This window comes from Pituophis catenifer, unplaced genomic scaffold, assembly GCF_029215685.1.
Source record: "Pituophis catenifer annectens isolate HBS135680 unplaced genomic scaffold, rPitCat1.0.hap2 SCAF_1, whole genome shotgun sequence".
Classification (NCBI taxonomy): domain Eukaryota; kingdom Metazoa; phylum Chordata; class Lepidosauria; order Squamata; family Colubridae; genus Pituophis; species Pituophis catenifer.
This window is the reverse complement of record NW_027256881.1, coordinates 125095622-125239685: the sequence shown is the minus strand read 5'-3', so window position 1 is coordinate 125239685 and position 144064 is coordinate 125095622. Positions and strand designations below refer to the sequence as shown.

Genomic DNA, 144064 nt, shown 5'->3' with positions numbered 1-144064 from the left:
GTGTTTCACTCTACACAAACACAAAATCTCACAAAGCTGTATGTGGAATTTTGTGTGTGTAAAGTGTGAAAATCGGCTTTTTGTGGCTGTGTGAGGTTCCTGCTTGTTGCAGGGGCCATTTTGGGTCTAGCACAGCTGCTTCTACATTGTGGGTGAGCCAGTTGTATTGTGTTGTGTGTGTGTAAAGTGTGAAAGTTGTTTTTTTGGGACTTTTTGTGGCTGTGTGAGGTTCCTGCTTGTTGCAGGGGCCATTTTGGATCTAGCACAGCTGCTTTTATATTGTGGGTGAGCCAGTTGTGTTGTGTTGTGTTTTGTAGGTTAAAAAAGGGCAAAGAAGTGACATTGACTTGGCCACGCCAACCTGACCAACAAGCACGCCCTCCCAGTCACCTTACCACCAAGCCACGCCCACTAATTAAGCCACACCCACAGAACCGGTAGCAAAAAATTTTAGATTTCACCCCTGTTTACATGCAATGTAGAGGAAGAGGGTAAGGCCACTAGCCATGCCTCCATTTGTAAGATTTCTCCAGATTTTGTCTTGGCTGAAATCCAGAACCAAATGCATGGTATCTTTTGATTCAGCTGAGTTATTACTTGTTCTAAAGCAGTGGTGTCAAACTCAGTGTCATTGAGGGCCACATCAGCATTATGGTTACCCTCAAAGGGCCAGTTGCATGCAAGACTATGGTGACTTAGCAGTCAGGTGGACTTGGCTGGGTAGGTGTGGCTGGCTGGTTGCAGTAGGGTCGCCACGACTAGGTGGGCGTGGCTGGTCTTGGCCCCAGCGTGGCGTCTCTCCTGAGAACTGCCTGCCCACCCACTGGCCAGCCTGGCCCAGAAGCAGCACATCCCCCTGTCGCGGGCTGGATGAGGGACCCAAGACGGAGGGGAGGGTGAGTGAAACGGATCGAGGCATTTCACGATCTGTTTCATCGATCCGTTTCACTTGCCCTCCACTCAGAGATACCACGCTAGGGCCGAGACCACTGCTCCGCCCCAGGATATCCGTCCGCCCAGAGCGCCGCCACCTCCAGGCATTGGTCCCATTGAGATCTGAAGGGCAGGGCACTTGGGCTGGCGGAGGCGCGTGGAAACTCTGGAGCTCCTTGAGGCCTTCGGGGCAGATCAGGTCGTCCAAGGCTTTGCTCCCCGGGAAGGGCTTCCTTCCCCTATTTCCTTTTTTTTCCTTCCTTGCTCTCTTCCCATCATTTCCTTTCTCTTTCCTCTTTCCCTTTCTCCTTTCCTGTCCCTTCTTGCATGCTCAAATGCAAAGGGGGAAACATTTCTCCTTTTGTTGTTTTTAGTTTGTTTTGCTAGCTCTCTGCTAACGAACATGGAGCCGAGCTCCATTTTCACTGGCAGAAGGTTGCAGTAGGCTGTTGTGGCTAAAAACCGACCCTGGGATGGCTGTGCGCGGCTCTCCCGCGCTCCGTTTTTGCTGGCAGAGACACCGTGGGCCAGTCCTCTGCTGTTTCCAGGGCAGCCCCACAAGCCAGATCTAAGCACCCCACGGGCCTTGAGTTGGACACTCCTGTCTTAGAATGATGAAAAAATATCTAAAGGCAAAATGTGTAGCCTGGTAAACATGAAGACCATTTTGAGGTGAAACAACCAACGTGCACACACACCTAATACAGATCACCTTCAGTAATACCTAAATGTATATTGCAAAAGGTTTAGCCATCTTCAGTGACTTTTCTGAGTAAGATACAATACATTGAGCCATATGGCATGCATCAGTTTGTATTCGGAGTACAAGGTACGTGAGCCTGTGCCACTGATCATTTTGACTCAGTGTGTTTGCTTTCATCTATCTTCTGAATCTCCTACTCCTATTCCAAGATCGACAGTTGACCAAATGGTCAAATTGGGAGGGAAAAGGGCAAAGACCGAAAAGAGTAGTAGGGCTGGAAATGCCGCTCCTAATTGAGGTGAGTGACTCTTAAAGGTCTGGGATGAAGGAGCCCTCATTTTTTGTCACTGCTATCAGATGACCCTACAGGATAATAAAAAAACGGTAAGCTGGTAAGTTTTGTACCTTTGTATCGCAAAATAAAAATACAGAATAATCACAAAAAATTAATCAGCAATGAAACTCACTCTATCAGAATGACATTTTTACAAGTGAAAATAATGTTTTTTCATGCGTCACTGCTACAAATGCCATGTTACCAGAAATATTTATTAATGTGAAGTATTTCTCCTTAAAAACATGTGTATCTCTGTCTCACTGATAACAAAATAATGTGTTTAAAATAAAATATCTGTGGGGGAAATAATGCCCTATTGGAATGTGTTCTGGAGAATAGAGCCATAGGGCTTTTAGCAGCACTCTGATTAAGTTTTTATTATATCAAATGGTTTGTTCTGGAAAATTCAGGTCAGTTTTTATTGCTATAGCTCCAGTCCTTTTCTTTTTTAAAAAAAGTAATTAAAGCAAGCCTTGTTTGTGGCCCAACATTGGATTTTATTTAACTGTAATGAAGAGTTTCAGGCTCCGTGATCCCTCAAGTGGGCCTCCTGCTAAATTTCAATCTTTAGAGAGATTTCCTAATCTCTACCTTTATTTGCTTCATGTTTGATCTTAGGATGTACTAACATGACTTAGCACTGGCCAAGTTTGGGAAAGGACAATTTCTTGCAGGGTCTTTGTAGCAATGGTCATTAGATTCAAGTCTGACTAATCAATCTGAACCCCACCTTGTTATGTGCGCACAATACAACACATGCTAAAAGGGGGCAGGGCTTTAATGATGTTAGACTAGTGGCGGGAAGTAATTTAACAACCGGTTCCCTGCCCTAATGATTTTAATGTCTAATGAAGTCTAATGAAAAGACTCTCAGATCACAGGAAGGGCATGAGATTAAGTGGCTTTGTGGCCTATGTTACTCTTTCTTTCTTTCTTTCTTTCTTTCTTTCTTTCTTTCTTTCTTTCTTTCTTTCTTTCTTTTCTTTATTTCTTTCTCTCTCTCTCTTTCTCTCTCTCTCTCTCTCTCCCTCCCTCCCTCCCTCCCTCCCAATTCTTTTTTTAAATATATTTTTTATTTTTTTCCAATCATAAAATGTATCTTTTAAGAATGAAGTCTTGATCCGGTCATATATAGGTACAATCGCTTACATTCCTTTAACAAGCTCTATTCCCAATTTCCCTGTTACATCTTTTAAAATTAAAAATCAAAACAAGTTTTTAACACAAATTCTAACATCTTATTCTAAACCAGTCTATTGTATCACCAAAACCTTAATTTTCAAATAAACTCTACTCATTTTTATATCCAATTATCAATCAAAATTCTATCTAGCTTAATTCCCTCCCTTACATCTTTTAATATAAAAATCAAAAACACAAATTTTAAAAAAATTCTAACACCTTGATCTAAATGTTTACCTTACTATTTTATCACCACATATCTTAGTTCCCAAATATGTTCCCAAATAAATTATTTCAATTTATAAATCAAAATTTTATCTATGTTCCTTAATCTCTAAACCCATTTCATCAAATCTTTAAGTCTTAAACATTTCAATTTATACAAATTCATCTCATACTCATTTCACTTCATTTTAGTTGTACATATTCTTTTTTAGTTTACATATTCTTTTTCACCCCGTATTATTTTAGGTATTCTCCAACATATTCTCCTCTATATCTCCAACTGTTTGTTTGGGTGACTTCCAGCACATTTTATTTTAGCTGAATTCCAGCATAATCTCTGTATCTCCACCTATTTTTTGGCTGATTTCCAGCATATTTTATTTTGGCTGATTTCCAGCATATTCGCCTCCATACCTCCAACTGTTGTTTGGCTGATTTCCAGCATATTTTGTTTTGGCTGATTTCCAGCATATTCGCCTCCATACCTCCAACTGTTGTTTGGCTGATTTCCAGCATATTTTGTTTTGGCTGATTTCCAGCATATTCTCCTCCATACCCCCAACTATTGTTTGGCTGATTTCCAGCATATTTTGTTTTGGCTGATTTCCAGCATATTCTCCTCCACCTCTCCACCTCTTGTTTGGCTGATATCCAACATATCTTATTTTAACTGTTTTCTTTTCAATATATTTAATCTGTTATTTAACTTTTTCCTAACATACTCTTCCAGGGTGACTCCCAGCATATTTCTTAATATTAATCATTTCTAACATACATTAAGTTCAATCACAATTGTATATCTTGTTTTATCATCCAATAATACATTAATCATTCAAATTTAATCATATTTACCATTCTCAACTTTGTTTACAATTTAAAATTAAAACATATTATATCAGGCATAATCTCTTATTCTCTCATAATCTAATAAATTCTCTTAGGTTTATCTCATATTAGTATATACTCTTGTATTTTTATAAAGACCTCATTTTTAACCACCTTTGCATCAGTTTTCTATTTTAATTACTTTCTTTTATTCTCCATCTTTATTATTCTATAAGCACCTCCTGTTTATATTTAAAAGTCATTTAAACATTACATTTTAATTTTATCTATTTTATTTCTTCATTTCCCTATCTGTCCATAAGCATTCCATTTCAAAATCCGTGTTTCCAGGTTTGAAACTCTATAAGTCATTTTAATTCTTTTGTAACATCTGTTCCATATAAAATCCATCAGCTTCCCTTCTTTTGTTCCTGTGCCACATCTTTTGTTCCTACGCCAGTTAGGTTTGATTTTAATAGTTCCATTATATTTCTTCTTTCTTTATCAAATCATCCATAGATAGAATAGGAATCTCCAAAATCCAAAAGTCCATAATTATTTTCAAAGTAATCCAAACCAAGTAGCAAGTCAGAATATTTCTTTTTCAAACAGAAGGTGAATCTCTACAATCCACACTTTCGCTTAGTCACAGCAATCTCCATTTTGTATCCATTATGTAACTATCTGTTTGTCTCTCTTCTTTTAACTTTTAAAGGTGTTGAATCCATAGTTATCGCTTTTGCTTTTTTCTTTTTCCAAGGATTAAATCAATTCCAATTTAAAGAAAAACCCAATTTTGAGTCTTCCAGTGGCACCACAGGCGTTGGAAGACGTTCCTTTGGGAGCGCCAGCCCCGGATCATGTTAAAACCACTAGGACAGCACAAATCAGCTGTCTAGCGGTTTGGATACTTTCCCCTTGGGAAAAGGGGGGGAAGGTGAGCAGCCAGGCGAAGGTAGAGCTCCCCAAGACCCCCAGGAACAATTCTGGGGCTCGAAGGGTGAGAGCTCCCTAGAAGCCTGACAGAGCTCCGGATCCAGGATGCTTCTGCTTTAAGCAGAACAAGACGCCACGACCACCCCTGCAACAATTTTTTTAAAAAACATCAATTCAAAAACAGGCAGAACAAAGGCAGGAGTGATTATAACCACAAGTACTAAACTTTAACTCTGATTGAACATTACTTCCTTCTGATATTATTAAGAGGGAGAAAAGAAAAAAGGAAAGGAAGATGGCGCCGTAACCTTAGAGGGGTGTGGAAAAGTGAAAGTTAAGAGGAAAGTGCTTGTTAGTGCTGGCAGCCCCGTTCAAAATTAATGGACTTTGCCTCAGAAGAATTAAGATTTAAAGACTAAAGAATATAGTATTGACTTTTTACAAAGTATAATATTTACAACTAATTGGACTTATTGGACTTGTTGATTTGGCTGTGGAAAAAGTGTAATTTGAAATTCAGAAAATGGCTTCAAAGCAAATAAAAACTGGTGCTACATATAAAGAGCTTCTCAATATGGAAAGAGGTACATTACAGTTAAACTCTTTGAATGTATTAAAAGAAGAAAGGATCATTCAAACTTGGTTTCAGTATGGACAGTTACAAGCTAGATGGAAAGAGGATCAGAAAGTTGGTATCATGCAAAATGAGGAAAACTTGGTAAAACAAATCTGAGATCAGAGCCAAATGCATATAAAAAGGTTGTATAATACATTGATAGAAATAGATTCATAAACGGAGTTAGTTAAAGATTGTATGATAAAATGGGCACAAAATATTGAGGAGCCAATAATGATGGAAACGTGGGGAAAAATATGGGTTAGAAATGTAAAATTTACACAAGCCCAAAATTTCAGAGAAAATTTTTACAAAATGTTTTATAGATGGCATCTAGATCCTAAAAAGTTAGCTTGTATGTATCCAAGTTTGCAATCCAAGTGTTGGAGATGTGAGTGTGATGATGCCACGTATTATCATATATGGTGGACATGTAAAAAAAATCAAAGCATTTTGGGTAAAAATATGGTGGATTATGCAAAATATTCTTAAAAAGAAGATAAAGTTTACTCCACAGCTGTTTTTGCTGGGTATAATTACAGATTTTACGGTTATAGAGACTAACTTGATTTTAAATTTAATAACCGCAGCAAGACTTTTGGTGGCGCAGTATTGGAAGAAGGAAGACTTGCCTACTATTGAAGAATGGACATTAAAAGTAGTAAACGTAGCAGAGATGGCCAAAATTTCAGCGTATTTGAAGGACCATTCAAATGAAAGATACATTTTGGAATGGAGAAGATGGATTGACTATATTCAAAACAAATATCGGATTAAAAGTTTCAAACAGTTTATGAATGAATAAAGATATTTTAGAAAGTATTTAAATCTAGTCATGTAAAAGGGGAGTTAAAAGTACAAGAGAGAGATAGGAGTTTATAGATAGTTAGCATATGTTAGTATATGATTGTTAAATGCTATACCCTGTATTTTGCTCTGGGAAGTCGGGGGGGGAGGGTTGGGGGGGAGGGGGGAGGGGGGATAGGAAAACATTTGTAAAAAAAATTTAAAACTTTTTAATAAAAAAAACCCCAATTTTCTAGTATATTAATAATCAATTCTAGCAAGTCAGCCTGTACCAAGCCAAATTTCTTAATGGGTCTTTGTCTCCTTTTATTACTTTGTCAGATCTTCATGCCCCACAAATCTACAGCTGCTATTTAAAGCTGGGGGTCTTATTGATAAAAATCCATACTCGAGTGTTGCTTCCTGCCAGGATTGGTGTCACTCACCCGGCTTCGAAGTACCTCGTTCTTTCTTCTTTCCTCCTGCACAATTCTTTTCCTGGTTTGTCGCAGCTTCGTGGCAGCCGCCATGGCTGCCATCCCCCACCGCCGACTCAGAGGGTTCCCTCTGGCCTCCAAGGAACTTGCCTGTTCCTCTCAGCCATCCGAGGCGCCCCTCTTCTTCCCCCGTCCTTGCAAGATGGGTTTGGTCCGAAGACCCATTGCGGCGGTTCGTCAGTCGGGGTTTTCGCGGGGCTCATCAGAGCCCGCTATTTCCCCGACTGTTTCGTTGCGACGCCAAACCAGAAGTCCCCTCCCAATTTATTTGAAGTGACAAGAAAACCAGCTGAGTGACTAGACAACTTATGTATTAAGAAACAATATTTACAAATAATATTTGGGTATATTAACATGTTAACATGTTAAGGGAATTAGGAGCTCAACTTTTTTTAAAAAACCAAGAAATGTAAGTAGCAAGACTAGAATATATACAAAATATACAAAATAAATAATCAAACTGAAGAATGAGAACAAAGGTAAATGAGTTTACACGGAAAGAGATCTTAAACATCAGTCACCTATGCAATAGTAGTGAATATCTGTAGCTTGGGTGTACAATGAGGGATCCCCTCATCCTCCACTGAAGATGTTATCTAGCCCGGTAATGAAACGTTTGGAAACCAACCCACAAGTTCGAAAAAGAACCCTCACTCTCATCAGTCACCTAGCCCAATAAAAATAAGGATGTGGCTGGATGTCAATAAAATGGACTACAGAGCTGATTTGTAATAAATATGGATATAAACTGCCAGTAGATGGCAGTCTATGATTTAAAGACACCTAATATAACTGCTCAGCATCATTCCTTGGGAACTTGATGGCTTCTAACAGAATACAGAATAATAAGGTTGGAGGGGACCTTGGAGGTCTAATCCCCTGCTCAGGCAGGAGATCCTATACCCGTGATGGCGAACCTATGGCACGCATGCCTGAGGTGGCATGCAGAGCCATCTTTCCGGGCACATAAGCTGTCGCCCAACTCACCTGCAGCTGCACATGTGCACGCGCCCCAGCTGGTGTTCAGGCCTCCGGTGCGCATGCGCACAATTCAGGGAACCCAGATGGTCTTCGGAGCTCTCCTGTACATGCACACGCATTTGTGCATGTGTGTGACAGTACTTGCGTGCAGCGTGCGCATGCACAGATTGCATTCGCACGCGTGCATTGCACACGCAAAAACCACATTCATGCACAGATGGTGTGATTGCTCGTGCAGCGCACTGGGGAGGAGCCACATGTTAGCGCGGATGGCACGTGTGTGCAAAGCACACACAGCGTGCAAAGCACGCAAAGCGCACAAAGCACGCAAAGTACATACTTGTTCAGCACTCAGTGAGTAAAAGTTTCGCCACCACTGTCCTATACCATTCCAGACAAATAGCTGTCCAATCTCTTCTTAAAAATATCCAGTGTTGGAGCAATCACAGCTGTTGGAGGCAAGCTGTTCTACTGATTAATTGTTCTGTCCGGAAATTTCTCTTTAGTTCTAGGTTGCTTCTCTCCTTGATTAGTTTCCATCCATTGCTTCTTGTCCTGCCTTCAAGTGCTTTGGAGAACAGGTTGACCCCTCTTCTTTGTGGCAGCCCCTCAAAATATTGGAACACTGCTATCATGTCACCCTTAGTCCTTTTCACTAGACATACGAATTCCTGCAATTGTTCTTCATATGTTTTAGCCTCCAGTCCTCTAATCACCTTTGTTGCTCTTCTCTGCACTCTTTCTAGAGTTTCAACTTCTTTTTTGTATTATGGTAACCAAAATTGGACTCAGTATTTCAAGTATGTTCTTACCAAAGCAGTATAAAGTGGTACTAACATTTCACACGATCTTGATTCCCTCTGTTGATGCAATCTAGGACTGCATTGGCTTTTTTGGCAGTTGCAGCACACTGCTGGCTCGTATTTAAGTGGTTGTCCTTAGGACTTCTAGATCCCTCTCACAGTTACTGCTGTTGAACAAGGTGCCTCTTATTCTATATCTGTGTATTTGGTTTTTCTTGCCTAAGTGTAAAATCTTTTAGAACTGTTGGACGTCAACCCTGTGAAGTCTAAGGACTGTGTGATTTAGGGCTTCATAAAATCTGAAACCTTCCCAACCAAATTGGGAAGGCCTGAGAGAATTCTAGTTCTTCAACTGACATATTAGTAAGATGACCAACTTTTTTACAATGAGGAGGAGGACACCAATAAATTGAAGAAAAAAAGAGAAGTGAGTCTAATGTATGCGTGTTGCCATGTCATGTTTCGGTAAGAAGTAAACAAAGCCACTGGTGCGTGGCGCATTCTTGCGTGCGACACACTCTCTCAAAACAACTCCTGTGCGGAGCGCATGCGTCTCATAATCGCGTCTCGCCACACTGTACTGAGCCTTGATGAATCCTCATGTCAAATACAAATATATCACATCACACGCAACGGATCGGATCGGCATCGATCGAATACGGAGATTTATAGATTAGTCTTCAAATATTGAAAAGGAGGACATGTAGGAGGACACTTTTCAAGAGAGGACAGAACTTATAAAAGAAGGACCGTCCTCCCTAAAGGAGGACGATTGCTCACCTTAATATTAGACGTCATAGTTTTCAGTGAGCCAGAATCTTGGGCCAGAGTCACAATTAGACTTGAAGCAGGTGAGAAATGTGGCATGTATGAAGACAGGTTATATATAGATTGTATAAAGGGAGAGGAGAAGGAATTTAAAGAAACAGTGCAATAATTCAGGTTGTATTCACACTAGCCATAATTCACAGAATGATCACAGTGACTTGGACTTGCACAAGATATTGAACCATAAAATAACTATATGGGTAAGGTTTGTACAACAAAATATCAAAAAAGAAATACAATTTAGCAATCTCTGCCTTCTGGAGTTCCCCAAAAGGAACAATATAGGATTCTCTTCAACATAACCAAGTTTATTTTTCTCAGATATGGCCCAAGGCTCAGAATGGCTTGTACCCCACAAAGATGCACACATCTAATAAGGATGCATTGTTGTCATTGTTATGAGCGAACCATATTTTTAAATATGGTTGATTAGGAGTGCCCTTAGCTTGTCCTGCCAATGTTGGTGGAGGTGTGGTTTCCTTCTTAGTAGTTCCTTCATTAGAGTATTGTTTTCCATTTGATCATTTGTCTGTTAATCCCTGTTTAATCCCTTCTTAAGGAGAAAACCACACCCCCACCAACACTGGCAGGGAAAGCTACTGTATATAAACAGGCAACGAAACACTGATTATGTTACTCAGTCAGGTAATGAAACATCTGCAATGAAAGCTCAGAGCACTCAGGACTCCAAGTATTTCTGTACTTGCAATATTTGGTAAACCATTATTCAGTTTGCCAGGCACTAAGAAAGCCATTGTGCAGGCCATGATCTCCTGAGAATTTAAACCCTAAAGCAGTTCTTTTGGTACTCTTTTGAAATCCCAAGGAAGTTAGCTCTACTGTTTCCTAGTTACAATACAATTAAAAGGTTGAATCTAAAGTTTATCTACTTTCACTGTTCTTCTCTCTCTTCCTAATCATAGGAACAGTCAAGTTAATTTGAGATGATTAACTTGATGAATAAAAGATCAATTCGATCAAATTCAGACTTTCATTTTCCTTCAGAGTAAATTGTGGGAAGCATGTGAACATGAAAGGATGAAGCAGGCACCACACTAGAGATACTTGAACACCTGATTTAAAAAAAAAAGCCTCAGAGATTGCATTGGAAAGTGGGGAATGGGTTAGAGAAAAGGAAGTGTGTAATCATATTTTTTCCTTCTCTTTTCTCCAAATTATGTCCACAAGATGCTCCTTCCTTGGCAAAGGACCTTTTGTCTTTGGTTAAAAAATAGCATCCAGGAAATTCCTGGGCAACTCCTTTGCAATATATCTTGTCTTTAGCCAGGCAGAAGATTGATGAATCATAGGTTAAAACTTCACTACATACTTGGATTTCATCAACAACAGATAGCTGGAGTCAAAATGAAAAAGTTATGGAAAATACCGTAGATTTTGTGACTCTGACTATAGACTCACTTGTGTAGGCGTGCATGTATACACAGACACATATATGTACAAACGCACGGTACTTTAACTACTTTCTTCTTCTCTGTAAGATTGCTTATTAAAGACAATGGTTGGAAAAATCTAGTTAAACCTGAAAAGCTAAAGAAAATATGAAGAGAAAAGATGAATGTTTGTCTGGATATGTGACAAAACAGAGATGATTTCAATCTGGTTTTTCTTCTTTTTTTTTTGGAGTTTTAATTAAAAGGCTTTTTTATGATATAATATATATGGGATAGTAAATATAAGTGTGTATTATCATATTTTTGAAGGTAAAAATTCTCCCTAGAGGCAGATTTTTTTTAATGTTAACAGATTACGATCTCTAAGTTATGAAAAATTGTCATTTTAACACTTCAGGCTAAAAACTGGCATCCATTAAAACATTCTCCTGAATCTTATGTAGAAGAGTTCAGTGTTAAATAACCTTGCTCACTAACTGTACTTAAGGATGCTTTCTTTGGGCAGCATCATGTCCAAAGCTTCTTTTCCCTCTTCCCTGTTCAGCCTCAAAGACTGCTAAACTCGAAATATTCTTAATATTTCAGAACTAGGTCGATGCAAAACTTTGCACTGGTCAAGAAAAGGGGACGATATTCCAAATGCTTCATGGTGGTCAGCCTACTTTAATTTCCCTTATATCTCTCTTGTCAGTTTCTGTGCTGCTGCATAGAATTGAGGAAACAAGGCTTGAGTCGCACTGGTGTTTAAGCAGAAATATGGCAATTACAGACGATCGCTCAACTTCGATTGGGTTAAACCAGTAAGAACAGAAAGTTACAGGCTGTAAATATAAATGATTTTATGTCCTTGAAAATTTCTCTTTATGACCAGTTGTCCTCAGGGAAAGAATGGATGGGGTAGATTGTGTATTATGCAACGAAAGATATTTTCCAAATAGCTTACAAATAATATACAAGTTAGAGTAACTGGTTAAGGAAAAAAACTCAGCCTAGATACATCAGACAAACTCTTTAAACAAAGCATTTGAGACCATCATAGAGAAGAGATCCATAAGCTTGGATGTGTTCTGCACAGGCAAAATTTAAATGATTAGAATTATAGAATTGTAGATTGGAAGGGATCACAAGGATATCTAGTTCATCCCTCTGCAACGTACTGAAAAAACCATCCTACTCCTACAAACCTCCAGTTTCCATAGGAAGACTGATCCTCTACAGATCTTACCATTGGGGAGATTTTTATTTATTTATTCATTTGTATACCGCCTTTATTGTTTTTATAAATACCTCAAGGTGGTACACGTATCCAATGCTCCTTCCTCCTCCTATTTTCCCCACAACAAAAGCCCTGTGAGGTGGGTTGGGCTGAGAGAGAGTGATTGGTCCAAAGTCACTCAGTTGACTTTCATCGCTAAGATGGGACTTGAACAGGGGTGAAATCTAAAAATGTTTGCTACCGGTTCTGTGGGTGTGGCTTAATTAGTGGGTGTGGCTTGGTGGTAAGGTGACTGGGAGGGCATGGCTTGTTGGTCAGGTGGGCATGGCCAAGTCAATGTCACTTCTTTGCCCTTTTTTAAATTACAAAACACAACACAACACAACTGGCTCACTCACAATATAAAAGCAGCTGTGCTAGACCCAAAATGGCCCCTGCAACAAGCAGGAACCTCACACAGCCACAAAAAGCCCAAAAAACCAACTTTCACACTTTACACACACACAACACAACACAACACAACTGGCTTACCCACAATGCAAAAGCAACTGTGCTAGACCCAAAATGGCCCCTGCAACAAGCAGGAACCTCACACAGCCACAAAAAGCCCAAAAAACCAACTTTCACACTTTACACACACAAAATTCCACATACAGCTTTCTGTAGTTAGAGTGAAACACTACAGAAACACACTAAATCTCAGAAAGCTGCACAAATATTATTTTATTTTAATTTATTTTTATTTTTATATAAAAGCAGCTAAATTTAAAACTTCCTAAACTTTAAATGGCTAGGTCTAAAAAAAACAACAACTAAAAAACCCCAATTAACTATTTTTTTAAAGCTCCCAAAGGGGAAAAAAACTTACCCAATAGAACAGGGGTCTCCAACCTTGGCAACTTTAAGACTTGTAGACTTCAACTCCCAGAATTCCTCAGCCAGCTTTGCTTTACTGGCTGAGGAATTCTGGGAGTTGAAGTCCACAACTCCCTGCCTGCTTGATTGCAGGCAAGGAGATTCAGTTGCTTGCTGATGCAATGGATTGCAGGGATTACAGCAAGGCATTGCGACCAGCAGCTAACATAAGCAAGCTGAGGGGGGGAGGGGGAGCGATTTTTGCTACCGATTAGCAGGCAACCCAGCTGGGGTGGTCAGAGCTTGAATCGTCAGAGCCATTTAAAAAGAAAACAGTTTTTTTCTTTTACATGGCTCTGGCGATCCAAGCTGAGTTGCCTGATTAGCAGGCAACTCAGCTGGGATCATCAGAGTTTGGCTCATCAGAGGCATGTAAAAGAAAAAAAAGCCTCTGATGATTGCGCAGCTCAGCTGGGCATGGGGGGCGGGGGCAGGGATTTTTGCTACCAGTTCTCCAAACTGCCCGCCACCATCGCTACCTACTCGCCTGAGCCGGTCTGAACCGGGAGCATGTCACCCCTGGACTTGAACCAGGGGTGGGTTCTAAATTTTTTTACAACCGGTTCTGTGGGCATGACTTATTTTGTGGGCGTGGCTTGATGGTCATGTGACAATTCTTTAGGATTTAGCAGAGGTACTGGTCTACCAGGCTTTTAACTGCTTGCAGAGCTGTACTGATCTACCCATTTATTTTTGCAGGCACTGATCTACTCGTGTATTTTTGCAGGCACTGGTCTACCCATTGATTTTTGCAGGCACCGGTCTACTCATTTGTTTTCTTTTAACACTGATCAGCTGTAGGGCAGTCCTTTGAAGCCCACGGCAAGAGTTTAAACAGTTTTTTTCCCTCTAGCCATCAGCTGGGACTCAGGAGGCAGCAATAGATTGGGGGTGGAGCCAAATAAAAGGTAAGAATAACACGGGGTGGGTGGGTGGGGTGGGGGGCCAGAACCGGTTCGGTGACATCATATCATCACCGCTACCGGCTCGGCGGAACCGGGAGGAACCCACCACTGACTTGAACTCATGGTCTCTTGCTTTGTAGCCTGGTGCCTTAATCATTAGACCGAACTGGTTCTCCTCTTATTTAAAAGAAAACTAGGTAGTTGCCCTTACACCCATTATTGCTGGTCCTTTCTATGGTATGGAAAATAGTTCATGATCATCATCCTGTAAGCATCCCTTATGCACCTAAACATGGTCATCATGTCTCCCCTATTAAGTCTTTTTATCTTCAGACTCAACATTTATTTGTTTGTTTATTAAATTTCTTTACTGTCCATCTCACCACATTCCTTCAGCCTTTCCTCATTATTAGCTTTTCCTTTGAACTTTGGAATATAATATTAGCCATGTAAATTTAATTCATCAAGCAAGTGTGTATCCATTAGGAAAGAAGTTTATTCTCTGCAGAAGAACTCTGCAACGGCATTTCTAATAAACTATGATTTAAAAATATGGTTCACTCATAACAATGGCAATAACAATAGATGTACACATCGTTATTAGATGTGTGCATCTTTGTGGGTTAAAGACCATTCTGAGCCTTGGGCCACCTTCAAAAAAGCAGCCCTTGACAGGAGAAGTACAATTATTTAACATATATAATCTAAATTTTAAATTTTTTAATCGAATTCAGTTGGCCTGAATATTACTGTGTATTCCATGCTTTCTTGCTGTCATGTAAAAAAAAGGAATATTGTGCATGGTTAGTGGCAACGTTTGGATAGCCTTTGGGGGGGGGGGGGCACCCACGGCTGGTGGGGGTTTGCATGAAGCCCTAGTGCCTTAAGAGGTGAGACTCTAATCTATCTAGTGATTTTTCAAAAGATTCTTCCAAGGGTTATAAATTGGGTCAATAGGATTATCTCCAGAGTACTGAAGAAAGCCTACAGCAACTGAAGTCCTTGCTTAAGGCCACTCTGCAGGGGCATGGCAATATTTTAAGGACATTGGAAAGAGGACCTTTTGTCCTTGGATGGTATTTCGAGCCAGTTTAGTATGACAATCTATAGAACTGCTCCACTAAAAACCAACCATCAAACCTGTCACTATTTCTCCATCACCTTGACCAGCCTGATGGGACAGGGCACTTAAAACTCTGTTTTTCTGCATATCTGTTGCTCTATTGACACGAAGAGATAATGATCTATAGCTCATGGCCCTCTATGACCTGAATATCACCATGGGCTCTGATTGATCTGACTTTGGCTGATCTCAGAAAAGCTAAGCAGAGCAGGCCTTGATGAGTACTTGAAGGGAAGGCCACTCAACTACTAAGACCCCAGGCAGTTAGGGAAGTTCACAAAATATTCCAGAAAACAGAGAGAGAAACCATTTGCCCATTAATGTATGTGGACATGTCCTGGTGATCTCCAAAAGATGAGTTGAAAGTGAGGGACTGTCTGTCTTCTTGCCAAAATGATCATAAAAAACGTAACCTCTATTTATCACCTTTCACATCCAAGTGAGTTCTAACTATTTTCATAGGCTTCATGTAGAGCTGTCTTTGAAGACAAGCTAACAACAAGCTAAACATCTTTATCGGTTGAGAATTTTGGATAAATATCAACTGGCACAGTCATATTTTGCTCTTACAAAACAGTTTTGTTTGCTTGTGGTTTGTTTCAAAGACAGATTCAATGTGGTTTTTTTTTCTTTCAAAATTCTAAATTGACTTTTCCTGAGTCTCAGGAAACACAAATTTTCTTGTGATCAGAGCCACCTTGAGATCAGGTTTCTTCCCAATAAAGAGAAGGAAGGAAGGAAGGAAGGAAGGAAGGAAGGAAGGAAGGAAGGAAGGAAGGAAGGAAGGAAGGAAGGAAGGAAGAAAGAAAGAAAGAAAGAAGGAAGGAGGGAGGGAGGGAGGGAGGGAGAGAGGGAGGAAGGAAGGAAGGAAGGAAAAGAAAGAAAAAGAAATGGAAGGGAGGGAAGGAGAGAGGGAGGGAGGGAGGGAAGGAAGGAAGGAAGGAAGGAAGGAAGGAAGGAAGGAAGGAAGGAAGGAAGGAAGGAAGAGACTCCAGCCCTCCCAATATCTAAGAACTGAAAAATCTGTACCAAGTTCCTTTCCTTTCCTTTCCTTCTTTCCTTTCCTTTCCTTTCCTTTCCTTTCCTTTCCTTTCCTTTCCTTTCCTTTCCTTTCCTTTCCTTTCCTTTCCTTTCCTTTCCTTTCCTTTCCTTTCCTTTCCTTTCCTTTCCTTTCCTTTCCTTTCCTTTCCCTGTCTTCTTTCCTCTCTCCCTTCTTCTTTCTAGTTGGGAAATCTAGACAATGAAATAGATTTTTTTTTAATGTGGCCCTTCTTAAAAGATTGTATAACATTCTCTACTCACCAGGAAATGGCTATGGGTTGCCATTCAGATGGCATTGGAGCTATCACTGGTTTCAGTGTCTTGTAGAAACCGCTACCCCCAACCCACAAAGCTTATCAGGAAGGTGGCAAGACAAGGTCTTCCTCCCACTGAAAGAGCACTGTTGATTGTACTTTCGCCCAGGATCCCCATTCCCTATTTTCCCCACCTTTGCGGAATGAAAAAATACCGATGACCCGATAGGCTTCATAGTTATTGAATTATCCAACCTAGCACCTTCCAGATACAATAATTCTGGAGAACCCAGATCGTTGATTAAAGAAGCTGAAGTCCAACACATCTGGGCTATATGTGCATTTGTTAACTCCAGTTGTAGCCTTATCACTAAAACAATGAGCAAGTTAACTCTTGGCATAGATTAGATTTATGCAGTATACTGTATAGGTAGTCTTTGACTTTACTGTAATTGAGCCCAGAATGATGATCGTAAGTCATTGCAGTAGTTATGTGGGTCACTGGATCCAATTTTATGACTTCTTTTGTGGCGGTTGACTCAAATTTACCCAATTGGTGTTTTTTAACCAGAAATCAGAAAAAAAAATACAACCCATTGAAAATTGTGGCCATGTGACCATGAGATACTGCAAATGACTATAAAGGTGACCTGGTAGCCAAGCACCGCAAATGTAATCACAAAACTGCTGGGGTGTGTGTATGTGCGACTCTCGTATTTTCAAAATTGGGCGGGGCAGAGATATTGTAATGTTGCTTCGGACAGTGCAGGTAGTCCTCAACTTACAATCACAACTGAGCCCAACATTTGGTTGCTAAACAAGACAGTTGTTAAGTGAGTTTTGCTACATTTTATGACCTTTCTTGCCACAGTTGTTAAGTGAATCAATGCAGTTGTTAAGAGTTGTAAAGTGAATCTGGCTTCCCCATTGACTTTGTTTGTCAGAAGGTCACAAAATGCGATCGCAAGACCCTGGGACACTGCAACCTTCATAAATATGAGTCAGTTGCCAAGATCTGAATTTTGATCAGGTGACCCAGGGAATGCTGCAGCAGTCGTGAGTGTGAAAAACAGTCATAAATCACTTTATTTACTGCCGTTGTAATTTAGAATGGTCACTAAATTAATTGTTGTAAGTTGAGGACTGCCTGTATGATGTTTGCTTCTTTGTTCAATTCTATTAGCCTGTTTCCCCGAAAATAAGACATCCCCTGATAATAAGCCCAATCGGGCTTTTGAGCGCATGCGCTAAAATAAGCCCCTTCCTGAAAATAAGCCCTCCCTGAAAATATTTAAACGCATGCACAGCCGGTCCCCACCATTTCCTCTGGTTTCCTCCACACGCCCCAAAATAATAAGACTACCCAAAAATGAGGCCAAGCGCTTATTTCGGAGTTCAAAAAAATATAAGACAGGGTCTTATTTTCAGGGAAACACGGTATTATGTTCCCTAACTTTTGTATTTATGTTGCTATTTATGTTGCATTACTCTAATTTCTGTTACGATTTTAACCCGATTTATAGAGTTGGGTATGTATACCACTCAGAGTTAAGGATGACTGGAGCTATCTATAAATTTAATAAATAACAACAATAATTTTAATATACCCATTTAATATAAACATTTACAAACTCTGAAAATGTTGAGGTTTCATCTTGTCATAGAGGTTTTGTGCAGCATCTTCTTGAAGCTGTTTCACAGAGCCGCATCACCTCCAAGAGCCCGTCTAAACTGAAAATTCTTGCTTTCTTGTTGAGGCCTCATCCAGCATTTCCAGGAGCCAGTAGATGTTTCTGCAGGAGTGCAATACATGCACAAAAGATGTTCTAGCTGAGGGAAATACCAGCTATGGGTTCAGGATGATCCAAAGAGCCTTGATGAAGAAACTCTTCTATAGAGAGGGTCTCCAAACTTGGTAACTTTAAGAGTTGTGGACTTCGACTCTCAGAATTCTGGGAGTTGAAGTCCACAACTCTTAAAATTGCCAGGTTTGGAGACCTGTACTCTATAGCCATAAAAGGTTAGCTGAGAGAAATTGTGGTCAACTTCTCACTGCGTCCTCCCAGAACTGAAATGAGATGTATTATTAAATGGACCATTACATCTCCAGTCTAATATTCATTTCTCATCTTGGCTTCTTCTGGATAGTCGGTTTAAAGCAGAATGGAGCAACTCTGTCTCTAGGCATACATGAAACTTTTGGCTTAAATTTCAAAAACTTTCTGCAAGGTAATTTAAGGCTTCTTAGAAGAAGTATCTGTTCCTTACACAATGTTGTTAGGAAGGGAAAGATTATGTCAGGGAAAAGAGAGAGGGAGAGAGAGAATGGAAATGTGAAATGGAAGGAGTGAAAAGAGAAAGTTCAGAAAAAAGAAAACTATCTTCATCTTCATCTGCACAACCTCCATGGGTTAATCCTGAGCAAATGCAGAATTCAACAGGAAGAATCTTGTTGCTCTTTTTTAAAAAACCTCTGAATATGTACAGTTTTCAATTTTAAACTTAGAAATCCTACCAAAAGTGCTGTTATCCATTTACTTGGCATTGAGCAACATTTTATTTTATTTATTTTTTATTTTATTTCAAATTTATATACCGCACCTTCTCCCAAGGGACTCAGAGCGGTGTACAGCCAGATAAAAACATACAATACAAACATTAAGAACAATTAAAAGAATATATATTAATTTGGCCCCAGTTTAAAATGACAAACCAATTAAAAATTAAAAATTTAAAAATATGTTAAGCCAGCCCAGCTTGATGAAAAAAGAAAGTTTTAAGGGCACGGCGGAAAGCACCGAGGTCTTGGATTCTCCTTATCTCAGGGGGCAGCTGGTTCCATAGGATAGGTGCCCCCACAGATAAGGCCCTTCCCCTGGGGGTCACCAGCCTACATTGTTTGGCTGATGGCACCCCGAGGAGGCCCTCTCTGTGGGAGCGCACGGGTCGATGGGAGGTTGTCGGTAGCAGCAGGCGGTCTCGAAGATAACTAGGTCCTATGCCATAGAGCGCTTTAAAGGTGGTAACCAACACCTTGAAGCGCACCCGGAAGACCACTGGGAGCCAGTGCAGCTCGCGCAGGAGCGGTGTTATGTGGGAACGCCATGCAGCTCCCGTAACTACCCGCGCGGCCGCATTCTGGACCAGTTGGAGCCTCCGGGTGCTCTTCAAGGGAGCCCCATGTAGAGAGCGTTGCAGTAGTCCAGGCAAGAGGTGACGAGGGCATGAGTGACTGTTACCTGTCTGTTACCTGGAATGTATCATTCAAGCATGATAAATTGAATGTTTGTAGCCATGTATGTGCTTGCCCAGTTTCCTCCTAGTTGTAACATGTTTTACAGTGCAAATAGAAATGCTATGCTATGGTAAGCAGCCTGCAATCCAATGTATGCCAGTATAATCTCCGCAGCCATTTGCTGTTTGGGGTTCCAAGGACACCAAGCAGATCATTAAGGTTCATTCAAACCACCTGCACTAAAAAAAATGAAGAACCGAGAAGGCAGCTGAAATATGATGTACATGGCCATCACCTCCTGGCAGCCATTACAGGAGATAGGCACATGGTAAATGTGGATACCTAAAATAATTTCAGCTAGAATTATGGGATGCAATTCCATCACACCAAGATCTTTGGTTTCTTAAAATCTTTGGCTTCTTCCAACATCTGTTGTAAGTACTAATGTTATACAGTAGTTCTGGGTATCCTTGTAGTAATCATCTACTAATTAATTAAACTTATTTGTTTTAGCAGCAAAATGTGTACCCATCCCATTAAGTACATGTTGGATAAGAACTGTGTTGGTTTATGAGGCTTTTGGGAGTTGCTTTCTGTTGAGTAATTGGCCCCCAAAAATGAAAGAAGGAAAGCCATTCCATAAGACGGTAGGATAAGCAATTCAAGGGCATAAAAAGATGAAAGATCTGCCGATCTATCTTCGCCAAATATACAGGCCAGTGGTGAAATCCAAATTTTTTTACTACTGGTTCTGTGGGTGTGGCTTGGTGGGTGTGGCTTGGTGGGCATGGCAGGGGAAGGATACTGCAAAATCTCCATTCCCACCCCACTCCAGGGGAAGGATATTGCAAAATCTCCATTCCCACCCCACTCTGGGGCCAACCAGAGGTGGTATTTGCTGGTTCTCCTAACTGCTCAAAATTTCTGCTACCGGTTCTCCAAAACCTGTCAGAACCTGCTTGATTTCACCCCTGATACAGGCTGATCTGCCCCTATTTTCCCTCTGCCAACTTTTGAGTTTCCGTTTTCCAAGTGAAGGAACAGTCTTTTATTGTGTACAAAGAATGACTCACTTACAAATGAGCATTTTTAAAATCATTTTGGTCTCCACCAGGGCAGTTTTTAATGTGAGATATTCAGAGGTCATTATAACAATTTCATGGACAATCAATAAATTAAGGTGTAAAAATATCCTTTTAATCATAATCAAAACACCAAAACAGCAATGAATACCAGTATTTGGAATTCTAGAATATAAAAATACCATTGTGAAATTACATCTTGCTACTCAAAGCAAAAGGTGAAAACATGATAAGTTAGTTGTATTGTTGGAGAGCAACCATCCTGGATGGAAGGAGGGCTCAAGCAAGACATCAGCCCGGTCCCGGACTCCCTACATAAATACAAGAGCACAAAGTCTGACAGCCACCCCCTTCTCCAAATGCCTCTGAGCCTGATCTGGTCTTTATCAAATGAAAGCTGCCAACCTGTGGAGATTCCTGTACCATAGGCAGAAAACAATAAAGTAGTTAGTTTGAACATAACACATGTAAGTCTCATTTCTCATGCCAGTTTGATACAGACTAAGAAGAGTCTACTTGTAAATGGTCATTCCTAATAAAATTAGTTCTATATTTTTTTTAAAAGTTATTTCTCACTCTGAGAAAGAAGAAAAAAATAGCTTTAAAACGGGATGGATACACAAGTAGGTGAAGCACCTGGGCTCACTGCGTGCAGAGGAGTGCATCCAATCAGTGGAACTCTCAGTCTGTGCTTTCATGATTTATCCACGAGTGCAGGCATAATATAGCCAACTTATTCGCTGTGAAATACTTCACCCAAATTGCTGCATGCATTCAACCACAAAATGTTGAATCAAGAAATTCAACTACAAAATGTAAAAGAATACTCATGTGGGATGTAACTTAAGTGACATCCAGAATCGAGTGGCAACACAATGTTTGTCTCACAACTTGGGGGAGATGATAGAAGAGCTTCACCGCAAAGGAAAGAAGTTGAAAAACTTCTCATTGTTACAGTGGTCGAGATTTGTATACTTTGGGTCTTCCTCGCTGGGCCACTCATTCCTTTTGAGGGGCAAGGAATTCTGGTAATAGTGATGGGCAGTGTCTCCAGCGAGGTAAGGGTCCTCTGGAGACAGCTGGCAAAAGGAATGGTTACTGTTACAAAACAGGGGTGCTTTGATTTCAGATATATCTTCCCCAAGTATATTCCCAGGAGATCTGAAGGAGTGGTAACCAACCTTCATTGAGGATTCCCACTTACTAGGAACATGCTGGGGACTTAAATCTACTGTGTTAAAGGAAGATAGTGTCTCACTGGGTAGACCTGGCAGAACTGTAGTAGAGCCACTGACATATGGAAGATGCCTTCCTAAGTCAAGGTTTTGATTCCAGCTTTCTGGTTCCCCGTATTCAGAACAATCGGAAGCTAACAATTCCACTGGGTCTCCACCATCATATTCACCACTTCCAACTGGCTTGTACATGTCCAAGTATTTGCTGTAGCCCATATCTTGAGTGTGCTCCAATACATAGGGCAACTTTCCGGAACTGAAGCCTTTGGTGAAAGTCAAGCAATTATTTAGCTCTTGAGTTGGGTTCTCTCTGAAGTATCCATTGAAGCTACTGTGTGATATTCGCTCTTCGTGTTTGGGAACAATTAACAATAAAGTATCATCACTTTGTATCTCTCCTGTCAGGGACTTAAGAAAAATCCATCATATTACAATTCAGCTCTAATAAAGATCCATTCATTCTCAAAGCAAAATTATAGCTGAACTCCAAAAGTTACTACTCAAATTATAATGTGAAGTCACTCTGCTCTTTGGACTTTTCAGCTTTTTGAATGTTCTCAGTTACTGTGAGGATCAGTTCTCACACAGATGGTGAAAACTCAGAAAAGGGCAAATTTGACAGTTTGGGAGGGGGAAAGCCAGATAGGATCAGTCAACTTAACCCAGAGAGGGAGTCATGTTCTCCATTAGGAAGAACTTTTAACTCACTTTTTCTGCTTTTTTCATTTTCTCCTTACATCTATCTTGACCTTAAAGCAGGATCCTGTCTTTTTCAGGGCTGGATGGTTACATCTGCTGTATTATTATTTTTTTTAGCCAAGCAATAAGTTGCTTGTGAGTAGGATTAATGAGAAAATGTAAAATTTCCTCCCCCCAGAAATAGAGCCAGAAAGAAAAGCCCCAGCAAATGAAAGCTATTCCTTTCTAAGGGAGTTGATAACTAACTTAATAATGACATTATTACACCCAAAATTTTGGGCAAAACGTTTTGCATATAATATAATGCTAGATAAATCAGAAAATGCATGGACGAATAGACTAAAATTTACATTAAATTATAGCTTGAAAGAAAACTTTTATAAAACGATGTATCATTAGTACTTGACCCCAGATAGACTAGCGAAAATGTATAAAGGGATTTCTAATACATGCTGGAAATGTCATCAAAATCCAGATTCAATTTATCATATTTGGAGGCCTTGCAAATATGTGAAAACATACTGAATAAACATAAGAATTACAATGCAAAAATATTTAAGATACAAATATTATTGAAACCTGAAGCTATAATATATAGTATGTACAATTTATAAGAAATATATGATATTGATTTGTGATGTAACTAGATGTTATTATAGTTTAAATAGGGATATAATATAGGATAGTGATATATAGGAATAGAATTTTTTGTTAATATGATTGCTATGAAAGATATGGATACTGATATGGAAAAGCTGTTCTAAGTGTAAATTTGTGTTATGTGTTTTAAATGTTGGAAAATTTAATAAAAACTATTTTAAAAAAAGAAAAAGAAACCTGAAGCTTTTCTTTTAGGTATGATGGACAAGCCAATTGAAAAAACAATTTGGGGTGCTAGTCCTTCACATGGTAATGGCTGTGAGGGTTGTACTTGCCAAACACTGGAAAGAAAAAGGGATGCCAACTGTTGAAGAATGGATTTTGAAATGAATAAATTAAAAAGGGGAGGAGAATTTACTGTTTTTTCTTTTTTATAGCACCCAGCCAGGGTGGATCCTACGTGTTAAATGTTAAATTTATTTGATCAATTTTTTCCTCTTTTTTTGTATGCTACTTTTTCTCTTTTTTTTATTGTTGCTAGTGTTGAATGTATGTTTTTGTTTTGTTTGTTTTTCTCCCTTCTCTTTTATTTTTTATGACAAAACAACTAATAATATTTTAAAAAACAATAACGTTACAGAGATAATAAATTCATATTTAAAAAACAATAAATTTACAGGGAAAGTGTCCTTTCCATTGAGCTTGAATCCTGGTGATTCCATGTAAATATCCTTTTGGGTGTCTTAGAAATAATATTTATTTATTTATTTATTTACACATCAAATTATGCAGCTGCTCATCTCACAAAAAAAGTGATTCTGGGCAATGTACCAAAAAGATATAAATCAATAAAACATAATAATATGGAAGGGGTTGGCCATTGCCTCCTCCCAGAAGTTGACATGTTGACTTCCCAGTTGACGGTTTTGGTGTTTGTTTTTTGTGGTCTCCAATACAAGTGTTAACTAGTGTGACTTTGTGGTTTTGTTTTGTTTTTTATTTATTTAGATTAGCCAAATTTGACTAAGTGCTGCCTCTTAGCTTGACTTCTCTTTGGATTATTACCTTATAAAGAAATGGTTTATTTATTTATTATTTATTTGTTTAAATTTCTATACCGCCCTTCTCCAAATAGGACTCAGGGCGGTGCACAGCCTAAGTAAAAACAAAGCATACAAAATTTAAAAAACAGTAATAAAATAATTAGATATTCTGGCCGTAAATTAAAACAACCCAATTTAAAACCAATTTAAAATTTAGCTCAAGCCAGCCCAGCTAGTTGAAATAAATAAGTTTTCAGGGCCCGCCGAAAAATCCGGAGGTCTGTTATTATACGTAACTCCGGGGGAAGGTTATTCCAGAGGGTGGGCGCCATCACAGAGAAGGCTCTCCCCCTGGGGGTCGCCAGCCGACATTGTCTGGCGGACGGCACCCTGAGGAGGCCCACTCTGTGCGAACGTACTGGCCGGTGGGAGGCTATTGGTGGCAGTAGGCGGTCTCGTAAGTACCCCGGCCCTAAGCCATGGAGCGCTTTAAAGGTGGTCACCAACACCTTGAAGCGCACCCAGAAGACCACCGGGAGCCAGTGCAGCTCGCGCAGGAGAGGTGTCACATGGGAGCGCCTCGTCGCCCCCATAATCCCCCGCGCGGCCGCATTCTGGACCAGCTGGAGCCTCCGGGTGCACCCCAGGGGGAGCCCCATGTAGAGAGCGTTGCAGTAGTCCAGGCGGGAAGTGACTAGTGCCTGAGTGACTGTGCGTAGAGAGTCCCGATCTAGAAAGGGGCGCAACTGGCGTATCAGGCGAACCTGATAAAAAGCCCCCCTGGCCACGGCCGTCAAATGGTCTTCTAAAGACAGCCGTGCGTCCAGGAGGACGCCCAAGTTGCGAGCCCTCTCCGTGGGGGCGAGTGATTCGCCCCCAATAGCCAGCGATGGCGTCAGCTGGCTATATCGGGACGCTGGAAGCCACAGCCACTCGGTCTTGGAGGGGTTGAGTCGGAGCCTGTTTCTCCCCATCCAGGCCCGCACGGCCTCCAGGCACTGGGACATCACTTCAAGGGCATCGTTGGGGTGGCCTGGGGTGGAGATGTACAGCTGGGTGTCATCAGCGTACTGATGGAACTCCACCCCGAAGCCACGGATGATCTCACCCAGCGGCTTTACATAAATGTTGAACAGAAGGGGCGAGAGGACCGACCCTTGTGGCACCCACTTTTTGTCACTTGATTGCCACCAAAGGAACCATCCCAATTTAGGAACATAACTACAGGGAGGGCAAATTGTACTAAGGCTATACTAATACCAAACCTTCAATCAATTCATTGCTTAACACACTGTAAGCCGCCCTGAGTCTCCGGAGAAGGGTGGCATATAAATCATTTTTTTTTTTAAAAAAAATCCCCACTACATGCTGAATCCTCACTGGATGCTCAGCTTCAGGAACCCAATCTATGATAACGGTACATGGTCGTTTGGGTATTGGATTCTATGAAAATTTACCTCCATCTCTCTGTTCCTCTTCAGTCTTGGAGAAATTGAAATATATGCTTTTTGTATTGACCTTCTTGCTTCTGCTTCCAGTTTGGTTTCTGGTCTTGGGTGATCATGAGCTCCCTTTGACTTAACAAATAAATGAAGAGAGGCATAATGATATAAAGACAAGAAGCAACTTATAGCATCATGCAAATCAGTGAAAGAGGTGTAAATTCCAGAATGGGGCCTCTAATCTAAATGACCCAAGGTTTGGGTGGAAATGTTGACCCAAGGAATTTTCTGTGGCTACCATATAATCCAATGGGATTTACCTTTAATAATTAAGGACATGGTTGGGCTCTAATGATTTAATGGAGGCACACTATGGCCAGGTCTCTGTAGATCAGGGAACAAAGACAGAAATTTAGAAGCTTTTCTGGATTTAGTTGGGGGTGTTGTGCCAAGTTCTGTATCATTTCTTTCAAAAAACGTCTGGCAGTTGCTGGTATGACCCAACTTGTATAAATTGGCTCCAAATTAGAAAGACTTCCTGGAGCCCCCATTGCAGAACATAAGGCCAAACATTCCCTGGTTTAAGAACATCCTGATGGACAAAAACCTGATTAGTTTACTTCAGTGGTCAGCAGCCTTAAACACCATTTGGACCCGTTTCCCACAGAAAAGAAAACACCGGGAGCCACAAATCCCTTCCTGTGCCTGACTATTTCTTGAGCGGCCACAAAACTAGCATATGTAGTCGAATTAAATGTTCTGTTTTCTTCTGAAACTTTTCTTTTCTTGGATTTATCCATGGTTGGCCTACCGGGGGTTGAAAAGCTCAATAAATAGTGTGCCGGTGGGTGTCGCACATTGGTGGTTGTGATGAATATTTTGAGTGAGTGACAGAGAGCTGCAAGCAGAGGGGTGAAAGAGCCACATGCGGCTTCAGAGCCGCAGGTTGCTGACCCCTGGTTTACATCCTGGGTCCACTATGGCCAATGAGATGGATATTGGAAGCTTCCAAGGAGAACCAAAGGGTGTAGTCCTCTTTCATCATTGTTCCTACCAGGTTTTTGTTCCTACCTTTTCAATATCATGCAATGCTCATCATCAAAATAAATAAACAGGTCCACGTGAACTCACTTGCTTTAAATGAATTCAATATTTGTTTTGGTTTTGCTTACCTGAAAAAATATGAACCGTCCTTCATGTCTCCAGAAATTTGTTACAGGATATCCACCATGGCCTCGACATGGGATCAGTTTCAAAGGTCCATTACAATTAGGACATGGTTTCCCTGAAGGATATATAGACCATTCTTTAATGGCATTCAAAACATAGTGTAAGGTTAATCCGGTCTTCAAGTCATATAGCAATAATCATCATCATGAGCATCTAAATCATAGTTTATATAGAATTCCCAAACCTGGATCCCCACCAGATATATGGACTACAGTGCCAGAAATTTTAGCAGTGGCCCTACCTGGGGTTGGATTAAAAGGAGTCTACAAGTGGATTTTGGCTTTTTAACAATGTGTAGAGCCCACTGAAACAAATGGAATTACTTCTATCCATTGTTCTGTCCACTAAAAATCATTGAAACCTATTCAACTTTTACTTGCTTATAAATCCTAAATATTTGTTCTAGAAATAAAGGATATCTCAGTCATACAAATTATAGAATTTGTTTTCCAAAATTCAATCCCATGCCCATTTAGCAGGGAATATCCTCTCTAACTAGGGAAGGATTTTCCTTTGAAAAAATATCCATAGTCTATAAAACTGTAACTTTTGCTATTCCACTATTATAGATATGCATTTTTAAAATAATTGCCTGTATATTTCGCAGGTCAGAAGGAGGACTGAGAAGACATCCACAGATTCCTCACATTCTGGACATAAATTGTTTCAACTCCTCCCCTCAGGATGACAATTTTTTCCCTCATGCCATCAGTCTGCTGAACACCTAATTCTCACAGTCTAATGTCTATGTATGTTTACCCATGTAATATAGCTATATGTTATCATTTATTCTTATTATTATTTTCTTTATTTCCCCTTCTTATTTGTATTATGATGATGATAATTATTATTCTGCTGCTTTATTTATTTATTTATTTATTTATTAAATTTTTATACCAACCTTCTCCCGAAGGACTCAGGGCGGTGTACAGCCATATTAAAACAACATATACCCACAAAATTTAAAAAACAGTTTAAAATATATTAAAAATTTGGCCCTTATATTAAAAACTACAAACATCCAGTACATGCTTTGCATGTACACCATGAGCAGGGGTGAAATCCAGCAGGTTCTGACAGGTTCTGGAGAACCAGTAGCAGAAATGTTGAGTAGTTCGGAGAGCCAGCAAATACCACCTCTGGCTGGCCCCAGAGGGGGTGGGAATGGAGATTTTGCAATATGCTTCACCCAGGAGTGAGAAGGGAATGGAGATTTTGCAGTATCCTTCCCTTGCCATGCCCACCAAGCCACGCCCACCAAGCCACACCCACAAAACCGATAGTAAAAAATTTGGATTTCCCCACTGACTGTGAGCTTCTGCACTGGAGACAAATTCCTTATGTGTCTAATCAGACTTAGCCAAATAAAGTGTTCTGTTCTGTTCTGTTCTGTTCTGTTCTGTTCTGTTCTGTTCTGTTCTGTTCTAGTCTAGTCTAGTCCACCTATCCATGATTTCATAACATAAACCCAATTATGTTTACCCAGAAAGAAAACCCTTTGAAATCAATGGACATACGATTACAGCCTCAATAAATATCACTGTTCATATTTTTCCAAGCAATAATATTTAACAAGTATCTATTTACAGCGTTCCAAAATTGCCTTGAGTTGTTTTGTAAAAGAACTTAGTAGTAGAAAGTTATACTTTATCTGACTTTCTCTACCATTGCAATATTTTTTACAACACTATTAACGATAAGCATCAGCTTGTAAAAGTATGCTTTACATTACTTAACATTTTAAAAATACTTTTCAAATATAATAGCAAAGCATATTATACCACATCTGTAAAGCAAGTGGGAAAAGAGAAGGAGATTAGTTAATTATAGGTAGTCCTTGACCTATGACCACAGCTGAGCCCAAAATTTCTGTTGCTAGGCAAGGCAGCTGTTAAGTGAGTTTTGTCCCATTTTATGACCTTTTTGTCACAATTAAGCAAATCACTGCAATTGTTAGGTGAACCATGTGGTCACTAAGCGAATCTGGCTTTCCCCATTGACTTTGCAAGTGGGAATCCAGTTGGGAAGATTGTAAATGGTGATCACATGTCATAAATACATGCCAATTGCCAATAATCACATTTTGATCACATGACCATGGGAATGCTGCAATGGTCATAAAGGTGAAAAACGGTCATGTCATTTTTTTCAGTGCCGTTGTAACTTTGAACGGTCACTAAAGGAATGGCTGTAAGTCAAGGACCACCTGTAGGTGCCATCAAGTCAGGCTCAAATCCTGGAGACCTGGAGAGGAACAAAGGTAGATCCAGCAACAATCTGTATACCTCCAAGAAGATTTTAGTAATCTGTTCTATCCCACCCATCCACTTCACCTGTTGAATTTTCTGCCTTCTACATTCTTCAGTATTGCCCAGCATGGGACACCATCTGTTAGCGTCAGATACCCGAAAGATTTGATTTTTTGTTTGCTGATCGTAGTCTCAAGGAAGCAGTTAGTCAGTTTTAGCTTATCCAGGATTTATTGGTTCTTCTTGCAGTCCATAGTAGTAATAAAATAGCACTTAGACTTATATACCGCTTCGTAGTGCGTTACAGCACTCTCTAAGCTGTTTACAGAGTCAGCCAGGGGTGAAATGCTCCTGGTTCAGACCGGATCACCCGGTCTGAACCAGGAGCCATATTAGCGATGGTGGCGGGTGGTTCAGAGAACCGGTAGCAAAAATCCCTGCGCCCCCCCACCATGCCCAGCTGAGCCGCACGATCATCAGAGGCTTTTTTTTTTTACTTTTAAAAGCATTTTTTCTACAATCTCTTCTGCCGAAAAAATGCTTTTAAAAGTTAAAAAAAAAAAAGCCTCTGATGATCGTGCGGCTCAGCGGGATCATCAGAGGCTTTTCAAAGCATTTTTTTCTGCAACCTCTTCGGCCGAAGAGGTGATAAAAAAAATTGCTTTGAAAAGCCTCTGACGATCCCAGCTGTGTTGCCTGATCGGCAGAGGCTTTTCAAAGCATTTTTTTCTGCAACCTCTTCGGCCGAAGAGGTGATAAAAAAAATTGCTTTGAAAAGCCTCTGACGATCCCAGCTGTGTTGCCTGATCGGCAGAGGCTTTTCAAAGCATATTTTTCTGCAACCTCTTCGGCCGAAGAGGTTGTAGAAAAAATGCTTTGAAAAGTTTTTTTTAAAAAAAAGTTGGCCACACCCACCCAGTCACATTAGCCCCACCACCATCAAGCCACACCCACAGAACTGGTAGTAACAAATTTTACATTTCACCCCTGGAGTCACCCTCTTGCTCCCAACAATCTGGGTCCTCATTTTACCGACCTCGGAAGGATAGAAGGCTGAGTCAACCTTGTAGTACTTAATATTCATCTCCAAACCAATGTCTCTGTCTTTTTTCTCTCACACTTTTTTTAATGTCCAACTTTCATAATCGTGTTACTTTTGGAAAGGCTGTTACCACAGCTATTCTCATCTTTGTTGTCGAAATATCATTCATGGTCTTGTCTCAGGTGTTACCTCCACTGCCTAGCTGCTCTCCCACCAGACTGGAGTAGCAACCACTTTTGGAGGGCAGGTATCTCCCTTCCATCACAAATGTGAACTCTGGGCACATTTTCTTGCTGAAATTTTAAAGTCTTCTTTTTCCCTTTAAATCGCCTTGAACACTCCTGTCCATTTTGACTGATGTGTTTTGCAGACTAATCACAGCTCATGGATTATGTCCCAGAGCCAGAAACACCATCAGTGGCTATCGTAGTATCTAATATCTTCTAGAACTGCTATCATGTGTGGTATAATATCACAATAAGTATAACCTTTGCATTTTGGATTGAAGGTAGCAGCAGGCTTCCCCCTCTCTCTTAACTATGGCTTTTCTTTCTGTATAAGTGAAGCTCTCCTACCTTAAGTGACTGCAGAACTGTCAAATGGTGAATCGCTGCACTTATTTGAAAAAAAAAAAGTCAAGGGAAGCGTACAAAGTTCAAGGAATGAAAAAGAAGAATTATAAACAATTTCCCCAGGTTTTAATCCAGAAATCTTCTACTTCCAAAGAAAGTGCTGCAACCATTGTGATATATACCATAGCATACATTCATAGAAGCTATGAAAGACCAGCAAGGCAATAAGAAAGATTTTTTATTTTAAAACTCGTTGTTGTGCCTTGATGCCATGGGTATGCACATATCTATGAATACATATGTATACATGCGAACTAATTTACAGTTACACTGAAAATATATATACTGTAAATACACACACACACACATGTATATATACATGCACGGTGGTGCATGCATATGTACATACATATACATGCATACCCATATAAAAGCATATTTATTTAGGAATAGCCTCATGGAAAGAAAGTGATTGGCCACTGCTTTTTAAGAACAGACAGGTAGGAGGGCACAGCAGTCATGAATTGTCCAATGGGAAGTCATGGAAAAATTCCATCATATGGAATTTCATTAAACTCACACATACATACACACATACAGCTTTCCTTCCTTGGATAAATAATCTTCTGCACACATGCATGTGAGCTATCTGATTTCATGTTCCCCTTCTTTTTCTGAAACCTGCCTGTTGATCTGGTGTTTTTCTCCCCTTGTGTGATTGTATATGTGTGAGCAACCCAGGGTTATAATATATAAGACAGGCAATCGTATATATCTTTTAGATAAATTATATTTAAATTTTATATATAATGTTATATATGGCAATTTATATATAATTTAGTTTATATATTTATTCATTCTATAGTCCAATTTGTGAAGAGTTTCAGTATAATCTTTCCAACTTCTTGGAACCTCATTTTCTTGTATTAGATGTCCACTGTGATTAGTCTTGAGTATCCCTATGTTAACTGTAAACTTTTCTATGGTTTTGGGATCATCTTAAAAATCACTTTCATTATTCTTTCCCCTGTTATTTATTTCTTATTTATTGATTCTTTTGATTGAGGTATCTTTTCTTGACCTTTATTGCTTGACACTGAGAGTCTGCATTCAGCATCTCTCTTGCAGCCCAAGCCTTTCATCCTCCATCTTTTTTTGTTTGTCATGATAACTTGTTTTGACAACCATTTTGCTCCTTTCCTCCTTGAGATATTGTTCTGCATTGTTTTTCATAAGATCTTTTTCTGTCCCTGATTTTTCTTCAGGTTCTCTTTTGCAGAAGCTAAGAATGGTGAATGGCTTCACCTGGATCTCCTATTCTACCTGTAGGTCCTTCAGTCCAAATGTTGCTGACACTGTCTATCTATCCTATTTAATTCTCTACGTTTCGCTAGTAAATTTTATAGCAATTATTCATGTTCTGCTCCATTGCTCCAGAAGGATTCTTATATTTAAAACAGGTATATGGAATATAAATAGGTGGAATATGGACGGCAACTCCTGTTACTTACAAGAATGCCTTTCGAACCTAGGTATATCCGACAGACATCCTTAAAAATAAAATAAAATGGGAGACTGTGACTGCACAACAGGGCTTTGTTTGAAAGTGTGTCCATCTGATCTAAAAATGAAAGGGAGGGAAGGAGAGAGGGAGGGAGAACGAGAGGAGGGGCAGGAGGAATCTTGGCAGTGTATCTTTTGGTCAGTGTGTATGCATTACATGTAATCACTCTGTATATGTATAAGCCTCTCTCATGACAGCTGGTCTGTGAAAACAACCCCAACAAACTCTTAAATTTTAACTAAGTACACTTATCCCCAAAAGTTGCTTACCCTTGGGCTAATTGTTTAAATAGAAGGAGGTTTCCATTCCATTGGATAATAGTTCTTGGGGAGTAGATATTTGATGGAATCATCAGCACAATAGTTTGGAAACCTTTCTCATTTCATATGGTAGATCAAAACAAATATCGAAAGATTAACAATAGCTCCCCAAAGGTACTTTGAAGATAATAATGATTCACAAATTCTCTTAGTCCTATTCCATATATTAGTAGAATGGGTTAATAGGGGAGGAATATGTCAATAAGGGAAAAATCTTTCACCACTGACATGTCTTTGAATATCTTCATGTAATCCTGTCTCCAGTACATGTCAGGAAATTTTATAAAACTCCTCATTGTGGTTCTTTTTTTTTAACTACCAAACGCCTTTAAGGAATTTTCCTCGAAGAAATTGGGAAAATGTGTAATTGTGTAAATTATGGGATCTCATTTCTTATTTTCTATGATGCATTTAGAGGATCTTCTTAATGAAGCTACTTCAGAACACAAGTGTTAGCCTCGTACAACTAAAAAAAAAATAAAAAATAAAGGAGCAGTCCTCTTCTGATTTCTAAAGCTAATCTACAGACAGAGAAAGAACAAGGTTTCCCCTGCTCTTCTAGTATTTATTTATGTTTAATTTTAAAAACCACTATTGTGGAGATCTGTTCCAATTTGTAGCTTCTGGGAGGTGAACAACAACAACAACAAGAAGAAGATGTATGCCCTCAAACTATCAACTGATTGAAAACCATAGCAAAAGATAATTTTTTAAACTGCCTTATGAACACTAGGAGGAAGGAACTTTGAACATGAGGTGGAAGAATTACATGAACCTCTCAGGTTAAACACTTCCATCACATGTGTCTACCAAAGACCTGCCTCTTGTCCATGAGTCCCTGGTCTCACCTGAGGGGGGGAGTCAAAGCTCTTTTCAGGATATTCTCATCAAACTTTGAACCCCAAATTCACCAATTGGCAACCACTGTAGAAAGTATTTTGTGGTCATCTAAAAAAAAAACAAAAACTTTGGTGTCTCTTGATGTGATGCGCTGTACTTACATTTTGGATACTTCGGTTTCCACTGCCGAAATCAATTGAGGTTAAACCCCACCTCCCCTAGCACAATGATTTACTGTTACTTGGTGCATCATCTTGAAGATTTTGCATTAATTTATTTCAGCGGAATCTCTACTGAATTTTTGAAGGAGCTTAACATTAGATTGCAGATTTAGAAAAAAAACCAAAAAACAAGGGGGGGGGTTTAGATTGATTTTTGTGATTAAAGTTAGTTGGATTGCAAGTAGAAAGGATCTTATAGGGATAATGCTTGAGAATATTTTCTATGCAAAAGAAGCCACCTCAAGGAGCATAGATGAAGAATCTTGTCCCTACTTACTTTGCTGTTTCTGCCTGGCTTTGTCACATATGGCTGGTCTCAGGTACAACTTCCTTCCGTCCGAAGTGGAGCAATCACTATCACAGACCACGACACCAAGGCAGGATTTTTTCAATATGCGCGAGTTGTGATTGTTGGTATTCCTCATGGCCCAGCTACTCAGGTGCCTCTGAGCATTTTTATCATCTGCGCTGTAGATGTATTTTACATAGGAATCAGGCCATTCCTGAAACCAGTCTATCTGTTTTACATCCTGTGAGGAAGCCAAAGAATTTTACATTTGAAACGAAGAAAGAGAGAGAAAAAGTAATACAGCTGTTTTTCATTCTGCAGATTTCTGAGTTTGTGATGCAGGCTGAGATGATTTTGAAAAGTTTAGACTACACACTCAAAAAGAGGACTTGCAAAAGGTTGGAAGAGAAAATATTTAGGCATTAACTTCCTATCCATGGCCCTTAGCCTTTAGTCATATATATACAGTAATAAGATTGGATGTTTCACTGAAATCAATGGAAATTTAGTTAAGCATGATGAGCGAATATCTCTTCAGCTTCAAGACTGATTAATTATGTTCAAGCCACAATATCTGTCTTGTTTTAATATCATGAGATGGCGGTACAAGGACAAAAGTAGGTTTCAAGCTACCCTTTTTTTGGGTGGTTTTTATACATTATTAACTTCTATATTTAATTCATGGATTATTACTTGCTGACCTCGGGCCATTAAATATTAGGATGTCTAAGAATAACAGAACTAGGTTAATTACATTCCCCAGGAGGGGAAATGTTAATTACACTCATCTTCAAGAATTCCAAATATATCTGTCTTCTTGCAAGATGTGGTTTTAATTCATGTGTGCACAGGGGAAATGCAAATTGATGCGGCATTTTTCCTCAGAAAAATGACACATTAGCTTGTGACTATTAGTTTGGTCAAAGAATAGAAAAAAAATTATGTTGCAATAATACAGCAACAATTGCTGGAACAAGAATACAAGCTGCCAAGCCCATTTTGACCAATTTAATAGGGCCTCACCAATATTTGATGAATTCTCTACACCTCTCTGTAACATCAGGATCAACCAGTGAATTTCAGAGGTTTCAAATGAAGGTTTGAATTACGTGTTAGCTTTAGATGTTAATGTTGACAATGGATTGGATGTTGACTCATCCCATTAATCAGTGTTTCCCAATGCTGGCAACTTTGAGATATGCATGCTGGCTGGGGAATTCTGGGAGTTGAAGTCCAGACTTTTTAATGTTGCTGGCATTGGGAAACACTGAAATAGATCAATACAGATTTAAATAAAATAGTATATACACAGAAATGTATTCTGCTTAGGTCAAGAAACAGTGTACTGAATGGATCACACATAAGACTCTATCGTGGTTTATTTAGTCTTGTTTAATATGAATCCAAAGCAACAATGTTAGTTTCAACACACAGCCATCTTTCTCAGTTCAGATGCATGCCATGCCATGCCATGCCATGCCATGCCATGCCATGCCATGCCATGCCATGCCATCCCATCCCATCCCATCCCATCCCATCCCATCCCATCCCATTCCAGCATATTCTGAATCAAATTAGTGATTTAGTGGACATGTTCATGTAATTTTCTTGAAAAAAGAATGGAAATGATTTGTTATTGCTTTCTCTGAAGAAGTTTTCAACTTTTAACCCACCAGGTAGTCTCTTATCCAAATACCAAGTAGGTTCAACTCCACTTAACTTCTGATGCATGTAGTAGTATATGGAATAATACCAATAAATGCTGCATTAATAATAGCGACTAAAGATAGACCATGGTTTCTGCAAAAGTTAATATGGAAAAATAATAATTTATGATGGTGTAAAATAAGCATTATGTTAGAGCTACCTACCTTGGGAAGTTTGACGTCATTAATATCCCAGCTGAGAACGTCCTCATTTTTAGAAGACAAGTTTTCTTGCTCCATGCTAACATCAGCAGCAACTCTCAGCATGTCAGGATTTGTCCCCTGGATGTAACAAGAACAGTCTCCGCTGTCAGTTTTTGAAGTGGTACGGCAGTCCCAGCTAGCAAGCAGTTTAGGGCCAGGAAGCAATTTCCCGAAGCTAAATCATAGGTTGCTCATTAAAGATAAAATCAGTATTCTTTTGCTAGAAAAACCCGTTCCATTAAAAGTTTTGCAAGCAGCAAAGACAATGGAAACTGTAGCTTCCAGACAAGAATGTGGTGTTTGGGAGATGGCATTAATAGCAGTCTATAGCAGAAGTCCTTTCCATTGTTCTAGAATTTAAGGAATCAGAAAACTCTCTTATTTTACATTTAATTCACTCTCAAATAATGTGCCTTAAGATGTTGTTGTACTGTTTGTTACAAAAATAATGACAAGGATTATGGCAGCTCTTGTTCCCTCTCTCGGACCCATACCTATCTTAGCTAATAGTAAAACATGTAAGATTGATGAGTGGGAGGGGGACTTGGGTTCAAGAGATAGTTCTCTCTACATTCTGGTAGAGAGAAAGAAGTTCCCTGAGGATGGGCTCCAAAATGAGTCAGAAAGTTTGGAAGACTAAATTTCTGGTCCCAGTGACTGACCCAGATTGGATCCTGCAACATTAACCTGGGACACATGTATATTTGCCTCCATTTGTCATGGATACGCCGTAATTTGGTTTGGTTGAAGTTGTAGCAGTGGGAGATAGAATCTGCTCCTTCCTTCCTTCCTTCCTTCCTTCCTTCCTTCCTTCCTTCCTTCCTTCCTTCCTTCCTTCCTTCCTCCCTCCCTCCCTCCCTCCCTCCCTCCCTCCCTCCCTCCCTCCCTCCATTCCCCTCCACCTCCGTATTGTGTGTGCAATTTACAGGGTTTTAGAAAAGTACAAGGCCTTCCATTTTTGGAATGTAAAAGACCTTAGAGCAAACATGCTTACAAATGTAAGTGTTATGTCCATATAAGGGCATCCGCCCTGATTGGCTGCCAGCCATCGGGCGGGAGATTTGAATCCCTGTCTAGGGGCGGTGCGTCTGCCGGGAGCGAATATAAGGAGAGCTCCGGCAGTGCGCCAGCAGTCTTCTTTTACTGTTACTATGTAAATAAAGTTGCTACATGTATCGAGCTGGTCACGTCTTCTGTTCCTGCGCCTGATCTAACACTGGCGACGAAGGACTAGAGAAGAGAACCTGAGAAAGACTCACGGCACGATCGCCCAAGAGCTGAAGTCACTTCACCACAGCGACTTCCAGAATGGCTACCCCGCAAGCCCCGATGACCGCGCTGAACCCGTTCGACCCATCCCGGGAGAAGTGGAGGTCATACATGGTCCGATTCCGGCAGTTCCTGCGAGGCAATGGATACCAGAACCTCGATGATGAGAGGAAAAGAGCCCTCTTCCTGGCTCATTGCGGATCGGACGTCCTAGAGATGGCGATGGACCTCGTGGCACCTAGGGACATCGAGGAGATGTCCTGGAACGACCTGCAGGACGTCTTACAGGAGCACTATGCACCTACAGGTACCCCCATCGCAAACAGGTTCACCTTCCAGCAAAGAAACCAGCGGGAAGGTGAATCCATCAAAGAATTCGTGGCAGCGCTCCGCCAACTCGCTGCCAACTGTGAGTTCGACAATGTGGACAACGCCATCCGGGACCGCATTGTCTTTGGAATGCGAGATGTGGGGCTGCAAAAGAAATTCCTCAGCAGGAAGAGGATCCCGCTTAAAGACGTCCTCGACGAGGCAACAGCGGCGGAGACGTCCGAACAAGCAGCCGCGGCAATGGTAAAAGCAAGAGGGATCCATAAGATCCACAAGTCGGGCCCAACCTCATCAGACGAGGCAACCACTCAATCCGAGTCTGATGAGGAAATGGCCGTCCACAAGGTGTCCCACCCTCCCAGGCGGGAAACACCACAGCATGGCGACCGTGGAGAGCGATGCGGCAGCTGCAGAGGCGACCACCCCAGAGCAACCTGCAGATGGAGGGACGCGACCTGCTGCCGATGCCTGAAGAGGGGCCACATCGCCGAGGCCTGCAGAGCCACAGACCCAGCCCCGGAGCCGCCCAGACCGCGATTCCGGGAAAATCGCAAAGATAACCAGAGGACATCCAAACGGTCCTCAAACCAGTCCCGGCGCGGGGAGGAGGAATATCCCCGAAACAGAACGGTGCACCAGACCACCACCATCGCTCACACAAGCGACGAGGGAACCACCAAGTTCCACGTGACGCTGCTAGCAGAGGGGTCTCCGTGCAAGATGGAGGTAGACTCCGGATCCGCCTTCTCCATCATGGACTGGCAGCACCTACAACAGCTGAAACCGGCATACAAAAGAACCCAGCTGAAAGCCCCGAAAGACAAACTTGTGGACTTTAACGGAAACCCCATTGAAATCCTAGGCAGAGCAACCATCCATGTGAAATACAACGACTTCGATGGAAAGCTACCCATCACCATTGTGCAGCACAGCCGACCGAACCTGTTGGGCGTGGAGTGGTTCAAGCCTCTAGGACTTTCACTTCAGGGCATCCACGAGATCCGCAGGGACGAACTCGACTCCATCATCGAAGAGTTCAAAGAAGTCTTCGATGGTAAGCTGGGGAAATTTGTGGGGAGGCCAATCTCCTTTAATCTGGACAAGGGAATCACCCCAATCAGGCTCAAGCCCCGCCGAGTTCCATTTGCCCTGCGGCCTAAAGTAGATGAACAGCTGGATAAGCTGATCGCCCAGGGCGTACTGGAACCGATCGATCATGCCTCATGGGAGACCCCCATTGTGACCCCACTGAAGCATGATGGGTCTGTGCGCATCTGTGCTGACTACCGTTGTACCATCAACAAGGCGTTGGCACAGAGCGCATACCCAGTCCCAGTGGTGCAACACCTGCTGCATTCCCTGGGATCTGGATCAATTTTCGCGAAACTGGACCTGGCCCAGGCTTACCAGCAACTGCCAGTGGATGACAAAACGGCGGAGGCCCAAACAATTGTCACGCACAGAGGGGCATTTAAATGTAACCGCCTCCAATTTGGAGTCAGCGCTGCCCCTGGCATCTTCCAATCCATGATGGAACGCCTTCTCCAAGGCGTTCCAGGGGTGGTGCCTTACTTCGATGATGTGCTCATCTCCGGTGACTCGAGACCCCAACTCCTTGAAAGGCTCAGGCTTGTCCTGCAGCGGTTCAAGGACAAGGGTCTGAGGGTCAGGCGGGACAAGTGCATCATAGGAGTACAGGAAGTCGAGTTCCTGGGCTTCCTCATTGATAGCACAGGCATACACCCCACCAAATCAAAAGTGGAAGCAATCCATGAAGCTCCAAGCCCAAAAAACAAAACGGAGCTTCAGGCTTTCCTTGGGTTGCTCAACTTCTACGCCATTTTCTTAAAACAGAAAGCCACAGTTGCTGAGCCACTCCACCGCCTGCTGGGGAAATCGGCTTCCTGGAAGTGGGGCCAGGAAGAGGAAGCAGCATTCCGGGCCATCAAGGGACTATTGAAGTCCAAAAGCGTCCTCATCCAATACAGCGAGACGCTCCCCATCAGACTGACCTGCGACGCGTCGCCCTACGGGGTGGGGGCAGTCCTCAGCCACGAACTGCCCAATGGCTCGGAAGCCCCAATCGCGTACTTCTCAAAGACTATGTCCGGCGCAGAACGGAACTATAGCCAGCTGGACAAAGAAGCCCTGGCCATCGTGGCCGGAGTGAAGCGCTTCCACGAATACCTCTACGGAAGACGCTTCACCATAGTCACAGACCACAAGCCTCTCCTGGGACTCCTCGCAGGCGACCAACCAACCCCGACCTTCATGTCCCCAAGAATGACGAGATGGGCCATCTTCCTAGCTGGCTACTCCTATAGGCTCGTGCACCAGCCAGGCACAGCCATAGGGAACGCTGACGCCCTCAGCAGATGCCCGTCGAAGAAGCCGGTCGAGGACCCAGCCCCCACGCTCCACCTACTTCACATTGATGACGACGCCAGCTGCCCGGTGTCATCCGCAGATGTGGCCGTCCACACCCAAAAGGACCCCACACTCCGCCAAGTGAAGTCATGGATCCTCAGAGGGTGGCCAGCGGAAAAGCCAGAGGAAAGGTTCAGCCCGTTCGCCAGGAAACAGGAGGAGCTGTCCACCATCAAAGGCTGTCTGCTATGGGGAGACAGGGTGCTGATTCCAAGCACTCTGCAACGGCGGACGCTAGAAACCTTACACAAGGGGCATCCGGGCATCGTCCGCATGAAGGCCCTGGCACGGAGTTATGTCTGGTGGCCCTCCATGGACAGAGACATTGAACAATGGGTCTCCAGATGTGACCCGTGCCAAGAAGTCCGCCCAGCACCTCCGCAATCCGAAGTCGCGAAGTGGGAGACCCCCAGCAACCCCTGGTCGAGGATACACATTGACTTCGCGGGGCCGATGCAAGGGCGACACCTCCTCATCGTGGTAGATGCCTTCTCCAAATGGCTCGAGGTGGTGCCCATGGCATCTACCACAACAGACGCTACGATCCGAGCCCTGCGCCGCCTGTTTGCCACACATGGTCTACCGGATGTGCTGGTCTCAGACAACGGCCCCCAGCTCACATCCCTGGCCATGGAGTCCTTCCTGGCAGGACTGGGCATCCGCCACGCCCTGTCCGCCCCTTACAGGCCGGCCGGAAACGGACAAGCCGAACGCATGGTCCGACTGACCAAAGAGGCCCTCACCAAGATGGGCCCGGGGGACTGGCAAGAGCGCATAGACAATTTCCTCCTCACACAGCACATCACGCCACACGCCACCACCCACAAGAGCCCGGCCGAACTGTTGATGGGCAGAAGGTTGAGGTCACCTTTGGACCGGCTGCACCCCCAATACAGCCCGGAAGTGACCGCAACCGCCAGCCGCCCGCTCCGCGCCTTCAGCAACGGAGATTCAATCTTCGCGCTAAATTTCAGCGGCTCTCCTAAATGGCTGAAAGGGAAAATTGCCAGCACAACCGGCCCCAAATCCTACATCGTCGAGTTGGAAGATGGACAGTTCACGAGACGCCACATCGACCAACTCCGAAAAAGGTGGGGGGGGGCACATGAAAACCAGCCTGACGAGGGAGGCCTACAACACCCCGACGAGGTAGGCCTCCAACACCCCGGCGAGGTAGGCCTGCCACACCCAGACCAGGTAGGCCTACAACACCCCGACGAGGTAGGCCTACAGCACCCTGACGAGGGAGGCCTACCACACCCCTGCGAGGCAGAGCAGCACCACCCCGACAAGGTTGGCCCAGCCCACTACCAGATGCTGTCACATCGGCAGCCCAGCGAGGTAGACCGGGGCCAGCCCCACGGGGGATGGCAACACCAACCCAGCCAGGTGGGCACCGGGCACGGCAAGGCCAGGGACCACCAACCCAGCCCGCAGGTAGACCGGGACCTGCCCAGAGGAGGAGCTGCGCACCCCACCAGTTACAGCAGCCTATGCCAGCCCAGCCAGGGAGACTGCAGTTCCAGGCGAGTAGGCCGGGACCCAGCCAAGATGGGCACCCCACGACCCACGGGCGAGGGTGGCACACGGCTCACCGACGTGGGGGACCCCCGCCCATCACGGAAGACAGCCAACAAACGACACCCTGACCCGGATGACCCCAGGCACCACCCGACGGTAGACCAGGGACTAGGGGGAAGGGAAAGCCGACAACAACCCGGCCAGGTAGACCTGCACCACCCCGGCAGGGGAGACCTCCGCCGCCCCGCAGAGGTAGTGCCGCAACAACAGCCCAACCAGGTCGACCACCACCGACCAGACGGGGTAGACCAACGCCAGCCCGACCTAGCAGACCAACGCCACCCCTGCGAGGTCGGACAACGCAACACAGGCCAGCACCACCCGCAGCCGGCGGGCCGGTCCAGAGGGCACCAAACAGAACCACCACCCACCCGGCACCAGGCCGAACCGCAACCGAACCGCAGCACCCGGGAGACCAGGGAGGAGCAAACGATGGACTTACCGAGACTCAGACGCTCTTCCCGGGTCGGAACCGAGCCACCGAGACGAGGCAACAGATCCACAGGCCAGGAAGAAGACCATCAGAACCAGCCATCCAAGGTCTGCGGTCCGGCCGGAGGCGCTGGGGGTGACCCCGCTCACTCGACAGCCGAACCAAGCCCGGTTCCGGAGAGGGAGCCCGGAGACGACAGAGCCCCGTCCATCCAGGTCGGAGACGGAGAACAAGTGAGACTGCGCAGGTCAGCTAGGGTGCCGAGGCGTCCTACGTACCTGCGCGACTACGTGACTTTTGTAAACGAGATTGACAGTTCAGACTAAGGGGGGAGGAGTGTTATGTCCATATAAGGGCATCCGCCCTGATTGGCTGCCAGCCATCGGGCGGGAGATTTGAATCCCTGTCTAGGGGCGGTGCGTCTGCCAGGAGCGAATATAAGGAGAGCTCCGGCAGCGCGCCAGCAGTCTTCTTTTACTGTTACTATGTAAATAAAGTTGCTACATGTATCGAGCTGGTCACGTCTTCTGTTCCTGCGCCTGATCTAACAGTAAGCATTTTTCGAACTTACTTGCAAAATTTTGCAACAAAGAGTTGCAATGCCCCACCCCATGGCAACACATCAAGACTGATGGATTTTGAAGAACGTTAAGTGTGTTTTTTATGATCTTAAAATGAAATTAAGCTGACCTTTTTTTCATGGACATGTCAGAACTTGTTTTTAAAAAGCTGGTTCTCAAAATTATTATATCGAAAGTGATATAATACTGCCCAAATTTACGGCCATTGACATCATTCCTTACGCATGTGACTGTAATTTATGACTTTTTTTTTTTTTTTTGCCAGAAATGGGCATTTACTTCTAGTTTCTGGCAAAAAATGCCCCATAGTGAACAATGGTTTAGCTTTACAACTGCAGCATTCACTTAACAACCTCTGCAAAAAAGATAGTAGAATCAGGCGCTGTCACATTGTGACCTACTTTATGACCATAATGACTTACAACTGAACTTGTGGCCTCTATTAAGATCATAATTCAAGGACTAATCTGTATGATAATATAGACCAGCCCCACTATTATTTTATTCTAATTTGTGTTCGTAAGTTTGTTAATATGGTTTTGGGACAAGTGGTAAGATTTAAAAATATGGATGCTATTTTGCATTATGTTTCCAAACATCATTTTTCAAAATGAATAGTGAAGGATTTGCCTAGTTTTGGAGAGGTGCAAAACAAAAACACCACATTTTACAATGTAAAGACATGGATCAATGAAATTTATTGATTTATTGATTCATTCATTCATTCATTCATTTTTTATATTTCTTAACTGTCCATTTCTCTCAGATGTTCTCCCTGCTCATGAGCAGGCTCTATCGATGTAATGGAAAGACCAATCAGTTTTCTAGTGATCATGGATTAATAACTTTAAAAACTGAGCTGATTGGTTAAAATATGTATCATAGTTCATTTTGCTTGAGTTATGTTCCTTTCTTTTCTTCCTCCCCCCACCCCAGTATATTAGAGTAATACTAGCAATGGTGGGTTGCCCCCAGTTCAGACCGGTTCACCAGGAGGCTCCACCCACTGACCCGGACGTCATCATAGGTGATCTGTGCATGCGCAGAAGAGCATGCAGGCACAATGCAAACCGGTAGTAAAGGTAAGTAGAACCCACCCCTGAATACTAATATAATAAAACACTACTGTATGTTCTTTTTAGCTGCATCAGGACTTCTTACATAAAATAAGAAGGAGGGGTACATCTGGCCAGACACATACAGGGCTTTTGTAAGAGAATTTAGAAGTTACTTAGAAGTTATTTTCCTTCTCTGATTACTTCTCTGTTAGTACATTTATTCCTTAAGTGAAATAACAATCAGGGAGTCCTCGTGAATCAACTGAAAAATAAGTAGCCTCTTCATAGCCCACCCACTGGCTATGGGAGTGCTCAGAGCACCAAGAATCCCCAGATCTCTTTGAGATTACAACATCTCATTGCAAGTTATTTCTGGTGCTAAAAACACAGCTTTGGAGTTCTTGTAACTGTGCTTTGCCTCAGCGAACATTTACAGCAACAGATGGCAGCAAATACCTTTCTTCTTTCATTCTCAAAGCATTTCCATATTACTGGGTAGCATAAAGCAAGCTGTTTTTGATTATGTTTCAAATTAGGTTTTGTGTTTAGGATTTGAATGTTTTCCCAGCAATAATACTCATGTGGGAATTGATAGCCTTCCATTCAGCAAAGCTTCAGTCAAACAGAATGCCATCAGATCCTGTTGAAGCAAATTTGCTAATCAAAATGGAGCGCAAATGGAAAGGGGCTCTGTACATCTGAGGTCTTTTCTGGTGCTTTGGGGATTGTGATAGACAACGTACAATTTTGCAACTTTACTTCCCTATGTGGAAAATGTAGAGGGTTTGATTGAAATGAAGGACGCTCTGAGGGCTTGTCCCCACATCTCTCTAACAACAGGTAGTCTTTGACTTATGATCCCCATTGGGATCAGAATTTCTGTTGTTAAACAAGGTATTTATTAAGTGAGCCAGGCCCGGTTTTGCGACTTTTTTGTAAAGGTTAGTAAATGAATCACTCCAGTTGTTAAATGAATCAAGTGGTCATTAAGTGAATCCAATTTTTACACAGGTTGATTTAAATTGGGAAAGACCGCCGAGTTGAGTAATATGTTGCTGATGCTATTACCAATGATCGCATTATCATTGGATTGTAAGTTTTCTTCAGCTTTCTTTAGGAAAGTTTGTGGCCACATGTTTTTATTATTTTGTTTTGGAGGGAGTGATAGCAACATTTTGCCTATTCCACAGGTGACATGGCTACTTGTAATCAGCACTTTTGTTCTTTTACTGCAACTAGTCAAGAAGGGGCTTGACCATGATCGATCCCTATCACCTACTTCATCCAATGCCCTTCCTCAGAGTTGGTGATCTGTTTTGGAGATGGCTTTAGCACTCTTTAAAAGAGTGTTTGTTTTGTGCTTAGACCTGTTTTCTCAAAAAAATATCCCCAATGAAAGAGAAAAATGTGGAGTACCTCTGCATCCAGGGCTTGTTGCTAGGGCTACTTGAAAGATGGTTTAACCCACAACTCCAGGCCTCCACCACACATTAAGGAAAGTAATTGACAATGTTTTCCATTGTCCAATGAAGTTCAATAGCACAGGGGTGGGTGGAAGGTAGCTAAGAGAATCCATCAATCACTTTCTTCCACTTCTTCTACATTTAAATTAATAACAGAACTGTGTACATCAGGAGTGTCCAACTTGGCAACGTTGGCAGCCTTGGCAACTTTAAGACCTGTGGATTTCAACTCATGCTGGTTGGGGAATTCTGGGAGTTGAAGTCCACAAGTCTGAAAGTTGCTAAGGTTGCCCCCCTCCCTCTTGCCCAGTTTACATAATTCTCATGACAGAGGCAAAATGAGGGAGCAGCACAATTCATGCCAATTTTTCTGGCACTCCAGGTTAATGCATCTGGCTGTGCCCTGAGACCGATATTCATATCTTTATCATGTGTTAACGGCATGTTACATGATGTCCGTGTGTTTATCCTGCCACCATAACTGGCTGCTCAGCTTAGCACTCCGAAGAGGGGCTTCAGATTTAAGCTCTGAATAAGCACATGTAACATTTGCATCATGAGGCAGGATTAAGTCTCTCAACAACAAAGGAATGGCTGCCAGCTTAAACAATCCTGACAATGCCAATATTTATGAGTTATGATTGCTGTTTCATCTGTGCCAACCTGTTTTGTCCCAGTTTCCCAAATGCGACAAACCCTCTGAAGTTAACTCAAAGATTCCTTTATTAGGAGCGCCAGCAGCCCTGGCAAAAAAGTTTCTCTCTCATCACAGGCTAACAAGTCCATCTGGCAGGGAGATGAATAGATGTCTGCCACATCTATTCATCTCCACCCCCTGCCTTTTATCCCCAGAGTTAGGGTGGAGCTTTGCTTGTTGCAGTGGCTCTTTCTTCCCAAAGATCGGCCCATGAATTTCCACTGCTCTCTTCTCCTCTGCCTTCTGTGCATCCACACGTCAGGCACTGGACCCAGCTGTTCCTCCTCTTTCTCATCAGCCACCTCCAGACCTGGGAGCTGTTGACTCTCCATCTGAGGGCTGATGGATGGCCAAGGCTCTGCCTCTGTCTCTCTCTCTCTGGCAGCTCCACTCCCACTTCCCCCTCAGAACTCTCCAATTGCCTTGATGCTGACGCTGACTCCCACACCTCCTCCTCTGATTCAGCTGCCGGGCCGGTGGCCGACAGGCTACAACACAACCTCTTTTTCTGTGACCCCTCTATCTCTAGGCCATGGCATCTCAAGGTGCCCGCTTCTTTTTGCTGCCTCTGCTCATTAGCTAAAATAAATACCGTAAACAAACCACAATGTCATAATTGAGTCCTGCTCACTTAAGAAGATTCCAATTGCCCAGAATTGTGCATTTTATGTTTTTATTGTTGGGACCTTCCCTGTTATGTTGAAATGAATATAAAGATGAGTACAAATAACACTTGACTTACAACCATTCATTTAGTGACCATTTGAAGTTACAACATTGAGTTATGACAATTTTTCACACTTAGAATCATTGCAGCATCCTCATGGTCACGTGACCAACATTCGGACACTTAGCAACTGACGTGTATTTAAGATGATTGCAGTGTCCCACGGTCATGTTCCTTTTGCCATCTTCTGATAAGCAAAGTCAATGGGGAAACCTGATTCACTTAACAACTGCAATACTCACTTAACAACTGTACTGTTTCACCTAACATCTATGGCAAAAAGGTCGTAAAATGGGGGAAACTCGCTTAACAACTGTCTTGCTTAAACTTTTGGCCTCACTTGTGGTCATAAGTCAAGGACTGTCTGTATAAATTTAATGAATAAACAAAATATATGAGTTCACAGCAATTGCTTCAAACAATGTGTAGAATACATGTTTAAAATCTCAGGTTCTTGAGCTCAAGAGAGGCTACAAATCCATCCACATTCCTAAATTTTATCCCCTGCTTTCCTGCCTGCCTTCCTGTCCTTTATAGGCTGCTAGATACCCAACAATTCTGGGTAGCTTACAATGAGAAGTATCACATGTAAAACACAAAAAAGAAGCATGAATGATTCCAGCAACACCTTATAACCAAAGAAAACCCATCCAGCAGGCTCAAGCTTCATTTGCCACAGATCCTGGGAGAAGAGACAGGTCTTTAACAGTATAGCTTCCTGAATATGATCAGGGTGGGATCTATCTGGATCTCTGAATCAGAATCAGAAGACTTTGGAGGTCTCTTCCAGCTCTAGATCTCCAAGCAGGAGATCCTATACCATTTCAGACAAGTGACCAGTCAGTCTCTTCTTAAAAACTTCCAGTGATGAAGCACCCACAATTTATGTAGGCAAGCTCTGAAGGGATATCATTCCAGAAGGCAGGCACTGGGATGGAGAAGACACATTTCCTGGATCCCATCAATTGATGGGACTTGGAAAACATCCAATCTGCCTGATTGCATGGATGAGCAGAAACAACTGGAGACAGGCAGTCCCTCAAATAACCAGACCCATGCCATGAAAGGCTTTGTAAGTGAACTTGAATTATACCCCAACGCCAACTGGTAACTAGATCACAGAGGAATGGAATCACAGAGACACAACAAGCCATGATCTGCACTGCCTGCATTGCTGCATTCAGGGATCATCTGTAGCTTCCAAGTGGTTTTCAAAGATGGTCCTATGTAGAAGACATTTCAGTAATCCATTTGTGAGGTGAATAGTGTGTGACTAACTCTCTGAAGGCTCTCCCAGTCCTGGAAAAGGCACAATGGGCACATGATGGATAGCTACGCAAAGGACCTCTCAGCCAGAGCTGTCACATGTTCTTTGATCGGGAACTGTGAGTCCAGGATGATCCCCTAAGTTGTGCACCAGTCTCAGCAAAGCAGAACTTCCGAGTTCCCTTGTACATCATGGTTGATAAACCACAGCAGCTGGATTTACACACTATCATTTGCAAACCGTGGCTGCTGTAGGACCTCAACATCACAGCTTAACATGAAATGAATCCAGTCATTTTTATCTCAGCATGTAGTATGAATTCAGTGGTTGCAAAGCATTTAATAAGCACAATAAAACTGCCTTTGGCTTGAAGCAGGGTTCTCCAAAGTTGGCACAACTTTGAGACTTGTGACTGAAGCTTCTTGGATGAGAAGCAAAACATCTTCAAGGGAAAACAAAGTCCAGTTTCCTTTTGAAAAAGCACCATTGGGTTTAAGACTTGTGGACTCCCAGAATTCCTCAGCCACCCCCTAGAGACCCCTGGCTTAGAGCAACACATAAACCTGGAATCTTTTAAGGCAGGGCTGTCAAACTTGCGGCCCGCAGGCTGGATGTGTCATGTGCTGGCCATACCCATGCCTGTTTTAGTGAAGTGGGGGGGGGGAAGTCACGATACGTCACGTGACGACACCGTGATGACGTGAGTGTGATACCCTTGTCTTAAGGGATTGTAGAATTTTAGAACTAGCTCTTCAATCTCAATTTCTCTGAGAGGGTCAATGCTTTCTTTTTTCACCAGGGAATAATTCTCAAAGGTTCTTGACAGTTTGGGAATTCAGAACATCTCTGCTGAGGCATCCAAAGGCAGTCTGTGATCATAAGACCATGCTATTAAATAGCAGCCGACGGGGAACTTCAGGAGGAGAGCACTGCAGCCTTCATCTCCTGCTGGTGGATTTCTCACAGCCATAAGATGGTCTCTGTGGGAAACTGATGCTGAACCAGATGAGCCTTTGGTCTGATCCGGTGGGAGCTTTCCTTTCCAGGCTTTCTTCAGTATGCTGCTGCTGTTGTTGTTGCAAGGTTTCTAAAGCACAGACGGACTGAGGCTAACATTTTTTTCTCTTCTAGCTAAATAAAGATTTGCCAAATAAAACAAGTGACAAATCTCAGTGTATTTCTGGATCAAGTGAGGTCTAACATTTTCTTTCCCTCAGCCAAATGCCTTTTGTTTTCTGCATTGATTCCTTTGTCTGAAAAACAAAACAAAAACAAAGCATAATATTCGGATTCTGCCTTAATAAATGAGTTTTCCTATCTTCCAAAAGAATGAGGACAAACAGATTTGGAGCTCCACTTATCAACCTTCCCTCACCATTGCTTTCAAAATCAATCTTTGCTTCATTCTGAGTATACTTAAGAGTCCATACAGGAGCACACTGCTTTGATTTTTACAGGCAGAAACCTGTGAAAACCAGAACAATGTATTTAAATTAGAAAAGGATGAGGTAGAGACAGAGAAATAAAAGAGAATAGTTGGAGAATAAAACTTTTTCACGAGGAGCAAAATCTTGCTGCACTTAATTAGGAAGTCTGCGAAAGTAGGCCATATGTCTGTGCATTTGTATGCAGCAGGAGGTTGCAGAATTTTTACCTCACAGAGCCTATCAAAAAGATCCTGGACTCCCTGCTGAAGAGGCAAAAAGAGATGGAAAATTGGCTGGGTTAACTTTTTCTTTTTACCTCTAGACTCTCATCGTTCTCTGTCAATCAATCTCATGGAATCGAAGGTCAATTGGAAGGCTTTTCCAATTGTTCAGGCATCTAAATTCCATTAGATTTACCTCTAAACACACCTGTCAGGCCTGCCTCCACTCAAAACCCAAGAAAGAAAACCCCTAACTCCATTGAGATAGAGAAGAGGTACTTTTTACTGAGTTTGAAATGATAGCAGCGAAAGCAAGGCCTTGACAGGGAGTAAACAACTCCACTCAGCAGCGCAATAATTCTTGAGAGCAAAGCTCCCTTTCAATTCACATGGGACTTCACCTTACCAGCTCACTTCCGTGATGCCATGCCCCCCCCCTCTTTACTATGGCAGCCGATAGCAAGCATGCAACAAAGTTGAATCCCATGCTGGAGATCCAGCTGACAACACGTGTCCTAAAATTTGTTTTGCTCTTGGCCTTTAGTCTCCTGAAAGTGCTTTGAGGCCCACTTTCCCTTGCCAGCACCATCGGAGAAGGGGAGGCAGATGGCAATCAAGCAGCAAGTGGTTTGATGTCAGGGTTGGAACTGCTTCCCCAAGGATATGATCCACAACGGACTCTTGGAATTGGCATGAAACTCTACAGCCAGCCGCCAAAGCACAGCTCAGTTAAAGCCCTGCAACCACTAGGATTCAGATTTCCATCTACGCCAAATGACAAATCACTTCTGAAAATAAAGGGGATTTCCAAATAAAGAAAGAAAAAGAGATGTTTAAAAGATCCCACTGGGTGAGCAATAGCCGGGGAAAAAATGTTCTGGAGAGCATGAAAACACAACACTGCCTTAGGTTGCTCTTGCACTGTAGGCTCAAATATCTTCTGGCTTCACAGATACGTTTGAAGCTATGTTTATAGCCTTCTATGAAAGTTTTTTTCAGATGCTGATTTGAGAGCCCAATGCAGATGCAAGTAATGAGAATGACATACAGGTAGTCCTCGACTTACAACCATTCAAGAGCTGTGGTGGTGCAGTGGTTAGAATGCAGTATTGCAGGCTACTTCTGCTGACTGCCAGCTGCCTGCAATTTGGCAGTTTGAATCTCACCAGGCTCAAAACTGACTCAGTCTTCCACCCTTCCGAGGTGGGTAAAACGAGGACCCAGATTGTTGGAGGCAATATGCTGACTCTGTAAATCGCTTAGAGAGCACTGTAAAGCACTGTGAAGCGGTATATAAGTCTAAGTGCTATTGCTATTCATTCAGTGACTGTTCAAAGTTATACTGGCATGGAAAATGACGTTATGACTGTTTTTCACACTTATGACCATTACAGCATCCTCATAGTCGCGTGATCAAAAGTTGGGCACTTGGGGCTGCTGCTCGCCGCCAGACGTTCCTTTGGGATCGTCAGCTTCCATTGCCTGTCAGAGCCGCCTTCACAGCGGAATGGCGGCTCGAAAAAACTCCGTTTCCATGAGGAAATGGAGATAGAGCCGGCAGGGGTGGGTAGAACTCTCTGCAGAGTCCCAAAAGTTTTTCTTTTACTTTTGGGACGGAGCAGATGAGATGCCCCATATCCCCAGCTGCTGCTCCGGGCTTTGGGAGACCTCTGCTAAATGCAGAGCCAGGCGTGAAGAGCAAGCCTGTGAATTTAGCAGATTATTCAAAGAAAATGTGAGCTGGACCTGTAATATTGAACTGCAAGTATTTTACTTATTTTTTTAAAAAAAGAGAAAAGAGGAAAGGAAAGAGGGGGAAAAAAAAAAGCCTTTTAAAATGGCGTCTGCCGCGGCTGGAGAAGAGGTTGAAAGGGAAAGTCCTTCCGTTTTCTATTAATACAATGTAGCGGAATAAATACCACTGGCTACATTTGTAGGCAAAACTTCGCTCCTGTGTTTTCTTTCTTTTTTTTCCCTGGAGACTTGACATTGTTTTCGATTGGTAAGAAGTCTTTTTTCTTGCCTTTTTTTTTTTTTTAACAAAGCCTGCCTGGGCGGAAACATGGCACTGAGACTTATAAAGTCAGACAAACAAGTAGTGGGGGGGGGGATTCCCCCATTAACAACTTAAAAGAACAAGTTTTAACTCTCCAGTCTCAGAAACCTGATCTCAACATAATAGAATTTCTTTTAGAGGAGATTGTAAGAAGGGATGAGATTGTGAATCAGCATCTTGAAAAATTTAAGCAGGAAATTAAAGAATTGGTGAAATCTAAGTTTGATTTTTTGGAGCGAAAAATTTTAAAAGTGGCTAATGGTTTTTCAGAATTTATGATACAGTTGGGTACAAATACTAATTTACTAGAGTCCAAAATGGAAGAAATTCAAGATAAATTGGACAATAGAATTCAAAAAATTGAAAATGATTTGAGAAATACTCAGGATAACAGCTCAGAAGAAAAACCTAAAATGGAGGCTGATCAAAAGTCTAATAATGTAGAAAATCTGCAACAGAGGATTGAAAGAGAGGTTCTAATGGTACAATATAATTTCACAGAATATGCGATAAGACTGAGAGGTTTGCAGGAAAATAATAGAGATGATTTAAGGAAAATATCTTCTGAACTTCTAGCTGGGATTTTAAAGGTTCAACCTGACGAAGTGTTTTGTAGGATTGACAGAGTGTACAGAATAAATTCCTGGATTGCCAAGCAAAGGCAACTGCCTAGAGATATAGTGATTTATTTTACAGATAAAGAAATTAGGAATAATATTGTGCAAAATTCCTTCAATTCTAATTTGCAATTGCATGGAAGAAAGATTTGGATTTACAAAGAACTCCCACCTAAGATATTGATGGAAAGGAAGAATTTTGGTTTTTTGGTGACTGAGTTAAAAAAGAGAAATATCCCATTCAGGTGGGACGCCCCAGTTGGTATCATATTGAGATATCAAGGAGAAAGATACCAGCTAAATACTGTTGAAAGTGCGGAAGAATTTTATCAAAATAGGTTGAAAATGAACTTAACATCTTCAGGTATAATACAGATTAAGCAGAAGGAGCTGGAAATAAAGGGAAAATATCGAACTACAGAGACTGTACCAGATAAACTGCCTTTGGATTTTTTGGATACCCCAGCTGGATTATTTACAAATTTGAGAGAAGTGGCATCTGACTTTAATGTGATGACTTATCAAGCCAAGGACAAGCATGGAAACCAATTAGGTGATATACAAGGGGCAAAAAAGAAATATGAGACACAAAAACAAAACCAACAAGAACAATCTACAAAGCAGAATCAAAATCGACTAGATGATATACAATTCGTAGAAAGGAAACCAGGATGGAAACCAAACCCGCAAAAAGAAAAGAAAAAAAGAAATAGGTCGCATAAAAATAGAAATTTCTAAATCAAGCAACAGTGAAGCCAGTGATTTTTTAAAAAATGAATGAGTATGTGAAAATATAGAGGAGGCGACGTATTGATCAAATATTATCCTGAGGATAGTGACAGATCTCTGCATTGCCGTAATTTTGGGATGTGAAAAGAGCCTTAAACTGATGGATTTGAATTATCTACTTTGGAATTCTTTTTTGTGCTGATAACTATATTATAATTATCTTGAATCATAAGGCAAAAGAGTTACGCTGGGGCATGCAGAAGATCCGGTTGTTACCCACTACGATGATGGGAATTAATAATCCTGATGAAAGCCGCAATTATTACTACATGGAATATAATTATAATGTCACTCGGGTGGTTGTTTTTACTTTTATACATATAAGAGGATATTAACTACTGATGGGGGCAGATATGACTGAAGATTTTGAATAAACTGTTGCATCAGCAAGTTATGTTACCCTGTTATGGATGATGGTTCTAACAATCCAGTGGAAAGACTTTAAAGAAGATATTATATGGATTATAAATTTAAAGTTATTGTCTTTTCTTTTCTATTTAGATATAATGGAATATATATACATATATTTCTAAGTAGAGTGGGCAATGAATTAAAGATATTAAGAATTGTTGTGTATGGTAATCTTGCAGGATAGTGGGTGAATAAGCCAGTTTGTAGACTGATTAGTTTAAGAAAAGGGATTTTTAAGTGATATATTTAGGGGAGTGGAGGAAATGGATAGAGTGGAATAAATGTTAAATTAGGTTTTATGGGGAGGGCCGCTTTGAAATGTCATAGTAATATATATAGATCAAATGTTAAAGTAGGATTTTTTGTATAGTTTTAAAGTGGAAGGTGGTCTTGAATTCTTGTAATAATATATAGATATAAGTTTGGGAGAGGAGAAAAAGGGCAGATTATTGTCAAATTGGGAGTTATAATACTATTTTGCTAAATTAGAAGTTATTATACAATGTTATAGTATAATGTTTTTTTTTCCTTTCCTGAAATGTAGGGATAAAGGGGAATGTTATAATATTAATAATATTTTTTAGTAAGCAAAGGTCAGTATTTAGAGGGGGTGTAAGTAATCTGTTATGAATTAGGTTTTTTTGTTACGAAGAAGTCACAGGGGGGGATGGGTGGGGAGGGGGGGGTTAGGGAGGGGGAGGGGGAGGGGGAAAAAAAGGAGAAAAATTTGTATTTGAAAACTTTTTCAATAAAAAAAAAAGAAGAAAAAAAAAGTTGGGCACTTGGAAACTGGCATGTTATTTATGAGGGTTGCACTGTTCCAGGGTCATCTGATCATCGTTTCTAACCTTTGAAGCTGGCTCCCAACAAGCAAAGTTAATGGGGGAAGCCAGATTCACTCAGCAACTGCACAATTTACCAGGAAAGTTAGAAAAGGTGGACTTAATTCGCAGCGCATAGGTAAAGTAAATTGAATAATCCCATTGGAGGATAAACCCATTTAGGATTAGGGTCAGGTACTCATGAGTTTGTAAAACAAAATGGATGTAACGATGGAATTAGCAGTGCATCGATAAGATAAGCAGGGCACTGTCTTTTTCAGTCAGCCTTTTCCAGCTTTCCAGATAAAATACACAGAAAAATCCCATTGGAGAGTAAACACACTTAGAGTTAGGGTTACGTCCCCATGAACCTATAGAGCAAAATGGATGTCGCAAATGAATTCACAGCTCATCAGTTTGCTTAGAAGGGCGTGGACTTTTTCAGTCAGGGATCTTTACCTTTCCAGGTAAAATACATGGAAAAATGCCATTGCTGGGTAAACCCACTTAGGGTTAGGGTTAGGTCCCCATGAAGTCCTAGCGGAAAATGGATGTCGCAAATGAATTCGCTGAGCATCAGTATGCTTAGGAGGTCACTGACTTTTTCAGTCAGGCTTTTCTACCTTTGCAGGTAAAATACATGGAAAAATCCCATTGGAGAGAACTCATAGAAAAAAATGGATGTAACAGTAACAGATGTTTTGTCTTTGCATGCCTAGTTTCTCTTGATCTTTCTTGTTGGCCAGTTTGGACTGTCAAGTACTCAGCATGCCTTTCTGGTATACCAGTTGAAGTGCCTATTTTTCATTGTCTTTCAGATATTCTTCCAATGCCTCTTTTTCCTTTTCAATCATCTGATGTACTTGCTCATTTCATGCCTACCCATTTTCCTTGGTAGGACGAGTCTGTCAACTTCACTGCATGGATGAAGTGTAAGATTCATTCTCTTTATTTTTCTGGTCTTCCTATCCAAAGCCATTGGTTCTGCTCGAACTGTTCAACTATTCTAGTGGGGTACCTAGTGACTGGAATTGGCCAGGTGTTGATTGCCTTGATACTATATGTCCACTGAGTTTCGATTCTAAGATCTTCACTTTCTTGATGTATCATTTCTAACTTTATTTTATTTCTCTGTGCTTGATATTGTCAGCTTGAAGGATGCCCAGGTACTTATAGTGATAGTTTCATTCAGTTTTTTGATATTATTTCATAGGTCATCTTGATTCTGTCAGTTTTCACTATTGCCCGAGCAAGGAGAGTGAGCACAGCAGCAACAGGAGGCTCCTCCTCGAGGAGGAGGCAAACGCATCCGGGTATTCCCTAGGGGAAACAGGACCGGGCTGTGGGGTTCCAGCACCCCGGACAGTCCACTCTGCCATCTAGGGCCTCCCCACGTGGCTTGAGAATGTTGGTGAGGCTCTTCCAGTGTATCTGGCCCCAGCCCTCACCCTGGCCCCACCCCCAATATGAGTGTCATTGATCTGGCCACACCCAACCTGGCCATGCCCACCCAGTTGGCCACGGTCATCCAGGCCATGCTTCCCCACCCCCCGAGGGCAACCTAAATCCTGATGCGTCCCTCAAATTGAGTTTGACACTCTTGCTCCAATGGGATTTTCCCATGTATTTAACATGGAGAGGTAGAAAAAGTACGCTGAAACACTCATCCCCCTCCTAAGCATATCGATGCGCTTCAAATTCATCGGCAACATCCATTTTGCTCCCTGAGTTTTGGGGGTGTAACCCTAACCCTAAATCTGTTTATCCTCCAATGGGATTTTTTCATGTATTTAACATGGACAGGTAGAAAAGGTTGGCTGAAAAACTCAGCCCCCTCCTAAGCATACCAATGCACTGCGAATTCATTGGTGGCATCCATTTTGCTCTCTGAGTTCATGGCAGTGGTGAAATCCAAATTTTTTTACTACTGGTTCTGTGGGCATGGCTTGATGGGCATGGTGTGGCTTGGTGGGTGTGGCTTGGTGGGCATGGCAAAGAAAAATACTGCAAAATCTCCATTCCCACCCCACTCTGGGGCCACCAGAGGTGGTATTTGCCAATTCTCTGAACTATTCAAAATTTCTGCTACCGGTTCTCCGAACTGCTCAAAATTTCCAGTACCGGTTCTCCTTGAACCTGTCAGAACCTGCTGGATTTCACCCCTGGTTCATGGGGACCTAACCCTAACCCTAAGTGGGTTTTTGCATTTGGCAGAAGAGAAAGGAATGCTTTCATTTTTCTATTTTTCTTTCATTCTCCATTTGCAACTCTAGTGTAACCCTTGAACAATGTGTCCCTTGTATAATCATTTCCAGAAATCTGTGTAATTTTTCTCCTCGTGAGAAAGAAGATAATGTTCAGAGATGATAAAGTGATTCTATGCTTTTTAATCAGTCTTGAGAAAATAATTGTTACATATCTGTCTACATTACAAATACCAACAATTTATTTTCATTAATAAATGTATACTTTCTATATTTTTCTAATCTTAAGCAACTCTGCAGGAGGACTGGGAAAATCCATGAAACTGAGGCAGAAACTCATGTATGTACCACATGCTCCAAATCTCTTCCTTTTCATAGAAAATGGCAGCATTGTTTCTAGGAATTCATTTAGGTTTCTCCTGGTTAATCTCCATTGTTACAGAAAAGAATCTTATTAAATATCTGTTATTGATACCAGATCAAGTGAATAAGACATTAAAAAAATTCTTCAACCAACTGTTAAAATTGTTGCTACGATATGAGAAGCATCACATTTTTATCAAGTGCGTTTTCAGCATTTGGTGCAATAGGAATATTACCAATGACTATTCAACATAGATTATTTTGAAAATCTGAATTTGGAACCTATCGTTTTTCATGTTTGCACAAATCCTTGTAGCCATTAGATGGCACTGGGGCTCTTTCCAATCCTGACTAGTTACAGGAACTATAGGAACTTTGCAATCCACACCTGATAGTACTAGAGTTACAAAATTCATTTCATTACTTTTGAAGTACCTTAAAAAGTTGGCATTACAGAGATAGAAATAACAGAGAGTTGGATTAGTGGATTGATTACTGAAGGATGGAAAACACACTAAAGCGATGCTTTTGTCAGACAATCCGTAAAACCTGACACTTGGAATAAAACTCTTTATGCATGTGGTTTTTTTCTGCAAGAGCAATGGCCACTCCAGTAGATTAAAGGCAACATAAAATTGGCAAAGAGGGTTTTTTTTTAGCCTAATAGCCTTTTAATGACGATTTCCAGTTACATTGATGGCTTTGGAAGAACATCAGTGCCCCTGAGCTGGGAAAGATGAATTTTGTTCCCAGCACGAGACGAAAGAACATGTCCCTTCTCAACTGAGGTGAATACTCCATTAGTTTTGGACTCAACCAACTGTGATGAGCAATCACACCATGAGCAATATGAAATAAAGCACGTAGTTATGGGGCTGAAGGACATACAAGACTCTGCTGTCCTGGTCTCCTGTGCTAACCAGAGAAAAGAAAGCAACAAAAAAGGAGTTGGAAACTCCAGTAAGGAGCTGTTTTGAGATGTGGGACTTGCCCCAAGGGGGAATTTCATCAGATTGGATTCCCGGGAGGGAGTGGGCATTCCAGAGGAGCAAGAAACAACTCATTCCAGATAATTTGTGTGACAGAAAGTGTGTGAAGACAGCCCCTTCCTAATAGTTCCCAGAGTACATGCTTCACTAGATAGTAGTTGGTTTCAGTTTGGCAAGATTCTGTCTATAGGTGGAGAACAATAAAGACACCTGATTGGAAGAATCACTGTGTGTCTTTCTTGGTTTTTGAAGCCTGACGAGAAAGCTCTTCACTAGGTTTGTCCAAGGACCCATAGAATCGTAGCCCTTATCAGCCAGGTTATGATTTTTAATTTTTTTAAATATATATATATATATTCTGCTATTATTATTTTTACAAATAACTCAAGGCAGCAAATATACTTAGTATTTCTTCCTCTCCCTATTTTGCTGACAACAAACCTGTGAGGTGAGTTGGGCTAAGAGAAAGTGATTAGTCCAAGTTCCCCTAGCTGGCTTTCATGGCTAAGGAGGGACCGGAACTCATGATCTCCACTGCTTTCTGTCCAGAGGCATTTCTAATGGGCACGCTTTTAAAAAAAAAACCATCAATCAAGATTGCTCATGAATCCGTTTGATGGAATACAATAGTGCTGAATACCACAGTGGCCTCCTCCACCCCACTGAAACTCTCCTAAAAGCTTTAACGATAGACTAATGCGTCTTGTATCAATAAACAACAGCTGTGCATCTGGAGTATGCTGATTGAAATATGCCCAGCAGGAAAATGGCCACAGATTTAAAGCTATCAATTATGGTTCCCCACCAAGTATACTCGTCTTGAACAGCATTATCTTTGTGGGCCTATGTTCCCGACTTCATTTCCTCCTCAGAAATGAAACCTTTCCATAAGGTGAAATTAGTGACCTTCTAATAACAGAAACTATTGTCATTGCCACATGATCAGCTCAAATTCAACCTTCCAGATGTGTGTTTTAACACCAGTGTAATGTAGGAGCCAAGAAAACCCAGTTATCTATTGGGAACATGCAAATATGATCCCTGGTGTGCTTGCTATTTTATGGAGACGACAGTCCTGTTAGAAGGCGTGTTCTTTGAAAGGATGCCACATCTTCAAACCCCCATTGAAATTTGATTAAAGACCCTTAGCTAGAACAGGGACCTTGACATTGTCCTTCAACAGTAAGCAGCAGTTCACATAACATGTTGGAGAAAACTGGCACAAGATGGCTAATGACACAAACATCAAATGTAATGTATGCAAATTTAATGCAAATTGCTGTTTGCCTTTGTGAAAATGTATTTAATCTCCGAAAGATATGCAAAGCATCTATCCTTTGTGTAATCACACACAATGTCTGTGGATTCATCCACAAGTACATAAAGGGAACGAGGAAAAAGGAGATTCTGCCATATTCCAGATCTCCAAATGACAGCGAAGAAGGTAAAAGCCTCTGTAAAATCTTTGCTGCCATCTAATCCTGGAATTTTGGTCAGGGTTGATCACATCAGTGTTATTAATTTCTCATCCATTGCCTCAACAGGAAAGTTTAAATTTTTATTTAACATACTTTAGCAAAACATCAGCTGATCAGGTGGCAATTATCCGTTGTCGTGCTCACTTTGTTAGAAATGGTCCTACCTCCTTCCCAATATTGTGAGATGCCTCATCATAAATTAATCCACCCCTTGCAGTATTGTGCAGGAACATTAATTGGTACATACGTTATCCATGATATGAGTAATGACCCAGCAAGTTTTCAGAAATAGACTTGAAATGATATAAATGCTGTTTCACTCTACAGATCCAATTGCCATAGAATGAAAGTGGCAATGATGAATTTGCAATCTGGCAAGGAAGTGAACAGGAACACTTGTATTTTCTCTCAATTGACCAGACAAAGCAAAGGAATATCTGGAAGGGGAAAAGAACGCTCTAAAGGCGCGAAGGATTCTTCTGCCATCGCTAGCTAAACCAAGGGGAAGGGTTTCTGTCCTCTAGGGAAGATGTCACCTGGGGCATGAGGTCAGCTTGGGAAGGACTTCTTTTAAGACTATAAACGAAGAGCCTCTCCACATCTGTAAATGGAATTCCTGAGCAGTTTAGGAACTATGGGGTCCTTGGTATTCTCTGAGCTTGATGGTTTTCTTGCAGGTGTGCCATTACCAAACTAGATAGCATCATCAGTATCAGTGAGCGCGGGTTTACTGCATGTTTATATACAGTAGCTTGCCCTGCCAGCACTAATACTGATGATGTTACTTTATTTGGTAATGAAATAGCTACAAGAAAACAACGAAGCTCAGAGTGCACAGAGGATCCTCCAGTTCGACTCTTGAGCTACAAATATCCCCCTTCTATCAGTTTAGAAACAATTTCAATGGAAGGAAACAGCAATTATTTTAAAGTATGCATCTGCATTGAACAAGGTCCCCCTCTGCCCGGGAACACAGCCTCTCTCAGTGCCTACTCAGATGTAAACCTGACCAAGTGCTGTCGGACCTTCTCCAAGTTAAGTGGATATGGAATTGCAGCCTAAAGGGTAAAAAACAATGTGTGTTTTTTGTTTTTTACATTTTTATTAAAATACTTTAGTAAAACATCAGTTAAATATAGTGTAGGCAATTATCTGTCACTGTACTGATGGTTAAAAACTGTTCAGTGAGTTTTTTGGCATTATAAAATAGCTTGTCTTTTAAATATGAATCGGGAGGGAGGGAGGGGTGGGGAAACAGGCCTATATAAGACTCCTAACTTTTGCTTGAGGTCTGGATATCAATAAACATCCCCGTTAGCTGCAGTTTACAAATCTCTTTGGCTTTGTACTTGACCCAGTTTCTGACTCAGATGACAACCCCCAGTGCAAAATCACTACTTCAAACCAGGACAAGGAGGCACGAGGCCTTTTCAATGCTTTTCCTCTGCCTGCATGTTCATAATTGGAATGTTTTTATGAATGCCAGTGGGAACGTTCTTCTCTGTGCAAACAAACAGGGGAGCATGGGAAAAACACATGAAAAAATATTAAAATTGAGACATTTTTAAAATCATTTTGCTGCATGCTATTTAATTTTTCCTTTCAAAAGTTAAGTTGTGGCTTATGTATTCCTGGAATTACCAAAAAGGGAAAAAAATGTTCATCGGTAATTGGTGGTGTGTAAGACAGGAATATCTCATGTAAAAATACAAGTACTAAATAACAGATGAGTTACAACGCTGCATTGGGTCTATGAAAGTGTCAATATATTAAAACACAAACACAAGTATCAAGAATGATTTAATGATTAAACACAAAACAAAACAATGCAGGTATTTCTGACAAGCTTAAGTTTTTTTTTAATTTTTAGCACACACATATTTAGACAGCATATTTTGTTTGAATGGTAAAGCTGCTGTATGAAATATGTGAAAACTTTGTAAATCAATACCTAGAAACCAAGACATGTACATATAAGTTTTGAGAACATTAAACACGCGCACACACACACACACACACACACACTTAGAGGCACACACACAAAGTAAATCAGTGCTGTCTCATTCAGAAACAGGAGGGGGTGGGGGGGAAAGGGAGGGATTGACTGAAGAAGAAACAAATCAAATTTGCAAAGCTAATAAAGAGAACTAATAATTAGTCTCAAACATTAGCTGAGCAAGAACATGGTAAACTCATATCTGTATAAATATAAAATCATAAAACTCTGAATATATAAATTTGGACAGACAAGAACAGCGGGAATGGCTTGATACAAAGTACAGATTAGCATGTTAACAGATTAAAACGCCACCATTCTACACAGTATATTTCTTTACAGATACCTGCTTATCAACCAACACTGTATATATCTCTGTGTGGTTTGTGTGTGGGAGGGAACAGTTACAACAGAGATTTCAACAAGCATTTCCCAAACAAATGCCCGACGACACAAGGAACCAGAGAAGAAATGGACGAAAGGAAACAAACCTCATTTTGTTCCAAGAATTTGTCATATAACTATAGTCTGATATGAGCTAACGCAACACTCTGAAAAGGCAAAAACTGGAAAACATTTACTAGAGGCACATTTCTAAAGTCAATGAGTTGGATCCAGGAGTTGCTTTTATGAATGGAAGGTTTCTATTTGCACTGGGACAGATCCCCTATTTTGCAGAAAAGTTTCCCTTAACAGATGTAGCCTTCTCTTCTCCACACTATTCATTCTCAAGTAAACTCTGGCTTCAATACTGCAGAGGAAGGTGGGGAGAGGGAAGCCAGGGTTCATCCCAAAGGTTTCTTAAAATTGCAATTACAACCAATTGGCAAAAACTAGGAAAAACAGGGCAAGGGCTAGATTTGCCCAGAAACAGATTTGAAGTGTGGTTGAAACAATGCTGTCAGTTCATGAGAATCTATTGCTCAACATCTGCTATTTTCAGAGATCTGCTTCACAATTTAATCACGATCCCTTTCCTTGGCTCACCACGGTCCAACCTGAAGACTCAGTCTATGGTTTTTTTTCAAGCGAGGGAAAGACTTGGCGATGAAATGGGAAAAGAACCCGCTGGGCCTTCCTCAAGGGGAACGAGGCAGCTGGTTTCATCTCAGATGTCGCCAGTCGTTTTGAAAAGAAAAAGCAACAATTTTCAGGATGCAACACTGGGAACGTTTGGTGGGAGAAAGGTAGCAGGCTAGCCTCCCTAAGCATCCTGCAATGCTTAGAGAGAGTCAGCATCCCATTCTAGACACTGCCAAAGCAAACACGCAGTTTCCATGACTTATTAGAAGTTAATGGAGAGGGAAAAAAATTACTTTTAAAAGATGAACTGCTGCAGAATTGTTACAAGAAAAAGAACAAGTCCTGACCAAACTAAATGGCTATATATTTTTTTCTTTTTAGCACTGGTGTCATTTCAAACAGAGCATATATAGAAGGGTGAGCGCCTTTGAGCGTGTCCACTTTCACACGTCCTAGACAGCCCACGGCATCTCTTTTGATTTGTGAAAGGAATTAAACAACGTTGCACCTGGGCTGAAGGAGATGCACAGCATACTGCGTGTGTGAAGGGTTTACAGGGGATTGCCCTACCTTTCTGAGTTACCACTTGTATGGTAGATAGACATTTTTATATTCTAGACCTGAAGATAGCCATTTATGAAAAGGGTCAATTAAGGAGATCCTATCGCCGATTTGGAAATATAATCCCTCCACAGGAAATGAGGCTATTCGCTTGAACACGCGGGGAGACCCACATGTATACATGTATGTGAACTTTTCATTAATGACCCTGTGCTTCTCCAACATTTGGTATCCGTACCAGGGCATAAAATGCCATTTGAGAAGCTGCCCTCTTAGAATGAAACAGTTCCATACATTTCCAAACTGGTAATTAGATTTTAGGCCCTGCTTTTATTTTGATTTAAGGCATGTGTGTTTTAAACTACTGGAAACAAACAAACAAACTGAATTTTGTCATACAAATTACAGTAACATGCACTATCTACAGTTAAAAATATGAGTCTGAATTACAGTTTTGGAATCGTGAATCCTAATTCAGCACCTATTATATCAACTAGTAAGGCAACAGCAGTGTCTGTCATACTACAATAATACTTCCTTCCACATTTTATGCTTCAGTCTATGATCATCCAGGATTATCAACGTCATCAACTTTAGCTTATGGATAGTTTCTAGGATGTTTTGCACTGGTTAAATCCTACATAAATCGACACTATTCTAGGCAGGAATAGTTACAGTAGCTGTCAAGAGTTATCAGTGCACAACACATATTGTGCTTACAATCATATTTTGTTGTTGTTGCCTGGGATATCAGAATAGTTTTTCAGTTTGGTCTTCAATCCTTCCTTTGTTTTATTTGCTTCACATTGTTCCCAAAAGAAGAAAAGCTATTTGTGTGCCCGTTCATAGCAGCTGCAGACCCATTCTGATATTCTTTCCTTCTGGAGGCTGCTTTTTTGTTGTAAGTCTTTAAAAAACAACAACACAAACACATAGAAAGTCAGGTCAATAATAGCTTTTGCCACAGTACCAAAGAGAAAGGGGGGGGGGGGGGAGAACAGTTTTTTTTTTTAAAAAAAAATACATAAATACCTTCCTCTACTCAGACTGCCTTAAGGGGTGGAGTCTGATTTGTGATCAGAATTAAAGTTTGCTCAAACTACAGTGTCCCTTGCAACAATGAAAAATAAACTATAGCTTATTGTAAAAAGTGAACAGAACTTTCTCTTCATACAGCCTATGGGTAGGGGGATGCTCATGCAACTCTCCTAATTTCGGGGAGATCCAAAGGTGCTACTCACTATATTCAATATGTTATCTCATCCTCCTAAATTTGGGACACAGAACCGGGACGAGTTGAAAACAACTTAAGATCCCCACCAAACTAACGACTGGGGGGGGGGGGGGAGGGGGAGGGGGAGGGAAAAAAGAGACAAATTTATTTAGCTCACTGTATAATCTTTTAGAACAGGGGTGTTAAACTCAAGGCACAGGGCCGGATCCAGCCCGCGGGGCTGCCCTGGAAACAGCAAAGGACAGGCCCATGGTGCCTCTGCCAGCAAAAACAGAGCTTGGGAGGCCCTCCCGAGCTCCTATTTCACTGGAAGAGGGTTGCAGGAGGCCGTCGCAGCCAAAAATGGAGCTTGGCAGCCAGTTTTTGCTGGCAGAGCGCTTGGGCCACCACGGGTGCCCCGACACGAGTGATGTTGAGTTGGCCATGCCCACCCTGGGCCCCTGAAGTCAAACACAATCCTGATGCGGCCCTCAATGAAATTGAGTTTGACATACCTTTTAGAACAAAATTTAGGTAATTCTATAGCAGGGGTCCCCAACTCCCAGGTCGTGAGCCATTTGGAACCAGAAGGAGTGAGTGAGAGCACACGCGCATTCCTACTTGTGCGAGCAGCCGATGAGCACACATGCATTTGCATGGTGCCCACCCCTTGTGCAAGTGGAGCTACGCTCACATGTGCTTGCCCACCACTTGTGCGAAACCATCCGTTCTTCACACACACAACCCCCGCCAGTCCACAAAGCTGGAAAGGTTGGGGAGCTCTGATCTATACTACCTTTTCAGATGCCTACTAGGACTGCAATGTTTCAGTTTTGAAGGCCAAAAAGTTTGAGTCTATGGGGGCACAAAAGTAGACCTGCCTATAAATTCTTAAAGCAACTGTGTTGTTTTCCAGAATGATCCTGAAACTGGGAGAAGACGTATTTGGCTTAAAGATCTATAGATAAATGCAGTCCTGATAGAATGAAATTCTCTCCCACATTAAAATCCAACTGTCCACAAATTGAAAAAACAGACTGGTGATGAACATCCCACTCCCATTCTTCTGGAAAATACCTGACTTAACTTACCTGGACATAGAAATTTGTGAAAAGGATAATCAAGGAGATCATATAACCAATTTGGAAGTATAACCATCCCATAGGGAACCGACAAGGCCAAACGACCCCACAGCTTGTCTGGATGATTGTCAGAACAAATTGAATCTGTTGGGTAAGAGGAGAAAATGGTTATTTAAGGAAACAACACTGTTGTGGTAGCCAAGCAGGGCAGGAATCAATCAATCAATCAATCACTTCCTATGCTCTTCTTAAAATCTGCACCACAACTTCAAGTCATTCCATAAGGAAAATGGCACTCCATTCCAAAAAGTTCAGGCTAACTGGGAGACAGATACTTCTGATATTCAACCAAACTGAAGAGCTAGTGTGTAAAACACGAAGGGAGGTTACCGAAAAAATAAAAGTGACTGTTGTGCAAATAAGCAGTGCTTAAAGATATTTTGTCATGAGTCTCAAGGTATCGTTTCGAAATTGTTACAGGAAATGGAAAGGAGCTAAGCGACTGCCTTCAGGAGTGAGATTAGCATAGCAACAAGTTGGTTGGTCGTAATTCCTCCAAGAGGCCAGAAACAATGAACACATTGAAAGTGGCTCACTTGACAGTGCCCTCATCAAGATCCCTGTGTTTGTTGCAGTACAGGGAGTCCTTGATTTACAACCATTCATTCAGTGACTGTTCGAAGTTACAATGGCACTGAAAATTTTTTGACAATTACAATTACAACCTTTGCAGCATCCCCAATGGTCACGTGATCAGGATCAAAACACTTGTCAACTGGCATGTATTTATGATGACTGCAATGTTGCCTGATCACCTTTTGCCACCTTCTGACAAGGAAAGTCAATGGGGGAGCCAGATTCACATTACAATTATGTTATTAACTTAAGTATAAGGATTCACTTAACAATGCCGAAGGAAAGGTCGTAAAATGTGCCAAAATTCACTTAAAAACTGTCTGACTTATCGGCAGGGAGTTTGGGCTCAATTGTGGTCGTAAGTCGAGGACTACCTGTATGTCAAGTGGAGCTCTTCAGTTGTACATGCCTTTGTTTGTATACTAAAGGGTGGGGCATAGACTGGAGCTTCTGCACCTGCTAAAAACTTCTGTGAAAATCAAATAGGGCAGTCTACTGAATTTTTCCTCTCCTGGACAAGTGTTCCTGGAGTTCTGCAGGTTACTATCAGGTCATACAATGAATTTGGGTGCATTCAGATTTAATACAATGTGCAAATACAGTCCGCAGCTAAGATTGAGGTTAAGGCAAACAGCTTTAACTACAATCAGAAACCAGGAATTTTAATTAGCATATAGGATCTGTGGCCATATGGGTTAAGATGTCATACAAACGGGTTCATCACAAAACGAACTTACTCATATTTGTTCAAAAAAAAGCAACCACAGTCACTACAACTCACCAGCTGCCCCTGAGTGATGTATTTCTTCCACCAGAGATATGGACGCATAGATGGGATAGCAGACAGTCCATAGTAGGAATACATGAGGACATGAATAAAGCTGTTAAGAGTGGCACCAAAATATGCTGTAGGTTGTAAGGAGAGAGGGGAAAATACAACGATGAAAGGGGTTGTCTTAAAAGTCGCTCTACGTCAATTATAAAATTAATATTTTACAAACCTTTAAAACTTAATCCAAGATTAGAATAGAATTAAATCTTCAAGCCACTAAAGAAAGGTAATTTAATGTCATATATGAACTGGTTGTAATTACAACTTGTTAATTATAAGAAGTTTCTCCTAAAGCTACTTAAGATTGTAGTTTCTAGGGAATGGCTACAAATTATAATAGAACACTGACTTTGTTTACAAGCCATAATTCAGCTATATACATCAACATTTATTACAATCAGCAGTCAATCTACATAACAATGGAGATAGAAGACACATCTATTTACATCATACTTTGCATCTATGCATCTATCAGAGGTGAATTTTGAATTCACAGTGACTATTTCCTCATCTCTCTCATTTGCTACCCTGGTGCAAACAGATGCAGTTATGTCATGGGAGTGCTGCGTGCATCTGATGGAAGCCTCCACACTGCATGAACATCTAAACGATAGTGTGGTGTCATCTAAGTGTGACATCGAGGTACAGCTGCTACTGCATGGAAAAGCTTTTTGATAGCTTCTGTCTGGCGTTGTTTTTGATAGTCTGGATACTTACTTCCAATTGTAACTCAGAACATCTAAGCACAGTGCAAGTTGGCACGGGACAAACCTCTGGCAAAATACAAAGCTAAACAAAGTAAGACAAAGAAGTAGCAAACAAGAACAAAAGGTTAACTATTGTGACGGAGTTTAACCTTTATCGATTGGCCTCACCTTTGGTGACTGAGAATAAAAACAGTTTCACCAAATTAATCGCGGCTTCGATAATAATCACGATCAGCCTTATAAACAATTAGAAGTAAAAGCTTTTCAATCTAGTGAGTGAACAGAATACATATACAGGTAGTCCTTGATCTACAACCATTCATATAGTGACTGTTTGAAGTTACAATGGCACTGAAAAAAGTGACTTTATGACTGCTTTTTTTTTTTTTTTTTTTTTACACTTATGACCATTGCAGCATCCCCATGGTTACATGAACAAAATTTGGATGCTGGACAACTGGCATGTATTTATGGTGGTTGCAGTGTCCCGGACTCATGTCATTACATTTTCCGACCTTCTGACAAGCAAAGTCAATGGGAAAGCCAGATTCACTTAACCATGTTACTAACTTAATAGCTGCAGTGATCCACTAAACAACTCTGGCAAGAAAGGAGGTAAAATGAGGCAAAACTCAATAGCTTAGCAATGGACATTTTGGCCTCAATTCTGGTCATAGGTTGAGGACTACCTGTACACATATTACCATATTTTTTTGAGTATTAAGACATACTTTTTTCCCTCCTAAAAGAGGTTGAAAATTTGGGTGCGTCTTATACTCCGAATGTAGCTTTTTTGAAGCTTTTTTCAGCCCTAACGAGGCACTAGCAAGTGAAGCGATCTCTGTGGTTTGCCTGCTTTTCTCATTTTCTCTCTCCAAAGATAATTTGTGATTTAGAAGCTGTTTTTTATCCCCAAGCAAGGGATAAAAACAAGCAAACTAATGTGCTGAAGCTGACCAGACTAAGGACGCTATCCAGATGAATACCTAGTAGGCAGATTTCCCCTCCTATTTTCCTCCCCAAAAACTAAGCTGCATCTTACACTCCGGTTTGTCTTATACTCTGAAAAATACGATATCTTTTCTTTTAAAATGAAACTCTTCTAGAATCATACATGTCTATTATGTATATACAGTATCATACACACACAGTCAATTTCCCATCCTGAGTCACAAGAATACTTACAGTGGCCACAAGGCACCCAGTTCATAACAAACCACCAAATATTCAACATAGTTGTATGGTGGTACACATGAAGAATGGTGATTTGGTGGTTATTTTTCCGTAATATAAAGAAGAAAGTATCCATAAATTCGATGAACTTTGAGAAGTAATACCACCAGAGGACCCGTATAATCTGGGAAGAGGAGAAATAGTTCAGATCTTTGATCCACAAATACATGTAAAATAAAACTATGGGGCATATTATCTGCCTCAAAGACAATCTTAGTTGGACAAGATCCTAGTGGATCAGCGTTCCTTCTGAGCCACTGTCTGTTACATCAGTGCTTCTAACCTTGGCAACTTGAAGATTGGTGGGCTTCAACTCCCAGAATTCCCCAGTCAGCAACACTGACTGGGGAATTCTAGTGGTTGAAGTCCACCGATCTTCAAGTTGCCAAGGTTAGAAGCACTGTGCCACGCAGCCTCATTCAGTAGTGTTCTGGGCTTCCAAACACAGGAGCATTTCACAGCCAGGTGTTCAATCTTACACCGAAAGCTGTTCAAAGGAAAGAGAGAGGTGGCTCTACTGTGTAGTCCAAACACTTTGGGCATGTTTGAAGTAGCTACCTGATTATAGGTATAAAACCGAAGCTGTGACTAAAGCAAAAGACACTGTAATTTTATGCTGATTAAACTGTAGCTCAGGTGCATCAAAACTCACAAGGGAAATGTTTAATCCTCACATTGCTACAGAGATCCCTGAACAATCTGAGCAAACATGAGTTAAGGCTATTGTATTCCCTAAGCTTTTGCCAGGTTGGAGAGACTGAGATCCAGAGGAAGGTTGATTATGAAGGGAAATAACTTTTTGAGCAAGCTACAGGCAAGCATATTTATGAAATAGCAAGCTAGCCTGTTTCGGTAGCCCATGTCGAAATCTGACTCAATTAAAACTAAGTTACAGGACAAAGAATCATTAGGCTGAAAAATTTGCAAACAAATGCCAGAATTAGGTGAGAAGATTGACCCTCTTCCAACAATATGATAGGTATCTGAGGGAAGAGGGTCTTTTTGGCTGAAACCCCAAAATAAAGAATACAGTACAAGCTTTTAGGAAAAGCTTCAAGACTAATTTCTTTTTCTTGGCATTATCCAGGATTATGGATGTTTTAGGCTCAATTGTTCGGGGAATTTTGCAATTTTAACATTTTATGGGATATCTGCTTTATTACTTAGCTTTCACTAAGTTGTGGTGTGTATTGCTTGCTCATTTCTTACAAAATTAAGATAAATATATTCTGTGGGCTATCAAATCTATCACTACATAAGAGGCACTTGATGTAACTTTAAGTAGAGAATTAACCATTAGCTCTCTTCATTTTAAGGTTTCAGATTTAAAAAAAAAAAACATTCCCTGACCGCCACTCCTCTCAAGATTGCACAATCTTCTTTTCCCCACTTAAGACAAGCATTTCAACACCTGGTAATGAAAAGAAAGAAATGGATGGGATTGAGTCTCAAACAACTGGAGAGTCTCAGATTAAGAGGTCAACTGTACACCATTTACAGAGTCTTGAAAAGCTTTTTACATGCAATTCCCCAAGAGCCACAAGTGATAAGATTATTGTAATTGGTTACCTATGAGTTCCAAAACTATTCAGTCACAAAATTGTCTTTTGAACATTACAACTCTCAGTAATATAGTTGTAACATTTGACATATTCCCCTTGTATGATACAGTACTCTGTTTGGAAGAAAGGCAGGATAAAGATGTTAAATTCAAATGGAATTATCTGAATCAGATAATTTCTAGTGAATATTTTAACTTGGGAAGAAGATCTGAGCTGGTACTTCCTTGCTAAGTGTGACACGAAAAAACAAGGATGAGACAACCTGGCTCCTTTACTGACACCAAGTGCATAATAGAAATGGGGAGGACAGACAAATTATAGGATTCTAAATCGTTTTGGGTCTACAAGATTCGGATTGCAAATCAATCTAAAAATTCCTAAACGGCATTTTTGCAAATTTTAAAAAAGGATAATGATACTGAAATTTCAATATCTGCTGAAATGATATGACGTTGATCAGATTACAACTGGGAAAGCACACATTTGAATATTGCACAGATGGCTTATATCCAAGTTCCAACTTAGCCTGTTTTGATGTGCTCATTTTAAAATGAAGTTAAAAAAAATAGCAGTACTCAGTGATTATCTACAGCCTCCGAAGAACCATTAGGAGCATATCAATGATTCTTCTAAATGCCATATCAGATTAAAGGAGGCTTTAAAACCTCACAAAATAAAGGGTAAACATTTCAAATAGATGAGCTTGGTCTATTGATTCCTGGAATCGCTATTGAAATTGAAAGTCTAAAAATGTATTTTATTACAATTATTTTTAGTCTGACTTTTAGAATAGAGCCCTGTCAAGGAGACACGTAGAAAAAATGATAACACTAATGATAGCAATTACAAGCAAGAAAGCAGCCTCAAAATACAGTTTAAGAAAAATTCAGGAATAAATGGAAAAGCAAAAAACAAGTTTGAACTTTAGAATAGAATGGATTCAGGGGTGAGGATTGGATGGAATGCATGAGCTCCCAATGGAAGTTCATCAGTCCTCAAGGAAAATTCAGCAAGGGTTGCTCAAACTTTCTGACCTATCTCTTCATCCTTAAAAAAAACCTTACATATACGGAAGACTGTCTTCTTTCAAGATATTAATCCACAAAACAGATAAATCAGAAGTGGAAATCAGAAGTGCATATTCCAAAGGAGAGCAAGAAAGGGGTTAAAAGCATTTTTCCTAAAGCAAATCATCTCAACAGCACTTTGAACAGTGGTGAAATGTAAAATTAAAAATACCGGTTCTGTGGGCGTGGCTTGGTGGGTGGGTGGGGTAATGTGACTGGGTTGGTGTGGCCAACTTTTTTTAAAGCATTTTTTTACAACCTATTTGGGCGAATAGCTTGTAAAAAATGCTTTTAAAAGATAAAAAAAGGCTCTGACAATCACAGCTGTGGTGCGCGATTGTCAGAACCTTTTTTTTTAACTTTTAAAAGCATTTTTTTACAACCTGTTCGGCTGAATAGGTTGTAACAAAAATTATTTTAAAAGTAAAAAAAAAAAAAAAAGGCTCTGACGATCACAGCTGTGCCTCGCAATCGTCAGAGCCTTTTTTTTTTAGCTTTTAAAAGCCGGAAGTAACGACACCCGGGTGGGTGGGCGGAGCCTCGTACCACCATCACTAGATTCTCTGAACCACCTGTCACAATCACTACCGGATCACCCGATCCGGTCCGAATCAGGAGCATTTCACCCCTGACCTTGGAGATCTTAATTAGGATGTATTCCCCATTTCTGCAATGCAGCCAAACTGTTATGAACTCCCTAATTTGGGGGAGGGGGAGAGATTGGGGTTAGGGTTGGGGATTATCTAATTTTATCAGATTAGATAATGAGCATACACTAGAGATTTTTTTGCACCGTTTCCTTAAGATGAGTATGAGATATTTAATTCCCTGCCACTAGTTCCAAGTATTGTTCCTTTTGAAGTGTTACATGCAAATACCTGTGTTTTATCAGAAGTGCATCATGAAACACAAGGGCTGAAAACGAAGGAGTAACACTTGAATTTCTAATGCACTCCTGCAGCTTTTCATGGATGATATTATGTTCAAGCAGTATATTGTGAGCCAAGGCAAATTTTAAATAGGGACATCACATTTTAAAAAGGATTATTTGTTTAACTGCAGACTTACCGGTACTTAGAGTTGTTGTTTAAGAGAGTTTTCTTTGTAACCAAAAATTTTTCTGGGTATTCCAGAAACATTCCACATTCAATTTCTTGTAGACAAAATAATTGGTTCCAATAATTGTGTTTCTGCTCTGAACATTTTTGAAGGTGAAGCATTTATTAAGAGTTGTATCAGGAAGGCCCAGGTTCCATTCTTCACCGAGACTTAAAACACTGAATAACCTATCAAGCCCTTCCATCTAAATCAGACTCATAATACTTGTTAGGAAACTGCGGTGCTTAAAGCCATTGACTTATTGTAAATATTATTATTTACTACTACTATTAAAATTTCACTTCAATAGTAAAATTGTGCTTCAGAACAACTTACACGGTATATTTTTGAATAGAAAAGCTAATAAATTAAAGAAATCCGTAGATTTAGAATGTAGTACCACCCAGGTCATATTGCTTTTTAAGCAGCCAGTTCTGACTTTTTTCCCCTGTTAATTTATAAGCAAACCAAGCAAGGTTTTTTTTTTTTTTTTTTGCCAGACTACTTTACCTACTTCTCCAACATCAATAAGCCAAGACATATTTGTAAATCTTTCCCATGCAAGAGCCACACATATCCACTATCCCAATTGAAGGAAGAGAAATTAAGTTATCGTTCAAGGCCTATTACGGGCTACATTACTGCTAAGTCCTCGATAGCTTGAACAATGAAAAAAAGAAATCTACATACACCTTCTGCAAACGTTTGTCTTCCAACTCTTATGATAGGTCTTTATTTAGAGATGTTTGCACAAGCATCGCTTCCTTTTGCAAAGCATTAGCAGGCAACAGACATTAAAGGCTCAGTTGCCTTTTTCGACCGATGATTTCCAGATAAAGTAAACTTCAACTCTACTAGCTGGAATTGGAGGAGTGGATTCTCAGCCTATTTGGAAAACACCAGGTTGGGAAAGGGCAGAGCGAGAAGAGTGTCCTTCCAAAACAAGCACGCTCACACCTGTAGGAGCTATCTTCTTCAAGAGGTAAAGTAAAGCAGCAGAGTCAGCTTAGAACATTACCTTCATATCGGCTTCACCTCCACTGTGCGTATCCTGACAGAAGAAATTGTATCCTCCTTCCCATACTCCCGTCACCAGCTAGAGCAAAATAAACATTTAGTCAGTAGTCAGTAGTGGACCTGTATAGGTGCTTACAAGTGATGCCATCAAATCATGAAAAAATCCAAATCATATCCAGGTCAACCCAGAAAAAGAAGGACTGCGGGGATAGACCTACCCCTGAGGTCTCCAACCAGAGCCTGTTTCCCTCAAAAAAGAAAACACCAGGAGCCACAAAACACTTCCCGTACCTGACTATTTCTTGAGCGGCCACAAAATTAGCATATGTAGTTGAATTAAACATTCTGTTTTCTTCTGAAACTTTTCTTTTCTTGGATTTATCCATGGTTGGCCTACCAGGGGTTGAAAAGCTCAATAAATTGCGTGCCGGCGGGTGTCGCACATTGGCAGTTGTGACACATATTTTGAATGACAGGGAGCCGCAGCAGAGGGGTGAAAGAGCCACATACGGCTCCAGGGTTGCAGATTGCTGACCCCTGACCTACCCCATTCAGGTAGTCCTCGACTTGCAACAGTTTGCTTGGTGACCACTCAAAGTTACAACAGCAATGAGAAAAGTGACTTATGACTGTTTTTTGCACAACGGTTGCAACATCCCTATGGGTCATATAATTAAATTACAGATGCTTGGCAATTGACTCATATTTATGATGGGGTCATGTGATCACCTTTTATGACCTTCTGATGGGGTACCCAGATTCACTTAACAACCATGTTACGAACTAAACAACTGCAGTGATTCACTGAACAACTGCGGCAAGAAAGGTCATAAAACGGGGCAAAATTCACAACAAATGTTTTGCTTAGCAACATAAATTTTGGGCTTAATTGTGGTCGTAAGTTGAGGACTATCTGTAAAGCAGGGAGATTCACCCTTTCTCTATCTTTTTGTCACATCTTCTTGTTCTCTTTCCCTCTGAAGAGCAGTCGGAGGAAGGACAAATAATCCTTGCAAAGTCTGAACGGGTGCTCACAAAAACCTTCTGATATTACATGGAGGAAGGTTTGGCTGGAGGGCCAAAGGCAATCCCCACTCAAAGTGTTTTTAATATAAGTTGGAATTAAATAGGCCTTAGGATATTGCAATTACTTAACATTAAAATATTCCATTTCTTATACATGAGTCTTTTATGCTTCAGATGCCTATGTCGAACAGGTTCCGATGGTTTCAAAATGTAGAAGATTACAACATTCTGATTTACCAAAAAAAAAAAAAAGGACTAGGAACGTACCACAATTCTCACCTTTTCAAACACACAATTTGGTATGTTAATGTGATACAGGTTTCTCTTAGAATGAGTTTATATTCCAATCTATTCCCATTAACCTTAAGTCTCTTGGCTGATTTGCACAGGAAATAATTATAATTTTAAATTGGATGTTCTCCAGCTGATGTTAATCATAAGCAAAATATCCCAGAAATTAATTGCAGGTCAATATCAATGTTTCTAGTTCTTTTTAGAATCCTCCAAAAGGAGTCAAAACAATTAACCATAATATTTGAGGCAATTTACATTAAGAAGGCATAAACTTGTTTCTATCCATTAACCTAAATTTGTGAGATCAGGGGTTCCTAAACGTTCAGCCATCACACTTCCCTTTAATGTAATATCAATGAACACATACCTGCTCTAAGAATCCAAGCACCAGAATGAATACAAATGAACAAAGAAAACAATACCATGACATTAGTGAAAGGTGGGCTTTATTGTAGCAATGTTAACTAAAAGGTTCTTCACGCTTCCCCTGGACTCTGTAGGTCCCTTTCCAAGAGTGGTATAGCTCACAAGTTCCCCAACTTTTTGCGCTTTGCGGACCAGCCTCATGGGGGTGGGGTGGGATGGATAGTTCTACATGAGTGGAAGTGTGTGCACAGCTCCATTTGTGCAAGTGACGGGCAAGTGGTGATGTACCCAAGAACACATGCTCGCCCCCCGCTTTGGGCAGCCTGGTTCTGAACAGCTCACGGTCCTGTAATGGGTCATGGCCAGGGGGTTGGGGACCCCTGGTATAGCTCACAGTTTATGAAACCTAGTTCCACATCTATGGAGATTCTCAGTCATCCAGGTCATGGTTGTCCCAAAGGTGCTTTTTTTCAGGAGGCAGTTGGACTTTCTGGTTTTTCTTTGAAGACTTTTCGCTTCTCATCCAAGAAGCTTCTTCAGCTTCTTGGATGAGAAGCGAAACATCTTCAAAGAAAAAAAACAGATAGTCCAGTTGCCTCTTGAAAAAAGCACCTTTGGGACTAGTTGCACATGCTAGTTGCACTTGATTTGAACTGCATGGAGCCTGTCTTATGTGATATAAATCAGACTGCAAGTCTATGACAGGGAAGATCCATGGTCAAATCCCAATCAGCTATGATGCTCCTAAATCACCTGACCTCATTCAAGTCTTAGACTCCTCTACAAGTAATTCTTGTTTAATGACTGATCATTTTATGAACATTCAAAGTTAGAACCGGTGCTTTACAGCCTGTAACACACCCATAGCCAACATTAACGGTCACAGTGTACTCTTGCAGCCATATGGCCTGATTTTACACGGAAGACTCACTGCATTCTGCACTCATATGACTGCAATTTGCAATGTTTTTTTGCCAGTTTCCAAAAAACTACCCTTTCACATGTGCAAAAAAATGCCCTTCAAATGAATGGTTTCTCTTAATGAATGCAGTGTTTGGTTAACAATCATCACAAATGAAGCATATTTCTGGTTACGTGGGTATCTCGACTTATGACTGTAATTCTGGGATCAATTACTTTTAATTTTATTTTAGATTTTTTTTGTCCCACCTTTATTAATTTTTTTGTAAATAACTCAAGGTAGAGAATGTATCTAATACGCCTTCCTCCTCTTATTTTCTCCATAGCAACAACCCTTGGAGGTTGGTTTCGCTGTGAGCAGTGGTGGGACTCAACTCAACTTGGATCGTCAGAGGCATTTAAAAGAAAAAAAAGGGTTTTTTTCTTTTAAAAGCCTTTGATGATCCCAGCTGAGCCGTGGGATCATCAGAGGCTTTTTTTTTTTTTTTACACTTTTAAAAGCATTTTTTCAGCTGAAGAGGTTGTAGAAAAAATGCTTTTAATAATAATAAAAAAACCCTCTGATGATTGTGCGGCTTAGCTGGGCATGGGGGGGTGGGGAAAGGGGCAGATTTTTGCTACCGGTTCTTCGGGTGATCCGGTCTGAACCAGGAGCATTTCACCCCTGCCCCACACCTTTAATTTTCTTTAAATACTCATAAATGACATTTCAGTAGCCTTTTTTTCTTAAAGTGGTAAGTCTATGGGGTCTATATACAAATAAAGAAGATGAACAAATGAACCTTCAAGACTGGAATATCTAAATAAAAAGCAAATAATAGGGATAAACAAAGCTGCAGGGCTTCAGCATAAAGGACAAATAAAGCTTGTCGTCTTAGAAACATAAAAATTACATAGCTGGGTCAGAGTGCTATGTTTCAAAGTGCATTTCAGAGACATATTAAGGAGCTAAATATAATTCATTCTGAAGAGTTATCTTATGGTGAGCATCAAGAAAACTCTACTTTATATGCAGTGAATTTCTACTATCACTTGTAACATGTGATGATCTTGATTCTTTTGACCTGTTTCCTCCTTGACCTGAAATAGCATTAAACTAGCAACATCCTCCTGAAATAGAACAGCTGCTCTGCATGTCCTTGTTCCTAACCATATACAGAAAATAAATAACACAAACGACACTATATGCTACGAGATAGTGTTCTGCCAAAATTAAATATCATTTCCTAAAATACTGCAGGTGCATGGCAAACATACAATTTATGTATGTTGTTATTAGTTGCAAAGTCATGTCGGACCCATTGCGACCCCATGGACAGTGTTCCTCCAGGCCTTCCTGTCCTCTACCATCTCCCGGAGACCATTTAAGCTCATTCCGACTGCTTCAGTGACTCCATCCAGCCACCTCATTCTCTGCCGTCCCCTTCTTCTTTTGCCCTCAATCATTCCCAGCATTAGACTCTTCTCCAGTGAGTCCTTCCTTTTCATTAAGTGGCCAAAGTATTTGAGTTTCATCTTCAGGATCTGGCCTTCTAAAAATCAGTCAGGGTTGGTCTCCTCTAGGATTGACCGGTTTAATCACCTTGCAGTCCAAGGAACCCACAGGAGTCTTCTCCAGCACCATAGTTCGAAGGCCTCAATTCTTTGACGCTCTGCCTTCTTTATGGTCCAACTTTCACAACCATACATTGCAACTGGGAAAACCATAGCCTTGACTATATGCACTTTTGTTGGAGGGTTATGTCTCTGCTTTTTAATATGCTGTCTAACTTTGCCATAGCTTTCCTCCTCAGGAGCATCTTTTAATTGCTTGGCTGTAGTCCCCATGTGCAGTGATCTTGGAGCCCAGGAAAATAAAATCTGTCACTATCTCCATTTCTTCCCCATCTATTTGCCAGGAATTGAGAGGGCCGGGAGTCATGATCTTAATTTTCTTAATGTTGAGTTTCAAGCCAACTTTTCCACTCTCCTCCTTCACCCGCATCAAGATGCTCTTTAGTTCCTCTTCACTTTCTGCCATTAGAGTGGTATCATGTGCATATCTGAGATTGTTGATATTTCTCCCGGCAATCTTAATTCCAACTTGTGATTCATCTAGCCCTGCCTTTCTCATGATGTGCTCTGCATATAAGTTAAATAGGCAGGGTGACAGTATACAGCCTTGCTGAACTCCTTTCTCAATTTTGAACCAATCAGTGGTTCCGTGTCCAGTTCTTACTGTTGCTTCTTAACCCGCATATAGTTTTCTCAAGAGACAAATAAGATGTTCTGGTACTCCCATCTCTTTGAGAACTTGCCACAATTTGTTGTGATCCACACAATCAAAGGCTTTAGCATAGTCAATAGAGCAGAAGTAGATGTTTTTCTTTATGTATAGCATCTGTTTTATTTGAAGAATTGTCCTGTCTTGCAGGCTTAAATAAAAATCACCCTCATCCTGCAAGGCCTGAGCTACCATAAGGCATAACGTTTTCCTTTCTTACCTCATAAAACATATACAGGGACAGGAGAGTAAGTCCAATATTGTAGACCACTAAAATTCCCCTGGATGAAAACGGCTGTCGGTTCCGCATATACTTTGGTCCTAGCCATATAATTAATAAATATAAGACAGAGAAGAGAAAGGTAGGCCTGTAGTTCGTTAAGAGAAACCATCCTTTTACTCTGGGATCTGAAATAGAAAACAATTTTTATTACTATTATTTGTGTTTTGTGTCAACAGGGATTTAACCCTAGCAAATAGCTGCCCATTCGATTCCAACACCTCCTCTCCCATCTCTTTAGAAAAGCTTCAGTCATAGAAACTGAAGGAATAATAGCTGGTAAATACACTAAAAAGGTCTTTTGTTCTTATTTATGCAACAACACTCCCCCTCTCATATGAGGCCTGATTTAACCGTGCTGTTGCTAAGTGAAGTACAACTAATTATGTTCTCTTTACTTTATAAAATGCTGTTCCCCGAAGGAGCACTTGATATGCCACTTTTCATACTGTATTTGTTTTTAAAATCCCGATTCAAAGTACCTGCAGCCCCTGTTGTTTTTTTATTTCTCCATTTTCGGTTAAATTTGATCTCCCCCATCCCATTATGGGATCATGTTTTTAATGAGAAGGATTTTAAATGAGACAAAGTGTCCAACTCACCGTTCAATTTTCTGTTCGTGCAATTTTACTGATGAAAACAGCCAGCAGTGCAGCAAAATAATGAGTATTAAATATTATTTTTGAACAATCAGCTTTGAATTCTCTTGGGAAGAACTGCTTTAGCTCGTCAATTCAAAGTGGTCTTCCAGGAGTTAGAATTTTAAACTTTTATCCATTCATATTTAAGAATACTGGGGCTTCGTCTTAATTCCCATTCATTTGATGGCACAATTAAGCTAATGAGAGCCAGTTTGGTCTTAGGGGCCAGGCTAGAAACCAAAAGACTTTGAGTCCTGCCTTCAGCATGAAAGCCATCTAAGTGGCTGTTGCTTCCCATGCAAATATTTCAGATACCAAAGTCAGTGTGGAATGTGGCACTACTGAATTTTAATCCTATGCAGCAGTCTGAATGCCTAGAATAAATGCTGCGCTGATTATGCTAAGCCGACTTGGAGCTGGCTGTGGATACAGAAGACGACTAATAAACATCTGAGGAATTCTATGAAGTGCATTTAAGAGGCAACAGCAAGTACTTATTTCGCCCTATTTGTAGAAGTCAAGAGAGTGAATCAGTTAGGAAGAAATGCCTTGCTGTCCACTCTTCCCTATTATTTTTAATCTCACCTTTATTATTATTATTTTTATAAAGTAACTCAAGCTGGGGAACATACCTAATAGTCCTTCCTCCTATTTGCTGTACAACACCAACTGTGTGAAGTGGGTGAGCTGAGAGAGAAGGACTAGTCAAGAGTCACTCAGACAGCTTTCATGCCTAAGGTGGGACTAGAATTCACCATCTCGGTGAAAGAACCTCGGTGGTGCAGCGGACTAAAGTGCTGTTAAGTGCTAGCACTTAGCTGCCAGCTGCCTGCAATTAGTGCAAGTTCGAATCTCACCAGGCTCAAGGTTGACTCAGCCTTCCATCCTTTCGAGATAGGTAAATTGAGGACCCGGATTGTGGGGGCAATAAACCAATTTTGTATGGAACAACACCGCTTGGGGGGCCCGAAAGCCCTAATAAGCAGGTATATACAAAAAAGTATGAAGGCTATTGCTATAATGCATTGTAAGCTGCCCTGAGTCTATGGAGAAGGGCGGCATATAAATTGGACTAATAAATAAATAAATAAAATCTCCTGGTGATTGACTCAGAGCAGTTCAGATGGCTTTCATGCCTAAGGTGGAACTAAACTCATGGTCTCCTGGTTTCTAGAGATCTTCTTAATTCCTACACCAAACTGGCTCTCTGTTATTAAATGCCCCATTTAATGGTTACAGCAGAAAAGAGTTTACAGTCTGACTGAGACATGCCAGAATCAAGAAAGATGTATAGGTAATCTTCAACATACAACCATTCATTTACTGATCATTCTAAGATACAATAGCACTGAAAAAATGCTATTTTTTTTTATGACTATTTTTCCACACTTGCAATCATTGTAGCATCCTCATGGTCACATGATCAAAATTCAGATGCTGGGCAACTGGCTTGTATTTATGATGGTTGCAGTGTCCTGGAGTCATGCGATCATCTTTCTGATAAGCAAAGTTAATGGGGAAGCCAGATTAATTTAACAACCGTGTTACTAACAACTGCAATGATTCACTTAACAACCGTTGCAAGAAAGGTTGTAAAATGAGGCAAAAACTCACTCATCAATTGTCTCTCTTAGCAACGGAAATTTGGGGGTCAAATGTGGTTGTAAGCTGAGGACTACCTGTAGGGGGGAGTTTATTTTCTTGTAGTTTAGAAATGCATGGAATAACAACTGCTTGTTTGTAAAGGAGCTGTCAAGTTTATTTCCTTCAAACTATAGAGCTGAGAGAGGCTAAAACTTTAAAGGAAAGCAGCCTTCTAGCTGCTTGAAGCTGTCGCAGCTGAAGCAGACAAAGACTGGGCCCTGTCTGGATCTTAACAGTTCAAATATTTGAAAATTAGCTACATACCTCTTGGCCCAAGCCAAACATCCAGGTAGCTATTGATTGTTGTATCCAGGGATTCCATTTTAACACCTAGAAAGAAAGAGGAAAAAAACCATTTACTTTTCCCATAGACGATCTCTGACTGAGACCCAATTAAGATTTAACTATAGTTCTGAATTATCTGATGCAGTTTTATAGGAATTGCCATGATAAGTTTTTGTTTTGTCTTTCTACTTTGACGACAGTTGGCATTAGGTAGCTGTATTTTCTGTACTAACTGTACTTGCTGCGTTTCCCTTGACAGTAAACACAAAGTTAGGGCCTGCTCTAACTAAGCTGTACACTGAATTTACAAAGGATTCTCTTTAGTGAAGGTTAAAAAAGATTTAATTAATCATACATTGATATTTGCTGAAGGGTGGGCAGCCAAATGTGGAGAACATCAGGTTGCCTACCTTTGCAAAAGAGAGAGAGAGAGAGAGAGAGAGAGAGAGGGAGGGAGGGAGGGAGGGAGAGGGAGAGAAATCTTCTTAAAGACTTTTAAATGCGTAATTAACAGTGTGATGTGTCTCAGCAAAGATATTTTACAATCTGGTAATTGGGAACAACAGAAAAGCTAGTAAAACCACTTTTCTGAACACAACATCGCTGAACACAATTGATCTTTAATGCAACAATAGTTGGGTGAGCCCATTGTCTGGTTATACTGACTGTGCGGAGTTTGATTATTCTCAGCTGCTTTTCAATGCTGTTTTAAATTATTTACGTTTTTGATCAACTGGCTGTGTTTTATTTTGCTCCTATTTCTTTTCTTAGCTGCCCAGAGTTATGTGTATGAGCTAGGCCGCCATATAAATTTTCTAAATAAATAAATAAGAAAATACTCTTGAAAATACTCTTTTCAAACACCGGCACACGACTGACAAGTTGAAGCTTGAAATTCTCCGTTTTATAAATAATTCTGACTCACCTCTGTCTTTTTTTTTCTTTTTTTAGTGAATGGACAGTGCACTGCAGTATTTAAATTAATGGAGTGCTCTCATACAAATCTTAGGAGCAGCTTGATCTTCCGGAACTATAACACAGGAGAACAATCTGTGACTTTATATAAAGCTGCCTCATCAACTTAGGCGAGTGGAGCTGACCTTGTCAAATTAATTTTGGCTAAGGCTTACATCTTATGACTATGTAAACAGGGAAGGGCGGTGACCCAGTGGTCAAAAATATACCTCAGAAGGTGTATTTTTCCCATTCTAATAATGGGAAAGCTTTGTGGCCTGCTTTCACATTAGCCTTCCAATGTCAGGTGCTACCTGGGAGGATTTCTGCTTTGCCAAGCAGGATCATACATAAATAATACTGGACTGGATTAAAAAAATACTTTCCACTAGTGATAACTCTGAATATTTATTATAAGCCTTCAGGCTGTCAGAGCAGCCTACTGACAAAGCAAAAAAATTATGAAGGAATAAAAACAGAAAATACAATTATCTTCTACAGAAATATTACTTAAAAATTTTAAGCTATAATAAAGTCTATACTAGATTTTTTTTTTTAAAAAAAATCAAGCAGTGATGATTGATTAGGGGCCATCAAGTGATTTTTGACTCCTGTGTTTGTAAATGCTGCAAAGAGAACAGGAAATTGTTTCTTTAAGTATTTTCTTTCTTCTCTTTCTTTCATTTCTATTGTCATTCACCTTTTCTTCTATCTTTTCTGTTTCACTTTTTATATCTTTTTTCTTTTCTTTTTATGTTCTGTGATTTTAACTTTGTAAAAAGAATCAATTATAAATTATGAAAATTATACATATACAGCATATTCCTTTCATTCTCCTTACTCTTGAGCCCAGTAACATTACTCTTTGACATACTGACTGTGTTTGTAATTACCAACAGAACCAAGCCTTACTGTATTTTAGCTTAACGTGTTTTGAGAGCTGATCTCATACAGTTGGTTTATGAGCAAACCCAGAAAGTCAAGTTGAGTAAACAGTAATTTTACTATGACTTAGCATGTTGTGCAAACACAGCCAATGAATGTTTTTCAATGGAGAAGGGGGTCTTTAATCCAGACATTAATACATTCTCTTGGACATAACAGAGGTCTTTCTTAGCAAGTGGCAGCCCTCACCCAATCTAGGTTGGGCTCAAACTATTAGCATGGTGGGGCCCGATTAGTAATTGGTCAGGAGACTGCCAGGTAATGATAGGAATTTAAATGATTGAAAAGAAAAAACAATATGAAAAAGGTAGTGTCAAATGACTTTGATAATGTTGCATGGCATTACCATAATATCATGGACTCACCAAGTAACGAACCTTACTGGAAGAGACATTACCTTTAACAGAGATCTTCTGCATATGTATTTACAAAGCAAGCAGAGTTTAAATAACTTCCTTTAAGGCAGGGGTCCTTAACCCCCAGGCCACAAACTGATACTGGTCCGTGGTCTCTTAGGAACTGGGCCGCACAGCTCTAAGTGAGTGGTGGGTGAGCAAAACTGCGCATCTGCGGGATCTAGGTTGCGTACTACTCCCCCCCATCCATGAAAAAAATTGTCTTCCATGAAATTGATCCCTGGTGCCCAAAAGGTTGGGAACTGCTGATTTAAGGTACTTGTAAAATTGATATTTGATATGCATATAGTTATACAAAAGTATGAAGGCTATTGCTTAACACATTGTAAGCCGCCCTGAGTCTCCGGAGAAGGGCGGCATATAAATTAAAGCAAAAAAAAAAAAAAGTAGTCCTTGAGGTGTGACCAAAATTGCAACCAGAATTTCCGTGGCTAAGCAAGGCAGTTGTTAAGTGAGTCTCACCCAACCTTATGACCTTTTTGGCCATGGTTGTTAAGTGAAGCACTGCAGTTATTAAGTGAAACACACATTTATTAAGCAGATCTGACTTCCACCATTAATTTTGCTTGTCAGAAGCTGTCTGGGAAGTCGCAAGTAATGATTCACACAACCCCAGAACACTGCAACCATCGTAAATACAAGTCAGTTGCCTAGTCTCTGAATTTTGAACTCATGATCATGGGGATAGGCAATGGTTGTAGATCAGTGCCGTACCATTTTGAACGATTGCTAAAAAATTGCTTGTCAAGTCAAGGACTATCTGTACCTAGATTTTAACTACCTTTAAGAAGAAAATATATTTAGTACAGGCCTGTCAAACTGGCGGCCCGCAGGCCAGATGTGTCACATACAGGCCACGCCTAACCCGGCTCCGCAAAGGCAAAAAAGGTCACGATACATCACGTGACACGATCGAGTTTGACACCTGTGATTTAGTAGCTCTCCATTAACATACATAAGATACTTCAAAATAAAGTAGTTGAAATTAGCAGGATTAATACTCTGTACACTGGATCTCCTTCAAGACAGAAATACCTGAAATTCTTACATCAAATATATACAGGACATCACTTTATTAATAAGAAAATAAGATACTTGCAAATCCTTTGGAGATGAAAATGAAAATAAAAATGGCCAACCCCCCCTAAAGACTTAAATGGTCAAAATATATTCTGATTTGTGTAAAAAAAAAAAGTTAAGGGAGAGAAGATATTTTACATTTATTAATATGCACAGAGAACTGATATTTATTAATATTCTGGTCTAGCTCAAGCCAAGTATGGTATGGGACAGGATGCCTAGTTCAATGTAAGATGCATGTCCACACTTGAATGTAGAATGAATTTTCTAGGATAAGTCATGCAGTGTGTCACAGGCTGTATCTGTAAGACATCATGAATCACAGAAATCACATTTTAGGTTAGCAAGTTGTGTGATATGCGCAGTGGGTCAGGGTACAATTGAGCTCTGTAAACTATGCTTAATAAATTTTAAGTACAGATAATGGGAAACCCAGTTTGGTGTAATGGTTAATGGTATTGGATTGGAAACCATGAGTTTTGGGTAATCTGGGTGACCTTGGAGCCACAGTCACTTTCTCTCAGCCCTAGGAATCAGGCAAGGACAAACCACTCCTAAAAATCTTTCCGAGAAAACTGCAGGGACTAGTTTGGGCAATCACCAAGTGTCAAGACTGACTCAAAGGCAAACACACAACAAAACACATTATGCTAACACAGCTGTAATAAAGGTTGCATTGAAAATTAATACAGATATAGATGATATTTTTGTTTCCTGCTGAAATGGGATACTTAAGAGTTCCCAAGTGACTCATCTGGTTGCTACCTAAACCATGTGATCATTTGGATGAGCGACTTTGAATCGGAACAGCAATTGATTTGTTACATAATACTGTCATTGACCGAGGTGGGGCAGACTTAGGTATACAGTTCTATAAGCACTTCAGTATTTACCCAATGTCAAAGTTTGCATTCAAAACCCTTCAACTGCACCGCTTTCAGCAACCAAAGCATATAAAGGAAAACAAAAAACAAAGACAAAGTTGCTATTCAATACCATTCACACATTCCAAGAAAAATGCATTCAGTACTGAGTTTTTTCCGACAAAGGAGTTGCTCATGCAATACAATGTTTGCAGCAACCGTTTCATGCAAAAAGTTTGCAAAATAAAAATTGCAAAAGAACAAAGTCCGTTATGAATATGAAGACCTTAGAGAACCAAGAAGAACTTTCCTATTTTCTATTCCCCACATTTGAATTCTTGTCATTTTAATGAACCTATAGTGTTCAAAATTACAAGGAAGGGGGAAAAAGTCATCCCATTTTCCTCCCCTATTACAAAACAAAAGTTTTGTTTCTTCAAAACTGCTAAATTAGTCCAAAATACCTTCCAAAAGTAAAGCAGGCTGGGGACAAATGAGGGGAAGGAAGAAAGAAGGGATTGCCACTGCCACTCAAGATGATTAGACCTCTTTTGTTTAATGATTTGTTATTCAGATCATGAACACTTCCATCGACCAACTTCGATGTAGATGGTAACACACACAGGCAGGCCTCAACTTGAAAACCACAACAGAGCCCCAAATTTATGTTGCGAAGTGAGACATTTGTTAAGTGAGTTTTGCCCCCATTTTAAGACTTTTCTTGCCACAGTTGTTAAGTGAATCACTGCAGTTGTTAAGTTAACAACACAGTTGTTAAGTGAATCTGGCTACTCCCTTGACTTTGCTGGTCCAGAAGGTCACAAAAGGGGATCACGTGACCCCGGACACTGCAACTGTCATAAATATGAGTCAGTTGCCAAGTGTTTGAATTTTTAATCACATGACCATGGAGAGAATTCTGGGAGTTGAAGTCCACAGGTTATAAAAGGGCCGTGGTTCTCCACCCCTGCCCTACAGCCTTTTCCCAATAGGAACAGAATTCTATCTTTAACAGCAAAATTAAACAAGTCTCGTGTCTCGCCTTTTGAGGTGAGGTACATAATTCACTTTACATGCAGGAAGCTTTGCTTTCTCCTTTGTCAGCTTCCTCATTACTGGCACTTAGGAGCAAATATTGCACTTCCTATAAACAGATTTTATGGGTTGTTTGTATGGACTTTCATTCAAGACTAAATGTAGATATGGAAAGGTGTGAGGGAACTGTAGCTCCAAGGCATGTAGATCCAAAGCCCTCCCTTGTAGTCTTCAGATCTCTTTTGGCCACAGTTGTGTGCAAAATTAGCAGCATACCTCAGAGGTAGGTTTCAGCAGGTTCTGACCAGTTCTGGAGAACAGGTAGTGGAAATTTTGAGTAGTTCGGAGAACCGGTAGTAAAAATTCTGACTGGCCCTGCCCCCATCTATTCTGTCTCCCAAGACCCAGCTGATCGAGAAGAAATGGAGATTTTGCAGTAGCCTTCCCCTGGATTGGGGAGGGAATGGAGATTTTACAGTATCCTTCCCTTGCCACGCCCACCAAGCCATGCCACGCCCACAGAACCGGTAGTAAAAAAATTTGAAACCCATGGCGTATCTACCATCTTGAAGCCAGGAGTTTATGTTCTTTTTAAAAAATGCCTAAAGTAGTTTTTTCCTAGGGACAAAAAAAGAAAACAAATCCTGTCCCCCAACTGTTTTGTGGGCTTGTTTGTTCCATAGCAGCCAACGTTTTGCCCCCAAATACTTCATTCGGCCTTAAGAAGTCACAGTGGGGTGCACAATAAGGGAGCACAGCTCAATGCATTTAGAATACCCTGTTCCATCCCAGGAGGTGTTTTTTCTACATTTGAGCTCAAATCCAGCAGCCAAGTCTGGTTGGAAGTACAGGTAGTCCTCGACCTATGACCAACAACTGAGACCAAAATTTCTTTTGTTAAGTGAGACCTTTGTTAAGTGATTTTTGCCCCATTTTATGACTTTTCTTGCCACCGTTTTTAAGTGAATCACTGCATCGATAAGTTAGTAGCCCAGTTGTTAAATGAATTTGGCTTCCCCATTGACTTCGCTTGTCAAAAAAGTCACAAACGTTGATCACGTGACCTTGGGAAACAACAACGGTCATAAATGTGAGCCTCTAAATTTTCTTCACATGATCATGGGGCTGGCTATAAAGGTCATAAGTCACTTTTTTTCAGTGCTATTGTAACTTTGAAGGGTCACTAAATGAACTGTTGTAAGTCAAGGACTACCTGCATAGCAATACAGTGTAGAAGGATATCATGTATCTACTGCTCCTTTGGGGCTCACAAATGGGCTCCATACCATATCTGATTAGAGCAAACCTCTGTATGAATGTGAGGCCTGACGTTGAAAGTTATTCAGAAAGGTTGACAGTGCTCAACAAGCAGCTCTTCTTGAAGTCTTTAAGATGCCAGGTCTTCTGGAAGGCCTGTATATCTGTTTCAAAGGCTGTTCTCTATGTTCTACACCAAGACTGTCCAACCTTGGCATCTTTTTAAGACTTGGGGATTTCAACGCCCAGAATTCCCCAGCCAGGATTGTTAAAGTCCACAAGTCTTAAAATTTCCAAGGTTGGACACCCCTGGTCTACGTATATGTGTGCATGAAGAGCAGCTTTGGTTTACTAGAGATTCCAGCTGAAATACGGTCAACATCTGAACACACAGATGATGAAAGGCAATTACGCATCCTTAACAATTTAGGTCTTATTGCTGACGGGCGGGGAGAGGAGGGGAGAATGGGGATTATTTGCTCATTCTTTCCTTGTTTGGGTTGTGTGACCACTCTTGAATACGTTACCCTGCACAAGATCAAATCAAATGATGAACAGGGAGTACAGATAGTCCTTAACGTACAACAGTTATTTTAGTGACCATTCGAGGTTACAACGGCAGTGAAAAAAGTGACCTATAATTGTTTTTTCACACTTACAACCATTTCAGCATCTCCATGGTCATGTGATTAAAAATTCAGACCCTTGGCAGCTGACTCATATTTATGACAGTTGCAGTGCCCGGTGTCACGGGATCCCCTTTTGTGACCTTCTGACCAGCAAAGTCATTAGAGTAGCCAGATTCACTTAACAACTGTGTTACTAACTCAACAACTGCAGTGATTCACTTAACAACTGTGGCAAGGAAAGTCTTAAAATGGGGGCAAAACTCACTTAACAAATGAGTTGAAGTCCACAAGTCAAAAAAGGGCCCATGGTTCCCCACCCCTGCTGTAGGAGATGTAATCTTGCTTGCCTCCATTCTAGTTGTGTTTCTAATTCTTCCATAGCAAGCAGTGGTGAAATGCTATCGGTTCTCCCCGGTTCAAGTGAACCGGTAGTAAAAAAAAAAAAAAAAAAGCTACTGGTTCCTCCGCACCAGTATTTCCGATGATCAGCTGTGCTGTGTGATATAAAATCGCTAGAAAGCAGGAAATCCTGCTTTCTAGTCAATCTAAATTGCGTGGCAGAGCTGATCCCCCCTCTCACTGCTCTACTTACCTTCCCAAGCCTCCTTTTGGTGTGTACTGTGCATGCATGCAGTACGTGTTTGGTGCACACTGCGCATCCAGCGTGCGTTTGGTGTGCGCTGTGCGGGCATACAAGTGTGCGTTTGCATGGCTAGCAAATCAGTTAGATTACACCACTGATAGCAAGGCACTGCAATTTCTCTGCAACCATTGCCTTTATCTCTTAATACTCAATTTAAAATCATAAACCAGATGGCATCAACTGAGGCAAGGGGGCCAACCCATTGAAGCTGGCTCAAACGGGTTGCTTCCTACTGAAGGTGATCAAGTCTCACCTTTCAGATTCCCTGAAAAAATCACCCTTATACATAGATGATGGTCAAATAGGCTTTACTATTGAGACATGACTCCTCAGATCACAAGATAAAAACTCTTCAGATAGCTCTGGGGCTCTACTTGCCCACACAATCAGGAAGCAGTTAAGCCAGTTGCTAGGCTGTTAAAAACCACACATTATCATGTGCAACGTGTTAGGTCAACATCCACTTACAATTCTCTGCTTGCCTCCCAGCCACTCTGAATGTCAGAGTGTGTGAAAACCTTGGATGAAACTAGGTTTTAAAATTGATCGTTTTAAAACACATTCACTAAGAACAAAGAGGTTCAGGCATCCCCTCCCATGTCACTTAGCAGTTCCCACCTGGAATCTTGTGAGATTATGGATAACAATGTCGATCTTGCTAATCCTCTTAACAACAGGTTAGGAATCACTAGACTGCTGTACCTTCAAACAGTCACTTATGTACTAGGCACTTCGCCACTGAACTATCACAATGAGTTCCACATCATCTGCCCTTGGAAATCATCCCGAAGCTACAGCTCAAAATGCAACAGCATAGCTTCTTGTTATGCCCATGCGTCATCACTGCTATGTGAGCTTCACTAGTTATAGGTTGACTTGTAGGTGCAATTCAAGGTGCTGGTCATTACCTACGAAGTCATTCATAGGCACAGGGCCTGGTTATTTGAGGAACTTCTCCAGTTGTTTCCATCCATCCAGGGTATTCAGGCAGAGTGAGTGTGCTCCACATCCCATCAACTAAAAATTATCATTTATGGGACTGAGGAAGCATGCCTTCTCTATTGTAGTCCCTGACCTCTGGAACAACAACGCAATAATGGCTGCCACGGTCCTTGGTTTCCAAGTTGCATAACACCTGGCTCTATTCCCAGGTTTGGAGTTTAGCTGTTGCTGATTTTTTCCTGAATGTTGCCTTGGTCCAGGAAGTATTTTTTATCATTCGTTTGTTCGTTCACTCAGTTATTGCACATCGCCAGGAGGCTTCGTCAAATTGGATGCTTGCTTGCTTATTTATTTATTTATTTATCTATATTTATTTATGAGTTATTGCACACTGCCAGGAGGCTTCTTGAAATTGGATGTCCTTAACAAAACTGAAATAAATAAATAATTGGTTACACACAGGGACTTTACAGACTTCCCTTTTCTATGGCTTGCCTGCTTCATTTATGTTGTTGATTTTCCCAATACATCATTTTGTTATTCTTATTTCTAAAATAAGAAATAAGAATAACAAAATGATGTATTGGGAAAATCAACAACATAAATGAAGCAGGCAAGCCATAGAAAAGGGAGTCTGGTAAAAATAGAGTATTATAAACAAACACAATCAGCCTTATAATGTACACCATAACTCATGCTCAGACACAGAAGAAACAGAAAATGAACACCACTGAATCCAATAAAGTACGGTAGTTTAAGATCCATTAGTATAACCAAAAAAAAAAAAAAAAAAAGACGATATAAAACTACATAAAAACTGCTAATAATTATACAATTAACACTAATATACCCCTTATCCATAAATACCCCAACAAATCAGCCAATAAATAATTATGGATAATTGGGGGTTCAATATTCTTAACTTCACTATTACAGTAATAAACATAAATTATATTGATCATATTAAAGACACATTATCCCTAAAATTGATATTTCTATTTATCTTTCATCTGATTAATTAAGTGTATATTCATTAAGATTTCGTATCTTCCTATGGCACTTGGCAGATAGCTGTCAGGAAAAAAGTCAGTAACTCTTTATGTGCTGCTTCTATAAGTAAGCCATCAGAAACTGATAGTAAGGCCAATGGGGATTTCAGCATTATCTTTTAAAAAAAATAATTTGGAGCCAGCTTGGGTAATGGCTAAGGTGTTACCCAGAAACCAGGAATGTGTGAGTTCTAGTGCTGCCTTATGAAAGCTGGCTGGGCAACTGTGGGCCAATCACTTTCTCTTAGTCCAATTCACCTCACAGGATTGTTGTGGGGAAAAATAGGGAGAAGGAGTATTAGGCAATAAAGATAGGATTGAAAATATAGTAGTACTGTGTTTCCCCGAAAATAAGAAATGTCCGGATAATAAGCCCAATCGGGCTTTTTAGCGCATGCGATAATATAAGCCACCCCTGCAAAATAACTCCCCCCCCCCCCAACTACTTACGTGCACAGCCAGTCCTGCCATTTCCCCTGGTTGCTTGCCATGCAACCAAAATGAGTTAAGTCGGCAGCCAGCCAAATTAGCCTGCAGTACTGTATTCTAACCACTGCACCACCACAGCTCTTCAAACCCCAGATTTAACAAATGTCAGTTAGGAAAGAAAAATAATCTTGATAGTGGACATTGTAATACCGTAAGAAAACAGAATAGAAGAAAAAGAACTGGAGAAAAACCACCAGATAGTTGCAAATAATGACTGTGGCAAAAGTAAATCAAGATGTACCAACAATAGTAAATGCCTTGAATACAATCCCAAAACATCTGGAGCAGCACCAGGGCACTTTCACCATTGACTAAATCACTTGTTAATTGCAAAAGGCAGTTTTACTTGGAACAATTTTTATCCTGCCATGGTATCTTTAACACCATCAAGCAACAACTTCTACCTATCAGGATACTTGGGGAGGATTTGAGAGGTGGACTAAAATGCCAACCAGTCTAAATTTATGGCTATGTGATTGACCATAATAATCCTATGGCACATCTGGAATATTACATTTGAAATTTTTTAAATAATTGTACACTGTCACTATGTATGTATTGATCTGTTCACCAGTTTAACTCCATCATAATTTACTATTCCCATTACAGAAACACTTCATTCTAATGGAGGATAAATGTCAGTTAAGAAATAGGTTAAGGCAGATATAGACTTAAAAGCCTACAACTATTCATGCTTTATTACCAATATAACATCATTATCCCAGACTTTTTAAAAGTGCAGTAAAGTCAAGTTTATATGTTTATTCATCTTTGACGCCAGATCTCAGGCATTCTCTTCCTACTATAACATCAATTTCTCTAGGACTGTTTAACAGCTATTTAATCCTGATTTGACACTGTTAGAAATAGAATTATAATGAACTTTCACCAATTTTTTTTAAGGATCTATTGAATCAACTTGTTTTAGGTTGATTCAAATGGCCAGGATATTCTATAGTTCAATAAAACAGTGAAATATAAATAAAACATGTCTCAGGTCTATATAACTAAGTTTATTTTGTTTATTTATTTATTTTGCTTTAATTTATATGCCGCCCTTCTCCGGAGACTCAGGGCGGCTTACAATGCGTTAAGCAATAGCCTTCATACTTTTGTATATTTATACAAAGTCAGCTTATTGCCCCCACAATCTGGGTCCTCATTTCACCTACCTTAGAAAGGATGGAAGGCTGAGTCAACCTTGAGCCTGGTGAGATTCGAACTTGCAGTAATTGCAAGCAGCAGATGTTAATAACAGTGCTTCAGTCCACTGTACTACAGGCTCTTTTAAAGTTAAAGTTCAACTCTTTTAAGTTGAACGACTAAGGCCTTTAATTCTATAAAAGTTTATTAATCTATAAAAAAAATAACAGAGCCTAATATCTATTAAACCTGAACCTTGAGAATAGATCTGTAAGTCTATACTAGCAAAAGGTATTCTAATAATTGGGAGTCATATCTATACTATATTTGTAAAATCTACTCAAATGATGTGAATATAACTGCAAACCACTAAGTAGACACAATTATATATCCCACCTTTCAAAATCTACAGGCAATTTACAAGAGAGTACAGATACTTACAACCACAATTGAGTCCCAAATTTTCACCAAGCAAGACAGTTAAGTAAATTCTGCCTCATTTTACGATCTTTCTTGCCACAGTTGTTAAGTGAATCTGACTTCCCCATTGACTTTGCTTGTCAGAAGGTGGCAAAAACTGATCACATGACCCCAGGACCTGGCAACTGTCATAAATACAGGCCAGTTGCTAAGCAATCAAATTTTGATCACTTGATCATGGTGATGCTGCAATGGTTGTAAGAGTGAAAAAGTCATAAATCACTTTTTTTCAGTGCCTTTGTAAATTTGAACAGTCACTAAATAAATGGTTATAAGTCAAGAACAACTTGTATAATAAAATAGATCCAAAGTGAGTTTTAGTGCTTCCTACTCATCTGACTTATCTAGATTTTTCCTCCTCTTCCTCCATTATTTTTTATTATTCATTCATTCATTCATTCATTCATTCATTTAATTTTTATACCGCCCTTCTCCCGAAGGACTCAGGGCAGTGAACAGCCAGGGTTAAAATACATACAATATGAACATTAAAATAGTTTAAATAATAATTAAATCCAATTTGGCTTTCCAATTTTAAAACCCCTTACCCATAAAATTAATCAATTAAAATCTTAAGCCAGCCCGGCTCGCTGAAACAAAAAAGTCTTCAGAGCCCAGCAGAAAGTACGGAGATCTGGGATCAGTCGTATCCCTGGGGGTAGCTCGTTCCAGAGGGCGGGTGCCCCCACAGAGAAGGCTCTCCCCCTGGGGGTCGCCAATCGACATTGCTTGACCGACGGCACCCTGAGGAGACCTTCTCTGTGGGAGCATATTGGCTGGTGGGAGGTTATCGGTGGCAGAAGGTGGTCTCGTAGATATCCAGGCCCTAAGCCATGGAGTGCTTTAAAGGTGAGAACCAAAACCTTGAAGTGCACCCGGAAGACCACCGGAAGCCAGTGCAGCTAGCGCAGGAGAGGTGTTACATGGGAGCGCCATGTTGCCCCCATAATCACCCGCGCGGCTGCATTCTGGACCAGTTGGATCCTCCGGGTGCTCCTCAAGGGAGCACATGTAGAGAGCATTACAGTAGTCCAGGCGGGAAGTAACGAGGGCATGAGTGACCGTGCATAAGAAGTCTCGATCCAGAAAGGGGTGCAACTGGCGTATCAGGCGAACCTGATAAAAAGCCCTCCTGGCCATGGCCGTCATATGCTCTTCTAAAAACAGCCGTGCATCCAGGAGGACGCCCAAGTTACGGGCCCTCTCCGTGGGGGCCAATGACTCGCCCCCAATAGCCAGCGATGGCACCAGCTGGCTATATCGGGACGCTGGCAACCACAGCCACTCGGTCTTGGAGGGGTTGAGTCGGGAGCCTGTTCCTCCCGATCTAGACCCGCACAGCCTCCAGGCACTGGGACATCTCTTCAAGGGCATCATTGGGGTGGTCTGGACATTCTTGCAGGTCTTCTCTGTATAATTAAAGTAAAATTAATGCAATTGGCAGTCTGGTACCAGTCTCAACCAGAGAATAAATAACAAAAGCATTACTCGTGGCATATATTTAAGAGGAACTGCCAGCTCTCAAGACTGTACAAATATAGTTCAGAACAGAGTCACACAGAGGCCCAAGCATTTATATTACCAAATAAAGGTCTAAAGAGGAAATGCTTTGGGCAAAGCTTAAGGAAATGGACATGCTAATGTTAAGTAAGACAGATGTTTCGAAATAACGATCTCAAATGATTTGTGTTTCTAATAAAACCCCAAGAAGAAATGTAAACTTAAACAAGGTTTTTATTACTGATTTGGTGAAACTTAGCAGAATGAGCTATGAATGTTATTACTACGGTAGATGCCACATAGTGAGGAAGAGATTGCTAATACTTCAGAAGACAGGCTCAAGGTTCAATATTGGGCCTTATTCAATAAAATTTTGTTTTATTGGTGAGAAATGTACGATTTTGTACTTGGTTATGACAAACCAGATACCCAGGTACAAGACGATCAATACTAGGCTTTTATTAAATGATATGCGTCTCTAGCCTTTATAAAATAAGTGGCTATAACCTTTTCTAATTTAAACCACAAAATATCTAATACATGATATGGATCTGGTCCTGTTATACTACATATCAGAATCAGCCAGCAGTGTGCGGCATCTTAGATATTTTATGCAGATAGTTATTTTAATAAGAGTTGTTCTGGGAGCTGCAATTACAGCTTTGTATCATAATTTCTGGATCAATTTTAACCTCATGGTCATGTTCAATTAACTACAATCCCTATGCAAGCCAACTACTAGTAGACTTCTCTATTTACACTGAGGTTGAGAGATCAATATTCCTCAATGTCTAATTTTTCTCCTTTATAAATCAATATCTGCTAAAGAATTTGGATGAGGAAGTACATTAACTGATGTCCTTTTCCAAAATTATGGTAAGAGGTATTAGGGTTTTTTTTGATGGAAAAAAATTAAATACAGAATAAATGTGACAAGTAAGTAAATAAACAAGTTACTAATTTTACATTAAATTGTTTATAAAAATGAGAATAAAAGTGGTAATACTGAACCATTTATAAGATCCAAGTGGCAATCCCTATGCATCCTTTTTTAGAGGTAAAAACCTTCATGCAGTGATGCTTATTTCCAAGTAAGAACCAAATGGAGTGAAAAACTAAAATATAAAATATCTTCATGAGGTAATTATGACAAATGGCAATTATTCCGTCTCAGACTATCTGAATGATAAAATTGTAATTGGCAACATCTCTTTAATTTTTTTAAAAAATACACATATACTTTTGACTTGAGTTTGTTTATGGCTAACTGGCATGGAACATATTGACAGGAAAAACAGTTCCAATACTCCTATAAAAGTATGAACATTTTAGCATTCTGGTTACAGGTAGTCCTCAACTTACAACAGTTGCTTAGTAACTATTTGAAGTTACAAAAGAACTGAAAAAAGTGACTTATGACTATTTTCACATATACAACCATTACAGCATGTGATCACATGTTCAAAATTTGGATATTTGGCAACATATTTATGACAGTTGCAGTGTTCTGTTATCATGTCATCCTTTTTGCGAACTTCTGACAAGCAAAATCAATGGGGAAGCCAGATTCACTTAACAACTGTGGCAAGAAAGGCAAAACTTACTTAACAACTTTCTCACGTATTTACAGAAATGTTGGGCTCAATTGTGGTCATAAGTCAAGGACTACCTGTACTTCAACTCCTGGGGGGGGGGGGGGAGGTAATTCTTGAAGAATGATCATCTGCTTACATGATCCATGACTTTCCTCTTATGATTTCTTGGCTAAGCCATTAGCTGACATTCTAAGCCAAAACCAAACAAACCACATTATGGCTCAGTACTAGAGTTGCGTGAAATGGCTTTGATTTGTTCATAATCCTCCTCGATCCCTTGCAGAAGCTAGAAGTGATTTCTGAGGGAGTACAAAACACTCCTTCAATGTTTTTAGATTACAAGCATCTACCCAAGAACATAACATATATACCTTGTCTGAGTATTTTCAGTATCGCAAGAGGCTTTATAGGTGTCAACCCCCAGATAAAGTGAAGTAACTTGGCTTCTCCAATACAGCACAAGGGGTCAACTGTGCCCTGAAGGGAGCAAACCAGTGGAAATTTCAAGGTCAGCAGAGGCAGGGCAGCCTCTTTATACATCCAAAATCTCTCTAACTTTGGGTATCACCTGAGGTATTACTATAAATATACTAAAAGAGCAGAATGAGTTTTCTGAGGATAATACTTCGCCCTGAAAACAGATCAGCACTAAAGTTATCCATTAAGTGGCTCCCTTTTCTCAAGGTCAGCAAACAGTGTGGTGGTTCATAATCATCAATCTCCCAGGCAGTTCTTGGAGGACAGGTCAAAGTCCACGTTTCTGTGGATCTGCCTTCAAGAGGCTGAGGTACAAAAAAAGAAAGAAAGAAAGAAAGAAAGAAAGAAAGAAAGAAAGAAAGAAAGAAAGAAAGAAAGAAAGAAAGAAAGTCAGAAAATTGAGCCTGCTATCTATCCCAAGGGTACTACTTTCAACCTTGCTAGACTTTAAATTGCATTTCAAAAAAAAAAAAAAGCAGAAGGTAGTGAAGAGTGAAATTATCAGGGGGAATCTGTTAGAAGACACAATATTTTCTCTAATGCCTAGGAAAAACAGAACCATATTCGAAGAGGAGCATAGCAGGAATTATCCTCAAGTACACCTCGAAGTCACCACTTTTGAGAAAAGCAATTGTGTCATTCTATTAGCTGAAATAAAGTAGTAGTAGTCTACCAATCAGAATTGTCTTTTATGAATATTTAATGGGAAATGAAGCTACATTCCCATTTCAAATCCCATTTGTGATGGTGGGGATGTTCCTGGGCTGGATGAATGAAGAACACCAAGTATGTATGCTGAGTAGGTGAAGGTCATCCCAGCTTACATACAGTACCTATATTAGCCAACAACAATACAGAAAGATGATGGGGGTAGAAAAGAAACAAGAAACAACCAAAAAAAACAACAACAAACTAACCATGCAAACCTCCATCAAAGCCACAGTGGAACAGACCCAACCTTCTGATGGGCGGGGAACTGGTAAATTCTTGCAAGAAGTCACTATGAAGGCAGAGGAAAAATATAAGGCTGCTGATTGTTCCTACAAAATCTGGTGTGCGTTTCTGCGTGATTGATTGAAACTTTGAGTTGAGCTGGTTAAATTCGATGTGCTTGCCAAATCTGATAAATTACCCAAAATTGGATAAAAGTGGTTTTTCTTTGGGTAATGACACACAAACCCATTATCCAACCACAACAAGGACATTTACATTGATTGAAAAATATTTTATCTACACTGGGTAAAAAGGACTTTCTCATAGCCGGTTTGGGGCAAAGAAGGAAAAAAAACTGTGAAGTGCTGTTTTAACCAGAATGCTCGGAACTAATATCAATACGACAGCTCGGTAGAGGGTTAAACCTGCCATTTGGCACACTTCAAAGCAGGGTGGATTTGATTTAAATTGAGTTGATTTAAATCACAATTTAAATCATGATTTAAATCACTAGTAAAAAGGCTTGATTTAAATCAACTCGATTTAAATCATAATTTTTAAAGAGCGACTGTCATCTCTGCTACTCCTTTGACCCACTGTTGACTCACCGATAGTCCCAGTGTTGCAGAATATACAGCCTCATGCTACATAACTAAGCTCCATTTCATGCTGAATAAACTAAATTATTTATGTATCTTAAATAGAAAACTAGCTTACAATAGATTTTTACCCCAAGTTTTTTATTAAAATAAATTTGATAAAAATCAAAAAAATCCGATTTAAATAAAAAAAATCTGATTTTTTTGATTTTTTTTTTAAAAAAAATCATTGATTTTTATCCACCCTGCTTCAAAGTATGGCCAATTTACTCAACTATCAATGAAGGAAGGCAATTTTTAGAATCTACGGGTCTTGTGAGGCAACACTCCCATAGCAGATGTCATGGGAGATTTGCCTCTTCACAAAAACGTCTGCCAGAGAAGCATGGCCAATCTTGAGGCCCCATCTATCAAAAACTGGATTTAATCATCTATCACTCCAGTAAATCTGCTTTCTGTTCTAGTGGAGTCTCTTTGACCATCATCTGCGTTCCACAGTAAAAATGCTGTCAGAGGCAGTTTTCCTTTGCAATCTCCCAGTTTCCTATTTTTTAAAATATATTTTAATTAAAATAATGTTTAACAAGGACGGAGAGGACAGCGCCATGTAGTGCAAGCTACTGTGGTACATCACTGCTCCTACCCCTATACAGATGCCTGCAACATTGGACAGATTAAATTTAGACTGGATAAATTCCTACAAGTTTTTCCATTTTTTTCCTGACCTCTTCCTGTCTACCTCTGTGCATTTCCCCTCCCCTCTGGCCTCCAGTGGTTCTCGGGAATTGAGCAATTTAAGGAAGCAATGTAAAATCTGAAAAATTATTTACAGGCTTCGAGCTGAGAAGGCAACAATATGCCTCTATCCGTTCAGTACAGGCTCCAGCGTAGCACTTTTGCATAAACGATGCAGTCGGAACAAATCCCACTTGTACATTTTCAGTGATGCAATACTGCCAAGTCTCTCTATTAGGCTCTCAACAATATCTCCAGGATAGAAAACTATACTACACAGAAAAGGCCAATGTACACTGCTTAGAAAGCCTGACAATGCTCTTCTTGCTTAGACCAGAACCGATGAAAAATGAATTTGTGGGTTTTTTTAAAACCAGAGTCCAATTTGACACGGGGAGGGGGGAGAGAAAGCAGTTGACACCAATCGTAACTGAGCAACCCAATGCTTATTACAGCGGCACATCAGTGCACTGTTCTTATTTATGTACTTTGTTGCTTCCTTATACTCCGTGACATTTAAAGGCTTGCACAGATTAGCAGAAAATCCCAGGAATTTCATAACCTTACTACAGAGGAATGCTACATTCAAACATTATACAAAAGACATCATTAACTCCATCAAGCCTTGATTGCACTATGTACAGGGGAAGAATATGGTCAGCTGATACTCCAGATAAATTACTAATTACTACATTTAATACAGGTCATTCTCACTTAGAGCCAGCAGTTAAGACATTGGGCTTGTTGAATGGAAAACCAGCAGCCCAGGCTCAAGACCCAAGTGCCACGCAATGGGATGAGCTCCCGTCCTTGCCCCAGCTTTTGCCAACCTAGTTCAAAAATATGCAAATGAGCAGAGGTCAGAAACGGTGATCAGAAGAATGCAGGATGCTGCAACCCTTCAAAGGGCAAGGTGGTTACCCACATTGCAATCACGAGACATGGAGCTTCTGGAATGGCCAGAACTTTTAAGGTTTGCCACAGTGGTGAAATGTAAAATGTGTTACTACTGGTTCTGTGGGCATGGCTTGGTGGTGGTGGGGTTAATGTGACTGGGTGGGCGTGGCCAACTTCCCCCCCCTTTTATTTAAAACCATTTTTTCTACCTCTTCCGCCTAAGAGGTTGTAGAAAAAATGCTTTTAAAAGCCTCCGATGATCTCAGCTGAGTTGCCTGATCGGCAGAGGCTTTTTTTTCTTTTAAAAACATTTTTTCTACCTCTTCAGCTGAAGAGGTTGTAGAAAAAATGCTTTTAATTTTTTTTTTTTTTTTTAAAAAAGCCTCTGATGATTGCGTGGCTCAGCTGGGCATGGAATTTTTGCTACCGGTTCTCCGAACCACCCGCCTCCATCGCTACCGGATTGGGCAATCCGGTCCGAACCAGGAGCATTCGAGTGTGTGAGTCCAGAGGAACTGAATAGGGCCTTCTACACTTTTAGTCTGACATCTCAGTTGGATCACTGCCTTTCATGTCTGGTTAAGGTCTCCCATGGTTGTAGGAGATGGAAGGACACTATATATGCCACTTACTCAAGACGTCTTGGACAACTTCAGGCCTGTCTCCAATTTCCCTTCTAAGAAAGGGAAAGGAGAAGTGATGGGCCTGTAATTGCAAAGGACCCTAAGGAAGGCGATTATTTCAATTCTTGGCTCTCAGACTTCAGCCAGAATACAGAATGAAAGTGTTGGTTCCATTTGTGGATTATGTTTATGGACTGGATCCTCCTAGTCCTCCTTGATTTCTCAGCAGCTTTAAAACCATCAGCCAGGGTAACCTTCTGAACTATCCCTGATTTCAACTGTGACCGTGACAGAGGGGATTTACCTGGAGACCTCTACTGTGAAATGCCTCTCTCCTTTCTTTTTGAACATCTGATTAGTCACCCATCAACAGACCATTCAGTATCATCCAAATGTTGATGATACTCTAATATATATCTCATCCCTGGACTAAAGATGGAATAGAGGCTGCCAGAGACTAAATGGGGAGAAACAGACCAAATGCATCCTATCAAAAAGGGGTTTGTGGGCCTAAGTATTCCAGGGAAATTCTATCTCTAATTCTCAATGAATCATATTCCCCCCTCAGAGACAGCCTCTCTAACTTGGATTTAAATCCAAATCCATAAATCCACAGCTCCTGCTTGAAAAGCAGGTAGAAGGTATGACTAGGAGGCAGTGGTGGGATTCACAATTTTTTATTACCAGTTTTGTGGGTGTGGTTTGGTGGGTGTAGCAGGGGAAAGATATTGTAAAATCTCCATTCCCACCCCACTACAGGGGAAGGTTACTACAAAATCCCCATTTCCTCCCGATCAGCTGGGACTCGGGGAGGCAGAGAATAGATGGGGACAGTCAGAGGTGGCATTTACCAGTTCTCCAAACTACTCAAAATTTCCGCTACCGGTTCTCCAGAACTGGTCAGAACCTGCTGAATACCACCTCTGCTAAGAGGGCTTTTGCAGAGTCACATCTGTACACTACTCGTAACTGGGAAACTGTGCTCATGTCCTAATCCACCTTCTGTTTGGACTACTGCAGTGTGTTCTACATAGGGCTACTCTTGAATATTTGGAAACTATAGTGGTATAAAATATGGTTGTCCAAACCATGACTGGTGTATCATATGCAGTTAGCCCTTAGAGTCTAAGTAAGAAATATCATGCTGTACTACTTTTATTACAACAGTAATATAGTAATATAGTAACAGAATCTTGCAGGACTAAGGTGCTTCACCCTTCTTCCTTTTTACTTCCTTGTGAACTAGGGAAGGGCTTCTCTGAGATGTTTTCTCAAGTTACTTTTTTGAACTGGGATCAAGTGTCTTTTATCTAACCACTGCCTTGAAGGACAGAAGGAACCACTCTTCCTTCTGTCCTTCAAGGCCATTCCCTTCCCCAGAGAAGAGTATTGATTTGGGAGCTACACTGTTTGCCACCCAGCTACCAGGTGCAATTTAAGGTGCAGGTTGTAACCTCTAAGGTCCTACCGTATATATCTCCTGGCTATCTAAGCAACCACTTTCTTCTTTATCCATTTGCCTGCCTATCACATTAAAAACTTTAAGTCTTTCCATGTCCCACTCTTATGGAACTGTCATCAGATGGGACCTTCAAATTAAGTATATTCAATTACTGACCCTGCTTTAAAACTTCCGCATAGCAGGAATTTGACCAACTTTTAGGCTTTAGGAAAACTAGTAAAGATCTACCTGTTTTGCTCACACAGGAGAAAAGGCATGGGGTAATTGAAAAGGCATGGGTACAGGCTTGTATTTTACAGATTTGCTGTAGCAATAGCAATAGCACTTATATACCGCTTTACAGTGCTTTTCAGCCCTCTAAGCAGTTCAGCCAGCATATTGACCCCAACAATCTGGATCATCATTTTACCCACCTCGGAAGAATGAGTCAACCTTGAGCCTTGGTGGGATTTGAACTGCCAAATTGCAAGTAGGCAGCAGGCAGCAGAAGTAGCCTGCAGTACTGCACTCTAACCACTGCGCCACTGAGGCTGTATCCATTTTGTTGTTTTATTTTTATAAGCATTTGGGATTGGGGAATTGTTTTATATGTTGATACTGTTAGCTGCCCAAAGCCTTTGGGAATAAATTGGCAGCATGCAAACAAGTAAATTAATTAATAAATTAAGCTGTATTTAATGGATTAATTGATAAATTAATAAACCTGCATTTGGTTTCGAAGTAAGTCTTCAGGGAAAGAAAAAAAGATTAAATCATCCTGGAGGTATTTTTGGTCTTCAATGAGAATCTCAATGCTAAATTGAGAAAATTTAGGGAGATTGAGAAAAATCTTTGCATAACCTAGGGACATGTTTTTTTGAAGAAGAATCAAGAGTTTATAGATGTAGTGAACTTGTAGGCTGCTCTATTCTAGATGTCGCTGGGCAGTTTTATAAAATTAAATAAATTAAAGCATGATTCCTGCAATTCCTCCCTCCATTCAGGGAGAAAAAAAAATTCAGTCCAAATTTCTCAGAACTCCCAGAGTCATCAAACCCAAATTCAGGTTCTTAAAAAGCATGTGAAGATGGGCATTCTTTTGTCTAACTCAAGGGTTTCCAAACTTGGCAATGTTAATATTTGTGGACTTCAACTCCCAGAATTCTAGAAGTTAAACTCGAGTCTTAAAATTGCCAAGTTTGGAGATCCCTGCTGTAAGCAAGTCCTGTCTTCCTAACTTTTCAGGCCACTGCCAAGAAACAAGTGGATAGGAATAACCTTGTAAACATTGTTTACTTAAAGCAGGGGTATTAAACTGGTGGCCTGTGGGCCAAATGTGTCATGAGCAGGCCACGCCCACCCAGCTCCGCGAAGGGAAAAAAAACATTGCGATATGGCAATGTGATGCGGTGAGTTTGACACCCATGACTTAAAGGGAAGGCCAACTGGCTTCCTTTTCATGTTTAGACTTCAACCAATGGAGGTATAGTTGGCTTCTGATTCTCCTTGAAAGAACAAGCTTCCTCTCTGAAGTTGCTCCTGGATCCTCGGTTATCCCTGGAGTTATGGTGAGGTGTATCTTTCTATAGATGTGCCATGAATTATGAAAGAGATGAAAGAGAACTCCGACACCTCCTGAGCCAGTTGGATCCAGTGAGACCTTGGTTTCTTCCAGTTTTGAAACCTGCAACGTGTTGTCCACGAGAACAGCTGAGAAGCAAATGTGACAGCTGTGCTATTAACCAGTGCAAGAGGCAGACACCACATGAATACCCAATCAAAAGACTTGCATTCACAATTGATTATAGGGCAATTTGGGTCCATATTAATCACCAGTGTTGATTTGGGTACAGGCAGTCCTTGACTTACAACCACAATTGAGCCCAAAATGTCTATTGTTAAGCTGCCAAATGTCTGAATTTTGATTACATGACCATGGGTAATGCTGCAACAGTCACAAGTGTGAACAACACTCGTAAGTCACTTTTTTCCACTTTGAATAGTCACTAAATGGAATGGTTGTAAGCCGAGGACTGCCTGTATTTGGATTTTTTAGAGTAGTTGGTACATTGCCATTACATAAAGAGAAGCGTGATGGCAGAAAGTTTAGGAGCCTGTATCCTAAATAGTCCTGGGAATAGCTGCATGATCCCGGAAAAAAACACAGCAGCTTTAATGAGCTGTATAGTAGATAGATGCTGTGTTTGTGACCCCATGTATTCTGAAGCACCTTTTTGCAATTGAATCTGAAGTGCTGCATGCTCTATGAATCAGGGTAGGAACAATTCAATTCTCTGCAATGAATTTATTCAACAGAAACACTGTTATGTGTTATAATTTTCAGAGCTGCAGATATGTTACTGAATCGCAGCAAAACAAGGAGTCCTGGGACACTTACTGAGTAGCCAATATATCGCAGCTACTATGAAGACAGTGCATGCTGTTTTTTAAAAGAGAAAGGTAGACGTATCAAAAACAATACTCACACCACAGAGGCATCATTAAGAAGTAAAAACTTGCCGTTTATTGTTAAGGAGAAAATGTGAACGTAAGAAAATCACGACAATCAGCTTCATTAGCTACCTGGGGGCTCTCCTGCACGTAAGAGATTAAGACAACCTTAATGTGCTATCATGGGATGGTCGCATCTACCAGTTCCTGCAGCTTTAAAACAAGTGGGACATTGGACACAATAGCAACAAAACAGAAAACAAACTCCTACTGGTAATCCAGGCTGTCACATGGAGGTGGACATCTAAAGAACTGTTTAGAGCAAGAAAATATATTATCTTGGTTACCAGCCGATATTTTAAAAAAGAACATTTAAATGTGATGTGGGTTATCAACTAAGCAGGTACTGAGTGACATTTTATATAAGCAGCCAATATTTCCAATTTCTTCCAATTTCAATAGCTTTTATTTTAAAATCCCTGAGGTCAGTAAATGCCATTGAGGGATGACATGTATCTTATCCTGCCGGACCCAACATTAAGCTACGTTTAGTTTAATCATAATCTAGATAAATCACAATCTGCTAGTTCAGCAATAAGCCACACTTTCGTAATGCAACATACTAAACCAGTATCGAACCTATGGCATTACAGCTTAGGTTCAAAGTTAAGTATGGCTGGCAAGGGTTTCTCAAATGTTGACAGGACGCACAACTTGGCTCACATTGCACACCATGGCATGGTTTGATTTACAAGGATATGCCACAATTCAACATATAATAAACATTGCGCCTGATGGACCCTGATAGGTTTCAGATGGAGTTTGGGATGATGCCTGTCTACCTTTCCCACGCCCTGGTGGAGGCCTGGGAAATGGCGGCTGCCGGGGCTCTCGACCGTGTCGTGCCTTTGCAGCCTCTGACCTGGTGCAGATCCCGGTTGGCCCCTTGGTTTACTGAGGAGTTCTGGGAGTTGAAGCGCCGGAGGAGAGGCCTAGAGAGCTGTTGGAGATCCAGTCATTCCGATTTAGTCCGTGCACGGCTAAGATCTTTTACGAGGTTTTATCTTGTGACAATGGAGGCAGCGAAGCGTTCTTACTTCTCTGCCCTCATCACGTCCACGGATAATCGTCCAGCCGCCCTGTTTAGGGTGTCCCGCTCCCTCTTGAATCGGGGAGCAGGGGATGACTCCCTGCAGGGCCGGGCCGAGGAGTTTAGTCAACATCTGCTGGACAAGATCGCTCAGATCCAGGCCAGTCTGAACTCTGACTGGGCAGGGTCGGATGGGGGGGGGGGGAGACGACCGGTCGTATTATTTGGGAGGAGTTCGACCCTGTTACTCTGGAAAAAGTGGACAGGATCATGGGTAAGCTGAGTGCTGCCACGTGTGTATTGGACCTGTGTCCCTCCTGGCTCGTTTATTCGGCTCAGGAGGTTACATGAGGCTAGATCCAGGCAGTGATTAATGCATTCTTGGGTGGGGGAAGCTTCCCTACTGCCTTGAAAGAGGCGGTGGTGAGGCCCCTCCTCAAGAAACCTGCTTTGGACCCAGCTATTTTAAACAACTTTCGTCCTGTCTCCAACCTTCGCTTTGTTGCGAAGGTTGTTGAGTGTGGTGGCATGTCAACTCCCGTTGGCCCTGGATGAAGCGGAGTACCTGGATCCGTACCAATCGGGTTTCAGGCCTGGGTATAGTACGGAGACGGCATTGGTCGTAATGGTGGATAATCTCTAGAAGGCTCGAGACAGAGGTTACGCCTGTGTCCTGGTCCTATTAGATCTCTCCGCGGCTTTCGATACCATCGACCATGGTATCTTGCTGCGACGCTTCGAGGGGTTGGGAGTGGGAGGCACTGTTTTATGGTGGTTCTCCTCCTACCTCTCGGAACGTTCGCAGGTGGTGTTGGCTGGGGGACAGAGGTCGGCCCCGAGGCCCCTCACTTGTGGGGTGCCCCAGGGGTTGGTCCTCTCTCCTCTTTTGTTCAACATCTATATGAAGCCGCTGGGTGAGATCATCCGGGGTTTTGGGGTGAGGTATCATCAGTATGCTGATGATACCCAGCATTTTACATCCACCTCAAACCAACCCAGCGATGCCCTCGACGTGATGTCCTGGTGCCTGGAAGCAGTGTGGATCTGGATGGGGAGGAACAGGCTTCGGCTCTATCCTGCTAAGACCGAGTGGCTGTGGGTACCGGCGTCTCGGTCCGATCAAGAGATTCCATCTTTGGTCATAGAGGATGAGGTGTTGCCCCCTGTAGACAGGGCGCACAACTTGGGTGTCCTCCTGGACTCGCGGCTAAACTTGGAAGATCATGTAACAGCCGTAACCAGGGGGGCATTCGCCCAGGTTTGCCTGGTGCGCCCTATTTGGACCTAGATGCCCTACACACGGTTACTCATGCGCTTGTCACCTCCCGTATTGACTACTGCAATGCCCTCTATATGAAGCTGCCCTTGAAGACCACTCGGAGGCTTCAGCTGGTGAAGAATGCGGCCGCACGGGTTGTGATCGAGATACTCCCATGTTACACCTCTCCTACGCGACTTGCATTGGTTGCCAGTTGCCCTCCGAGTGAGATTCAAGGTGCTGGTGATTACCTATAAGGCCCTATATGGCTTAGGCCCGGGATATTTGGGGGGCCATCTGCAGCCATCAACAGCTGCCCATTGCCTGGTGCGTTCCCACAGAGAGGGCCTCCTCAGGGTGCCGTCGGCCAGACATTGTTGGCTGGCGACCCCCAGGGGGAGAGCTTTCTCTGTGGGCGCACCTACCCTTTAGAATCAACTGCCCCTGGAGCTCCGGGTGGCCCCCGACCTCCGCTCTTTCCCTCGCGACCTGAAAATGTGGCTGTTTCGTTTGGCTGGCCTGGACTGATGGGGTCTTAATTTTTAACTTGTTAATCTTAATTGCACTTTTAACTGTTAAATTATGAGATTTGGATTTAATTTCTTTTTAACTTTTTCATTAGATGTTTTTTACTGTTGTGAGCCGCCCTGAGTCCGGCTGGAGATAGGGCGGCATATAAATCTCATAAATATACCCGTATATACCCGTAATGGCGAACCTATGACACGTATGCCAGAGGTGGCACACAGCGCCCTCTCTGTGAGCACGTGAGCTGTCGTCCCAGTTCAGCTCTGCCGTGCATGTGCGGATGCCCCTACCGGCCAACTGGTCTTCAGGTCTCTGCCGTTCATGCGCAGGGGGCGGGGCATGTGCACATGTGCATGCATGGTGGCCAGAGCACATGGGGGTGCACGTGCATGCATGGGGATGGGGTACATGCAGGGGGCCATGCATGCATGCGTGGGAGCATGGTGCAAGAGCAGGGACCACACGCACATTGGATTTTGGGGCTTTGGGCACTCGGTTCAGAAAAGGTTAGCCATCATTGGCATATACTGTACCATCAATTAAATAAACACTTAGCCAGCCACACATTGCACAAGCCCCAAAACCATGGGTTAAAAATCCCCACGGCTGAGTTCATACAGCATACAACATACTAAAGCAAAAAAAAAATGGTAGATATGCTTTAGCATGATGATATGTAAACCTTTTGTGTAAAGAAAGAAATATCACCCCAAGTCTTACGCTTAATAAAGACAATCTTCTCCTTCTAATAATATCTGCCTGAGAGTTCATCATTACTCCAAAAACATTCCCCGGAATAGAAAGTTGTTCGGCATGTATTTCTTGCATCAAACATTTCTTTCCCAGAATTTCAAGGCTCTGCAATGTTGCTTCTATGGAACACATTCAATAATTCCTTAAGAAGAATACACTTTACTCTTGGTTCAAATTCCCTTTCAAAAAAGATGACATCATCTGCTCAGACAATGCCTTTTCTATTTGAACTGTACAGGAAGTTCTTTATTTACCACCATTCATTTAATAACCGTTCAAAGTTACAAAGGTATTGAAAAAAAAGTTCCTTATTAGAGTTTTCCACATGACTGCTGCAGCATTCCCAGGGTCACATGGTCAAAATTCGAATGCTTAGCAACTGGCATGTATTTATGACTGTTGCAGTATCCCAGGGTCATTTGATCACCTTTTGCAGCCTTCTGACAAGCAAAGTCAACAGGGAAGCCAGATTCACTTAAGGACTGTGTTTCTAACTTAACAGCTGCAATGATTCAATTAACAATTGTGGCAAGAAGGTCCCAAAATAGGGCAAAATTCACTTAACTGTTTTGATTATCAATGGAATTTTTTGCTGAATTGTGGTTCTAAGTCGAGGCCTACCTGTATGGTTTCTTCTCTCCTCCACCCAGATGTAAAACTTTTCCCTGGTTCCCAAGCTTCTGTATTTCAATGTAAGTGATGGGTGGCATATAAAGTAATTTAATGAATGAATAAAGTTAGGAGGCAACGTAAGGCCTTCACAGAACCATAATTGTCATGCACTAATAAGCTATGAAAGAAACCCCTGTTTCACCAAGAGCTCTCTTAAAGATTTTAAAAAATATAACCCACTCGGAATCAGTAATTACAATCTTGAAGGATGAACTCTCCTTGTCTATTATACATTTTATAATACATACATACATACATACGGTATTCTGCAGAGTCTCTCTTTGAGGGAGGCAAGCGGTTAAAAAATGTGAAAAATAAATAAAAAATAAAATAAATAATAACTAAATAAATACATTGTAAAGGGAGTAACTAAAAAGACAACAAATACAGGTAATCCTCAACTTTCAACAGTTCATTTAGTGAGCATTCAAAATTACAACAGCACTGAAAAAGTGACCAATGATCACTTTTCAGCATCCTCATGGTCATGTGATCAAAATCCAGCCTCTTGGGAACTGGCAGTTATTTATGACTGTTGCAGTGTCCTGCAGTTGTGCGATCCTCTTTTGCAATTTTCTGACAAGCAAAGTCAATGGGGAAGGCCAGATTCACTTAACAACCGTGTTACTAATTTAACAACTGCAGTGATTCACTTAACAACTGTGGCAAGAAAGGTCACTTAACAACTGTCTCCCTTAGCAACATAAATTCTGGGCTCAATTGTGGTCTTAAGCTGAGAACTACCTGTACTGAATCACATTTTTACTACCGTATTTTCCCCAAAATAAGACCTTGTCTTATATTTTTTGAACCCCAAAATAAGTGCTTGGCCTTATTTTCAGGGAGATCTTATTATTTTGGGGCACGTGGAGCAAGATGGGGCTCCTCTTGCTATCTTACCTGATTTCCAGCTCTGTGTTTAAATATTTTCAGGGAGGGCTTATTTTCAGGGGAAGGTTTATTTCAGTGCATGCGCTCAAAAGCCCGATTGGGCTTATTATCAGGGGATGTCTTACTTTCAGGGAAACAGGGTATTATGCAAAAAGAACCACCTGAATCTTGTTGCTAGTATCAAAACTGTCTTAGAAAGTCTGGTGTGAAAAGGTAGTAAAGAGAAGCCAGCTTGTTCAAATAACTTCATGCAAGGTTTGACAGTGCTTACAGTTCCTAATGCCCCTTAAGTCTTTCACTTTTCTTCTCCCTCCCTCCTTCCTCCTCCTATGTGTCATCTCTGCTTTCATTACCTCCCAACTATGAAACACAAATCTGAATCAAATGTAGATTTCCAAAAGTACTGTCATCTGGTTCCCAATTCTTGTCAAATCAATATTATTATTTATACCCAGTGCATTACAAAGCAATTTAGGTGATCTGGGCCACTGCTATTGGCAGCTTCGGATAAGCTTAGGCGCTAGAAAGGATTACATTTTAAATTCCACATTCACTATTCCTTGGCAGAAATTCAAAGGCTCAAAGTGACTTTGATTTGTACAGAAACAGAGTACAGTTCATCCCCCAGCTAAGTTTTAGCAATTCTCCTCTTCCTCACATCTCACCAGTCCTGCTCTACATTTTATTTGATGTCAATGTAAGGGTGAAAAGTCTCCCCATTGGCGAAAGAAAACTACTCAAATTCTTTCTATTAAATTCAGGTAGGCCAGAATATTAATTTGTATTTCAAATGCCTCATTTCAATTTTATATTCTGTGAAAAGGCAGACCTCTTTAAAAAAGTTCTGCTCCTGTCATTCATATAGAAAGAAAACGTATAACAAGCTAATATTAGCTCAAAACATATTATCCTAAATTAGATTAATGCCAAACGAATGAATAACAGCTAAAATTCAAATAGAATGCAACAAATCAAATTATTCACATGATCTATATACACTGTGAAGATTTCTTCTCACAAATTATTGCACTTATCTTGTGTTATTTATTTAGCCTACCTAATCGGTATATGTGCAATTCTATCTTAATAAGTATGGCATTACAAAATTATCAGCAGCTAAGTATTTTGCACCATATACCACTTTATTAATCCTTGTTCCAAAGCCAGACTTGGGGAAATGAAGCCATTTATTTCTAAGAAACAGATTATGCAACTGCAAAGCTGGGGGCAAAATCATTTCCTTCTGAACCTCTTATGAAAGTTTTATGCAAATAATAATCACTTTGGGATTATGTAATTTCTCCTCAGTAGCTAAACTACTTCAAGTACATATCTTAAAAGTTGCTCCCAACCAGAAAGTGCACTGAGATAGGAAACAGAAAAGCAGAAATAGATTCAAGGAAACCATATCTTCTTTTCTGAGAATGAAAGATAGAAATCTAATAAATATCTTTGATAAAGAAACCAAGCATGGATCTTTTAAGGTGCCTGTTATCATCTGGATCCTGAAAGAAATTCCTAAGTAGGTTAGAAGTATGCAAATGTTCTTGAGCTGAGGGCTACATCATACTGGAAGCTGCACTAGAAAAGAGGGTGTAGCCACACAAAATGCTTTAAAGGGTGACAGAAACAAAGATGCAATTGATTGTTAATGTTTTTGCAATTAGCTGTTGAACTACTATTTTTCACCTACCTTAAACTCAAGAGCAACTTTCTCCCTTTGAGATAGAGACCTTGGAGATGACCTTGAGGAAATATTCACAAGACATTACAAAAAAAAAACATTCCTTGAACCCTGGGAAAGGAGACAGAATTAGGAAGAGACTTCTACAATAGTCTCTTACTCCTCCTACAATATTCCTCCTTAGGCCGGTTCCTCCCTGACTCAATGCAGGTGTGAGGAGAGGAGGAAAGTCACAATCAGATTTGCATGATTCTGTTGTAAGTGCCTATCTCAAAACACACACACACACACACACACACACACACACACAACCACTAACTTAGTATTAGTCTTCTTGTGGAGTTTGTTTCTTGATCCAGACAACCTTGAAAGATTGACATTACTTTATACATGAATTACCAGGTTAACAATAAATAAATGTGAGCAAAATAAGTGAACACACACATCAAAGTAATAGAATGAGGCAGAGGATGTTGGTTTGTTACTGGTGGTCAACAGTATCTGGACAGATGGATTCTACAACTGAATCTCTAGCGGTGCCCATGGTCTTCAGATTACAGGTTGCACTCTTTTGAGATAAGGTGACAGCCAGAGCCCTTGTGCCATCACAATATCTAAGTATCATTTTCCAGCCACAAGTAATATGGAAGTCATCCTTGCATAACATCATGACTTGTGGGGTATCTTTAGAACTACTGGGAATAAGACTATATAATGTCTACTGTTACCACAAGTTTCTCTTATCATTACAACAATTCTTGTGCTTTTTCCTTACCTAAGTACAGTAGCAACCATGAGCAATACTGTTATTCTGGTGTTTATGGTGTAACAGGGCCCCAAGATCAGCGCTCAAGTCTATATTATCTTACTGGTCTCTTCTTTCATTGACACAAACTTCCACAATCAGCAGATTTCTCTTAAAAAAGTCAGGGCACATCTTATATCATGAGACCAAGCTTTCTTGCTGACTAAGCAATGGTATTACCTTTCAAAACTACAAAACTGTGATTCATGCAGTTCTAAACTTTTTGCATTGCAAGAGTCCAGGTGCAATTAAGCTCCAAGGAGAGAGAATTCTATCTTTTCATCTAACAAGAGCAACTTAATATTTAATAAGTGGTATCACTCTTTTGGGCAGACTGTTTCTGTAAATCTCAAAGAAAAGTAATTCAGAGACTTTACAGACCATCTACCTAATCATAATCACAATATCTCAATTAAACATAAAATCTTAAGACAAATTACCAATTTGTTGATATACCTGCACCAACACATTCGGTCCAAGATGTTTACACAATTCTGCCAACCAACAAATAATTATGTTGCTTCAAAAATTAACCTGCTTCCTCCAACACGCAATCAATATAACACCCCAATTAAGTAGAACTAAGTAGCAGATCTACAAAATGCAGAAATTCACCTTTGGAGAAGGGATAGATCACATTTGCTTTTCAATGCAGCCTAATTTGCTTTTCAATGCAGTCTAATGAGATTATACCCGATGCAATCAAGAATTCTTCTTTGCTGGAAAGCAGGGGTGATATTTGCCTTCATCTAAATCACAAAGCACTGACTGACTAACTTAACTCTGTATTTCCATAGGTACATCTTAAGGAAAACCTTTTTGCATTTTCTGACTGATGGAGATTGCAATCTGAGCCCCAAGTGTTTAACAAGTTTTACAAGTATTGTTGCTCATAGAAAAATGTTTGCTGGATACCTTAACAAAACTTAACATGAGCTCAACTAAACTTAACATGAGCATTATCCAATTTGTAATCATAGAGTAAATTAGATGAAAGATACTTTTTAAAGTTTCAAAAAGCAACAATATGCACATTTAAATGCAATTCCTTGCCAATCATTGGGACACAACCCAGAAAAATGTGGATACTATTGCAATCTAAATGGGTTGGTTGACTAAGGATATTTGCCAGAGTCAAGGAAAATTATTCATATACGAGTAGTCTTGACTTACAATCACAATTAAGGTCAACATTTCCAGTGCTAAGCAAGGCAGTTGTTCAGTGATTTTGCCCCATTTTACAACCTTTTTGCCACAGTTAAGTGAACCATGCAATCATTAAGCAAATCTGGCTTCCCCACTGACTTTGCTTGTTGGAAGCCAGCTGCAACAGTTACAAATGGTGATCACATGACCCAAGAACAATGCAACTGTCATAAATACATGCCAATTGCCAAGCATCTGAATTTTGACCATGTGACTATGAGGATGCTGCAATGGACTTAAGTAGGAAAACTGGTCATAAGTAATTTTCAGTGTCATTGTAACTTTGAATGATCACTAAATGAATGGTGGTAAATCAAGGATTATAGGTATATAAATCCTGGAAGAGTTTGCTCAATGACTTGTAGAAGGAGCCGAGCGACTGAATGGGCGCAGGCAACCGTTAAGATCATACATGAATATATTCTTACAGGGAATATTATAGACCAGTGTTTCTTAATCTCGGCAACTTTAAGATGCATGGACTTCAACTCCCAGAGTTCCCCAGCCTGCATGATGGCTGGGGAAATCTGAGCGTGTTGGAAGTCCACACAGTTGAAAAACACTGCTATAGGTTATCCTCAACGTTTGGCCTAGGATCTAGAACAGAAAATAACATCCAAACATTTAATTGCAAAACCCAGTTCAGTTCTAACTAAAGGCTTCATTATAGAAAAAGTCACCTTAGCCAGCGCCAATCCAAAACTACCTGCTCCAACCCACCCTCAAAGTGCACATTCATCACACACACAACCAGAGTTTCAACAGGGATTTGGTTCAAAGGAAGACTGAAATGCACGCACTGCAATTTTCTAACGCAAGAAGCAGCAACCGGGTCCCCTTCCAGATGTTTTAGGTTTCGCCTCCCATCAGCCCTAGCCAGCCCGAGGAGCGACAAAGGCTGCTGGGAATTGTGGTTCCAAAAAAACCCGAGCTCGCTTTCCCCTTGTGCTTAAAGAGTGCAACCAGCCCGCGTGCAAAGTGCCAGCCAGCCAGCAGCGGCGGCGGCTTAACCTCCAGCCGCGGCAGAGATTCGCCGAGCGCCGCCGCCGCCGCTGCATGCAGCACTTGTTGCAATTCTGGCCGCTCCTGCCGAGGAAAGCAAAACGAGGAGCAACTGGTTCGCGCAGGCTTCCCTTTCGAAACTCGCCCTAGGCCGCCTTTTGCCATCGCCCAGCCTGCAATAACGGTAAAGCGAAGGAAGGGCGGATGCACGTGGAGCCCGTCCCAAAGGCCCCTTCGGGGAGGGGGGCGGGTGGAAGGGGAAGGAAGAAGCCAACCCCGCACGGCAGCGGAACTCTCTCCCGGTTGCACAAATCCCCGCCTGAACCCTCCCCGCTTCATCCATCCCCACCCGGGCAGGCGCCTCTCGAGTGAACCCCTCGGCGGGGATTCAGCTCCCCTTCCACGCCGGGATCCGGGGCAGCTCTCGAGGTTTCCTACCTTGGGATACTTTGCCCGCCCAAAGGACGGCGGGCTGCAAAGTAGACGGAGACAGAGATGCGCTGCTCCGACCCGGCTTTCCCTCCCCCCCCTTTTTTTTTTCCTTCCCCGCGAGGAAGATCCGAAGCCCGGAGCATCCGCCCTGGCGATCAACAGCTGCACGGCCATCCTCCCCACCCCGGCTCTCCCTTCCCCTTCCCCTTCCCGGGAGGCCCACCTGGCCTTGGCTGGCTCCTGCGCGAAGGGCTCGTGGGCAGGATCCGCGCTTCACCTTCCTCGCGTCCTCGGCCGCCGCGGGCAACTTCAGGCAGCGAGCGATGGATCCCGGCAAGAGCGAAGGAGGAGAAGGAAGAGGCAGCGGCTCAGTCACGCTGTAGAGGCCGGCGGGGAAGGAGGGCCAGGGGCGGGTCTTAAGCGACGGCGGCGGGCTCCTCCGGCACCGCTCGTGGAGAGGAAGAAGGGGAAGGCGAGGAGAGCGCGAGCTCCGCTAAATTGTGGGCTGACGGTGACGTAGCGAGGGCGGCTGGAGGCAAAATGGGAAGGGATCTAGGAAAGGGGGGGGGGACTTATGACGTCACGGCGATGTGGCGCTAGGAGGAGAGAGGGGGTACTTGAAAGACAATGGAAAGTCCCGGGAGAAAGGAAAGATCAAAGGGGAGGGAAAAAAAATCCATTATGCATGGTTTGCAAGCGGTGCCCTACAATGCTTTCGGGGCGGGGGGGTGGGTGGGGGGGCAGGAGGAGCTCACAAAGTTCACAGGACTTGCTCCGAAGTCAAAGCCGTCGTCTTTCCTTCGGTTTAAGAGTAGCTTCAACGCCTTCGCAGCTGTTCTTAAAACGATTGCACCCTTCGCTGTCCTTAAAAGACGGTAGGGTTAAGAGTGGAGGGTCATTTGGTCGGCGCTGGGGCTGCAAAGCCGGCAGTTTTGGCGAACGCGGTGTAGGAAAGTCTATGGAGATTCTCAAGTCATCCAGGTCACGGTTGTCCCAAAGGTGCTTTCTGACATCCAAAACCAGAAAAGTCCAAAGAGTCATTTGGACTTTATGGTTTTGGATGATTCTCATCCAAATTTGGATGAGAAGCGAAATTTCTTCAAAAAAATTCTTCAAAAATTTCTTCAAAAAAAAAAAAACCCCAGAAAGTCCAGGTGCCTCTTGGAAGAAAAAAAAAACAAAACCCACCTTTGGGGCAGTCTAGAAAGGTTTTAGCGGCAAGGACGCCGGCTGCTCGCACACACGGAGCAAAGCGATGCGTGCATCTGATCTGACCCTAACTTAGGTTTCGGGGCGCGCCGAAATCGGTACCAGTAATTGCACGTCTTGCATGGGGTAGGCTACGTTCATACGAACCCTAGCAATCGCTATAATAGGCTTGCTCTACGTGCCAAGCCAATTTACCGCTAACCTTGCTTTATTTTTTGGGCACCTGGTGTGACTCCGGCCCGTTGGCCTAACTTCGATGCGCCGTGTAAATTCTCCCCCTCCCCAAAAGGATGAAGCAAATGGGTGGAGTGCGTTGCGTGAACGTAGCTCGAGGTGGCAAAGAGGTGTCGTGCAAAAAAAAAAAAAAAAAAGCCCAGCGCGGGAAACTTAGCCGGCTGCAAAAAGGGACTTGGTCTGAGTGCACCAAACGTCTGCCAGCCGCTTTAAAAAAAAAAAAAAGTGGGAGGATCGAAGCGAGGACAGAATTGCACCGTATTGGAAGAAAGACGTGTGCAAGGACGTGAATGCTTGCAAACTGATGTGCGACGTGAAGCCCAGCGAACGGAACGGAATGGAATAGAATAGGACCTTAGAGGTCTTCTAGTCCAGCCCCCTGCTCAAGCAGGAGAACCTATACTATTTCAGATAAGCGGCTGTCTAGTTTCTTCTTAAAAACCTCCAGTGATGGAGCGCCCACGATTTCTAAAGGCAAGCTATTCCACTGGTTAATTGTCCTCGCTGTTAGGATAAACAGTTAGCGAACTCCCTCGCCCTCGCGTTCAAAGCACCATCCAAGGAGATCATGGGCGGACCTTGCCCGAATCGCCCTCCAAACAAACCTCTTTCTCTTTTTTTTTTCTCTCTCTCTACCCGGCTCGAGGGCGGATCCCTCACAGCTCCGCTTCCCTTCGGCAAAGCGCAGCCCGCGGGTCACCCCATTTGCCCGGCAGCGGACGTGGCCAATCGGAGGGGGGCGGCGGAAGGGGGCGGAGCCTCGAGCCTTGAGGAGGCGGGCCTTTCGCCTGCTTTGACCGAACAACCTCGGACGAGGGGTTTGACGCGCTGGAAGCCGGCGAGAGGATGAGGTGACTTCAGCTGGTGCCTCGCCTGTTTCTTTTTTATTGGAGTCGACCAAAGGACTCTAACCCGCTTCTCCTCTGTGTTAACGCCAAGGGGAAAACCTTAGAAGGCATTAAAAAAAAAAGAACATACCTTCCTGGAGTGTTTCTGTAATGCTCATAGACGCTTGCAGGAAAAAGGTCTCTCTTTAAAATACTGAAAAAATCTTTTCAGTCGACATTATTCGGGCAGGATAACGAGAGATTCGGTGAAAGGGCGTGTTAGGGTCAAAGTCAATATGGGTGCTGGACTAGCATGGGGAAAACCCAGGTTCACCGTCCCTCCTTTGGTATGGAAGTTGTTGGATGATTGGTTGGATCAATTACCCTCACAGGGTGTCTATGGAGATTCTCAGTCATCCAGGTCATGGTTGTCCCAAAGGTGCTTTTTTTCAAACGGCAACTGGACTTTCTGGTTTTTCTTTGAAGTCGTTTTGCTTCCCATCCAAGAATCCAGTCAGTCAGTGCAGTCAGAGCTGAAGAAGCTTCTTGGATGAGAAACGAAAGGTCTTCAAAGAAAAACCAGAAAGTCCACTTGCCTCTTGAAAAAGCAAACCTCACGGGGTGTTTGTGGGAAAGGAATGGAGCTATGCACCTTGTGTCTTGAGTTTCTAAATGAAAGGTAGGACAGAAATGTAATAAGCCAGTTTGGTGTAGTGGTGAAGGTGCCAGCCTAGAAATCAAGAGGTGGTGGTGAGTTCTAGTCCCACCTTAGGCATGAAAGTCAGCTGGGTGACAATGGGTCAATCACCAGGGGACTGGGAGTTCTAGTCCCACCTTAAGGCATGAAAGCCAGCTGTATGACTTTAGGTCAACCACTTGTAATCCAACCCACCTCACAAGGTTATTGTTGGGGAAAGAGGAGGAGGAAGGAGTATTATGTATATTCACTACTTTGAGTTGCTTGTAATCTTACAAAAATCAAATAAATAGGGTTGTGAACAGTATTACACTTCTGGCTGCAAACTGTATGGGGTGGGGCAGGGGGCTGGAAGAGTGTCATACAACCTTGGGTGTGGTTGGTGACTTGAGGGCTCTCCCCATCTCCTTTTTTGATTCTTGTGATTTATAACTTTTTTAACTTGTTTTAATTCTCTTTTCAACATTGTTTTCTACTATGTTTCTTTGGTTTTTATTTGTAAACCACCTGGAGTAACTCAGATGAAAAGAGCAATTTACAAGTTTGATAAATAAGTACTAAAACGGAAGTAGTTTCATATAATGCAAGAAACCATAGTTTATACTGGTGTTGGTTTGTTGAAAACATCATAGTCAAGTTGAGATAATAATCTCAGCCAGGACTGAGCAACTTGAGATATCAAGCTTGGATGCACCACCCCAGACCAATTTCTAGTGACCGCAGGAAAGTGAGAAGGGTAATTTAAATCTCTTCAGGAGGTTAACTTACTTTATTTAAAGATATGCCACCACATGTAATCTGTTGTCCAGTTTCAAGGTATACAGAAAATCCTGGCTTTGTCCACGTAAATCACTTTCCCCTCTTCAGCTCTCCTGCTCTCCAACAATGGTTCTGAGTCCCCCAACCAGCCAAATATTGTCTACCCCAGCTGTAAGACCGTAGTTTACAAACCAGAATAACTAGGTTAGCATGGCAAGTCAGACACAAAGGCACCATTCTAGGACTTAGAATAATGTATAAATTTGGACGGCCAATGTTATTTTTTCATCTCCCATTACAGACTGTGGGCAGATGTAATAAATGTGCATTATCATATTGCCTTGGTAGTTCATATATCAAAAGAAGTCTCACTGTCTAATTTGACACTCCATGTACTCATGTGTCAGGAAACATCCTCACTAGAGCATACAAGGACTATGCCCTCTGAAAGTACTTTTTCAAATTATTGTTGGTTTTTTTTAAAAAACTAGGACTTTCCAAAACCGCTTTTGCGACTGGACATACTGGTAGTGCTCCACTTAACTTTTCAACAAAGTGACCATCTCCTTGGAGAATTTAAATTAGCTGAACCAAAGGTGCTTTTCAAAAGGCAACTGGACTTAGTTTTTCCTTGAAGATGTTTTGCTTCTCATCCAAGAAGCTTCTTCAATTTTGACTTTTGAAAAAGCACCTTTGGAACAACCATGACCTGGATGACTGAAAATCTCCACAGAAATTAACTGAGGTAGAAAAGCAGATGCTAGGAGAAGTGTCACTGACTTGCTTTAGGATAAATGGATGTTTCCATAAAAAGCCATTATGGAAACCATTTTGTTGGCATCCATAACAGACTCTCAAACCTCCAAACCATAATATAATTTGGTTTTAGTCAAACCTGGAGAATGGTTTAGCATGATATTTGAATCAGGTGATTATGATTTGTTCAGCTAATCATTGTTTAAATAAATCATTGGTTTAGCATAAGTTAAAGGTAATGTACATGCTTGCCTCCATGAACAGAAGAGTTCTGGAACGGTTGTGCAAATACAATATATTGTGACTTTTTCCTGATTGAAATAAAATCTGAAAGTCAAAGTCCTCTCTTTCAGATTGTTTACAAAACAACAAATGGAGACTGTACAAAGGGCCTGACAAAAGTGGTTTATAGAAAGTCACTGTTGAGACTCTAATTCCATTCATAAATGAAGCTCTAACAGTACAGTTCAAAAGTTATTCCTGATTCTAAATTGAATGTAGGTGGAAAGAATTCTTAGGTTATTCTTAAGATTAATGGTGGAATGTTGAGGACATGCTGACTCTTGTACCTGTGATTTGATACATTTTTAGGACTTTGTAGGTTAGTCTTCAGTTACGCATGGAGGTAAGAGAAAGTCATGGAGTGCAGATGCTCAGATTTCTACTTTCATCCTTTGGTTGAGGCTTCTTAGAAATCATCGCAAACCCCTATGTTATGTACACCTGATCCATATCACATGCTAAGCCATTCTATGATTTGACTGGTTTCTTTAGTTATGTATTTGATTATATTTTTATAACTTGCTTCAGTCTGGATGGTATTCAACAATATATATATATTGGAAAGCAGAAAAAATTCCTACAAAGGGAGAGCTAATTAAGAAAATATTAGAATGTGCAGAAATGAGTAGATTAACATTAGCAATAAGAGGGAAGGAAGAATCGGAGTATTACAACATGGGGGCAATTTTATCAATGGATAGAGATTGAATATAAACAATAGACAATGTAAAAATAAGAAACATGGGAAAAATATGTTGTAATACATTAAGTTTAAATGTAAGAAGGAAGATAAATATGTACTAAGAAAATGATGATAAATGTTGAATATGATGACACAAAAATTTTGGTACCCAAATGTTACACTGATTGATTAATGATGAATTGTTTGTTTAAAAATAAAAATAAAAAACTTAAAAAAAGAAAGAAACCAAAAGTAAACTCAAGACCCCAAGCAGTCATGTGGGGCCAAATATTTGTTAAGATAAAACTGCTTTAAGATGTTTCTCAAGTATCCATAATGTAGGGATGTACTGTATAAACTGTATATAGCAGATGGGGTTTGCAGAAGCACAAAGACAGTGCTGTGTTTTTAAAAGATACACAGTGTTGCAGCACTCGAACCTAAGAAGGTTTGAGAAGGCTGCTCATCCTTCACATTTATGTATAATTTTATATTTAAAAAAATAGAACGGTATATTGCAAGCCTGCTCTTTTGTTTGTTCCAAAAAGTTAGTTCAATTTTCAAATTCTGGTATGTCTCAGACAAATGATAGTTCAGTTCAGTTCTTCCTCCCTCCCTCTAAATTGGTTAAAACAAAAGCAGAAGTCCTTAAAGTAACTGGATGAAGCACATGTTCTTATTCTCACACTGAGGCCATGAACACAGTATGACAAATAAATGTGTCTTGAAAACGTCATAGGGCTCTGTGATCATAGTAAATGAAATGACCTTTGAGCAAAATTGGGTTTTGTGCAATATTTTGTTTGAACCTCTGGCTACCCCAACCTGTGACTTTTCTGGTGGCTTGCAACACTCAACAAATCGCAGGACTCAACAAATCATCAGCTCTTCCCAGAGTTGGCTATCCTGGCCAGAGGTGGTGCAAGTTACAGTCTGATTCACATGGTCTCTGCTAAGCTGAGAAACACTGCTATAATAATAGTTCTAAATCACTGTTTCCCCTGTCAGCAATTTTTAAGTTCTGTAAAGTTCTACATCTCCCAAAATTCTCAGCTACCATTTGTACAGATATAAAGAGCAATAATGTCACAGTGGCCCTAATAGAACTGTCAAAATGCTTCAGGAGCAAAGCCAAAGCCCAACTCCACAATTAAATTGCGTCAGTTTTTCTTATATCTTCTGAAGGGACATGGCTTCCCCAAAGAAAACTGGTTTTGTGTCAGAATTTTTGGCTGGAGATCATTTTGTTCCTGTTGTGGGGAGAAGGAAATATTGCTAGACCACATTATAGATTAATGGAGAGGATTTATTCTAATTCAACCTTTTCCAGTTGGATATATACTGTATTTAGCTCAGGTTGGACTATAAGAGTCCTTATCTCTATAGACAATTTCACCTTAGGCTACCTGTGGACTCCACCTGACCCGCAAGTCCCAGTCTGAAATAATAAATCTTCCTAAAACATACTGCAAATACTTCCTTTGGTATGGTCTGCCCCTCTCAACCTCCTCTGACCATTTCTGAATATCGAGTCATTGTTAGATCTTTGATAAAATGGCCTATTACATGCTGTTCAACTTCGACCTTCCTCCCCCCCCCCTTCCTAAGAAGGCATTTGGAAAACAGTGAGATTGCATTTTTGAACAAAGCATACAAACTTTTGAGAACAAGAACAATTATTCTCCCTGTGCCAATATCATAGCTGAAGGCACAGCACACACACACACAAAAGAAAAAGACAGCACAGCATTTCTGAAACTAACAAAGAAGTCCTTGGGTATTTAAGGGCTGCATATTTTTCTTTCTTAAAATGTCAGTTATTCACCCTTCTACCTGGTGGAGTTTTCCTGACGACATTAACTCACCTACTGGGATGCCACATGGTGAGCATTTGTTAGTCATTCTCAGCCATTAGTGTGGCTGTTCAGTTGTGCTGACTCCTCCATTCAGCCCTTATAGAGCTTAGCTTCCTTAGTGATCCTTTGTTGAACCCAACTTTTCCTACGATATAGAAAGAGCAACTAACATAATGGAGGGATTTTTGCAGGCCGTTGTTACTTTTGAGTACTGTGCCTTTGGCATTTTCCACCACAGAAAATAGAGAGTAAAGTTGCATAAAGGAAGCTTAGTATCCAGACAATGTAGCATCATGGAAACAGGAGATTAAATTGGGATAGTTTTGGTAATGTTTGAAATAGCTGCCGAAGAATGACTTCTTGTATATTTTTAAACCTATTTTTATTTTATTCAAAACAGTTAAAATCGAGAAGGACAAAATACAGAACTCAAAATCGAGAAGGACAAAAGGAAAAAGTCAAAACATTAAAAATATGCATCAAAAAGAAGACATTGTACATGTATTGTCCACTCTATTTGAATATTGATTAATATATTACTACAACATTAGTTCCCACCCTTTGCAAAACAAGCCCTCCAAAATATTTTATTTTTTTAAAAAAAAATTATTATATTTTTATTGTTAAAGAATAACAAAAAGAAAAAAAATCAATACAAAAATCAATAGTAAGGAAAGAAATTTTTTTTCCCCCCAACGTGCTATACAAACAGAAAGGAAGTTTTAGGAAATTGAAGTCTTCAATTCTTCCAGAAATCTCTTTGATAAGGTACTGGTGCCGATTCATCCAATCTCCCAAGTGCAAAGTCCACAAATGGTTGCCAAGTGTTCCAAAAAACATTTTCTTTATATATACCGCTTCTAATTTTAATATCACAAGTCAATTTATCATTTAATGCAAATTTCCATGTTTCATTATACCATTCTAATTTTAAGTCAACATTTAATTTCCAATATCTAGCAATTATAATTCTCCCCATTATAACCAAAATCCTCACCAATTCTCTTTCTCCAGTTGTTAATGTTGTTTCATTCAATAATATGGTTTCCAATTTCAATTTGACCCTCTTCTTACTCATTTCAAATATTTCATTTTCTATCCTAGACCAAAAAAGTTCAACCCCATTACATTTACACCTCCAAAATATTTTAAACTACTAAATCTATTTGCACCTTGTTGACCTGTCTTCTATATGTTATATTAATGCCCAAATAGTTACCAGGAAAAATAATATTAGTGAAAAAAAAAGAAAATTAGAGTTTCAAAACTCTCGGTTAAGAGATTGTTATTATAATCCACTTGTAGAAAATTTATCATGGCATCTTATTTATTCCATATCATCCCAAAAGTTATAAAATTGTCCTGAGTCAAATATCCATGTTTATTTCTTAGTATCATCTCTAGTCAATTGTTGTTTAATTAAATGTAGTAAATTCAGTCTTCAAAATACGTCTACCTTCTGATCAAAGTGCAAGCACAGGTAATTGTCAATTATAATAAATAAATTTGTCCAGTCTCCCTCAGACTTCGTAAAGGTCTGAATCTGTCTCTTTCCTTTTTAGTCAAAGCCATAATGTTGAAATAATGTGTCTTCAGAACAAGCAGATGAAATCGGAACCGCAGATTAAATCCACTTTTCTGGTTCACCAGCTGTGAGGCTATCTCTTTGATCTGGAATTGAATGAAAGTCATTTTGTGTATCTTCATCCACATCCAAAGATAAATCTTCAAATCTTAACATTCTTTTAACAATCATTAAAGTTAGATCAAGTTTTTGAGAAAGGAATTCAGCTAAAAGCTGCACATCTCCCAACTCTCCTTTCTTAGATTTCAGAGACTCTTCAGCCATTGTAATCTGTGAAATTTAGCCAAAGAACAAAGAAAAGTATGTTTGCCTCTATATATCAATCCAAGATTATAAGAAAAGTTTAATGGAAATAAACTCAAGGTGTTTTGCAAATTCAAAAAATACAGAATCCAGTGGTGAGAGTCTAAGAAAACTTAACCTCCACCCAAACATTACCATGCTTTCCACATGGAAGGGACAGAGGTTATCCAAAACAATATATATCAAAAGGGGAAAAAGAGCAAAAGCAAAAAGAGTTCTGCAAGTGGTAGAGATAAACCAGCACCCAACTGTTAATCAACTTTTAAAGCAATAAACAAAATAAAACAGTGAAATCAAAAATTAAAAGATATAATTCCAGCGTGCTTAGAAAACAAAATTGTTTGACAGGAAGATGGATGCGCCCAATGATTTTCAACTGCTTCCAGTGGGAATTGGAATCTTCAAGACCCTCCTTGCCGACTTGCCTGCTGGGTCCACAATCGTCCAAAAGGCATCTTGGATCACTTCTAAGCGCTCCCATTCAAAACCAGGGAGCAGCACTGCCAAAGAACCAGCTTTAGCAGTGAAATCAGCAGATCATTGGTAAGAGAGAAAAAAAACTCTTACCGTACAACAGCCATCTTGAAAGGTGAGGGCCGACTTGTACTTGAGGCTAGGATGCCTTTGCTATCCTGCCTTCCCTCATAATTGTTTGGACCCTTTTCTCTCGACGGGTTTTTTTTCCCCCTGAATAAAATGTTTTATTATTATAAAACATTTTAATTAATTAATATTAATTCAATATTAATATTTATATTGTATTAACATTTATATATTTAAATTAATATTTATATATTTTTATATTTTACATTTAGCATATGTAATATGTTAAATATATATTTACATTTATATTATATTAATATATTAATTTAATTTACATTAGTTTATATTAATAAAAAAATTCCCCCACCAAGAAGTTAACATAAGTGAAGTGAATGAAATTAAAGAAAGCTATAGGTTTGCTAAATGCAAGGCCTAAGTAACGAAAACTAGTTTGCTGCTCTTGCTAAAGAAAAAGTGGCTCAGGAGTAAAGATATTTTAGAAAAAGTGGCCGAGGCGAGTTAGAGGTGCAGACAGGTGAATCTTTTTACCTTTGTGAAAGTAGAAGCCTATTAGCCACTTTGAAGAAGGCATATGCGAGACAACGGGGGAGGGTTCCCCTGCAGAAGGTGACAGCCTTCTCTGTTTCTTCCTCCCTGCCCCCCCCATGGAGAGGAGGAGGAGGAAGAAAGAAGAAAAAGGAAGAAGAGGAGGAGACAGATGAAAATGGTCATCTAATTTTGTACAATATAAGGGCATGTAATATTCCATTCTATTGAAGAGAGATATGCAACTATCACTCAGTATAAAGCTTCTGTTTATAAGTCAACCCCCCTATTAAAAGAAGGGAAGTTAAATAGTTGGAGCACTTTCTGTGAATCAGCTGTGGCAGGATGCTGTGAAGGGAAACTCTAGACCTGTGATGGCGAACCTATGGCACAGGTGCCACAGAGCCATATCTGTGGGCACATGAGCATTGCCCTATCTCAGTCCAGCACGCATGTGCACGCTGGCCAACTGATTTTTGGGCCTTCTGGGCCCACCAGAAGTCAGGAAATGGACTGTTTCCGGGCCTCCGGGGGAGTGGGGAAGGCTGTTTTCACTCTCCCCAGGCTCCTAGAAAGGCTCGAGCTTGAGGAGGGCAAAAAAATGGGCCCACCGTGCCATCGTGTGCCAAAAGCGGGGGGAGAGCAGGGGGGGTCACGCGCGCATGCGTGGGGGGATGGGGCACATTGAATTATGGGTGTGGGCATACGTGCGTGCAATCCCCCCATTACCCCCGCTTTTGGCACACAACAACAAAAAGGTTAGCCATCACTGCTCTAGACTTCAAGTATAAATTGATTGCCTCTGTCCCTCTGTACTGAGCCACAGTCAAAAGCTCAAAGTGGGGACTCGAGGAACTGAAAAATAAAGAGTGTTGATCCAGCCTCTGATCTTCCCCAATTATCTTCTGCTGGTACATGTTCTGCAAAGCTGGGATCCCTGGCTCAGGTTTCAGCAGCAAAAGAGTACACCTTTATTTGTTCAGTCAGGTACATAATATACTTTTGGCAAACACAAGCAATTGTCCTAACACACATAATGAACAAAGTGACCTGGAGATTAACTGTCACTTAGTGTAAAATCTCAAGTTTACTTACTGTAAATGGGATATTTTTTTTCCTTTTGCCCAATAAGAAAATGTCAGCCCCTTAAACCCTGGGTAGCTCTGCTCCCACTTTTTGCTGTGGGACCTTTCTGTTACTGATGTGGTCCAAATAATTCCTTTATAAAAACCAATTATCTTTTTTCCTGCATATGTGGAATTTCCTTGAATGCCTGTATGTGGGATCTTTAACTCAGTGCCATAGGTACTAGGGTTGCAAACTGTTTGATTTTAATTTGAAATAAAATTGAAAACAAAGCTGGCATGCTGTCAAGCAAAGCATCATCCTCCAGAATTGCTTCTTTGGTCAGGAATGCCCACTGAATTCCACATTGGCCTTGTACTGGGCTTCCATGGGGATTAAAAATAGTGGATCACTCTAGTCCAATGCTTGTAAACTTGCTCATTTATCAAGGAAAAAAAAAGATAAGGAAAATGGGAAATCAATTGAGTAGCCAGGATGATGTTACAGGAAGCAACTTCATAATTTTGTCTTGGTTAAATTCGTCTTTTGTGACTGGCCTTCTATGTTGGCAGCTATTCTACAAATTGGAAAGCTCTTATGTGGCAGTCATTGTTTGAATGCCCATCCCAGGCTCTTCAAACATCATAAATGCTCACTAATCCAAAACAGTTGGAGATCTTTGGCCTTATAATGTCATCTCTGTCTCTCTCTTCTTTCAGATCATTATCTGAAAGCCAAATTCAATGCAATGCATTAGTTTGCACTGCATCCTGAAGTTTCACATAACTCCGGATAACTGAAGTAAACATAGGCACAAATTTTTGCAAGGTTTTCAATCTCCATTTTCTCCCCTCATGCTTTTTTCATTGCACCTCTATTACACTTAACATCCTAGTATTTGTCTAGGAAATTAAGGTGGACAATCTCGCTTTTACAATCCCTTTCTATCCGCACATGATGAGGTGGTTTAGTCTGAGATCATATCTGATCCAGAGGCATCCAGTGGTCTTCATGATCATGTGAAGACCTAAATCCAAATCATCTAAATCCTAAATCCCAGGTAGCTTGATATTTTAATCATTGACCAATGCTATCTGACTTTGGTGAGGAACATCAAATGTGACACGCCTCAGGATACCACATCTATTAATTAGTTCATGAAAAAAACAATCATACATCATACATAACTTCTATTAATACAGAGCCTTGTTCGGATAGCTAGGATTATTATTGAGGCAATGATAGATACTAGGTTTGGATGATATATTCATTATCATCTATTGTCTGGTAGCATAAATACTAGGGTAGAGGCAAGGCAATTGTAATCCTTAAGCGATATACATTGTTTTTTTTGTTTTTTTTAATTTGATTTATATGCCGCCCTTCTCCGGAGACTCAGGGCGGCTTACAATGCGTTAAGCAATAGCCTTCATTCTTTTGTATATTTTATACAAAGTCAGCTTATTGCCCCCACAAACTGGGTCCTCATTTCACCTACCTTAGAAAGGATGGAAGGCTGAGTCAACCTTGAGTCTTGGAGAGATTCGAACCAGCAGAAATTGCAGGCAGCTGTGTTAATAACAGGGTGCACTAAACCCCTGTACTATCAAGGCTCTTTTTAAGAGTGTGTAGTATACAGCAGCATGCCTGCATCAGCTGTCCTTCAAATGTGTTGGACTATAACTCCCATCATTCTTATCTAAATATTGGCCGGAATAATGGGAGTTGTAGTACAACCCATCTGAAAACCTCCCCATTGGGGAAGGCTAATATTTCAAGAGTCCAAACTGATTGCAGTTTTCTTTCTGGCACATGAATCTTTTCAAATCTGAATATGATGGAAAGGCTTGTAAATTTCTCTCAGTGACATCATCATCATCTTAATGTTTTCCCCCACAGGTGCAGGGTCCAACAAGCACCATCTTGTGAGATCAAACATAGCATCTGGGTCTAACTGGGCATTTTTCATATCTGCATTTGCTGTATCTTGCAATCTTTGCTTTGGCTTTCCACGCGGGCACTTGCCATCTATATTTGGCATTACTCTCAGTGACATGCTTCAAGCAAAAATATTTCCTGGATGGGAGAAGGAAGGATTATGGCAGCAGTGAAAAACAGCTACATTGCCATGGCAGATAAAAAAAGTTTCTGACCTCCAAAAATGACTCATAGATGACTATATCTCCTTGGCATTTATTTTTATTTCCCTAACTGAATTACCCTCAGTAGCAACTGTAAGTCAACACCACCTTTTATTCATACTGTATTCATATCTGTATTCTGAATCCCATGAACAATTTGGAAATGAGTTTCCCATTAACTGGCTGAAACTGCTGGTTCCAACGGGGACTCATGGTATGGGTTCCTCATTCGGATTAATAGAAGCCACTCATTCTCTCACCATGGCAGCGCAGCTAGATAAAGATCTTTATTATGTGCTAAGGTTAGGCAGTGGATTGCCCTCTGTCATCACAAAGGGGAAATCTTTGTTCTATGTGCTGCCGCTTAATTGCAGTATTTCTTTCCTGTCCTTAATGGACGTTCCATCCTTGTACTTTTCAGCTTTCAAACTAGGCAACTGTTGGATGGTGATATTACTGGCATTTTTTCATGGAGGAACTTGAGTGCCTAAGATAACTCTTTCATGTGGCAGGTCTGAGAGCGCCTAACATAACTCTTGCACAGGGCAGGTTTGAGTTACAGCAAGCTCAAGCATTTGCTCCTAGTGAAATCGGTATGAACTAAATACAGTATATCGCTAGTCTTACCTAAGGGGTTTGATAGGAGAACTGTCTGCATTTACATAAAATCTCCTCTCTCCTGCCTTCTCATCCTCAATAAACTTTCCCCAATTGGTACTTTCCAGATGTGTGAGTCAGTGGTGAAATCCAAAATTTTTTTACTACCGGTTCTGTGGGCGTGGCTTGGTGGGCGTGGTGTGGCTTGGTTTGATGGGCATGGCAAGCGAAAGATACTGCAAAATCTCCATTCCTGCCCCACTCCAGGGGAAGGATACTGCAAAATCCCCATTCCCTCCCCACTCCTGGGGGAAGGATATTGCAAAATCTCCATTCCCACCCCACTCTGGGGCCAACCAGAGGTGGTATTTGCTGGTTTTCCGAACTGCTCAAAATTTCCACTACCGGTTCTTCAGAACCTGTCATAACCTGCTGGATTTCACCCCTGGTGTGAGTGTATTTCAACTTCCATTATCCTGAGCTAGCATAGCCAACTATCGTTGCATTCAGCCTGTGGCTCAATATATTTGGAAGAAAATGGTTTAAGGGAGATTGCCACAGAACTTGCTTATCCTATATGGAGACTTTAATGTGTAGCTTGCAATTTTTTTGCATAGTCTCTTCATAATATCTTAATCCTTACATCAAAAGAGAACATGTTTGGCTTTACATAAAACATGAACTTGACAGTATTGTATTTTATCCTGCTCAAGAACATTGAATATTTCCATGAACATTGAATATTTCCATGATAATAATAAAAAAAAGAGAGTAAAATCTGTATCTCATTAAAGCTTCATGTATATTGGGAAATCTTTGTTCTGGTTTTTTTTCCTTAATTATTCCTGTTAGTGCTTACTTTTAGGAAAGTAAGTTGTGTCTAAATTTGTGCTATCATATTGCTTGCCTACTATCATTATTGACATTTTTGTTTAACCAACTTCTTTTTTGAGGACACTCTGGTGGTTTGAAATTTCACCTATTTTCATTCCCCCCCCCCCGCCCCCCATCTCTTCCCCGTCATTGAATTTTAGCTATCCCAGTGCAAGAATCCCAATGCCAAGCCGGGATTATAAAGGTTGGAGAATTCATGCCAAATATGGAGAGATATAGCCTTCTGAAATTGAGAAAAAAGATGAACTACTGGCTTACATAAACCAGACTCAACTGGATAGAGAAGATGCCTAAAATGCAGGGGTCAGGAAGTTACTGTATTGTGTTTTTGAAATCTTGCCTTCTCTTTTTGAGAATCCTGAGAATTATCAATTCCATCAAGCCACACTTTCACAATCTTCCACAATGTAAGTATCAGACAGAAGCAAAGAGGAATGTCTGGGTTTCTGATGATACATAGCTGCAGCAGCCCACGTCTAGTATCCCAATTTTTTTCTCCACCCATTATCTCTGCCTTCATATATTTGTTTTCTGATTTGATCCTTATTAATTCCCTTTTTATGACCAAGTACCCTTAATATACTTTTGCTACTACTACTTGCCCACAGGGCAAGGCACTTGTTCATAAACAGAGAGCAAACCCATTCCCTTCTAGTATTGATGTTACCTATTTGGGTTAATAAAACATCTGCAAGAAAACAAGCAAGTTCAGAGAGCACCAAGTCACAGATTTCTGTATCAATCCACTACCATCCATCACCCATTCATTCTTGACCCCATTTCCTCTGGTTTCATCATAACTACAAGTACATCACATCCCAGTACATTCACCTTAGTTTTTATGTTTCTCCTGACATAGTTTTCATGTATAAAAAAATGATAATATAATATTAATGCTAACATTACAATAAAAACAGCTTTCCCAGACATCTACCATTATTTTTTCAGAGCTCAGCATCACGTCTGTTAGTAGCTAAACGGAACTCAGTTCTCAATTCTTGAAAACTAAAATGTGTTAGTAGCTCTAAGCAAAACGTTAAAATGATTGTTGGTCTGGGAACATCCTGAAAAACGACAAAAGCAAGGTTTTTTTTGTTGTTTGTTTCCCCAAATATAACCAACTGAAATGCAACTAGAAATATAACTGGAAAGGTCAAAATCTAAAAAGGCATTTCTGTATATCTTGGAAGGGATTCTGCTTAAATATCTGAATATACCAATTCAAGGCATTCCGTTACTGCAAACTACATGAGAGTCTTTGTTTATGTTTTTTGTTGGTTTTTGGTGTGTGTGTGTGTGCGTGCACGCACACGCGCGCACACACACACACACACACACACACACACACACACACACACAGAAAGAGGGAGAGAGAGCTATAATAGGTCTTCTGTGAGCCCTAGAGAGCCCCAGTACAGCACTTTGCAATGTAAAATTAAAACACAGTATGCACTTTTGTAGACTTAAGATTCGAATGGGCAACTGTGGCCCATTTATGACCTGTGGACTTCAACGCCAAGAATTCTTGAGCCAGCCAGGAATTCTGGGAGTTGAAGTTCACAGGTCATAAAGGGGCCATAGTTCCCCACCCCTAACTTAAGGTAAAAAAAAATGCAGAGCTCAGTTTTACAAAGAAATTTTTTGACTGGTAGTTCCTGCAGGACATCTCACTTCATGGATGAAACTGCCTGCTCCACTGAAGAGAAGGGCAAAGTACTGTCCACACATGTCAGGGCTTTCACCATGTTGGCCAATCATTCACATTCAGAAACAGCTCCTGGGATTAGGATTTAACCAGCCTTCCATATTCTCCTTTGACTCCATTGGCCCCTTTCTCTCTTTAAGGGATAAGAGAGTGGCTTAGCAAGAGAAGCCTTCCAGTGCCCGGCCCTGATGCTTAAAGGCAACTCTTTCCTTTTGGCTAGCAAAGAGGCCCATTTGGAGCTGTTTGCTTTTTGACAGCCGTAGCCAACGTGGGTTAAAAAAAAAAAATGCCATGCCCTGCAATTCTGTTGCTTGGAACAAATAATGATTCACGACAACAAAATCTGGACAAGTCATGAGGAGAATTCACTTGGAAGTGGGGGCAAGATTTGTTTATTTAAAAAACAGACATTGCTTGTCTTAAGGGAAATGGAAACCGCACATGAAAAGCAGATGCCGGATGCCAATAGACGTGTTTGTTTTTTAAAGCTCCAGTGCCAATTTTGAGCACTAAAGAATGCTGCTTTTTCAGTAGAGGAATTATTTCCATTTTTTTTTTTTAAAAAAGGGTTATTTCCTGGTTTGTCCTTCAATTGCAACGGTGACCCTGTTTTGGACAGATGAGTTTTGCATGAGTTTTGCTTCTTTCACATATTAAATCTACTCAGCAAAGACACCCACATTGTGAGTTTTGGCCCATTTGCGAATCACAAGTGGCTCAGCAGGTGCTCTAACCATTGATGGGTGACCTCTTATGACCTTACTCAGAAGGGACTGGAACATGGTGGTAAAACTTGTGCTTTTTGGGCCAATGCCCCCCCCCCTTAAATATTAATCTTTCTAGGCAGGGTGAAAAAAATCCCATGAGCTGGTAATTGTCAGACTTGGAACAGAGCAACTTCCTGTATTTCTACTGCATAAGTCCATAGAGAGGAAGGTAGGCCTTGATTCTGATTTTGCATTTGAGACCATTAAAGGATCAGGGGGGTGAATAGTACAAGAGCTCATTATCTAACATGACATCTTGAATGGCCAAGTTTCATTTTTATGAAGTGAAGCATCGTACAATTACCTGCACCCACAATAGGTAATCCCTTGGATTTACGTAGCCTACTAATCCATAGCGTGGGTTGAATTTGACTGAATTGTGGTTTATTGCGGCTTAGAGTGATATATGAACAGAGCCATAAAACTGGCCTCCTTCGAGAAAAAAACATGAAAAAAGGGTAGCACTTACTCTTGAAGAGTATCTGGAAGCTACAGCTGGCACAGGATACAGCCATGTGGACAGTTTTTAGGGCCTCTCGGGTGGCATATGTGACACCACTGTTGCGTGAGCTGCACTGATTGCCAATTTGCTTCTGGGTTGAATTCAAGGTATTGGTTATTACCTTTAAAATTCTTTATGGCATTGAACCAAGTTTCTTAAGGAACTGTCTCACCCCAAAGGGACTGGCCTGCCTACCCATGCCAGCAGAAGGGGAATGTTGTCAACCACATTGGTCAAGGAATTCCTGCAGACCGGGTCCAGGAGAAGAGGATTTTCTATGGTGGATGTGGTGTCTCACCACTCTCTCTCTCACACACACACATAACGGTGGTTTAATGGGTTTATTAATATTTCCCAGCAGTTCCCTTCACCAAAACCCCAGAATTGTGCCAATTAAGTCCAGCCAAAAGCAGACCGATGCTAGTCCACAGAGCAACAGCCGATGAATCCACAAGACACTTGAAAGTTTCCCAAACAAGATAAAACCACCAGGCAAAATTAAATCCACAATACAAAAGGGTTCACAAGGCAAGAAAAGCCCAGAGTTCACAAGGCACAATCCAAGTCGAGGCACGGTGTCACTCAAAGCAAGGCAGGAATCACAACAACCAGGAAACAAGCAGCTAGGAAATGAACAAGTTTTTCCCAGCATCGCCTCCATCTGCTGTGCTAAATAGCCAGCTTCTGGTGCAGCCCATCAAGAAGGGCGAGCCTGCCTCCTCACAAATAATTGGGCTGACCTTCACTGCTCCTGCCTTTTTTCTGCCCTATGTGTTCCTGGATCAGGTGCAGAAGGATCAGGTGCAGAAAGCAGTTCCTCTTCATCATTATTGACCGGCAGCAGCTACATGCTTCCCCAAACCTCAAGGCTGTCCTGTTGCAGCCAAACCACTCAGACAGCTGCTCAGAGCTGTTGACCAACTCCCCTCCAGAAGTGCTGGGAACTGGTACATCCTCCTCTGAGCTGGCATCTGGAGAGGAATTTGGGAAACCGTCTGGAGGAGTCATCACAGTGGATCTCATCATGTGGAACGTTGTGCCCCTGAGGTGAGATCTGCACCCATCCTCTTAACTTTCTGTAGGCACCTTAAAACCTAGGTCTGCCAATTGGCTTGGGGTTCTGATGGTGTATCACTCTAGAGGTGGTTAATGGACCGAGATAAGACCCCACCTCCACCCTTCCTTGTCATCTTTGTTAATTTTAATGTCAATATTTATCATCTTAATATTTATATGTTTTATCTTGTTTTTACTTTGTTGTAAGCCACCTAGAGTTGCATCTAGGCGAGACTGGTGGCATATGCATTTAATAATACATAAAATATTTTTTTAAAAAACCAACCCAAGTTGCTTTGTAAAAGGCTTAGACGGTCCCTTGAATATCTAGGACGGACCTTGTTCCAGGAAGTCTCTCAGCTTATGGGAGCTAGAATCTCATTCATTGTCCAAATATGAGAATTTAGTAAGAATATACTAAATATTCTGGGAAGGCAAAACATGGATAGCCATGAAGTGCAAAAGAAAGGGCAGGGTGCCAGCTGACTCAGGGCTGCACAGGACCGATTAGAAGAGGGTTGAATGATCAAAGAAAATGTAACACACTCATATGCAGTGGTGGGATTCAGCCAGTTCGCACCACTTCAGGAGAACCGGTTGTTAACTTTCTGAGCAGTTTGGCAAACTGGTTGTTGGAAGAAATCATTATGGCAGAGAACCGGTTGTTAAATTACTTGAATCCCACTACTGCCCATATGCAATTAGTATTGCATTGGATACTACTTACTTATGCTCCTGAGGCTACAGGCTCACACTATTGTATATTACCTTTCATGGAATGAGATGGAAAAACTGCATTTAATTATTTTTTTACTGAGTGTCTTCTCGACTCAGGCATGACTGACTCAATGGAAGCGTAAAAATCTCAGTCCGATTTTATGTGCCGCATCTTCATCTACTTTGAGTAAATCTTTTTCCTGGGTTTTTGTGTATGTGAGATGTTTTGGGGAACAGATTTTTTTTTCTTTTGTGATTTATAGCACAGCAGAACGGGCATGCAGATTGTACTGAGTTTATATATATCTGCTAATTAATAAACTCAGACTGATGGCCTACGCATGCCTGCATTATAAAAAGAATGCACCAAAAGAGAAATTACTGATGGAGAATAAAATGTGGTTTTTTTTTTTTACTTTTCTTTCTTAACTCCTTTCCAGCCCTATTAAATAGAAGATATTTTGCCCCTGCTTCATATGATGTTCGCTAACTACCAATCAAATAAATGCTTCTGAGAAGAGAGTGGTTTAATGAAAAAATCAGCATACTATGCAAGGGGAAGCAGTTATTTTTCCTATATACATAGTCCTCAACTTATAACCGACTGTTCAAAATTATGATGGCACTGAAAAAAGCGGCTTATTTCATTTATGTGTGAAGCAGGGGTGAAATGTAAAATTTTTACTACCGGTGGGTGCGGCTTGGTGGTGGTGGAGTAATTGACTGGGTGGGCGTGGCCAACTTTTTTTTTTTAACTTTTCAAAGCATTTTTTCTAATGCTTTGAAAAGCTTCTGCCGATCAGGCAACTCAGCTGGGATCATCAGAGAGGCTTTTTAAAAAATGCCTCTCTGACGATTCCAGCTGAGATGCCTGATTGGCAGAGAGGTATTTTTTAAAAAGCCTCTCTGACGATCCCAGCTGAGATGCCTGATTGGCAGAGAGGTATTTTTTAAAAAGCCTCTCTGACGATTCCAGCTGAGATGCCTGATTGGCAGAGAGGTATTTTTTAAAAAGCCTCTCTGACGATCCCAGCTGAGTTGCCTGATCGGCAGAGAGGTTTAATACCTCTCTGCCGATCAGGCAACTCAGCTGGGATCGTCAGAAACTTTTCAAAGCATTTTTTTTACCACCTCTTCGGCCAAGAGGTTGCAGAAAAAAATCCTTTCAAAAGCCTCTGATGATCTCAGCTGAGCAACGCGATCATCAGAGGCTTTTTTTTTTTACTTTTAAAAGCATTTTTTCGTTGGAAGAGATTGTAGAAAAAATGCGGCTCAGCTGGGCATGGGGGGAGGGGTGCAGGGATTTTTGCTACCGGTTCTCCGAACCACTCGCCGCCATCGCTACCGGATCGGGCGATCTGGTCCGAACCGGGAGCATTTCACCCCTGGTGTGAAGTCCTCACACTTAGAGTCTACACTGTAACATGATTACAATTTGGGAGCTGGGCAACCAGCATGGGTTTACAATGGTTGCAGCATCCCAGAGTCACATGATTGCCATTTGTGACCTTCCCATCCAGCTTCCAACCAACAAAGTCAATGGGGGAAGCTAGATTCACTGAACAACAATGTGATTCACTTAATGACCAAATTGGGCACAGTCACGTGATGACTGACTTAATGTCTGTATTGCTAAGGTTCCAGTCACAATTGTGGTTGTAAGTTGAAGACTACCTTTAAGATTCCTAGAATGAAAAATGTCTTGGCCAATTCTATCTCCAAATGATAGGTTTCTTACTCTAGTCCAGGAATGTCAAACTGGCGGCCTATGGGCTGCGTCACACACAGGCCATGCCCACCCCAGTTCCGCAAATGGGAAAAACGTCATGAAATACCATGTGATGGCAACGTGACACAGCGAGTTTGACACCCATGCTGTAGTCGCTTTTTCAGCTTTCTCACATGACCTGTAAAAGCAAGCATCTTCTAGAAGAAAAGACAGACTGAGTCATAGAAATAAGGGTCATTATTGTAAATAATCACTGATTAAGAGCTCTACAGAAGCTCTTGGCATACACAACAATCCTGTGAAGTTGGATTTAGCGAGGCTGAAAGTCCAACACCTGAATCATTCTTCTTCTCTGGGTTGATTATGTACAGTTTTTGTTGCAATCCATTGCCTTACCCTATACTTCATTACTCTAAATCTTTTTGATAAGCACCCTTGAATAGGTTACCTTGAAAAGCGTAGCCAGCTTCTTCCATATGAATAATTACACATTTTACCCGTATCTGTATATAACGCTAATTCCGACTGTCTGGTGAGCCACACAGTCAGTGGCCTCCAAGCTGGCTTTAGTTGTTTTATCTAATTATAAACATCTTTAGAGAACATCTTCGCTTGAGAAATTCACTGTGTTGGGCATAGAGGGGATTATCTCTCAGGGAAGAAAAGTTTGGGAAGGATGCAAGGAAAGAGGGCTATAGTTCTTCACATGCTGACCGAATCAAATTTCTAGGAGAATGAAGCTTATTTAAGAAGTGTTATATTATTAGCTGATAAAAATTAGCCACTATCAGGTAGATGATATGACTGCTTCAGTGATGCTAGAGTTTACAAGGATGCTTTAATGTAGATTCCTTACTCCTCTGTAACCTGGATCCTTCTAGACCAGCAGTCTCCAACCTTTCTGGCACCAGGGACCAATTTCAGAAGAAAACTTGTCTCCCACAGACCAGGGGAGGGGGGGAGATGTTTTCACACACAGTCTATATTACATGCATGTGCAGATGAAACTTTACTCACTCGCTCACCACTTGCGTGGCCCGGTTCCTAACAGAGCCTGATGGTTGGGATCTCTTCCGGGATGAAATGTAAAATTTGTTACTACCAGTTCTGTGGGCGTGGCTTGGTGGTGGTGGGTAATGCGACTGGGTGGGCGTGGCCAACTTTTTTTTTTTTATTTTAACTTTTCAAAGCATTTTTTCTGCAAGTGCAAAAAAATGCTTTGAAAAGCCTCTGCCAATCAGGAACACAGCTGGGATTGTCAGAGCCTTTTCAAAGCATTTTTTAAAACCACCTCTTCCGCTGAAGAGGTTGCAGAAAAAAATGCTTTGAAAAGTCTCTCTGACGATCAGGCAACTCAGCTGGGATCATCAGAGAGACTTTTAAAGCATTTTTTCTGCAACCTCTTCCTTTTAAAAGCATTTTTTCGGTGGAAGAAGTTGTAGAAAAAATGCTTTTAAAAGTAAAAAAAAAAAAAAAGCCTCTGATGATCGTGCGGCTCAGCTGGGCATGGTGGTGGTGGGGGGCGCAGGGATTCTTGCTACCGGTTCTCCGAACCACCGCCACCATCGGTACTGGATCGGGCGATCCAGTCCGAACTGGGATCCTTGGTGTCTTGGTGGTGCAGCAGACTAAAGCACTGTTAAGTAACACCAGCTGCCTGCAATTACTGCAAGTTCAAATCTCACCAGGCTCAAGGTTGACTCAGCCTTCCATCCTTTCGAGGTAGATAAAATGAGGACCCGGTTTGTGGGGGCAATAAGCTGACTTTGTATAAAAAAGAACACCGCTTAGGTGGGGGCCAAAAGCCCTACTAAGCAGGTATATACAAAAGTATGAAGGCTATTGCTTAACGCATTGTAAGCCGCCCTGAGTCTCCAGAAAAGGGTGGCATATAAATCGAACCAATAAATAAATAAATAAATAAATTTCACCTCTGGGTCTCTTGCTCTAGACATTTTGGCCTATGGCAGTGGTGGGTTGCTACCGGTTCGCCCTAGCGGCAGTGCCCACCCACCCGGATGTCTCTGCACATGTATAGAAGCTTCTGCACGTGCACAGAAGCGTCGTGCGCATGCATGAGTGTGCGCGCGCCCATGAGCGAACTGGTAAAGGCCCACTTGAATTGAAACCCACTACTGGCCTATGGCCCAGGGGTGAAATTCAGTTACCTTCCCTACCGGTTCGTAAATGTGTATGTGCCATCGTCCGCACATGCGCAAAGCCTTCTGTGCATGCACAGAGACTGAAAATCATCACAAAAAAGGGACGTCATGACATCCACACGGGTGGGCAGGGCTTCGCGAAGTCAGCCCTGCAAGATTGCATGATCTGGATAGAACCGGCTGAATTTCACCCTTGCTGTGACCCATAATCCCAATCTCAATGAACATGGCCAATAATTGGGGATTGTATTGTAGATACGGTAGACAAGAACAATTAGATGGAGCTGAACTGTAAAGGACTAGCTGTTGGGATGAATTCTTATTTCCATATGTAAGAAGCTAGTTGTCAAGCTTGAACCACATTTTTGCTGTTGCAGCCATTATCGCTTCTCAGCTTGCCAATGAATTAGAGGGGAGGGAAGGGCGAGATGGAATGTGTGCTCCAGGCATCAGGAAGCCGAGCCATGAGAGCTAAGGACATTTCAACAGGTGTTTGCCAAAGATTTTTCTCATAATAATATAAAGAGACTCAATTGGACAATGTGACCTGCTCTAATAGGGGGAGGGAGAACCCTATATTTTAATTATGTGGGTTTGTGTGGGTAATTTGCTAGATCTTGTTTTGCCCTCATTGGTGCTGAGATGATGTACTCAATAAAGTTTTGCATTCAGAGATTGGAACATCTCAACTGTGCTTGCTTTGGTTGGGTTCATCAGTTGGAAAGCTGACACTAAGTATGCTCAGATAATAGGCTGTTCTACTGCATATTGGATTTAAGTCTAAACATTTATGCTATTGATAGAAATGCTGCTTCAATCATAAGCTCATGATTATATAATGTAATATAATGTAAGAAGGTCAGATTTGCTTGACTGTGAGATGGGCGGCATATACATTTAATAAATAGTAATACAGATTTCTAATTATGCATGCAGATTACTTGCAAAAAATATACATGAAGTTAATGCAGGTACAATGTGCCTAATTTTTCAAATGTTTTATGGAATTCCTATCAACTGCTTAAACGATAATAGGTTTTAATTTATTTAATTTAATAGAAAGAATGGAGTAGGAAGAGGTTGGGAAGGAATTAATGAGCTCATCATTATATAAAATAGAGATGCAAAGCTTGCAGTTCCCCATATAGAGTGAACTACCACCTGTAGCAGATCCCATGGACCATGGTGACTAATGGTGGGAGTTGTCCAATAACATCTGAAGTGAAACTCAATTCCTAGTTATGGTCTGAAAGGCTTATGAAATGTTGTGACCATTTTAGTTGTTTCTCCTGGACCATATCTTTTGCCCATGAATGGAAGCCATGGCAAGGGCAATTGTATTCTAATTAATATCTCACACAATGGATGGAATCCAGAGGTCTTTTATGTTTTTTTTTCAAGCACATCAACTTGTCTACAATAGTGGATTTCTCTCTCTTGATTAATGGAAGGGGTGGCCTTCTGTGCAAAAAGATGGCAGTGTTACAAACATGCCCGGTTTATGCATGTTTTGTCCTGCCTTTTCTGGTATGGACAAAATAATCTTATTTGGAGCATATTAATATTTATGTTGAAGCTTAGTTATGGTCTATTGCTTATTTTATTTCAGGTACCTGTTGAAAGCTTTCCACAAGTGGCCAAAATAAAGCAAAAAACTTGTGGACCATTAAAATGTAATATTTTGCCATGTGTATAATTTTTATATGTTCACCTTAGCATTACCAGATTTTGTCACTAGTCAATACTTTAATATTAAGACTATATTACTATATCTAGGACAACACGATCTGGACTGTAAAAATCCAAATGACCACTAAGTGCCAACAAAGAAATACTGTAGCCAAACTCTGTTTTTTTTTTTTTCAGTCTAGATCTAGAAACCTGAATACTTAATGGAGAAAAGCAGTGGTGAAATGCTCCCGGTTTGGACTGGATCGCCTGATCCGGTAGTGATGGAGTTGGGTGGTTCGGAGAACCGGTAGCAAAAATCCCTGCCCGCCGCCCTATTGCCCAGCAGAGCCACGCAATCATCAGAGGGTTTTTTTTAATTTTTAAAAGCATTTTTTCTACAACCTCTTTGGTCGAAAAAATGCTTTTAAAAGTAAAAAAAAAAGTCTCTGATGATCACGCGGCTCAGCTGGGATCATCAGAGGCTTTTAAAAGCATTTTTTCTACAACCTCTTTGGCCAAAGAGGTTATAGAAAAAATGTTTTTAAAAGGGAAAAAAGCCTCTGGGATCGGCAGAGGTTTTAAAAGCATTTTTTAAAAACCTCAGCCGAAGAGGTTGTAGAAAAAATGCTTTTAAAAGTAAAAAAAAAAAAAAAAGATTGGCCATGCCCACTCAGTCATATTACCCTCCCCCCACCAAGCCATGCCCACAGAACCGGTAGTAACAAATTTTACATTTCACCACTGGAAGAAAACATCTTGCCCTATTCCAGAAAGCTGCCAGTTAGCATCATGTGAATGTATTGATTCATCCGGGCACAATCAGCTTGGGCCTATTTCAAAAATATGATGGCAAAATCAATCATCTACACACAACCATTAATGTACTTTTAGCTGCATATTTGGTATGATTAATCTATTTCGAAGAGACCATAAAATGAAGAATTTAAGGGGAAACTATTGACTCTCCCCCCCTTTTAAATTGCCAAAGTTGCCCCCATCAATATGAAGCTTCCTTTGCAACAATACTTCTTTCTTCCAGTTACAGTAGCTCTCTCCCACCTTCTGTTTAAACAAATGTATTAAACTGTAAACTGCAAATTAAGCTGTAAACAAATAGTCGGGGTCATGAAAACCAGGAAACGGTTTTGGTTGATTTATTATAAGGTATCACTTGTTTATATACCATTCACCTTTTTAAGGTCACTCAATTTGTTGATACTCTGTACAGTGTTCAGAATTATTATTCTTAAAAAAAAAAAAAACAAGGTTATAAAACAAGAAGCACAAACTAGAAAGACAAGCAGTGATCTTCTACTTGGAGAAGATTTCACAACAGTAAAATCCCTGATCTAGGGAGCCTACATCCCACCTGGAGCTGGACCTTTTGAGGCTCGTTCAGAAGAAAACTGCTCAATTCTCTGGAGGGAGAAGATGCTGTTCAAGGGGGCAGGTGTTGAAACAGGTCCACCTCCTAGATCACATCAGATCATCTTACTTAATGGATGGGACTTGGAGCAGGCCAACTCTTTTATCTACTGAACTGATGGAGAATTGGAAAATCGATACCTCCCTAGTTTCTAGCAATTCTAATTATAGAGCAGTTTCATTTGATTTGTTATATGGCGCTCCCATATAACACCTCTCCTGCGCGAGCTGCACTGGCTCCCGGTGGTCTTCCGGGTGCGCTTCAAGGTGTTGGTTCTCACCTTTAAAGCGCTCCATGGCTTAGGGCCAGGGTACTTATGAGACCGCCTGCTGCTACCGATAACCTCCCACCGGCCAATACGCTCTCACAGAGAGGGCCTACTCAGGGTGCCGTCGGTCAAGCAATGTCGGCTGGCTGCCCCCAGGGGGAGGGCCTTCTCTGTGGGAGCACCTGCCCTCTGGAACGAGCTACCTCCCGGAATACGGCTGATTCCGGATCTCCGCACTTTCCGTAAGGCCCTGAAGACGTTTTTATTTCAGCAAGCCGGCCTGGCCTGAATAGGTTTAAGGGGTTTTAATTATATTGCTAGGGGTTTTAAATTGGGGTGGCCGTTTAATTTAATTTATTCTTAATTATTTTAACTTTTATATTGCATGTTATTTTAATTTTCGGCTGTTCACCACCCTGAGTCCCTTCGGGGAGAAGGGCGGGATATAAATTTAATAAATAAATAAATAAATAAATATTTAAAATGTGGTAAAGGTTGGGTTTGCAAAGGCATGATATTCTTTTGACATGTCAAAACTGCTGTCTTCTTTAATTTTGTTGTGTCATTTGTTCATAGTATGTCTAACACCACCCCCTCCCACACACATTAAACAAATCTCATACATTAAACAAATGACCCGAGGAACAATCTCTGAATTTCTATTTCTTAGACTGTACGTGAAACTATCTTAATTTGCATTTGCAAATTAATTTGCATTCCTGGAGCCTCACAAAAGGAAAAACGTCTACAAGGATGAGTAGGCAATCTAATTCCAAATGTTTAGCTTAACTTTGGCCAAGATGAACAAGAAAATAGTTTATTTGTCAAGACTTTTTGTTGGGTTTGTTTGTTTATTTATTTATTTTCAGTACATTGCATAAAATGCTTGTTCTATTATAAGGAATCAGTTTGTTTGCAGTAATAGGGCCCAATCTAGTGAAAACAATCTGTAACAAAGTGAAATTGTTAAATATAAAAAATGCTTTGGATGTAACTTCATATAAAGTAATAGGTTTACTTCCAGGAATTATTAGAATACATTAATTACATTTTACCATAATGCTAGAGGCAATGTTTCTTTAATCTCAACTCTTCACAGTAATTATAAGAGAGAAAAATTGCAGCAAAGAATAAACTGTTGAGTCAAATATTTTAACAAAGAGATCAGATTTGCATATCGCAATGAACTAGTTTTTGTTAGCCTTCCAAGGTAGTCCAGATAAGCACCATAACCAGAATTATTAGCTCTTATCTTTTTCATAGTTATATTAATAAAATTTTGCAAGTCTGAAACTACCTCTCCCGATCCTCACTTTTACATTCCCAAAAACTAGGGGAGACACTTTCACCACCCATCCTCCTTCAGTCAGATTTCATTAGACTATTGTTTTCCTCCTGTCTTCCAAGGTTGTTCCCATACCATTAATTTCTTTAACCACATCTTAAATCACAATTAAAGCCATGGAACCAAAGCTTCCTTTTGCTCAAGGGGCTCAGTGTAGGGTGCCTAGTCCTTATTTTGATAATGCTACACCTTTAAAGGGCTCCTTTACCCGCTCCTCCTTTCTTCTAAAAAAAATGTAAAAAAGGGTTTGTGTGAACCTTCTGGCTTCACCTAATCCAGATGGGCTCTTGGCTAAACTACAAATCAAGCAAAACACATTATATCTTACTTTGTCCTAGACCAGTGTTTCTTTCACCCCAGAGCAGAGATGGCCTTGAATGAAATATCCAGCAGCTCTTAAAGAAACAAGCATTTCTCAAATCTTAGAAAGGAGATAGGACAGTAGCGGTTGTAACTTTGGGATGACATCATAGCTTTTAGGGTCTGCCTTAACTTTGAATGGATGCCAAGTGATTAGTCATAAGTTGAGAACTACTTATGGTATCAGGAAGAGGCTCAGGCTGACTCTCTCCTGACTCAATGGGAGCATAAGGAGCAAAGATAACACACAATCAGACTTTCTAGATTCTGTATCTCAGTACAGTTCAGCTTTCCTGCAGAGGCCGCTTCTTTATCTGGTCTACCCTGTAGAGTTGACACTCAGTGTGACTTTTGAGATTCAGACATATGGCTGGTTGTACCCAAATGCATCCATACTAGTATTACTATCGCTCAAAGGCATGCATTGGAAAGAAAATGCTCTCACACAGGTTTCTTAGTGTGGAATAGCCCAGTTTTTATAATGAAAGAAGATATTAGGAATATCTACATGGAAAAAAGTACGGCAGAATTATCAGAATGCAGAAAATTTATTACAACCTTCCAGTCATGTGATTGAAGTATCTTAAAATATGTACCATGAGGGGAGTGAAGAAAATCTCTATTCTGGCAATGTTACACTAGTACTTCCACCAAATCATGTTTCACCATTTATAGGGTGCAACGTCTTCCATTCAGTTCCATGTATTGTATGTTGTTTAAAACAAACACTTCCTTGGAATGTCAGACAGAATAATTATGTGTGACTTTTACCTGACATTAATAAAGTGAGTAATACCTCAAGTTGAGACTTGAATCGTTTGGAGTTTTTTGTTGGC

The 144064-nt window shown here is 41.0% G+C and overlaps 2 protein-coding genes across 2 annotated transcripts; both read right to left on the bottom strand.

The window, feature by feature from the left end:
* Window positions 1-21749: 21749 nt before the first annotated feature.
* On the bottom strand, window positions 21750-36154 carry GCM1 (glial cells missing transcription factor 1). The gene is made up of 5 exons (XM_070932287.1): window positions 36053-36154; window positions 34170-34422; window positions 27027-27139; window positions 25870-25989; window positions 21750-22478 (listed from the first exon to the last, which is right to left on the bottom strand). Exons 1-5 carry the CDS (start codon window positions 36152-36154, stop codon window positions 21750-21752), a joined length of 1317 nt encoding a protein of 438 aa, XP_070788388.1.
* Window positions 36155-63546: 27392 nt separating this feature from the next.
* Window positions 63547-114953, bottom strand: ELOVL5 (ELOVL fatty acid elongase 5). Its single transcript, XM_070954808.1, has 8 exons — window positions 114768-114953; window positions 81027-81092; window positions 78418-78605; window positions 73329-73406; window positions 68536-68707; window positions 66593-66717; window positions 65185-65319; window positions 63547-63787 (listed from the first exon to the last, which is right to left on the bottom strand). Exons 2-8 carry the CDS (start codon window positions 81082-81084, stop codon window positions 63656-63658), a joined length of 888 nt encoding a protein of 295 aa, XP_070810909.1. The 5' UTR covers window positions 81085-81092; window positions 114768-114953; the 3' UTR covers window positions 63547-63655.
* Window positions 114954-144064: the final 29111 nt, after the last annotated feature.

Excerpts from the sequence above, each read along its gene's own strand:
- GCM1 (XM_070932287.1), bottom strand. The coding sequence starts at position 36,154 with ATGCTGAGAGTTGCTGCTGATGTTAGCATGGAGCAAGAAAACTTGTCT. Across the intron at positions 27,140-34,169 it reads AGCCAGGCAGAAACAGCAAA|GGAAACCATGTCCTAATTGT; the intron begins GTAAGTAGGGAC and ends TATATCCTTCAG. Across the intron at positions 22,479-25,869 it reads AGAGGAACAGAGAGATGGAG|TCCCTGACAGGAGAGATACA; the intron begins GTAAATTTTCAT and ends ATTTTTCTTAAG.
- ELOVL5 (XM_070954808.1), bottom strand. The coding sequence starts at position 81,084 with ATGGAATCCCTGGATACAACAATCAATAGCTACCTGGATGTTTGGCTT. Across the intron at positions 68,708-73,328 it reads GAGGTGAAGCCGATATGAAG|ATTATACGGGTCCTCTGGTG; the intron begins GTAATGTTCTAA and ends TCCTCTTCCCAG. Across the intron at positions 65,320-66,592 it reads ACATCACTCAGGGGCAGCTG|ATTCAATTTGTTCTGACAAT; the intron begins GTGAGTTGTAGT and ends CTTACCCAACAG.